Source organism: Pungitius pungitius, chromosome 1 (genome assembly GCF_949316345.1).
Source record: "Pungitius pungitius chromosome 1, fPunPun2.1, whole genome shotgun sequence".
Taxonomy (NCBI): domain Eukaryota; kingdom Metazoa; phylum Chordata; class Actinopteri; order Perciformes; family Gasterosteidae; genus Pungitius; species Pungitius pungitius.
The window spans coordinates 22,192,316-22,329,569 of NC_084900.1; the positions used below are offsets into that span (position 1 = coordinate 22,192,316).

Here is a 137,254-nt window from a genome sequence, read left to right on the forward strand (position 1 = left end):
GGACCGTCTGGAAACCGTTTTGTTTACAGAATATGATTATTAAAAAACGGACAGGGTACAAGAACAGGACTTGACTCTGTACGGTGTGCGTGGTCGGGTTTGTGAGGAAGACACTGGACACCAGGGTGACAAGACTCAAGTCTGCTTTATTTTTCGTTCGTTCGCTGCAACACGCCGGCGTCCCGCTCGCTCGTTCGCACTGTCTCTTAAGTGGGGGCGAGAGGACACATGTTAATTGTCGCCAGCTGGTTGCCAAGCGTTCCCAGCTGGCACTGTTCCCCAAGCCACTCCCCCTCTCTCCCCCCTGCAGCCGAGCCGAAACCACGCCCGCCACCACAGACGCTAATCCTGATAGCGCCACAGTGGCCGCCCAAACATTGGGTGTCAAAAATAATACAGCTCTTGACAGATGAGCCGTGGCCTCTGGCCGTACGCAGGGACCTTCTGTCCCAGGTGGAACTTGAACGCAACAGGCCTGCCTGAACGGGTCATTGACACCATTCAGAGTGCAAGAGCCGCCTCCACTCGCTCTCTTCACAGTGGTAAATGGCAGGTTTTTGAGGAAGGGTGCCGTCTTAGGCACACCATTCCTTTCCAGTGTTCAGTAGTTGACCTACTGCCTACTGCGTTTCCTGCAGGATTTAGTAGACAAGGGCAAAGCCTTTTCTACTATTAAAGTATATTTACCGGCTATCTCAGCCTGTCATTTGGGCTTTGGTGAGAAGACGGTAGGGGAGCACCTTTTAGTATGTCGCTTCATGAAAGGTGCTCGCCGTAAGCTCCCCGTCTCCAGGCCCCTGGTTCCTCTGTGGGATCTATTGGTGGTGTTGGAGGCCCTCTCTCAACACCCGTTTGAGCCTATGGAGGCAGCGGAGATGAAGTTTATTTCACTCAAAACAGCATTGCTCTTGGCTTTAACCACAGCAAAGCGTGTGAGTGACTGTCCAGTGCAAGCACTGCATTTGTATGTGAGTAGATCAGCAGGTTTCAGAAAAGCAGATCAGCTGTTTGTGTCCTGGGCCACTTCTCACAAAGGAAAGCCATTGTCACGCCAGAGGCTGTCCCACTGGATTGTTGAGGCCATATCCCTAGCCTATAGTTGTAGGGGTTTGCAGCCCCCCCCCCAGGCCATATTTCTCTTGCCACTTTTCTATTAAGGCCAGATTTATGGAAAAGACTGGCTTTGGATGTGCGGAGAGCAGGAGGGAGAAATTCATAGCTCATCCGGGCTCAGATCCCCGTGCTTCGAACAGAGAAGTGTGTGTAGAAGCAGCCGCTACAGCTGTGTTTGCCTTTGACTGGGGTGTGGGGACGAAATCTGATGGGAAAGCATTCCTCCCCCCCCCCAATATACAGAACCGTTCATGTTCTTCAATATTCTATTAATGTTCAAAAGAGCCCATTGTAGTTATGACATTTGAGAAGTTTGGATTTTTTTTGCAATTGTTTTCTTGTGGAATACCCGATGCCTCACTGCCTCCAGCGGCCCCCAGGTCATTTGAGTTTGAGATCCTTGATTTAAATAGTTGTGGAATAATTTGAATGTACACATACATGGGGTGGATAGAAGGGGTGTTTTGGGGGGGAGAAGGACATATTGGGCGGGGGGGGGTAAGATGGCTGAGGGTGGATAGAATAGAATATACTTTTATTGTCCCCTGGGGGAAATTTGTTATGGACTCAAAAGTGCTTAGTGCCATCGTTGCCATTACAGACAATAAAATACACATAGAAAATAGAAAAAATACACAAAACTACATATACACAAATATAAATAGCTAAAGATAAAATAATAAAATACAGCACACAGGGTTATTGCACATACCTCAGGCCTATCTCATACAAATCATCATACAACTTCTAATTTAGATATGGATTTAAAATTTTGATGGAAGCTGCTACAAAGGAGTATTTAAACCGGTTCAATCTAGTTTTAGGTATTCTGTACCTTCTACCAGAAGGCAAGAGTTCGTATTCTGTTCGAAGGATGTGGGACGGGTCCAACAGAACTGCGCCTGCCTAAGTACAGACTGCTCATAGATGGACTGAAGGGAGAGCTTTCCAGTCCTCCCCATTACCTTCATAGCAGTCTGTACTAGGCGCTGCAACTTTGATTTTGACTGTGTGGAGAGATTGCCGAACCACGCTGTCATCCCATACCTGATGACACTTTCTATCACTGCCTGATAAAATAAAAACATAATGTTCCAAACACCCTTAGTCTGCGTAAAAAATACAGTCTCTGCTGTAAACGGGAACATACATAATATACATGGTCACTCCAGCTTAAGCGGTTATCCAGGTGGATACCCAGATACCTGTATGAGGTGACCTGTTTGATATCCTCCCCATGAGTGGTCAAAGGGGTCAGATCCCCCACCGACCGAGGGTCAAGCACCATCTCCTCTGTTTTTTTTGTGTTAATTGTAAGATGGTTATTGTCACACCACAAAACTAATTTGTTAACCTCCATGAAGTACAGCCATGGATCTGAGTTCTGGTGAAGCAGACTAAGAACGGCAGTGTCATCAGAAAATTTAAAAAACAAGTTGCCCGGGAGATTATTGGTGCAGTTGTTAGTATAAAGGGTGAACAGGACGGGTGAACTTACACAACCCTGAGGGGCACCTGTACTGATGCATTTAGATTCAGAAAGCGAGTCGTTAATCATAACAATTTGAGCTCTCTCTGTTAAAAAAAATAAAACCATTTAATAATAGTAAAATAAAAATAAAAGCAGATGAGGCTGTTTTCTGTAGGACAGGGTTTCTTAGGAATGGGAACAATGATGGTTTTTTCCAGAGGGCAGGGACCAGATTGGAATCTACAGACCTCTGAAACACAGTGTCACACTTCGGCTGGGGCATGCTGCAGTGAGGACTCAGGCGCAGAGTTTCTTCCATCAAAGTGCTCTTTATTAGACAAACCAATAACGTGCTCCAACGACGAGGGACATATAGACAATGACGCGACAGGGGACAACAGGCACACAGGGCTTAAATACACAAGGGAGGTGCAGGTGATTGGACACAGGTGGAGACAATCACGCAATCACAAGACAGGGCAGGAAGTGAAGTTAACCCAGGATCACAAGAGACATGAAACTTCAAACTAAAACAGGAAGCGAGGCCCAACCGTGACACACAGGGCACCATGCAGGGGTTAACTCTGCAGCAAAGGTTTTAAGGAGGAAAGCAGAAATGCCATCCGGGCCTGCAGATTTCTTTTTACATACATGGCTAAAGATTGACTGAATTATGAGGGGATCAACTACTAATCTAGAACACAGATCACTTGTTAATGACTGTAATACATTATTGCATTCCAAAGAAAAATCCTGTGTATCAAACCTCAAAAAGAAATCATTCAGTTCATCTGCTTTACTCTGCTCGTCATATGTTGTAAGGCCCTTTTTATGTGTTGTCATATTTGTAGCAGATTTAATGGAGATCCAAAGTTTTTCAGAGTCCATATGTCATGGTTTTGGGCTCCTCCTGTCCCTTTCCCCCCCCTACTGGTCTTTAGTTATTCATACATCGTGTCCACAACTCACCAGCTGAGTCCCATTTTCCATCCCCCTCCTCTCACACCAATTGTTACACACCTGTTCCCCATGACGTTAATTATTCCTGCTATTTCTAGCTCCCCTTTCCCTTTGTTCCCTGTCAGATTATTTTGCCACCCACACAGGAGACACACTCCTCAGTCTTTACGCCGAGTTTTGTCCTACCGTGTCTTGTGTTCATTGTCTAGATCCAGCGTCCGGTCCCGCCGAACAGGAGGAGTCCCAGCTGAACTACGGCCAGCCGGCTTTGTCGGGAACGACGGGCAGAGCGCTCCTCTCCCCAGCCCTCGACCTCTAATGCCCCGTTTCACCGGGAGATCTTCTGTTCCCCTTTTTCTCTGAAGACCTCAGTTGCTGTTTTTGTGCCTGCCTTCGCGGCGTCCTCTAAGTTTGCACCTTCCTATTAAAAGCATTATTTTTCCTGCATCCCGCTTTTGGGTCCTCTCTCTCTCCACACCACAGAATAATCTGACCAACAATGGACCCAGCGGATGAACACCCGATTCGTGCAGCTGTCGAAGCGCAAGGAGCCATGCTCGGGAGACACGACTCGGAGCTAGCCGCTGCTCGCCATGCGGTGGATTCCCTGGCCGCCCAACTTTCGGACTTGTCCGCCCAGGTCCACCACCTCAGGAGAGCCTCTCCTGCTGCTTCCAGGGACTTGGAACCCCCAGAGCCCAGGGTCAATAATCCCCCCTGTTACTCCGGTGAGCCCACACAGTGTCGAGCCTTCCTCACTCAGTGTGAACTGGTGTTCTCACTTCAGCCTGTCACCTACGCTAGAGAGCGAGCGCGAGTCGCCTACGTCATCTCGCTCCTAACCGGACGCGCTCGTGAGTGGGGCACCGCTGCATGGGAGGCTGGGGTTGACTACATCACCCAATTTGACTTGTTTAAGGAGGAGATGATACGGGTGTTCGATCGATCGGCTCATGGCGAAGAGGCTTCTCGCATCCTGTCCACCCTCCGTCAAGAAGGACGCTCAGTTGCGGATTATTCTATCGAGTTCCGCACCCTATCCACCACCTGCGGCTGGAACGAGCCGGCGCTCGTTGCGCGCTTCCTGGAGGGCCTCCGGGCCAGCATCAAGGACGAGGTGATCGCCCGTGAGCTGCCTACTCGCCTCGACCCTCTTATTGAACTGGCAATAAGAATCGAGAAGAGATTTGACCTTCGTCATCGCTCCAGGGTGGTGGACATTCCTCAACCGGCCGCCTCCCCCACCCACTCCCACCCTAACCCCCGGGCTGAACCGGAGCCCATGCAGCTGGGTGGACTGCGCCTTACCGCTAAGGAGAAGGAGCGTCGCATCACAAACCGTCTCTGCATGTACTGTGGCGCGGCCACCCACTTCGTGTCAACCTGTCCAGTAAAAGCCAGCGCTCGACAGTAGAGGAGGGATTACTGGCGAGCGCTACTTCCATCTCTCCGTCAAAATCGTGCACCCTGATTCCAGTAGCCCTGCGGTGGGCGGGGTCATCGGTCTCATGTAACGCCTTAATAGACTCTGGGGCAGAAGGGAATTTTCTCGATGAGACATGGGCCCGAAAGCAAGGTATCCCGTTGAAGGAACGCGGGGGGGTCACCCCCCTTTTTGCCCTAGATGGTAGCTCCCTACCTAGGGTCCACCTCCAGTCCACTCCCTTATCGCTCACTGTTTCCGGCAATCACCATGAGACTCTTTCCTTTTTAGTGTTTCGCTCCCCCTTTGCCCCGTTAGTGCTGGGGCACCCCTGGTTAGCCAAACATAACCCTCATATTAACTGGTCCACTGGTTCCATCCTCTCTTGGAACCTGTCTTGTCATGTCGAATGTTTGTTGTCTGCTAACCCCCCCGTCTCTCCTGTCGCTGTGTTACAGGAGGAGCCGGGTGACTTGGCCGGGGTACCGGAGGAGTATCATGACCTGAGAGCGGTCTTCAGCCGTTCACGGGCTACTTCTCTCCCTCCCCATCGTCCATATGATGGCGCTATCGACCTGCGTCCCGGGACCACGCCCCCGCGCGGTAGATTGTTCGCCCTGTCCGCCCCAGAACGCGAAGCACTAGAGAAGTATCTGTCAGAATCCCTTAGCGCCGGAACTATCGTGCCTTCCGCCTCACCTGCTGGTGCCGGTTTTTTCTTCGTTAAGAAGAAGGACGGCACTCTGCGTCCGTGTATCGACTACCGGGGGCTTAACGACATAACCATTAAGAATCGCTATCCCTTGCCGCTCATGTCGTCTGCATTTGACTTGTTACAGGGAGCCAAGGTTTTTACCAAGCTGGACCTTCGTAACGCGTACCATCTCATCCGCATTAAGGAGGGAGATGAATGGAAGACCGCGTTTAATACACCGTTAGGGCACTTTGAGTATCGGGTACTCCCGTTCGGCCTCGTCAACGCTCCGGCCGTCTTCCAGGCCTTAATTAACGACGTTCTAAGAGACATGCTGAATATCTTCGTCTTTGTTTATCTGGACGATATATTAATCTTCTCCCCGTCCCTCCAGGTCCACGTACAACAGGTGCGCCGTGTTCTGCAACGCCTCCTCGAGAACCGCCTATTCGTTAAGGCAGAGAAATGCACCTTTCACGCGTCTTCCGTCTCCTTCCTCGGTTCCGTTATCTCAGCCGAGGGGGTGAGTATGGACGTCTCTAAGGTAAAGGCGGTTACGGAGTGGCCCACCCCTGACTCCCGTGTCGCGCTCCAGCGTTTCCTGGGCTTTGCTAATTTTTATCGACGTTTTATACGCAACTTCAGTCAAGTCGCAGCGCCCCTTACCGCTTTAACATCAGTAAGGTCAGGTTTCAAGTGGACAGAATCCGCGCAGAGAGCGTTTGATCGTCTCAAATCCCTTTTCACCACGGCGCCTATTCTCGTCACCCCTGACAGCTCCAAGCAGTTTATTGTCGAGGTCGACGCGTCGGAGGTGGGTGTTGGGGCCGTCCTTTCCCAACGCTCCTCTTCTGATAATAAGGTGCATCCGTGCGCTTTTTTTTCTCACCGCCTTTCGCCCGCAGAGCGCAACTACGACGTTGGTAACCGCGAGTTGTTGGCCATTCGCATGGCTCTGGAGGAGTGGCGTCAGTGGCTGGAGGGCTCTACCGTGCCGTTTGTCGTTTGGACGGATCACCGCAACCTAGAGTACATCCGATCTGCGAAGAGACTTAATGCTCGACAGGCTCGTTGGTCCTTATTCTTTACCCGTTTCGACTTCTCCATTTCGTTTCGTCCGGGCTCTAAGAACGTGAAGCCCGACGCACTCTCACGCCTCTTCGATTCCCCAGACACCTCCTCCGCGCCTAAGGAGGTCATCCCCCCCTCACGAGTTATCGGGTCTGTTGTCTGGGGAATAGAAAGAATTGTTAAACGCGCCTTGTCTCACTCTGTCGCTCCGCGTAAGGTACCTAGGAACCTCCTTTTCGTTCCCGTAGTGGTTCGGTCAGCTGTTCTCCGGTGGGCTCATACCTCTAAACTGACTGCCCATCCTGGCGTCAGGGGAACACTGTTCACAATTCGCCAGCGCTTCTGGTGGCCCACTCTCGACCGTGATGTACGACGTTTCGTCGCCGCCTGCACCATTTGCGCGCAGACTAAGTCTAGCAGCGCCCCGCCAGCGGGATTTCTAAGACCGTTACCCACACCGTCCCGTCCGTGGTCTCACATTGCCCTTGATTTTATTACTGGTCTACCCCCGTCAGCTGGCAACACAGTTATTCTCACGGTCGTGGATCGATTTTCTAAGGCTGCGCATTTCATCCCCCTCGCTAAACTCCCCTCAGCCAAGGAGATGGCCCAAGTCCTTGCTACGCATGTCTTCAAGCTACACGGTCTCCCCACTGACGTCGTCTCGGACCGGGGCCCTCAATTCGTGTCCCTATTCTGGAAGGAATTCTGCCGTCTTATGGGTGCAGCCGTCAGCCTGTCCTCTGGGTTCCACCCCCAGACCAATGGTCAGGCCGAACGCACTAATCAGATCGTGGGTCGTCTTCTGCGTAGTCTGGCATTTAGTAACCCTTCCTCTTGGGCAGATCAGCTGCCATGGGCAGAATATGCCCATAATTCGTTGCCGACGTCTGCCACCGGCCTGTCCCCGTTCTACGGCTGCCTGGGTTACCAGCCTCCCTTGTTTGCCTCACAGGAGGCTGACTCTAATGTCCCGTCGGTAAACGCTTTCATTCGCCGTTGTAAGCGCACCTGGAGGAGAGTTAGGTCCGCGCTCTGCCGTGCCAAGACCCGCACTCGCAAGTATGCCGACAGACGTCGGGTTAAGAGCCCTAGGTATCTTTGCGGTCAGAAAGTGTGGCTTTCCACTCGTAACTTACCCCTCCAAACCACGTCTCGCAAATTGGCCCGCCGCTTTATCGGACCTTATCGGATTTCCAAGGTCATTAATCCTGTCGTGGTCAAGCTCAAACTTCCCCCCGGTCTTCGTCGCGTCCACCCTGTCTTCCATGTCTCGTGCATCAAACCGGTCGTACGCACTCCCCCCCGCGCCCCCCGCGCGCCCCCGCCCCCTCCGGTGCGCGCTGAGGATGAGTCTATTTACACCGTGCGTAAACTCCTGGATATGCGCCGGCGGGGTCGTGGTCACCAGTTTTTAGTTGACTGGGAGGGCTTTGGTCCTGAGGCGAGGAGTTGGGTCCCCTCACGGGACATCCTGGACCGCTCTCTGGTTGATGATTTCCTCCGCACCCGCCAGGTTCCCCCCTTGGGAGCGCCAAGCGGCGCTCCTTGAGATGGGGGCACTGTCATGGTTTTGGGCTCCTCCTGTCCCTTTCCCCCCCCTACTGGTCTTTAGTTATTCATACATCGTGTCCACAACTCACCAGCTGAGTCCCATTTTCCATCCCCCTCCTCTCACACCAATTGTTACACACCTGTTCCCCATGACGTTAATTATTCCTGCTATTTCTAGCTCCCCTTTCCCTTTGTTCCCTGTCAGATTATTTTGCCACCCACACAGGAGACACACTCCTCAGTCTTTACGCCGAGTTTTGTCCTACCGTGTCTTGTGTTCATTGTCTAGATCCAGCGTCCGGTCCCGCCGAACAGGAGGAGTCCCAGCTGAACTACGGCCAGCCGGCTTTGTCGGGAACGACGGGCAGAGCGCTCCTCTCCCCAGCCCTCGACCTCTAATGCCCCGTTTCACCGGGAGATCTTCTGTTCCCCTTTTTCTCTGAAGACCTCAGTTGCTGTTTTTGTGCCTGCCTTCGCGGCGTCCTCTAAGTTTGCACCTTCCTATTAAAAGCATTATTTTTCCTGCATCCCGCTTTTGGGTCCTCTCTCTCTCCACACCACACCATAGAGGCAAAGTTCTGTTCTATGACATCTTTGTGTTTCCGTCTTGCATCCCTTAATAACTTATTAAGCTCCCTTTGAACTGATTTCACCCCATCCTATCACGATTCCTAAAAGCCATTTCTTCCGGTTGATACAGATTTTTAACTCTCTGGTTATGTATGGCTTGTTGTTAGGATAGATGGTAATAACCTTTTTGGTGGCCACACAATCCTCACAGAATTTAATACACTCCGTAATAGTGTCAGTGGCCTCGTCAATACCCAGATCATGAAAAATGTCCCAGTCAGTACAGTGAAATGAGCCCTTCAATGTCTCAATACTGTCATTCGACCATACAGTCACTGTCTTGGTTACTGGTTTGCTGCTCTTCAAGACAGTCTTGTATGTAGGTATAAGATGGAGTGCATTGTGGTCAGAGTTTGACAAAGGGGGCTTTGGACTGGCCCTGTATGCATGTTTTATATTAACATTATATAACATTTGTCCAACACTCTGTTGTCTCGGGTGCCGCACTTGACGTATTGTTCGAATCCAGGAAGGGAAAGTTCCAATTTGCAGTGATTGAAATCTCCATGGATGAAGACAGGGGCTCCCGGTGGTGGAGACTTTTGGTGAAAAGAACGTTTCGTTCCAACGCTTCTCAACGAGCAGCGGGTGCTGTCGTGAACCTCCCCCCCTTCCCAAAGCAAGAAAGGGCAGGTACGAACAGTGAGAGTGAAGGAGTTTAGGAGAGAGCCCCAGAGGGAGGGGAGAAGATTGATCTGACTTGTCGCTTTTTAAATATTTCGTTCTTTGTGAAGGCAAACGGTCCGATGGGAAAAGCGTCCATCCCCCCCCCCCCACTCCCCCCACTGTGGGGAGGTCAGTCAGGTGACTTTGTGGCAGGGCAGCGAGCCTGTCAAGGTAAAGATGCCCCAGATTGATCAGTAATTTGGACTTTGACTGCGTACAGGGCCACAGCATGTCCACATGTCCACACGTCCACACGTCGGGTAACATTCAATCTCTCACACCTTCAGTGTCTTAATTCACTACTAGAAGCAATTTGTATCTTTTTTGGTTTATCTCCTGTTGACTTCCATATATGATGGCAGTCAGTCACACACATGAAGTATAATTTGTGTTTTGAATCATCAATGCAATAAGAATAGGAAATGTCCCCTCGAGCAGTGGATATAGCTCGTGGCTTGCGTTCACAGGTGACCTGGGGATGTACACATCCTCCCAGCTGCTGCACCTGAGTTCTCTCCTTCCACCTTCACCCAATTCTATACATTGTAACAAGCCGAATCACAGCTGCACCAGAGGATCCTTCGCCTCCTACGAAGTCTACAGAGGTTTGTCCGAAATGTGCAGAAGTTCAAGAGGAGTTTTTTTTTTAAGTATTGTTAATTTAAGCCTGGAACCAATTGTACATCTTTTCTAGTCTTTCAAGTCTTCATTCTCTTTCAGGGCTGCCACATTCCCTCACAGCGCCACACAGGTAAGACACATAGACTTTGAGTCCTCAAAAAGAGACCGTAGTTTCCTACATGTTGAGGTACATTCAGATTTATTAAGTGGTATGTCCTTCTTTGTCAGGTCTCCGTCCTCCACGTACGTCAAGATGATTCCAACCGTTGTGAAAAAGGTTCGTTCATTCAATGCATCGCAAACTCTATGATGACCTCTGCTGTTGAATACTTGTAGTGCATGTTTAAAATAGCCTACCAGTATCATTTGGCCCAGTCTCTGTGGCTTGAACATGATTATGAAAAGTTGAACCAATAAATCATCTAATAAATACATGGATTCATATATGAATACAACTATTGTTTTTCAGGTTTGAATTGTGTCCTGGTTTGTGTTTTTCAATTCAAAAAGTAATATGTAAGCAATATAATTTAAAATACCAGCAAGTGCTTCCTACTGCATGTGCACTTCATGGCAGTCATAGGGACGTATGTGAATTGTTTTAATCTGGAATGTGGGAAGTGACAGGATATTGAGGTGCTTGTGGACACATGGGATGGGGCATGAAATTATTGATTTTTATTGATGTAATAAACACCCATAATTAATTAATAATTACACAATACAAGTGACAGACTTGGCCTGCCTATTGCCAACCTTGTTAGAGGAAATCAAACTGAAGGGCTCCCACATCTCGGAGCGACTTCTTTGCCACATGTTCCATTGTACTCTCAACAACACTGACTTTGACTGTATCAGACAGACAAGCCTGAACCCTGTTTCGCACCCATTTTAATCAAATCGAAGCGGTCACGTGACTGCGACGGAACGAAGCTTCGGACGTCACTGATCATGTGATCAGCAGCGAATGAACCAAGCACCGATACATTTGCTTCGCCTTGCACTGCTTCATATTTCGACACAAGCTTCGAAGCAGGAGGGTCGGAGGTAACAACACTACTACCTGCCGCAAGCTTCTCCGAGCTGGGCGGACATGATGGACGCTGAGTTCCCGGAAATGCCTCCACTTTTAGTGGAACTGCTCAAACTGGAGCCGGGTGGTGAGGACGCAGAGGGCGATGCCAACTCTGACCTCCTTGACATGGAAGAAGAGAAGGATGACTCTGATTTCCTGTCGAGTCGCCCAGAGCCCCCAGTGCATCTGATGTTGTCCCCCCAGTGGACAGCAACTTGTATGAGGTCTGCAAACGGGCCATGTCAAAATTAGGCATACAATGGCCAGCAGCCCGGGATGCTACAGGGGGGGAAAGAGACCTGTATGACAGTAAAAGGCTGCCATCAACCCTACCGCTGTCTAAACAACTTCTGCCAGCTGTGCCCATCTGCATGAAGGAAATGGGCAGGTACTGGTCCAGCCCGTTCAAGAGTAAGCTCCCCACCAAGGGCTACTCTGAACTTAAAGTTAAGGGGATGGGAGAGTTGGGCCTGGCAGGCCCACCAGTGGTGGAGCCATCAGGGGCTTACCACCTCCACCCAAACCGCCGCTCTCTCTCTGCTTCCTCTAACTGCCCAAAAGAAACAAGAGAGCCTCATCGCCTGTTTTGCGCTATGCAGCACAGTCAGGGTGTTTGCTGAACGTGGTGACTCTGCCGCCCGCGTGCGTACCAGGGGGAAATCCTGGAAGAGATGGGCAGGCAACTGGACGCTGGGTCACTTAACCCAGCCCTTTGGGATGAGATTTGTGTAGTTAACGATCTCATCCTCTGCTCATCACACGGTGCAGTGCAGGGCTGCGGGGGTCTGGGCCTTGCGGTCTCAGGCGAGAGGGCCCTGTGGCTTAATCTTTCTGGCCTCAGCGATGTGCAGAAGGTAATGGATGCAGCTTATGACCCACCTAAGGGTTTGTTTGGCTCTGCTTTTGAAAAGATGAGGGAGGCCATCCTCCTGCAGGAAACAAGAGGGCGAAGCCTTCGACCTCTGCTTGCCACGAAGGCACAGCCCTCGCACCCCGCAGGTGCCCAGGGCCGGTTTTGCAGCCGCGGCCGAAGCTGTGAGAGGGGCACGGGGAGGCGCCAGACTGCACAGACAGGCAGCAAGTCAGCAGACTGACCAGCAGCCTCGAGCAGAAAACCCTAAACCTTTGGCAAACACTCCTTTGCAGCCGCTGCAGCAAGGAACCACCCATCCCACCTCGGGGAAGGGAGGAAGAAGCGCACAACCTAACCTGCTTTGCTTCTCCCTTCCAAGTTTGTTTTCCAAAATCCCTGGTGTTTTCCTGTTCACCAGAGGAACTTTGGAAGTTTCTCCTTCCTCATGTTCAAGGGAAAGAGTATCAGGGGCAGCAGGTATCAGTGTCTCCAAGAACTTCTGCCCAGCTCATTAAACAAAGAAATAAAGTCACCGCGCGGTGCGTTCAGCCCACTCACTGCTCGGGCAGAACAGTGGTGCGCAGTGCATCCGTGGGTTTTATCCACTATTTCTCAGGGGTACAAACTATAATTTGCTATGAAGCCACCCAGATTCAACGGGGTGTTTCAGTAGCCAAAGGGGCTTCAGCCTGAGTCCTAGAGGACAAAATAACATCGCTCTTAAACAAACCGGCGATCAGAGCTCCCAATACTTCATTCCAAAAAACACCCCTCCGCCCATTTTAGATCTCCGTGTGTTAATGGAGCCTTTATATATTTATAGAGTAAAAAAGGAACAGAACCCATAACAAGCAGTTGTCAATTGTTTTATTTATATTAACCATTTATATTTATCGAAAACAGCATTCTTAACAAGCCCCACATTATACATACGCAGTCCATTACAAAAGGAAAGGAGACATGATACTGGACAACTCTTGCAAAACTGAAATAATGACATGAAAAGGTTCTTGGCGGAGCGGATATTTCTGGGTTACAGCCTGTGAGAACATGCGGGCATGCACATTTCAGTTTATACTGAAGCCTTTGACGATTGCATCCTCAGGATCAAATATGTAAACAAGTAAAAAAAACAATAAGAATACGCTAGAACAACAAGAACCAAAGGAAGTTTTTAAAGTAACAAAAGACAAAAGCAGTGTGCCCTCCAAATAAAAAAAGGAGAAAAAAGTAGCAAATCAGCACCTGTCTCACATTTTCATAAGATAAATTCAATCCAGGTTAGGGAATACCCAGCAACAAACTAAACAACCCGGGCAATTACCCTCATTTCAAAAAGAAAAGAAAGTACACACATTAGAACAGACTTCAGTCCCCAAACGGATCCCAAGAGTTGACTGCAGCTTTAGCCAGAGACTCGGGTCTGGTCGAGGTGAGAAGTGATCCTTTTGGCCACCAGTCCACACGGTGCTTGGCGTGGTCCGAGTGGAGGCCCCTCACCGGTCTCCTCTCAGGTGGTTGCTGATAAGTTGCTGTCTCAGCAGTAGTTCATAATGACCGTCTCACAGGCGCTCAGAATGGGTTTGCGTCTTTGCGTGCCACTATGTACAATGAATGAATCCAACTATCCTATCAAGTTTGTTTCAATGGGTAAGTATGTTATTGTGAGTATATCAACGATGTGCATCTGAAGCTCCTTCACAAGCGAGTGCAGTGGAAATCCTCAAAGACCACCTTCGGATCTTCGACCATGGCACCGCTCAGGCTCTGATGACAGTGTCTTTAGCAAAGGAGGAGCTTCCCAAGATCGCTCCGCTGTGGTACTCTACGTGACTAGTCCACCTCCTCCATGTTGCTGTGGGATGTTGCAGAACACTCTCCAGAGAGGGCGAAGAGGTCAGAGGGGACCTCCTGGGTCAGCGTGGGTGGTCCTTCTGGATCCAGGTCAGTCCCAAACAGCGACTGGGTAGAGCCCTGTTAAAAAAAAAAAAACAGTGTTAAGGGGAAATGTGGCTTGGTTGGTCTTCTGGCAGTTTCTGCTTGGAGAAAATAATAAATAACATTCATACAGGCTATAAACAGATGGAGATTTTATTTCTCAAAGCAGTACCAAGACATTTATTTTATTCATTTATTTTATTCATATATATATATTTATCTCAGAAGCAGCATTTAGATTACGGGATCTAGATACATTATTGCAATTAAATTAAAATGTTTCCTTCAAATGATGTCCTTACACTCAACATCTCAGTGATTCAACAGAACAAGTACATCATTTCCTGTCAGGTCAATCTTTCCAAACAACATTCCACATTACACTAAAAACAGTTATATTCTTCACCCAGTTAAACCCTAACAGCATTTACAGATTTGACAACAGCGTAAATAGAACTTGAGCCGTCTAGATAGACTACTACTGTGTGTGTGTGTGTGTGAGAGAGAGAGAGAGAGACGGGGAGATTTCAAAGTTCACCCAGCAGCAACTTTTAAGTAGAACGCTATATTTGAAAAATAATCTTGCATAGACTGTACGAGTCATGTACACACAGTGCGACGGTGCTCTGCCAAGCATCTAAGGCAAAGTGGCTCTACGCTGCCTCGCTGACGTTTCATGAGCTCCACATCTGTCTATAATCAATAACTTTCCACTCAGAACAGAGAATCACATTGAAAAACATTCAGAGGACGGTAATCCTTAATCAATATTTACACACTCATAATTTAACGTGACTGCGATACGATCTGCATCATCCCAACATCTATGATCAAATCATGTAGGACTCGGAAAACAGATCCCTGTTGATCACAATAAGTCCTCACCTGCACTATGGTTTTGATTGGAAATATAGAGTGACTATGACAGGCATTTCAATAACATGGGAAATAAAGAAACAAGGGCAAACAAATGACAGTCAACTGTAGTGCATATGAGAGCATTTTAAAAACACCACAGGTTTTAAAAAAGACCCAAAAGAACACTTCCTGTTGAAATTCCTGATGAGTACTCTTTGCTTCAGCGGCTCTGCTCACATGAGCCATTCAGCGTGTCATATCAACCTTCTCATTCGTTTAAAGGTCTAGTGCAAGAAAAACAAAAAGGAGGCGTAAGCTGTAGCTCTAGAAAGAAGTTTCCCTTTGTACTAACATTTTTACATGTATCGTACATTACGACCATACCGTCTGTTTCCCCACCATTATATATCAGGGGGGCGCCCTGAGCCACAGGACTCCTTTGACAACAACAGTATCTACCTCAAAGAACTGGTTTGTGTTACTGTGGGACTTTGTTGGACAACAACTAACCCTTTTAAAACCACAAAGTCCCACACACAAACATAAACCAATCACTCTTGTTGTACGATATGAAACAAAGTCAAAGGAGCGTGGGTTTTTTGAAGAGAGACTGGACGGATAAATGGCTTTTGTTCCCCCTTCTCCAAGGACTGTAAAAGATATTCTAAATATAACGTGCACTTTGACAGGTAGCTACCACACATCCACAGCAGTACATGATCTAACGGGAGGGTGTTGAGCTGGTCACCTGACAACCATGTGACTTGTTAAATGGCAAACACTGGAAGCAGTTCAGTGCAAAGACGCAATGTTGGAAATAGTTCACACTCAATGTTTCTGTACCGTGTGCTGATAGTTAATGCTGCAGCACAATACTAAGACAATTTCTCGTACTTAACAGGCACCATAGCGTCTTCTAATGTGGAATGCAGTGCTTGGGGATGCACCAAAACCAAAACTCAACCTATTCTTTGCTTGTATTAAAAAGGTTTAAACTGACATTTTTGTTTTTAACATATTGCATGTGTACAATTGATCTTATTAATAGAAATTCAGTGCATTAACATATATGTATGTATTTGTACCATTCTGTTAGGACAATGTTTAATTTAGGTCTTGTGTTGCCATGCACATCAATGAATGATCCCAGTCTCTAACAGTGAGGCATAGAGATGATTAATTAAACACTGGTATAAGACCCATAGGCGTACTCGAGTTAAAGGGTTGAGCCACGTGAAGTCACACAAACACTTCACGTGTTGTGGGGGGGGGGGGGCCCCGAGTCGCCTGTTCCATAAGTGGATTAAAACCTTGGGCTGTCTCGTCCACATGTTCCGAACAAACTTCTGTTGGTTGGCTGACCCCTGCTCAGGTCCAGCTGGATTTGTTAAAGAGGGGGTAGACCAAGTTGACAAACAGAGCGAACACGGCCGCCAAGGTGCCCAGAACAAAATAGCGCACGCGGTCGTCGTCGGGATAGTCCGACTCTCTCGGCCTGCGGCTCCGCCGCCCCGGCCTCCCGTCTTCCTCGGCTCGGTCCCTCGGCGCCTGGCGCCTCCGCGGTGCGGAGCGGAACAGTCCGCGCGGGCCTCCGTCGAGCCCCTCCTCTTCTTCCTCCAGTTCCCGCCAAATTAGAGAGGCCTGCGATTGGCGGAAACCGGTGTCAGCTTCTGGGAACAGGCGTCGTCTAACAGAGGCTATGATCACATTCAGAAACATCAGGTCGCATGATTGAGTTCATTAAAAGCATCAGAACATCTTAGCTGCTCTTCTCAGCCTTTTTCTGACAAATTCCACAGTAGGATATAGGTTTCCCACAAATACACTACAACGCCAGAAGAAGAGGACGAGAGCGCATGGTTTAACAGATGACCCATTCATCCCTTTTATGCCAGAACATCACATGGACTCATGTCCATATCAGCGTCTGTCAACCTCTGAGAATTTGTTAGATCTTATCTGGATACCGAAATTAAAATGCATCTTAAGCGACAGAAAATGGACAATGAATTCTCCCTATGGACGAGCAGATGTTGACGGCCTTTCGCAGCTCTCCCGCGCTCACCAACTGGACAGAAACCAGTGCCGCACACCGCCGAAGCGGCAAAAGATTAAACGTCTGAAGACACTAACAGCTGAGCTTTGTCGAGCTAGAGGGGGGCAACTACAAAAGTGGAGGTCGATCCATTATGACCCAGAAAAATACTGCCAATTCATGATTTGTGGCAGACAAATGTATGAATTTCCCAAAGCCCATGACAGGTGAATTTGGTAACACTTGAGTTTCTGTTGCATTGACATTCACACATCTGACAATCCAGCTGCTGATGTTGTAAAACAAACACGCTCAACACGCCCTCACTTCACTGTGATGCAAATTCTTTTAATAGCATTTTCACAGGTGAACCACTTCCACTTCACCCCCAGCCAATCCATTTCCACCTCGACTACACTCCCATACTTGACGCAGGCCTTCGAAAAGCACCAGTGTGCTTTTAGTAAGCTGCTGATTTGGAAGCAAAAGAAAGCCCTTCACTGGGCTCCTCACCTGGCTGGCGGTGGCTCCTGCAGAGGCAGGGGACTCGGGCCTGAGGAAGCGCGGGGGCCTCTCCACGGGGGAGTTTCGCCGCCGGTAGAACAGGACGTAGGCGTAGCGCGTCACCACCTGACTCTCCTCCACCATGGTCACCGTGCTGTCGTCGAACAGACGCCAGCCTGCAGGACATAGGGGGTTGGAGGGGAGGGGGAAGAGAGGTTGGAGACAGGGTGGCTGAAAAGGACAGAGTCTGGTGAGAGCTACACGTCCTGGTGGGAATGGATCTACTCGACTCACCAACGTCACTGCGCTGGCTGTTCTTGTCGCTTGGCAGGCGAGCGTAGGCCGTGTAGTGGCCGCCTATCATTCCTCCGTAGTGGTTGATGACGGCATACAAGTCGTAGATGGGGGGCTGTTGCATCTGTTCCTCGTCCTTCTGGCCAATACAGAATTGACTTAGATCCAGATTCCTAAAGGACAGAAATATATTAGAAACTGTGCTGTACAACTGGGAAGTATTGCATGAGGGTCTAAACCTACCTACTACTAAAAATGGCAGTGGTAGTGTTATATCTAAACTATAAATAACCTCTAATGGTTAATTGTTGGTATTTAAGTGGTTGGAATCTGTACCAGACCACTATGTGCCACTAAGTTCTACCCTGTTCCTTTAAAGTGAACCAAAATGTGTGCTGCAATTACCTGACAGGAAAGTCAACCATGTCGTTGATCTTATCTCTCCAGATAAAGCTCCTGAAGGAGAAGCGTTTGAGCTGGATGATCAAAACGTTGGGCAGACGCCACAGCAGCAGCTGTTTGGAGGCCTCTCTGTGCTGCTGGCACTTTGGACAGTACCTAAAAAACACAAACAAAAGCTTCTGTGTCCACACCAAACCATTCCTTTGTTATTCATGCATTAAGGTGTCTATACACCAACAACCTAAAATTAGAAATATAGATTAAGGCCTTTATCAACCTAAATATAACTTGTATTTTAAATTCATTTCAACTGGAAATACATAATTGCATTTCCTTAATTACGTGCAAATACAATCAGAAGATTGAAGTCGATTGATTGTTTAGTTGATCAACTGACTGTTAAACTATTTTAGATTATATTGATGTAACTGAAACAAACAGGAGCATAACAGCACATTGTGCCGTTGATATCGGAGCTTTGGTTGGACATGACTTAAGCAATTTGAAGATGTTCACTACTGGTTGAGAAGTTATGATGACACTGCACTGGCCAAGAAAATAATGAAAATAGTGAACTGCTGCTCATTTCAGTGGTAATATACTCAAGATGAGTCCAGACTAAAGGTTTACTGTCCCTGAAGTTCTCCTCCCTTCATGAGCAGCTACCAGCTTGCCTGCTATCCGATGTCACCAGTCTCTATTTAGGGCTCATTGCCTCTTATTGGTTTATACTCTTGTCACCAGACACTATGGAGGACTGTACTCAGGTCGCTTTCAAGGTGAAAACTGTCAAAGAGGATCTGAATTATTTAGAGAGTAGTATAATTATCAGGCTATAATTATTTGTCCATCTGGCAAAAACATTTTTAAATTAGGGCTGACAATAGATTAAAAAAAAAATTAACTACTTAAATCACACATTTTGAAATTCATTAATCTCGATTAATGCCAATTAATGAATGTTGCGGTTTTTGTTACAATATTGTTTTTAATTAATGTTTGTTTTTCTTCTAAGAATAAATCTTAAAAGTAAGAAGTAATCACGTTAGAAAGTGTATATTTCAGACACTGTTGTTAAATTGATAATTGATTTTAAACACAAAACTAGACACGTTTGATCATCTTGGAGGCAGAATTCCACCTGGTTGAACTAGCGACTCTTCCTGATGTCCTTGTGCACTTTGCTCTCAACTCTCCATAATTGACCGGCTGTGTGTGCCAACAATGTCCTCACATTTAGTCAGGATGTTTTCAAACCACAGTCTTTTAGGGACACAGTGGTGGTCCTCTGCAGACTGTGTGCTGCACAGTGTAACGTTAGATGTTGAGATGGAAGTAGCCTAGCAGCTAGCTTAGCATAGGGGTGCTTTAAGGCTGTTTGCCACTCACCTCCCTTCTGTTTGACACGTGGAGGAATTCCTCTGCACAGTTCTCCGCTGTATGTTGCGCCTCTGTTTGTTTTACTTCAAATGCAAAAAGCTCTCTCCATTTTGATGTAACTGACTGCAGCCAGCGTCTGTTTCGTTTTCGCGGTCAACAAACGTACGTTAACTACGTTGAAATATTTTGTTGGATTAATCCCGGCATTAATCCCAGCCACATTAATCGCATAGATATATGCGTTTATGTTGACAGCCCTAGTTTTAATGCAAATGGGAAACGAGAACCAGGTGTATGGAGACAACGGTGCATTATTTGCATCCTAATCCCTTCATAAAAGCTCCATACCATGCCTCCTCTGGTGCCAGCACCTCTGGCTTTGTGAAGAGGTTGAGGCACTGCTCCAAGGTGAAGTGTCCTGCTCTGGCTGTCTCACTCAGAGAGCCGGGATCCTCGTCATACTCCAGCTCTTTGGAGCTCACCAGGACGTACTCCTTCAGACGCTCGTTGTTCTTCCACACCAGCTCCAGCTTTGTATCCTCGGGGAGGTCGGCCAGAAGGTCCTCTGCCGATTGGTATGGGGAAGAGATGGAGAAAACCAGTGTGCTGCTGGGTTAGACTTTATTTCTTTCTGTAAGTGTCCTTAAGTTTCCCTGAGTTAATTCATTTAATTCATGCTCATCATCATCGGCTACATGCTTCCTCTGGCTCAGATTAAGGCAAATGACCAAAGATGTTACCACAATTATGCAGAGCACACACAAATTGACATAACCATATTACCAGAGGACTATGGTCTGATGCAACATTGGGTAAGTGCATTAAACTGAATCTTTGTCAATTTAACAATGAAAAAACTGTCCAAGTTGTTTTTGAGCCAAGCAGGAAATGTGTGAAAACCTCAGGCCAAACAAGGAATCTTTTTAGCAGTCACACAGGACAAGGTCAGCAACCATTCCCGTCAAATATATAAAAAGAACAACTCCTGTCTCAGCAGTTTTAAAGACCTTGAGCGGTCTTTTATATTATTTTTTACTTAACTACCCTAACAGAGTCTTCAAAAGTGTTTGAATTAGACGGCTACAGCCGATTCATAATGCTGCTGCTCAAGGCCTCACTAAGTGACTCACTGTGAAGTCACTACACTACAGTACAGTACAACTGTTGGCTTATAAAACACTGACAGGCAGGAATATATTTCCTATAATCTGCTACATAAAAATGACTTGCCTCACTTAAAATAAAGAAGTTCGAAGCATATCCAGTTATGTATTTTGTTAGAATGGAGTACAGATCCAACTAAGGTATTTAACATTATTAGAGCAACATCAGATCAACAACTCTCAACAAAAACAGTCAAAACAAGCAGACAATTTAGAGCATGGAAACCGGGTGGAATCCCACTGAATATCAGTGCATACCTCTCTCATCCAGCCTCTGCTCCTTGTTGTCAGAGTCCAGCAGAGCGATGTAAAACTGACTGGCGTGACCTGATGCTGATTCACTGGGATGCTGATAACCCGTTACTGCAGCTGCAATGAAGCGACAAGAAGAAGGAATGAAGGGATGTCGAGCCCAAAAATAAATAAGAAGAGTCACAAACAACTGATGCCTCCGCCCTATAGTAGATAGGAAATTACCTTCCGGTCGCACTGCCTTCTCACAGGACGTCTCCTTTTCAGCATGAGGGTCCAGAGAGCAGCAGGAGGTGGAGGAGATTGGCTCAGAAAATCCAGAATCTGCAGTTTGCGTGGTGGAGAGCGAAGTTTGGGAGGAGGAGGAGAGGGAATTTGTGTCCCCGGAGAACTGAGGACACTCGGCTTGGGATTCAGACAACAGCGAAGGACTCTCCATATCCCCCGCCGCACGCGTATTACCACCATCCATGGCCTCATCTCCTGGCCCGAGACCCTCAGGAGGGCCTGCTGGCATTGGCGGGTGGTCCCCCCGGCACTGAGATGTTTCTGGGGATGTCCTGTCTGACTGGAAAGGAGGCTGGAACACATTGACGGAAAACCTGCACAGAGAGACATTGGCGAGGTTCACTACATTTTCATATACCTACTGAATATACTAGTAGATGAGACATGCAATTCATGTTTTCTAATTATTTGGCATCAGGAAAAGAAAGAATTAACGATCCAGTGTGCGTTAGTACCCAGGACCATGTTTAGATATGTTTTCAGTAACATTACTGGCCTCTCCTCACATCCAGACAATCCCACGTTACATACTCAATGTTGGTGAGCACAGGGGACTACGGTCCGACAGCCTACCTGGAGTAACCCTCGAGTAGCTGGGTGATACGGGAACAGGAGAGGCGGGACTCAGGCACGCTGACCAGGAAGGGCAGGCCCACGTTCTCCGCGTTGGGCCGACACAGACCCTTATGGTTGGGCCAGTGGGTCCTCTGACACACCCTGGGGAGGGAGTTAACGTGTTAATGAATGGGAGAGCTAATGAATGCAATTCAAAAAAGGGACAGAAGCTGTATTGTACATTGAATATAACAACAAAAGTTGGTCATAATCTCCACGTTTTGCTAGGACTCACTGGTTGCAGTAGCCGACGCGGTAGCAGCGAGTGCAACGCTTCAGCTTGTCCTCCTCAGACGGGGAAGGCTTCTGGCAAGCGGCACACTTTGAGATGGGGATATTTGGGACCTGAAGTCTCTGCAGGGGCCAAGCAGAGGCAAAGAAACTCCTCAATATCTGAAACACGGACGTATTTATGAAAACCCATCAGAAATGTAAAATAAGGACTTTGCTGTGTTACCTGCTGCACTCTGAGTAACACCACTCTCTCTTTGGCCATTTCTTTGGAAAGCACCTCAAAGCAGAACAACATGTCAGAAGAAGACACCATGTCCAGGGAATGGGACGGCAGGAACAGGCGCTGGAAGCGATTCTTCCCCACCTGAGGGGAGAGAAACCAGTGCAGGTGTGTCATCAAGGGTCCTAAATGCAAGCTGTCTCTAATTGTCTCAGTTCTGCCAGTGCAGTCATCAGGATTCTATTCAGTTTTTCTAAAAAACAGTTTATCCTACAATCCTATAATACTATTAACTACAGCGGCTGTTTATCTAGTACAGACTACATCATCTTCACTTCATCCGCCTCTCCTCTGCTCTAGCGGAGCGGTTAAGCACCACAATCAGTGAAACACGAGACGGCAGCGCGGCATGTGCAGAATGACTGTGCAGAAAGATCAGGTAACTAGTGTGACCTAATCTTTATGAACAGAGAAAGCTTATTTAAACAGAAGGAATACAAATGTTATAGAAAAAAGTTGAGTTATTTTTAAAAGCCTCTATGATGACTTTAGTAAACATATGAAAGAGAAAAAGAGATCCTGACCAACCTCTGCCAGTCGGAGGTTCTCTGGTCTGACCCTGACGTTCTTGGAGATGGAATCGAGGACTTCAGCGGTGCTCGAGTTCTCCTTGCTCACACTTACTAAAAACTGAGACATAAATACACATAAAGCTTCAGAGAGCGGGTCACATAGTTAATTGACTGAGCAGCGCAATTTGCTCGCTTCCTCACCTTGATGGGTTTTTTATGAGGCTCCTTGGCAAAGTAGAAAACCGAGAGCACCTTTTGTTTCTGGGGCAAGGGCACGGGCAGGTAGAGGAAAGGGTCAAAGGTGATTGACACCTGACAAAGAAGACAAGTGGGAAAAGAAGTAGGTCAGCAATCACTAAAACGAGGCCAACATTTCAAGGCATGGACCTTTTAGGAAAGTGAAACATTTTTGTGTAACGTTCTTGTTACCTTGGAGCATGTCGGGCAGACAAGCTTGGATTTGAACTGGCCTTGGAAGAGGTCCACTATAAAGGAATCATTTCTCATCTTGTGCCTCTGCCATGCCTCCTCTGCAACTACCTGCAGCCAAAGACCCAAAACACATCATCAGGCCAAGGCACCACTACATTGCAGCAGAGTTTGTTATTTCAATAGAAAGATCCAGAAAGGAAAAACTCCGACCTCATCGAGCCGCCCATCAGAGTCCACAGTCTCCGTGTAAGGTTTGTTCTGGATGCGGTTCAAGTCCTCGTGGAGCCCATCTAACAAGAAAGCCATGAACTCCTGGGCGTCGTGCTGAGCGTAACCTGTGAACTGACTGGCTTTACTGGCCACGATCGCCTGCGTGGTTGCAAACAATCAACAAAAGGAAAAGGAGAGGAGCAATTAAAACATTTGGCAAAATACAGAATCTAAAAACTCCTAAAGGTAAAACCCTTCTTGGCAACTACAGCAAATAAGAAATATTTAGTATGTATTTCCTGTGAAAATGCTCACGGCGCTGGTAGTATACCTTGAGTTTTGAGGGTTGGAAGGCATGATGTGTTCCTTTCCAAAGAGCCCTGAGCAGGACAGCGAAGCCAATGGCTAGCCTGCCTCCTGTTCCCAGCGGATTACTGCAGTTGATTTCTGCCTCAAATGCTCGATCTGCCAGCACACACACATCCATGAGATAGTATATATATATATAATTATTTTTTTGTTTAAATTTCAATGCCCCAAATAAACCGTCCCAAAGCGACCTAGATTTGGCAACAGTTATTTCCATGTTGTAAATGCTTTCATAGCAGAAAGTCTATGTTGCATATTTAGAAACATTAACATTAAATGTGTATAAACTATGCATTTGGTCAACAACAAACAAAAATGCAAAAATCTGAATGGCATTGCAAGGTAACTTGTAGTATCATTATTAGGATGGCATTATACTATAGGTCAGCACCAAACAAAGGACATGCTATTCACCATGAAAGTAATCCCTGAGTTCTCTGGTGTTGGACAGGGACTGGATGACACTGTTCATGAAACATGTGTTGCCGAGGTTTACCAATCCTGTAAAACCAGGCAGGCACACCTTCTTCTCCTCCTCTTCTTCATGGCGCTCGTTGCTGGCAGGCGGTGCATGGGTCATGGGCTGCACCATGCAGGTTGGCTTAGGCTGAGAAAGGACAGACTCATTTAATCATTTAAATGAGTTGTGTTAAAACAACTATTGGATTGTTTATCTTTCTGCTCACCATGGGCTCTGGCTTGGTGATAGCGACGTGCTCACTGCGAGGAGCCACTGTATCCAGACCACAGTCATCCCCTCTGGATGACACCTTGGCCGGCTTGGGTTTCTCCTCCCCGACCCTCGGGGGCTCCTCCTTGGCTGGCAGGCTGTGCTGGCTGCTGCCTGGCTGGCTCTTCTCCATGCAGGAAGGACCAGAGGGCACAGCGACCTTGGCGCCACCCACTGCACCTTAAACAGAGGAGAATGGGGCTTGTGTATAGAAGACAAAGGTCTTTAACACGCAACTGGACAGAACCGAAAATTAATATTTGTAAGTTTAGGATGATGTCTAAATACAGAAAATATTGAATCGTGTTTCTAGTCTAACATCGTACCCTGATATAAATTACAAAAGGACCCAAATGCACATTAAAGATAAACAACATAGCTACTAAATATTGTGTTCTTCTGCTTAATATGAAAAAATATATTTGTTACATTGCAGACAAATCACATGTTAAATATGTTGTATTGTTTTGCATTAAACTATGCAAAATCATATTACAACCAAAAGCACCCCTACAATAAAGTAAAAAAATGTAAGAAGATATTTTTTATTCAAATAAGCACTAAGCCAAATAGGAGCCAGTTACGCATCTTTTAACCTAGAAACTTACTGGAAAGCAATTAAAAAAAATTCTGTATTCCTACTTGGAATCACAAGGCAGCGGTTGTCACACAGTGTGCAGTATAGACTGGCACACTTATCTACTTACTAGCTAAGTTACGCTGTTCAAATTCCTGTCATTGAGAGCTACCCTAAAGAACACAAGGGTTTGCCTCACACACACAAACGTACAAAAAACTTTAACCATATCAGGAGTCCTCGTACAGACACAGAGGCCACCTGCTCTTCTAAGGCCGAGTACGCTCACTGTAGCTCCAAGTATATTAATTCAAGGTGATTAAAAAATATATATATACATATTATAGGCCTAGGTGTATATACACAGTATGTGGAATTTAGGACGACATGAATTTTCAACATGTATTAATTTTTGTGATCAAATTCCCCCACAAACAAAAATCTAAAATGGTATAAAACCAGTGTTTACAAGTAGAAGCCTGGAAGCAGACCTTGTGGGGCGGAGGCCTCCAGGCCCCCCCAGCGCTGGCTGTGCCTTTTCTTCAAGGTGATGTCAAGTCGGGACGGGGTGAAGGAGTAGCTGCACTGCTCGGGCTGGATCAGGTTCCTGACGCATGGGAGAGAGATGGAGAAGCACAGAGATTAACCCCCTATTGAGGTTATTTTTTATTTATTCATCTTAATTCACCTTTTAAGTGGCTTCTGTAACTATGAGGCTTTCACTAACTAACTACGACTAAATATCATCTAATTTTTGTAATACATTGCAACTTCAGGAAGAAATAGGCAAAAAAATACACTGGGAATGTCAAACAGATTCAGCAGTAAAAACAGGTTGAAATATAAAATATATAAACTAAAGCCTTAAGATACCAGTGCTAAACACATCATTATCTTTTTTTTCATTTTGGGTTACTTTTACTTAAATAAGATTCCATTTGATGTCATGTTCTCAGCTACAAAGTAGCACATTATCAAAATAATGTGTTTGACCGGATGCGCCACTGGCCCTTTGACAGCGTGACTTCACAAAACTATACAGGAAAAAGAAAACACACTGCCAATAATTACCTGAGTTTCACTTGCCACTTGAAGACAGTGTTGGGTCCACAGTCTGAATGAAGCCGCAGAAAGTTAGTGTCACTGTGAAAGGATGACACTGGTTACTGTTGAACCCAGATGGCACTACAACTCTCTGGTGGTAGGATATTGCCATTTGATACCTTGTCTGAAAGATGAGGGTAAAGTCTTGTTCCCTGAAGATGACCCTTGCCGTGTCCCTACAGATCCCCTTTGTGTAAACATTGACCACCATCAGGTCGGTGCCCTTCTCGTACGAGTCGTACTTCAAAGTCTGCAGGTTAACCATCGGCTCGGGGACTGCGGGAAGTTAGTACAGGAATCAACAGGGCTGAAAAGCTGAATAGCAACAAACCTGACCGTGTGCATAGCATAAAAATGGCCAAATTGATCAACATACAGTGTATATACTTCACACATTGTGACAAGGTAGAGGTGCAAAGACTCAACATGAATAGATCAAATGAAAGGCCTGTTGCATCCTGAGACCTTCTCAACTAACCTTCCTGTTGTTTCAGTTCCAAAGGAGGCTCCTCCTTGGACTGGTCCTGCTTCTCCTCTCCGTCACAACTGCCCTGCCTCTGAGCAGCACCAGGTGACCAGCTTGGTACTGCGGCCCCGCCAGCAGCTGCCGTCAAACCCTCATCTCTGGATTCAAGCTGCTGGCAGATGGGGGTATCCTGCTCCGCTTCCTGCAGCGAGGGCTTCTCCTCTGGCCCAGAATCCATTCTACCTCCCTGTGTCTCTGGAGAAGCGGCAGGGCCAACTTGGCCGTTGGGGCTGAGCGGTTCGAGGCGATCTGCGTTGCCGACCGGAGCCTCTGGTCGGCCACCGCTGCCATGTGCTGTTGCTCCACACCAGTCTGACGACTGGTCTGGCTTCTCTGCCACCTGAATCAGGAAAAAGACGCAAGAAATTAGACCCCTCATTCCACAGAGAGTCATTCGCACTATGTCGCACCTCGGGGGCACGTTCTTTTATTAGACAAACTAAATACAAACCCTCATGGTATTTATCATATTTACATGACGGCATGTATGAGAATCTAATCTTTTATTTCCTAAATCATGTGAATTGGCTGTTTTTAATGGGGAAAAACAAGAAAGTAAAAAAGGACCACATGTAGAACTGTTGATGTTTAACTGACAACGACAAAGTGATCTGTATCTGCCAATATGCATTATTGACGATTTTATATACAATATATAATTATTTATATGGGCAGGAAAGTTGTGATTACAGAAAAGTTTAATTTGCTCCCTTTTGCTGATCCGTGAGTTTTACAATGGATGCACCGCTCAAAAACACCTCACTACACAACTGACACCAGAAGCAGAACACCGCTCTCATCTGGGCACACCGTGTTAGTGGCTGTGTGTCTCGGCTCCTCCCACCTCAGTTCCGTTGGCATGCCTTCCAACAGCAGCTCCTAGCTCGTGTTCCTGGCCGCCTCCTAGTCTCTCTGCTCGGTTGTCTCCATCTTTGCGTTGGGTCTGTGGGCTCGAACCAGCGGGCAGGTGTGTGTGTGGAGCTTTACCGCCGGCTGCAGGCTTGGCAGAGCGCATGTCGGTTGGGGGCGTGGCCTCCCTGGCGGCGGTGGGCAGCTGTCCGACGGTACGCTTGGCACTGGGTTCCTGAGGTTCGCCCTGCGTGACTCCAGGCTTGCCGGTAGAGGTTGAGCCCTCTTTAGCTCCACCTTTCACCCCCACAGAGTCCTTGGCTACCTTGTCGAACACTGGTTTGTTTTTCAGGCCACGCTTGACACCCCGCTCAGCCTTGCCGCCGCGTCTTGACTCGCCGGGTGAGCAGGGTGGCTGGAGATTGGGATTCTCTGTTGGCTCCAAAGAAACAAGCTTCACCTCCTCCTGCTGCCCTTGCTGCTGCTGCTGCTGGTGGTGGTGGTCCTTTATGTTCTCTATGGGTACTGCCTCCTTTTCCTTCTTGTTGGACTGAGACCAGAAAGGAGAAGGACACTGAGCTGAAGACTACATTTACAGTGGGAATACCACTGAGATATCGCTCAAAACTACAAAAAATGCCACAGGTATCAATGTGGATAAAAATACAAATACACACCAGTGCACATTTTATCCTACATGACTCACCTTAAGCGAAGGCCAGATGTGGAAGGGAATCTTCTTCTGCATGATGACATGCAGGAAGCCTCCTTTCTCCTTGTGCTGGACTCTGCTACATGACGCCTCAATTTCCTCCTGCAAATGGCAGCTCCACTGCCGTCCATCTGGAAAATGAAAATATACATGAAGACATTATTATTGTAAAATTGAAGAAAAGACATAACACGCACACTCTCCCTCGAGGACCTACCAGGGAAGCGCACGTGGCAGTGCGTATCAGTGAAGGTTGTGTTGATATCCGCTATCCTCAGCACAGCCTCCCCACAGCGCAGTCTGACAATCACTTCATTTACATTCTGTTTCCAGTCCACAAACACATCTGTAAAACACAAAGGAACGAAAAGTTACTCAACCAGCTTACTCCTTTGCCCCCATTGGAATACATTCATACATATTACAATCCATTTCTAAAAATTGAATAGGAGATAAAGCATTTGGAACATACTGGATCTCTTCTTCCTTGACACAATATAGACGCACACATTAAATTGCACCTGCTAGAAAATTCTCACTCATCAGACCAGTCTCACTAATATGCTTGAGTGGGTCAGACAGTACAGTGAACTCAGCAATCACAGATGGGACGTCTAAAATTTCTGCGCCACACAAACTTCATTCTAAGCAAAAACAAAAAGGAGTAAAGGCAAATTATTTACTTATTTTAGAAGTGGTCCCGTGCCACACACACACACACACACACACACTTTTCGCAGGGGAGACAGGAAACTTTGGCAATATCCCACGGCCCAAAATATCCCAAAAGCAGAACACGTACCCCTTTTCATAGTGACCTCCAAGTCCGAGCAATGATTGAAATATATATATCATCCAAGAAACACAGCGAGCGCTAGATCCACGGCTGGTAAAAAAGTAATGCACAGATCTCACACTGACTATGGACCGTTACCGCTTAATCTCTGCTCCTCCCCTCTCTCACATGCAGTCCTTCTAGAAAGGTCAAAAGCAACACCCAATACCTCACAGCTGGGGACGGGTGCATTTCTAGAGAACTCCCCCTCCCCCCAACCGGCATGCTCTCGTGACTAGGTCAAACACCACGCTAAGATCTGTAATATGTTAACGGAACATTTGAAAAATACACTTTTACAGATTAGTATCATTGATGCTAGAAGGTCCATTAATAACATAGCTATTCCTAATAAGGACTTGCAGTCTTTCCATCAGCCCCTCAAAGGGTAAGGAATGGAAATGGGAGGATAACTTGGTGCTTCATAAGCATAATGTACCAAATCATGTGAATAATCAAATCTCAAGGAATAAGGCATGTAGTGAGCATGATCAACATGAGATCCAGTATTTACGCTTGGCTGCTGACCTTGTCATATTACCACATTTAAACTGGCACTTGAAAAATTACATTAGTTCAAGAAGTCAGTGAACCTCCAAGACTGAATTGTAACAAGTCATAGATCTGGTGACGGGTACAGAAACATTTTTGCAGCATTGAAGGACCCAATGAGCACAGTGGCCTCCATCATCTGGAAATGGAAGAAGTTTGGAACTGCCAGAAGTTTGCCGCCCAGCCAAACTCGGGGAGAAGCGGTGACCAAGAAACCGACAGTCTCTCGCCCGGAGCTCCAGTGTTGCTCTATGAAGGGAGAAGAACCTTCCAGAAGAACAACCATTTCCGCAGCACTCCACAAGTGTCCAGACAGAGTCACTCTTTGGTAAAAAGCACATGACACAGCCTGAATTGAGTTTGCCAAAAGGCACCCGAAGGACTCTTGGACCATGAGAAACAAAATGATCATGTTGGATGAAAGAAAGATAGAACTCTGTCAGGATGGAGAGAAATAAAAATGGCTGTGCACCGCTCCCCATCCAATCTGATGGAACCTGAAAGGTTCTGCAAAGACGAATGGGAAAAACTGCCCAGCAACAGGTGTGCCAAGCTTATAGCATCATACTCAAGAAGACTTAAGGCTGTAACTGCTGCCAAAGGTGCTTCAACAAAGTATTGAACAAAGGCTGTGAATACTTGTGTAGATGTTATATTTTTGCTATCTATTTTAATACATTTAAAAAAATAATAATAATAAATAATGCACTGGTGAAGCAAGACAACCAACAACTGAAACAAGAACAAATGCTGCATAATAATATGAATATGCGACTTAAGTGCTCCACCGTGCAACTGTAATACATCAATAACTGTATTGTCCAGATAAAGAGAAGAAATTATGGGCTTTGCATTGAGCAGAGAAAACTTTGTCCACCATTTAAAAAAAATACTTGTTTAGTACACTCCAAAAAGCTCATCATATTCAGTTTGCATTAAAGTATGCAAATGTAGAATTACAAGAGTGTTGAGAATAAATTATGAGTGTGTATTACAAATCTAAAACACAACCACATCTGCATGATGAATTGCTATTTTATGCATGATGCCCACTACATAGTACTACTAATGGTCACACAGTGGATATTTTGACCACTTTGACACGTTACACAACCCTTGTCATTAGTACCAAGCTAATCCCAGTGGTATAAGAAGAAATAAACAATGCACTGTTGGTCCGATTTACCTTTCTTGACTTCGGCAATAACCCCTTCTACTGCTGCAGCGGCCGCCCTCTTGGCCTCTCTGCTCTCCTGGTTGGCCCGGTCCTTCTGCTTCTTCTTGCTGGCACTGGAGGACAGGTCGGAGCTGTCCCTACCCCCGCCCCCTCTCTGCTGGGCTCCTCCGCGACGGCCGACCGACCCGTTACCGGCTGCACCGTTGCTCGCCATCTTTGGGCACTTGGCACTAACGGGCCGCCCGTCGCCGGAATCACTACCGCTGCTGGGGTCTGGATCTGAGGTGTGCCTCTTCTTGCCTGGCCCGGCTATCTTGGCGATGATACTGTTCTGAACTCTCCCAAACAGAATCAGGAAGGCAAGTTAGGGATGGGGACCTGTGGCAGAGGACAGAGACATTTAGGAGTCAAGTGGAGACACGGGTAGTAATGTCCGTCACGGGTAGTGATGTCAGTAAGAGTCTGACATCGCTATGTGATATTTGCAAGTTTTAAAAGGGTAATGCAAAACAATTTGCCTTTATTATGTCTCTACACGCGCACACCAAATACACACGCAGCCCGCAGAGGGAGGGTTCACTATAACTAACAAGGGGCACACACACACACACACACACACACACACACACACACACACACACACACACACACACAATACAACAATATTGAATGAGAAGTGGACATCTCTTACAAAAGGACACATATGGCAGCACATAACGTTACGGTTACCTCGACATAAAAGTCTTGCCTCGTTTCCTTAGCATAGCAACAGCAAGTTGCTAACGTAGCGATTCAAATGACAAACAAAGGACAACAGCGACACTAGCCGTCGTATACGGCCTTCAGTACAGCATATTCACTAATAACACAGGTCATGCTCAGTAAACTAGCTAGCAGGCTTAACAATGTCGCGTCGCGTGTCATCTCCAGAGTTGTTAGCTTGGTATAACCAGCCAGCCAAATGCAGGGGTTCGTTCATTTCAATGCACGCGTGTTTCGGCCGGTCATGTGCCTGTCCGTGGAAGTCTTAACGTATTAATGCATTTGCCTGCAGCGTTGAACGAAGTTAAGGGTCAGGCTATTTTTACAAGCGTATCTGGGTTTTACTAACCCCATATATCGCAATGATCAACCTCTCTTTAATCAGGAACATTAAAAAGTTGTTTCCTCTAATATACCTGTTCCATATTGAGGAGTGCGGGACAACAGCTATTGGGCAGCGCATTGCATTTAAATAACGTTATATACAACATTTTAAGTGAAATGGCCCTCTAGACTTAGCGATTTCAAATGACCTCCTACAATAACTAGGATTTGAACGCGCTTTCATCAGTTCGATCATTACAACATGGTGACAAATCATTGAACACAGTGCCGGACAGGTCATACAATCTAACGCTACTGGTATTCGAGAAGCTAACGTCATTAGCCACATCAAGCTAACGCTTGATGACACAAAAGGGCTAATGGCTAGCTTTACAGATTTTACACAACACAGCATGACATTCAGTGGCACCTACCGGCGGGATGTAAATTAAAACCAAATTGTTGTGCCATTAAAACGGGGGACTTACGGCGCTTCAATTTTCCGGGAATGGAATACCGTTTCTATTACATAATGGCCGGAGACTCCTTCTGCTTCTCCCGGCAGCTAAGCTCCTTCCTGGCCGCTCCGCCCCTGCTCCACTCGAACACCCGCAGTCCAAGATTTCTGGAAGATTCTTTCCTTTATCCGGGACCCATTTCTGGTCACTTTTAAACTATTTATCTCAGAGATTCAAACAAAATGAATTAATAAATAAAAAACGGTTAGTCTGCTGTCATTTGGCCTCTGCGGGATGATTCTTCCTCTGTTTGGAAGGCATTACACACATTACACCGCAGCAGAGTATCCGTGCGGTGAGTGCACACTTCCGTGTTGTTGCGATCACGTGATCTGTAGATCTTCTTCTACCTCTCTTTATGGTCCAATCCCAATCTTCCCCTAAACCATTAACCCTCGGGGATTTAACTGTCTGTGAGGGCTTTAAATGGTGTAAATATGACTGGGACAGCACTTGTCCCGGTCCATTCCCGCTGCCACAGGTCACGTCACCCAGACAACGGCAAACAAAAGGATTTATAACTGAGGGTATTTGTTTATACTCTGATTTGAACGTGTTAAAATGAGAGGTCATCATAAATAATGTTTTACGTTTATTTGTCAAAATTGTTTCAATGACATTTTATATGTAATGAATGTATGAATAAATATTGTTATTATGAACACACATGTGCCATCCTCTTTGTTTACCTTTTTATACCTCTCAGAGTTTACTGGTTATCCTGCTTTTTACGTCGCTTAGGGCTTAGGTTTAGGTCTTCGGGCTAAATCAGCATCCCAATGTGTGTGGCAATCCAGTCCCAATCACATTACAGTGAACATTTAAGTCTGGACCAAATTTTGTATTTTCCAAACATGCAACGTAAAATATACATTATAAGATATCTTGCCAGAACGTAGCAAGATTCTGCCATCAACATGGGGAAATATGCAGTACCTGAAAACCTAAAAGAATGAGGACTGTTTTGTGTTTCTGGGCGGCAGTGTGGTGGTGGTTTGCCTTTCTGTGTGGTGTCTGTGTGGGTTCTCTTCAGGTACTGCGGCTTCCTCCCCCAATCCAAAGACATGCTCTGGGGAATAGGTTTATTGATGACTCTAAATTTCCCGTAGGTGATTTACTGGCAACCAATCCAGGATGTACTCCGTCTCTCACCCAATGCTAGCTGGGATTGACTCCAGCCCCCCTGCGACTCTAAGGATGGAATAGAAGATGACCTCAGCAGGAATCGGTTCCAGTGTAGAGATACTGGTTGTGGTGTTGGAGCTCTGTCCATAATTAACTGCCTATTTATATTGTGTGGCCACAGATATTTGTTTTAACCCCCTGAGCAGAGGTCCAGCAGGGGCCATAAAACATCAAGACACCAGCTATTTATAGACAGGGGCCATGTCCCGATTGGCACCCCGAGCCCTGTGTCATCCTCCGAGTTTGTGCTAAAATGCTATCAACAGTGATGATGCAGAACTATTGACCCCACGCAAAGAGCAACCCAGGAGTCATCGCCGCACTGATGTCTCTGGCTTCAGTGTCAACTTAGCATTGGGAAAACAAAAAAATCTTCATTAAAGACGTTCATGTTTACTCAGTGGATTTATCATTATTAATCAAATCATTGAGATGGATTTTGTTCAATACATTTGTGTTAATCTAAAATCAAAAGATAATATAACCAGAGCCTCCAAAGAAAAAGAAAAAGTCTACATAAACATAAACATGACAACACTCAATAGCATCCCTGCAAAAGGTCATAAAAGAAACGCGACATCTCGCGTCTGGCAGACCCTAGTGTGTGAACGCATGCACATTGAGCTAATAGTGTCAAGTATGGATATACAGTAATACGATGCTCAAATTAGTAATTTCCACACAGAGGAATGTTACGTTATCCAAGCTTTATTCACAAAACTGTACAATGTTAAACTTACTACACAAGCTTCTCTGGTACTTTTGCTTTGGCATTTATTTCTTAAAATAATGTGGCTGTCAGTTGATAGATAAACTGAGGAAAATGTGGGAACACATTTAGTCTTTTGGTTTACTAGGTTTTAATTAAACAAACATTCAGCCATGCAAATAGTATATGAGTAAATGTCCAAGACACTTGCATACAATAAGGCACAATTAAACACAATCTGCACCAAAAGTATAGCATTTATAAGTTTAAGATTCTGCAAATGTCAAGTACAGACTTTCTGGAGTCATCATTGGTTGTCTGCTAACTTTGCAGTGACAAGACTAAGGACGCAACACCTTTATATATTCCTTGCAAGGTTCTGGGAAGTCAGAGATACCTCTAGGATAGAGCCAGGCTAGCTGGCTCCCCCTTACTATTTACTAAGCTAAGCCAAACTTCCAGCCTGCTAGCGGTAGCACCATATTCATCCTACATTGTTGTATCAATCCTGTCATCTAACTCTCTGCAAGAGAGCAAATAAGCCTGTTTTCCAAAAAGACCTGGTGGTACATTTTAGACTGCAGCGAGGCTGCGGTTATACCTAAGCAGATGCTGTGGTTATAAAACGCAGGGTCGTGCAGCAGTGGGGGAGTTTCACTTATTGGCCTCCAAGCAACTGCATGGACAAAAACATTTTGTTCCCTGATGGCTGGATTGTACTTGGTGTGCGTTTTTTCCAAAAAGTTCATTCTGTTTACATTTTTCGGCATGGGCCAACATGTGTTTTTTTATTTGCAGGTCTGTATGCACTTGTTTTCCTGATATGGAGGTGGCCTTGAGTTTGCCAGGTTAACCCCTTGAAAATGGGTTGAATTGTGGGCTAAAAGTCCTCAGTGGAAAGGTAAACAATGGAATTTGCCCCACATTTTGTAGTCCTATTGTAGAGTAGATATTCTAAAATGTAAACTGTGTTGGTTGCGTGTTGTGGTGGACTGGTGCAGTGTGAATCTCATAGCCCCAGGCGCAACAATGTAAGGAATACGGCGTTTAAAAAAGGGGTGTAAAAAAACAAAGAGAGGCCGACTAATTACAACCTCACTGGAGCTTACAGTGCTCTCATGATTGCATTGTTCCTGTATGGGTATTGTTTACATCCATCCTCTTACTCCAGGCAGAGGCAGCTTCTGGGCTTGTTGTATCTTTTGGCTTAGCAGATTCTAGAAGTAGATTTTCTTTTCACATAAAAATGGTAATATAATTTGTTTTCCTGCCATTTGTATAAAGGCAGACGCAATAGAAAAATGGTATTCCTAGCACCACAGTTGGTAATAATGCATTTACCACTGTTCCATCTCTGCATTCTACTAAAAAGGGATGTCCTTAAAACTACCCAAGGGCAAGGATCTGCAGCACTGGTGACTATCCTTGCGTCTCTATGTTTTGGGCCTAAAATATAAAAAATGATTGTGGTCATATAACCATTTCTTGTGCAGCATAACCAAGAAAAGTATTTAAAAGTTGAGTTTGAACAGATTTCCAATCTGATTTTATATTGTCAAAAGGAGATAAGGAGACACCGCACAATGCAGATTTAATGAAGTCCCTGTTAAACTACTGATAATGTTCCAAGTCTTACTGACGGATTTGAAAATACAACTTTCATGTTCAAAAAATTAATTTTCAGATTATTTTGAAAAAGCAAAACAAAAATAATGTGCACATAAAATCCCAATAAAATATTTGATACCCCCCCCCCCACACAAGCACACACACACACACACACACATCTATATATATATATATATATATAGATGTGTGTGTCTATATACAACCTCACTGGTATGTATATACACATCTCTCTCTCTCTTTGTGTATATGTGTATATACATACAGAGGGATGAGCTCAGCACCCAGGGCAAGCCTTCAGGGCCAGTCTCTGCGCCCGACGTTGGACCAAGACGTCGGAGGACGTGCTTGCCAGGAGTTACTGGCACGTGTTGTAGATCTGGATTTGTTTGTTGATGTCGCTGAGGATGGCTTTCATCTTGTCCTCTAGGCCGTCCAGCTGGCGAGCTTTCCCCTCCAACCTCCGCTGGTTGTCCTCGTAGTTTTTCTCCAGCTCTGCATCAGGAATGGTCACACAGCCCGCCATTAGCCGCATTTATCTTGAGTTATTGATCACTGCACTGATGTTGGTACAGGTGACATTTTTTAAAGGGACAGAGGGAACCCTTTGATTTGTCTGGAATAGTTTTGTTTTTTTAGTTTTTAGTGGCCTACTTGGTTTTAGTTATAGAACATGTTGGCTTCTTCATCTATATTTGGAACCCTTGGGTTCATTTTTGTAGGTATGCTGATGATTTCGGTGTATTTTCGACATATCACTACTTGGATATAAAAACGCTCAACCCAGCAATATTAGCTTTAGCTTTTGGGGCTCAGAGACTGAAATTGGCCACGAAAAGTCATTCTCCACCAGGAAACGTCTGAGTCATGATCCACTAAGAATCAAACCTTTAAAAAGGTGCTACATTTGAAATTTGCAAAACATATAGTGGAGGAATGTCTACATGAGAAAAGGCTGATGTTCCTAGGGAATAGAATAATACAGAGTACCTTTCATATGTCACAAATTTGATTCGCACGTCATAGTCATTATTGAGATATGAAATGACCTACATTGTGAAAGGAGGTTTGTGTGCGTTGTGGTCCGAGTTTCACTGTGCTCTATTTTAGTTGTTTACAAAGCACATACTTGTGTTACCAAGGCCTTGTTTGACCTGCTTGAACAGGAATGAACCAGAAAGACCTGGCCACAATGTTATTTATCTGTAACTGTATTGGTTATAACTGTTTTTATACTTTTGTTTGTGTCCGCATCAGTGCCAGTGAGAGTACATGGGCACTTTCTTTTTATAATATAATTATACATAACTATACTGTATGAGCTATGTTACAAATAATTCTAGAGTCTGAACTTAACTCTTGAATGGTTAATAAGAAAAGTAAACTAAACATTTTGTAAATCTGTAACAGATTATTCAAAGTCTACTTATTTCAACAATTGAGTAATATTATATTCAAATAATATGAACATCCATCTAATAGACCCAGGCCCACACAGACACACACTGAAGCACCTGCTAGCCTCTGGAGCTTGTTCTGGGCATCTCTCAGTAGTTCCTTAGCTTCATCTCTGAGGTGCTGCGCTCTCTTCTTGGCATCCTGGACAGCTTTGGCCTTCGTGTCGACCCGCTGCTGCACCTCGTGGTATTTATCCGTCAGTTGGCCATCTAGAATCTTAGCACCAAGCACAGGGGACCTTATTGTTTAAGAGCAGTGTACGCAGCGAGGTAGGAAACACACACACACACACACACACCTGCTTGGCCTCGTTGGCCTTGTCTCGTGCCATGGTGGCGGTCTCCTCGGCCCGGGCTGCTGCCATGCTGTTGTTGGCTCGTTTGGTCTTCAGGGCGCTGACCTCCCGTCCCAGTGTGCCCAGGCGGTCCATGGCGTCCTTCAGGTCCTTCTCACTGGTGGACGTTTCCGACTCAATCTGAGGAGAGACGGGAAAGTGAATTGGGATTCCTCTGAAAGGATTTGTATGCATCTTGAAATCACGATGAATAGAAAATCACAGACTAACCCTGCAAAAAATCTTACATTTTTTAAACCACACAAGCTGCAACCCAACACGTCGCCCGCGTTGAAGTCAATGGTTTTACAGAATAACGTCTCCTAATGACATTTTGTTTCATACGTTTGTCTGTCTTTGTTATTGCGTTTAATTGTGCTGCTGTTAATCTGTTAGTACTTCATCCGCAATTGATGTCATTTGAATATCTGCTTTTTATATCTTCAGTTGTCTGTGGTCTGATTGTAGGCCTGTATTGTATTTCCATGTACAGGACCTCATGAGGACAATAAACCATATACATCCCTGACTGTTATTTGTTTTGTAACAATGGTGTAACTTTAAATAGAAGCCTCTCCTGTTCAATTACTGAGTGAAAGTCATTATTTAACAACCCTAATAAGCTGGAGACTTGGCTACACTGAGTTGAATGTTCTTCTTGGTTTTCTGGGGGGGGTTTGGTTACCTGTGCCAGTCGGGTTTTGGTCTCCCCAATGTCCGCCTTGGCTCTGGCTATGGCCTTCTCTGCGGATGCCTGGGTCGTCTGAGCATCCACCAGGGCCTGTTTCACGGCCTCCGCTGTGGTCTTCACCCCCTCAGCACTGTGCCTAAACAGCGATGACAGTAGGCATGAGTATGGAATGCTCTTTGTTTAGTTTGTTCAAAGTCCAAGTCTTCTCGCATTACCTTGCCCTCTTGGCATCCAGCAGGAGTCTCTCCGCCTTGCGGACATCTTCCTGCGTCTGCTGCAAGATAGCGTCCACATTCGAAAGGCTGCGAACGCGCTCCTTGATTTCGTCGGCGAGGTGCCTGATCTGGAGCGGAGAGGCGGGGATGGAGAGCTCCAACACGCGGTTCGCCACCGCTTCAATGCTGTCCGGGTCCGCACCTTCCTCTGAGAAATGGGAGGCACGGTGGACGCATGAGGTTTCATTAAACCCAAAACCCAAATGTTCTCCTTGTGTTTATTTTGGCGTTCCCTGTAGACAACAAGCAGCGGCCTGCTGGACCTCACTAAAACTACACGTACAACATATAATAAAGTGTAGCCCCGTTGGGACTGTCTGACTCACGAGTGAGGAAGTCTCTGATCTGTTTGATGAGGTCTCTCAGGTCATTGTTGGAGCGCTCCACTTTGTTCTTAGTGGCCGTGGCTTTGTCCAGAGCTGCTTGGGCTTTACCTTTCGCCTCCTCGGCCTTCGTCTTGGCATCTGCCACCTGAATGAAAGGCGCAAGTGCTCTTGGAGTTCATCAAAGGCACATCGGTTTCACTTCTCAGAAAGCTGCTGCAGTGTTTAAAACAGAAATCTGAGTGTACTGATGAAAATAATCAAAAAAAAATGTAATGTGGAGAAGAGAACATACAGCACTTGCAAATTGGTTTTAGCACAAACATCTTTATTCTATTCTGGTCGGATGACAAGAGGACAAAAGCTTTTTGTACCTTTTTATTTTGCTCTAAAAATACTGTGTGTTTACAAAACCCTAAACATTCCTGTGTGGTCAAGCCAAAGAGAGGCAATGTTCTATAATCGAATCAGCTGAGCTGCCTACCTTGGAAAAGAGTCCCTCTACCTCTCCCATAGCTTTGTTGAGCTCCTTCTCTGCGTGTTTGGCTCTCTCCAGGGCATTGTCAGCTACCGCTACAGCGCCGTTACAGTTTAGGCCTCCACAGCGACGGTTCCCTTCATCGTCGCGGCAACCTGCTCCCCCACAAGGACTTTCCCCACAAGGAGCATCACCTGGCGCGCCGCAAACCTGTTGGTACAGGTGAACGTGTGCTTGAATTTGTATGGACTTGATCGGCCAATAGGTACACACAGGAGTAGCTTCTTCTTCTTCTTGTATCACCCCAAAGAGAGAAATTACAAATATAGATAGTAGAAAAGCCCCCAGTTGGGAAGCAACCATTTACTGCTTGTCTTGGTATGTCACTATGCATAAATACGCCCCGATTTATCAGCACAAATAGCTGTTTCAAAGAATGTGATCAAACCTTCTCGTTGATCTTCTTCAAGTCCAGGCCCTGCGCTCGGGTGTTGAGGTCCCCGAGAGCCCGCTTGTTAGCTGCATTTATGCGGTTGAAGTCGTCCTTCTTGGCGGCAATGAGGCGCTCGGTGCGGCGGCGAGTGTCTGCTGATTGGCTGACAGTGCTGGGCCTGGTGGTGGTTGATTCATTGGCACGGCGCTCCGCGTCACGAGACTTGTTGTAGGAGCTACGGATGCTGTCGTACGCACCTAGAGAAAAACGCAGGCGGGACTAAATATGAGGACCGTAAAAGTGTAAGATAATGGATACATGAGCTTAAAGCCGACGGGAGCGGGACATTTGAGGTAAGAGTGAATGGTTAAGGAATGCCTTCCGTCTTGTTCTCACCAAGGAAGTTGGAGTTTTTTAGGATATCTAATTGGCGGTGTAGCTGCTCTGACGTGAGGTTGAGCTCTTTAGCTTCTCTCTCCAGAGCACTGAGCTCCTTGCTTGCCTCCGAGTTGCTGTCCTGGACGATGGTTAGGTCTCTTTCCAGGCGGTTCAGGGCGTCAGTGGTCTCCCCGATCTGCGCTCTGCAGCGCAAGACAATCATGTAAATTACAACTCTGACATGACCTTAAATGTACTGTCTCAGACACACTAAACGGTTCCGAAATCAAGTAATCAGTAATAATGTCACATAATCACATCTGAGGAACTAACTTAAATGCAGTGGGGTGTAACATCTGTACCGTAGATCTTCAATAAGCTCCATCAGGGTAGCGACAGCTGCAGCAGTGGCGTTGCGGGCATTGACAATTCCCCGAGCCTGTGCCAGTTTCTCCTCCAGGTCCCTGAAGGCCTTCTCATAGACTCCAGTAAGCCCAGTGGTCTGAATCTCATGGGCTCGCTCTGCCAGAGTCTTGGTGCGTACTGCCAGGTCCTGATAATGAGACGGAGTTGTGAAGATAAAGACTGAGAATTATTAGACCCCCCCTGTATTGCATGAAACCGAACCTGCACGATGCGATCCCAGTCCCCGAAGCATTTGTGACAGGGCTGACAGTTGGGGAACTGGCCAGAGAATCCTCTGGCACACTGGTCACAGCGCACACCGGACACCCCCTGTTGGCAAATACAGTGGCCGGTCACCCGGTTGCACTGAGAGGTCTCGATGCCGCGCCAGTCGCAGTCGCAAGCTGGAGGGAGAGAAAAGGGGGGAGGAGGAGGGAGTGTGAATATTGATATCTAAAATGAGATCATCGCCTAAATTTGACATTCATGCCATCTATAACAAAACTTGGATGAAAGTATTCACACTTTCTATTAATTTCATGATTATTATTATTATTAACGTAAAATGTACAAAAAAAATGTTTAATTATAGTTTAGTTCCTGCATTGGACCACAAGGTTTTCCATTCTGATTGGTACCCATTTATGTTGCTTAGTTTGTTTTTCTAGGAATAGAAAAAGAACTTGACATCTCCAGCCTTTTGTCTTTGTTACAAAAAGCCAAAACGCAAAACCTGAGGTTTCAAAATTTGAAGTCCACAAATCAATGTCACAAGAAGCACGCGATACGTCTTTGTGTATCGTACCTCTGCACTGAGTCCTGGGGTCGCCCCAGTAGTTCTCCTGACAGTCTGTGCAGGTCTTCCCACCGAAGCCGTCGCGACACTGACACTGCCCAGTGAACTGCACAGCGGGGGGAAGCACGACACGTCAGCGTGAATGGATGGGAGCTGGAGCCTATCTGAGGGCCCCGGGGGCCCCGAGCGCGCCCTACCTCGTTACACGCCGAGGTGACGGAGTTGTTGGGGTCACAGCCGCAGGGCTCACAGCCCCTCCCGCTGGCCAGGTTCCAGTGGTTGGGGGCGCAGTGGTCACATGGCAGGCCGATGACGTTGGGCTGACACTGGCACTGCCCCGATGCTCGCTGGCACACACAGTCCTCCCGCTCCATGCACTGGCCGCGCTCCGTCCCCAGGAAGTTACACGTGCACTCTGAGGGGAAAAAAACGCCACGCATCACCATCATGTTGCTTCTTCTTCTTTCTTTCATTTCATTGAAAAGCTATTTTTTTTTTGCACTCACTCCTGCAGTTGCGACGGGAAGCGTCGCCGAAGTAGCTGCTCTTGCAGACGCCACAGTCGGGGCCCTCGGTGTTGTAAAGGCATTTCCGGCACTGTCCGGTGTGCCTGTCGCAGGCCTCCACGTCGGACATGTCTATGTTGTTGTTGCACTGGCACGGCTGGCAATGCCCTCCGGGCTGAGAGGGGTTGCCATAGTAACCCGGAGCACATTCCTCACATCGGGGTCCTGAATTGGGAGAAAGAAAGAGAACAAGATTCTGATAAGAATAGAGTATCGGAGGAGACCTGATAAGGCTGCTTTTATTTCAATACCTTTGCTGTTAGGTGCGTGAAGTGCTCTACAGGATTTCAAAAGCAGTTTATTCAGGCGCATAACATTTATGAATTATCAGCAGCACAATTAACAGGTGTTCTTGTGTTTTTTTGTGTGATCATTAGGACCCTCCTCATTTTTGCCTGAAATGGACATATGCTTGTTTGCACAAGAGGGAACCTCTAGAATTACTGCCTCGTGTTTCTACGCCTTTGGCAACCAGTCAAGTTGTACTTGTACCAAATCAACGTTTCTGTCGGATGTCATGCTATTTCCCACCTGACATTCCTGAGATAAATTCATAGATTCGTGAGAATGGGACCATTGACCTCCAAAATCAATAATTGAGTTGAGAGTACTGAGTGAATCAGCTACAGTATGCTACAGCTTTTCAGGTACACTTCCTCCTTTTTGTTCCTGTACTTTACATTACTGTCTCCTTAATGTAACAGACAGATCACCAAGAAACTAAACAATTGAGGCTTCAACAGGAAGAACGCGGAAAAAGAGGAACAATACTACTGTAAGTTCAGCTAAAGCCTTTTTACAGTATGCCACTTGTAGTCTTAGGAAACTGCAGTAGCTTGCCGAATAGAACCAAATGATTGCAAACTTGTCACAACATAATTTTAGTAATTCATAGATTAAAACCCTTAAAAGATAAGGTGCTAAAATAACCCTCTGACATGCTGACATTTGATGGTTTTAATGAGCTAAAGGCATTTTGTTTTCTGTTCAGCCCTTGGTTGCATAATGACGCATCAGCTTTATTCCCCTGGTTTTCAGCTGGACAGGTTGTGCTCTCTCTGTACTATACTATCAGTACAGCTCTTATTTTCCAGGAAATGAGCGTGCAACCTCTCCCCACACACAGATAAACACAAACAGTTTGAACACAAGAGACAGAAGCTGACCTGGACTCAGAATCAAGCAACACGTTTATAAACACTTTCTCAATCTCTCCCTTTTTACTTTGAAGGGTACTTTCATATGACCTCACTGTTTAACGCAATCATTGAAAAGAGGGATTCTGGGCCGGGTTCTTGGATTGGAAACGTTTACACAGTCTTGGGTCAAGACTCTCTTATCAAATGTTCTCCCCGGTTCTAATATAATTTTGCATAATTACATATTTTTCCTTAATATTATTGTGTAACACCCCCCAACAGGTCCCCAACCTTTCTTCACTCACAGACCAGTTTCATGTTAGACTATATTTTGCGGACCGGTCCTGAAGATGAACACAGCTTGGGAAAAGCTTCAAGAGGGACAAGCGGATGTAATTGGGAGATAATCCTGATATTTTTCAACACAAAATATTTTTCCGGAAAAAAATAAAATCTCTGCGGGCCGGTACCAAGTGGCCTGCAGCCTGGTTCCGGTCCGCGGCCCGGTGGTTGGGGATCACTCACACATGGGCGGAGTGCACTGTGGCACAGCAGTGTTGGTGGGGGAGGGGGTACTGAAGCCATGCATTGGTAGAATAAGTGAAGTGGACGCTTGGTTGAAAATAGAGGAGGAGGACTACAAGGGACGGGGGGTCAACAATCATTACTCACGCTTTAAAATGGTCCCCCCGGAGCGTTTAACTATCCCTGTGCCAGTAAAACAGGGGGAGGAGGACGTTACAGGTTACCACAAACATTGTTCTTACCTCATTGGAGCTAGATCCTTGACTTGGTCACTTTAGGAGGGACATTGGGGTTGTGTTACTACCAGAGCTGCTGTGGAGGAGGGGAATCCCAGTGGTTGACATAAAAAGTCAACTTGAAGACTCTTAACTTGATTCACAACATGAAGCTGTGGCAATAATAATGGACTATGTTGGACCTATTGATGGAGGCTATATGACCCTTCCTACAGCATCACCACCAGGTCAAACATTGCTCTCTAAACAGCCTTAAAGTATGATAACAATTCTACATTCATACTAGCAACTCTATGCAGTTGTATCAGGAAACAGCAGTGCTTTGAGCTAAATGCTAATGTGCTAATTATAAGAAATTATAATTTTTCTTAAATTAGCAAGTAGAACAGAGGTTGATTGAAATGTCATGCTTTTTGTCTTGGTTTAACAATGTCTTTACAGGCTGATGACAATGACATAAAAGAGCCCACTGGCTTGGGGGTGGAATTCAAAGTGAATTGTAAGCATGCATTTGCATGCATTCTGTTTGTGTGTGTGTGTGTGAGTGTGAGTGTGAGAGAGAGAGAGAGAGAGAGAGAGAGATGGATATTGGCCTACAGTGAGTAAGCCTCTACCTTTAGATGACATCATCAGCCACTAGAGCGACTGTGGGTTTAAGGCTTGTCACTGAGGATATCTTTCCTTTAGTATTAGCTCCTCCTTGGAAAAAACTAGAGCTAAGAACATGAAAAACCCAACACTTAAATGGAAATATTAATATTTAGTCTTATTTTTCTGAATAGAAATTCTTTTAGCTTAAGGTGACATTTGGCTTGATAAAATACATCACCACACATACTTTGGATTTCACATATTTGACTCAGATGAGGTTTTGTAGTCTTGACACAAAGTGTCAGGAAGAGCCGCCTAATGAAGCCGTGCTATAATGTTAACAGGTATTCACAACATCACTCATCTATAGAAAATACATCACCCACCCCACCCATGCACACACATACACCTAATGATAATGTCATTAGCATCCGTTGCCGAGGATTAGGAGGAGCCACATAGCAGAAAGTAAGTACTACTGGGACAAACAGCACAAAAGAAGAACATACACATGTATATGTACACAAATACACAAGTACTAGTTTTACCTGTGTAGCCCTGGTTACAGTTGCAGATAACTTGTCTGTCACGGTTGTCTTGGTAACAAGAGGCAGCAAAGTGGCGTCCGCTGTTGGGGCCTTCTGGACAGGGGCACGGGCGACACTGAGCACTGGATGCTTTGCCCAAAACGGGGTTACCATAGTAACCATTGGCACACCTACAGAAACAATTGAGTAGAAAAATAAATCATGTACTGGTATTCATACATGAATATTTTACTTTACTATCGTCTTCATACAGTATATCTTTATTGTTTCAATTCCCTTTTAAATCTTTACATCCCTCTATGCTCGGCTTGAAGCTGATCTCCACAGCGTGATCAGCTCCACGTGGAGACATCACCTGTCACACTTGTCTCCTCCGGTGTTGTCCCTGCAGCTGACGCAGGCTCCGGTCCTCTGGTCGCACTGGTCGGCGTGTCCGTTACACTGGCAGGGTCGGCAGCTGGGGAAGCCCCAGTGACCCGCCTGGCATCCGTCGCAGCGCTGACCAAAGGCTCCGGGGCGGCACTGGCACTGACCGGTGAACTTGTCACAGAGTCGAGTCACAGCGCCATCTAGGCTGCAACTGCAGGCTGGACCGAGGAAGAAAGGGACCACGAGAAACATTCAGGGAGGGATGTGATAGGAATAACTGAAGTTGAGAGGAATCAGAGACAGAAAGTAAAAATAGGTTTCGGGAAGACCGCTTTTGATTAGCAGTAGGGGGCGCTAGCAGCTTAATATTAAGCTGCTTTAGTGTGGCTGAATGCATCTGCAGAGCTTTGTTATTATAACTAAAAAGAATTTAAAAAAAAACACTAAATAGCATTGAGTACAAATGTTGTGTTAGAGGAAAGAGTTTTGATTTTCTGTTGCAGCGTCTGCACATCAAGGCCCTCCAAAGCACATAATTTCTGGGAAAAATCGAACAAGATTCGAGCTGTGAAATATGCCAAATATCCAGCATAAACGTGTCAAAAACAAAACAAGGCCCAGAGTTCTCACCTATGCAGCCTGAGGGTCCAAAGCCGTAAGTTCCTGGAGCACACTGGTCACAGCGCCGACCTATCACGTTGGGCCTGCAGAGACATTGGCCTCCCCGGACGTCGCACATGGAGCTGATGGACCCCTGAGGATCGCAGTTGCAAGCTGCCAGAGGACAGAGATGAAAAGACATGAGGTCACTGAACTCCTCCATTTGGTAACATCCTGCACCTTGCATTCTGGGAACAAAAGGAACAAACAAATGTTGATATTGGGCTAATGTGATTAAGAATATGATTTTCAAATCACAGAACTATAATTGCATAGATTTATATCTTCAAGTTGAATGGATTCTATTCACTTTTACACCAATAATGAAATTCCACCCTTCAAAATGTTGAATTACTCTCACTGCACTGATCCGAATGATCGTTACGTTATCTTTTCCTTCACAGGGAGGTCATGTAACTCTGCGGCCTACTACATCATGAACTGCATTCGACCAAGGCGTTTTTCATTCACCTAGAGCCCCGTCATTTATGATGGCCGACATGCTGAGGATGAGCTTGGCACAGGTGTCAGTCATCATTGGGCGTGTCACACTCTTGGCCCTCTCACGGCAGCGGTAGCGCTCGTAGGCCTGCTTCCTGCTGCTGGAAGCTGCATCGCCTGCGTTGAATATCTCCATGGAGGAGTGGCGTGGCATCAGGGAAATCTGGTGACAGAGAAGGGTGCCAGGATTTGTGAATAGGAGAGGGAGATGTCTGTGCCTTATTATTTGAGAGAAGTAGAAAAATAAGCTCCTCTCACCGAGTCCACAAGGAGGAGAACGTCGGCCGCTCCGTTGAGGATACTGTTAGCATCCTGGTAGCGTTTGAACTCAAAGCGGAGGGTGTAAGTCACACCTCTTTCCAGACACACAGCCTGAGAAGGCACCACAAACCTGGAAAAAATAGTCGGCAGCACACAGTTAACATTCAGCAATCCTGTATGTGTGTGTTTGTGTGTTTGCTCCACAGACCTGGCTGCAGCCGGCAGGGAGATGGTGAGTCGGTTATCATCTGGAATGGTGTTTCCACAGGGGCTGCTGGTCTGAATCGGCCCCGGACGGATCACTGTTATTTGCACATCCTGCCAGTCTCGTGGCATCTGGGTAGAATCAGTGTTTAATGGTTATTATGCAGTCAGAAGCGTAGCCATGATATGCTTTATAGGGGGAGGAGGAACGTATGAAGGGAAATGCATCCCAAATGCTTCCCTTTTGAAAGACAAATGGGAAACTGAAACATGCAAAACCAACATGTTCCTTCGTGTCAGTTGTAAAGGGACATTTGTCAGCACGTAGAAGGTTGCTCATGCTGCTTATTCGCTTTCTTGTCGAGATGAAGATCAATATCACTTCCCAAAACCTTTGGCCATAAAGGTGGAGGCAGGAGACGGTTAGCTTAGCATTATCGGTGATATTTAGTGTGACAAGATGGGACACGTGCAGGACTATATACTGGCCGGTTGCGCTGACTTTCTGGACGCGCCTCATCGATGTGGGACTTCCCAGAATCAGAACCATCAATTAAAGATATGGAGAGGACTCGTTCATCAACTGGTCTTATACATAATTTAGGAAGACATTTATCACTCAGAAGAAGAGAGGAAAAAAAGCACATTGAACTTTGAGGAGTTCATGAATACAAACACACAGACCTGCGTCTCATAGCGGATAAGCAGGTCATACTCCATGGAGTAGGGGATGTTACCGATGAGGAACTCCAGGGTGCCTCCCTCAGGTACCCGAGCGAATCCAATGCCCGTCCATGTGGCGGGGCGACCTGGCTGGTGCTCCCTGGTCTCACGTGTACAGCCCTGACAATATACAGAAAGTATTCAAATATTGGCCTGGATATAGTTCCATACTAAAGCCACATAATGACTTGACAATATTAAATGTGCCGGAGGAAGGATAACGGCGGGCTCACCTGCCCCATTTTGGCCAACTCTGCCTCATACAGGAAGTGATCCAGAGCCATGAAGAAATATCTGGACTCCACCTGCGTGCACTGGCGTCCGGTCATGTGACCGCGGCAGCGACACTGACCGCTCTCCATGGAGCAGCTGCAGCGAGGACATAAATAGCATTGTAACTTTCACAGGCCACTGCCAATTACAGCTCAACGCTAACATGCTGACATGATGATGTTTATCATGATGCTTTGCTATGTTCACCATTTTAGCAAAGCGTGTTTTAGCATCTACCAAAGTATTCGAGATACTGAGTTTGTAGCTACGCAGCAAAATCTTTCAAATTATTTCCTTTACTTTGTTATTGTAATCGATACTCTAAGGGAAATAAATTATTAGAAATTTGCAAAATGTACTATACGCAGCTTAAAGTGAATGTAAGGAAGTTAAAAACGTCAAAACATATGTGTTTTCTATTTTCTATTGTTTTACAGGAGCAAATACCACGAGCAGAGATAATCGGTAATATGGGAACACCAGTTGATCGGTTCACGTCTCAGGAAAAATGGAAAAGGTTTAACAATGTAACAAATGTTAATCGAAAACCTGAAATGACAACCTCATGGTGGCGCTAGAGGGAAAGTCAGGACATCACAAAGTAATTATCATGAAAGGCTGTACAACATTCTACATCAATGGCCCTCACACCTGCTGAGATATGTCATTGACTAGTTGGCTAATAAAATACACAAAGCGAGACGTGTTCATTTTCCATTATCAGCGGGGCACTTTGTGTATGATGTTTGAATGGTGGCACAAAAAAATGAATCCACCAATAAACTGATAACACAACAGGTTTCAAAATGATTACTCCCAGGGTAAAGATGGCGGTTAATGAATCCCAAGGGACACACAACGCTTGTGCCTACATCCCAAAGTGTTATTATCCTGCCTGTAACAGCCTCGTGCTTCTTTAGTGACCTGTGACCTGGGATTAGAGCTACAGCGCCACTCACTGGTTGTCCAGGGCTCCTCCGACATCACACTCGCAGCCTCGGCAGCCGTTGAGGTCGTGGCTCAGAGCCCAGTGCTCCGGCTGGAAGCACAGAAGGACAGACGGAGGGCAGAGTGACTGACAGGCAGAAACAGACAAGCACGCAGAGAAGGACAGCTGAACCGTTGGCTCCAGACAGAGGCCGCCATATTAAATAGTCAGATGGGAGCTTCTGTGCAGCTTGTCATGAGTCTGACTTCAGGGCACACGTTCAGAGAGCGCTAGCGTAACCTTGTAACAGCTGGATATAATTTGCAGTCAGCAAATTCACGTTGGATTTGAGGTATTTTAAAGGTTTTGGCAGAGGTACTTTGCTAAATGTTTTGGTTTCTCCTTTAATGTTGATCAATTGAATCCAATTTAAGTTTGTGGACAGAATGTGGTCTGGTTGTTTACTACAAGCTAACAAGAGAAACACTGAAGCATGACATTATGTCTTTGACATCATTATGTGCTTCTTTACGTGCGAGTCGGTATTTTATGCAGATCACTTCTCTTTATTTCAAATACACAGGACAGTGACAGAAAAAAACGTTACTGCAATCCTTTTTGTTCGATGTTGACATTACACTTTCACTATTAAAATGAGGCTCCACAGGGCTCATCAAAAGACAGGATCCACTTTCGGACCAGGTCCAGGGCCTGACCATTTTAGGCCTGCCGTAACCCACACCAACTGGACAAGCATCAAATCCCCGGGCTAAACTTAGGCCCAGTAGCTCACATTCCTGCATACACTAATCCTGGCTGAGAAGGTTCGGGGCGAGAGGATGAATCATAACAGGAAGCTGATTCCCACCTAGCATCTTGTGGAAGGACAATATACACTCACCGGCCACTTTATTAGGTACACCTGTCCAACTGCTCGTTAACAATTAATTTCTAAGCAGCCAATCACATGGCGGCAACTCAGTGCATTTAGGCATGTAGACATTGTCAAGACAATCTCCTGCAGTTCAAACCGAGCATCAGTATGGGGAAGAAAGGTGATTTGAGTGACTTTAAACGTGGCATGATTGTTGGTGCCAGAAGGGCTGGTCTGAGTATTTCAGAAACTGCTAATCTACTGGGATTTTCACGCACAACCATCTCTAGGGTTTACAGAGAATGGTCCGAAAAAGAAAAAACATCCAGTGAGCGGCAGTTCTGTGGGCGGAAATGCCTTGTTGATGCCAGAGGTCAGAGGAGAATGGCCAGACTGGTTCGAGATGATAGAAGGGCAACAGTGACTCAAATAACCACCCGTTAAAACCAAGGTGGGCATAAGAGCATCTCTGAACACACAGTACGTCGAACTTTGAGGCAGATGGGCTACAGCAGCAGAAGACCACACCGGGTGCCACTCCTTTCAGCTAAGAACAGGAAACTGAGGCTACAATTTGCACAAGCTCATCGAAATTGGACAATAGAAGATTGGAAAGACGTTGCCTGGTCTGATGAGTCTCGATTTCTGCTGCGACATTCGGATGGTAGGGTCAGAATTTGGCGTCTACAACATGAAAGCATGGATCCATCCTGCCTTGTATCAACGGTTCAGGCTGGTGGTGGTGGTGTCATGGTGTGGGGAATATTTTCTTGGCACTCTTTGGGCCCCTTGGTACCAATTGAGCATCGTTGCAACGCCACAGCCTACCTGAGTATTGTTGCTGACCATGTCCATCCCTTTATGACCACAATGTACCCAACTTCTGATGGCTACTTTCAGCAGGATAATGCGCCATGTCATAAAGCTGGAATCATCTCAGACTGGTTTCTTGAACATGACAATGAGTTCGCTGTACTCAAATGGCCTCCACAATCACCAGATCTCAATCCAATAGACCATCTTTGGGATGTGGTGGAACGGGAGATTCGCATCATGGATGTGCAGCCGACAAATCTGCGGCAACTGTGTGATGCCATCACGTCAATATGGACCAAACTCCCTGAGGAATGCTTCCAGCACCTTGTTGAATCTATGCCACGAAGAATTGAGGCAGTTCTGAAGGCAAAAGGGGGTCCAACCCGTTACTAGCATGGGGTACCTAATAAAGTGGCCGGTGAGTGTATAAAGTAGCACTAATTTAGAAGTGAAAGGAGAGAGATAAAGTCATGGAGTAATGAACAAAAAAAGTCAAAAGGAATAAGCCGTGTCATCCAGAGGTTAGAAAAAAGCATGCAAGGGAACTAGAACCAGCTTTTTAGACTTCAGGATTGTCTTGGAGACATCAAAACTTGGATGACCTGCAACTTCCTGATGTTAAACTCTGAAAAAACTGAAGTTATCATGAAGTCAGCTGTCACGTGATACACTCTCTATGGATGAAATTGCTCTGGTATCCAACAGCACCGTCAGAAATCTTAGAGTTCTCTTCGACCAGGATATGTCCTTCAACTCTCATATAAAGAAGACTTCAAGGACTGCCTTTTTTCATCTACGGAATATATCGAAAATCAGGAACTTCCTGTCTCAAAGTGATGCAGAAAAACTAGTTCAAGCATTTGTTACTTCTAGACTGGATTACTGTAATTCTTTGTTATCAGGCTGCTCTTGTAAATCGCTTAAACCTCTCCAACTGATTCAGAATGCTGCAGCACGTGTACTAACAAGAACTAAGAAATGGGATCATATAACTCCTGTATTAACTTCTCTGCACTGGCTTCCTGTTAAATCAAGAATAGAATTTAAGGTACTTCTCCTCACCTACAAGGCACTTGCTGGTGAGGCACCGTCTTATCTTAAAGAGCTTGTTACACCGTATTGCCCTACAAGGCATCTGCGCTCCGTAGATGCTGGGCTACTTGTGGTTCCTAGAGTTTTAAAAAGTAAGATGGGGGCCAGAGCCTTCAGTTATCAAGCTCCTCTTTTGTGGAACCAGCTTCCACTTTCAGTCCGGGGCAGACTCGGTCAGTTCATTTAAGATAAAGCTTAAAACGTTCCTCTTTGATATTGCTTATAGTTAGGGCTGGCTCAGGTTAGCCTGGACCAGCCCTTAGTTAAGCTGCTCTAGGCTTAGACTGACGGGGGACTTCTTAGGACACACCGAGCCCCTCTCTCACGCTCACTCTCACTATCTCCTTCCACAATCATCCATGTTTTATTAATGTACATCACTAATTCAGCTTCTTTTTGGGACTTCTTTCTGCTTTCTCGCCTAGCAGGTCTCTGTGGATCGTAGTTTCGTGCGGACCCCGGTTCTGACTCCTGGCATGGCTCTGCTGACACCTGCTGCTGCCATCATCATTACTTTAAATATGATTCATATTACTGTCATCATAAACCAACATCTTTCTGGTATCCCTCCCCACAGAAGCCTCTGTGGATGGTGGTTCTATCTGATGGTGGTTGTCCCTGCAGTGGTCCTGTCGTACACTTGTTCTGCTACTTGCAATTACTTGTATCATTTCTGAGGATTTGAATGTATTGCACATTTTTTACATTGTTGATTCTGTACACATGACATTGCAGTCTGTCCATCCCGGGAGAGGGATCCCTCCTCTGAAGTTCTCCCTAAGGTTTCTTCCCTTCTTCCCCATTGAAGGGTTTTTTCATATTTTGGGGAGTTTTTCCTGTGCCGATGTGAGGGTTTCGGGACAGAGGATGTTGCATGTGTACAGACTGTAAAGCCCTCTGAGGCAAATTTGTAATTTGCGATTTTGGGCTATACAAAATAAAATGAGTTGAATTGAATTGAATAGAAGCTATATCTAAAGTTGCCAGATTCTCTTATGACAGAAAATAAAAACAGTTCCTTGTCCTTTCTTACCAAGCACTGGTCACAGCTGCGTCCTGTGACGAGTCGCTTACAGAAGCAGTCTCCACTGACTGGGTCACACTGGGAGCTGCCGGACACTGTTCCCCTGTGGTCGCACTGGCAGGCTGGTGGCACGCGTGGAGGGAGAAATAAGGGCGGTTTCACAGATCATCTTTTAGTGTGGCAGCGCCTCTGTACTTACGTTGGCAGCCATGAGGGTTGTGGGGGCTCAGCCCGAAGAAGCCGGTCTTGCACTTGTCACAGCGCGGCCCCTCCACGTTGGCTTTGCAGCGGCACTGACCTCCCACCATGCCGAGGGAAGGCTCAGTGTGGCTGTCGCACATGCCTCCGTTCTGAGAGCCGTCTGGGTCGCAGTCACAAGCTACAGGAGACACGGGGGCCAGGTGAGGTACATTCGGCCTTGCATTGTTCTACAAGCTCAAACCATCCCAAATTCCAGTGCCATTAAGATACATCAACCTGAAAAAAAACGCTATCAATCACATTCTTCATATTCTGAAGTCAACTTCAACATGTAGTAAGGCAGGTGCACATACCGACTCATAGCAGTTCTTTACAATTTGTTAGCATGTCTGTTGAAGGTAGAGAAAGTGATCAAACACACACTCACCAATGCAGACTTGTGGGTCCCTGGTGTCCTTGACCGGATCTTTGTAGTAGAAGGGTTTGCAAGTCTCACAGTTGCGTCCCATGGTGTTGTGCTGACAGTCGTCACACACCCCTCCGCTGACGTTGCCCGTGGCCAAATACACAGCCATGTCGAAGTGACACTGGGACGAGTGGCCGTTACAGTTACACTCTGCAAAAAGTTTCAATTACATCAGTCACTGCTGACCTGTTGCTATTCTGTCAAGTTTTTTACCCTCTTTTCCCGAGGTGTTCTCTCCCTCCTCTGTACTCACTCTTGCAGGCGTTGGTGCTGCGCCCCTCGGCCGGCCTCCAGGGCAGGTCGTTATGGAAGTCATCACAGCGCTCGCAGTTTAAACCTTTGGTGTTGTGGTTGCAGACGCACCTGCCGTGGACCTTCAAGAGAAAAAAAGAGGGCAGGAGGAGTTGAAGCATTCACATACAGTTTGCCAATTAAACATCATAGCAGAAAACCAGCTGCACGTGCCCGACTCCACCTGCTAGTGGATCACAGACTTCCTGTCTGACAGGAAGCAGCACATGAAGCTGGGGAAACATGTCTCAGCCTCTCCGTCCATCAGCACCGGTTCCCCCCAAGGCTGCGTTCTTTCCCCTCTACTCTTTTCCTTGTACACCAACAGCTGCACTTCCAGCCACCAGTCCGTCAAGCTCCTGAAGTTTGTGGATGACACCACCCTTATTGGACTGATCTCTGATGGAGATGAGTCCAACTGGTGACGTGGTGCAGCCAAAATGGGACAGTGGAGATGGTTATGGATTTTCCCCCATCACTCTGTGTGACCGCTGTGGATTCCTTCAGTTTCCTGGGCTCCATCATCACTGAGGAACTCAAGTGGGAGCTGAACCCCTCTAACCCCGGACTCTTTAAGCCAGTTCCCTCTGGCAGGAGGTTGGGGTCCATCAGGACCAAGACCTCCCGCCCTACAAACGTTTTTTTTAGCAATTGGTCACATGAACCAAGTTCATGGTCACATAAACTGCTTTTGATTCTGATTCATCTGTAACAGAAGCCTCAGCCTCACCATTCCTTCTATGTCGTCCCTGATGCCGTCGATGGGGGCGCACTCCGAGGCGTGGCCATAGCAAAAGCAGTTCCCGCGTACCACAAGCTCGTACATGGCGTAGTAGTACTTTTCCTTGATTTCAGCTCTGGGGTCCAGCAGGTTGTCTCCCAGCGTGTGCAGCTTGGTGAAGTTCACTCTCAAGTTAGTGATCTTTAGCTGGTCTGTTGGAGAGAGGACACAAAGAGAACATGTGAGGGGTTCTCTTTGCGTTCTTTTATGATTAATGGTGGGACACAAGTAGGTGAGCTATAGGATCATGGACATCACCTAAAAGAAGTGGGTTAACGAAGCAGACAAATGCAAACCATCGCAATACAAACCCATTTTGCACCAGCAAGAAGTGTTTACAGGCAAAGCATTATGGGTCACAGGATTAGATAGTCAACGTGTGGTAATTTGAACAAGAATTTTTATCAAGAGTACTTGAATGACCTCTAGAATCATTTCCATCATACGAGCAGATCTATAATTGGTATATGTCAAATTTGTTATCTTCTGTTATCTATATCTATTAAAGCAAAAAGATTGATAATTGATGAACATTGATTTGTCTGAATCAGCTGGTACAGTGCGCCTGTAAGCCACACCCTCCTCATCAGCCTAACCCCTCTCACCTGCTAGCTGTGCTGCACCTGCGCACCTCAGTATTTAAACCCTGCTCTTGTTCTTATACCACTACTCACTGTAGTGTATCGGCACAACAGCTGTTTCATCAAAAAATGACGGTGGAATGTGCTGTTGAAAAGGTTCTAGACATCCCGTATCTTTATCTCAAAATATTTGGAAGTAGTTCCTATTAAAGACAAAGATGATGGTGTCTTTCTGTCATACGGTGCTGTTTTGTTTTGGTGATTGTAAATACAAATGTTAATAAATCTTTCTCGTAGAGCATTTAGAAACACTTTTTATGAGATAATGGGGACAAATGATATGGATTTTAAGTTCAAACACATACCACTGTCATCATCCATGATGAATATAATAATTAAGACTATGAAGATGGATAATTTGACAGTAGAGCGGCTGCAGCCTGCGTCCTCTTTACAAGCACACCAAAAAATAATATTTTGTTTGTGTTTCCTGTCATTTTGAAATGCTTCTCAAGTTAAAGCTGTGACGCTTTCATAAGGTGGATGAAATGTTCCACGGGAGGCTTTATTTTCGTCCACGCCGAGTCGGCCCCTGCTGACTCTTATCTGCGGTAATAGAATCCCTCTCTGACAGACGAGCGCTAATCCCTCCAGCTCCACTGCACCAACACTGTCTGCTTCTATCCAGACGGGCACCATTAGCCAGCAGCAGGTCCTGTTTTCAGCGTAACCTGGATGTACAGGCAGCCCTCAACGGGTGGCGTACGGGTTTAAATAGCAAGTTCAAGAAAAGCTTTGATTAAGTTGTTGTAACACAGAGAATCAGTCAGAGGACTTCCTGAGCCTCCTTAATATGTTTCCTTTAAGGCTGTATAGCTAAGGTTGAAGTCAGGGCTATGATTTGACTTAAGGCCCGCCAATAAATAAGAATATAAAACCATGTACAGAGACGTGATACAAAAGTAAATGGGGGGGGGGACCGGGGTCTACATGTGGGCCGGGTTCAGGCAAGATATCTAACAACGAGAAGAACAAGACGACCTCTGCCGCTGTGCAGGAAAGCAAGCTCGGGTTTCTGGGAAAAGCTCTCATGTCCTGCCAGTCCAAGCACGAGGGCCAGGCCAGTGATGCTGTGTGGGCGAGAAACAGCTGCTTTTCCCATAGCGCACGCAGCGGGGCCACGTTTCACGCCCCGGGGAGAGGGGCTGTTACTGTCCATAACCCAGCACAGCTGGATCGGACCCAGCCAAATGTGTCGGCTCGACCTTGATTTGTGGTGACAAATGGGATGACAGCTCGGCGCTTTCTGCAAAAAACATTTCTTAAACACAAGTATTGACAAATCCATCCACTCATTGTGACACGTTCTTAAGGTGCCACCTGTTGATCTGCTTACTACTCAGGCACGTTTCAGCTTTTGCTTCTGATCGTCCTCTTTCTTTCTAAATCGAATAAGAGAACATTGGTGGCAGGAAAGCCTCCAGCTGCTGGCCGGGTTTTTCCCTTGGAGCGTGAACGGTTGACTTACACTGGAGGACCGGCGTTGCTAGGGGACGCGCTTTCTACTTTGGTGCTCCAGCTGGTGGTAGAGCTCCCCTAACTTAACGAGCTTTCAGAATGCAAAGCAACATTAACGCACTGACATGGACACTCATGGAGGGGATTTCCTTTTTGTTAAACATGAGCTTGACTTACTCTGGATGCTCGGGCTGTATGGATCCTCGATCCTGATGGATGGATCCAACACTCTGTAGATGACCTAGACCAGGGCACACATTATTACACACATATTACATATTTGAGGGACTTGTCACAACAATAAAAGGAGCTGCAGCATGAGTCCGAGTCTGACTTTTACTCATTCTGTGAGAAAAGTATTCTTGACCAAAGACGGGAGAAGACGTGAGAATTAATCGCACAGGAACAAAATGTGTTACTTCTAAAAGGCCTGGAAAGTTTAGATCCCAAATATTAAAACCGCTTATTCCACCTAATCTGCAATGACACAACTTCAACAAGTCTGTATTTTATTCACAAAAGTAGAATAGCTCTAATTCTTTATCTCAAACCACGCTCTTCAATCAGTCGCTCACCTCTCCCTCCGTGGACGGTTCGATGTCGGAGTAGCGCGACTCACAGAGGACGTCGTTAATGTTACGTGAAGGACCCTGGGATACTCCGGGGAAGGTAGTGGCGCAGTCGTGGGAAAAGTAGCGGTAGGTCTGCCAGGTGCGACCGAAATCTGCGGAGCGCTCAATCAACATGGCCGCCGGGCGGAAGGTCTGCGAGAGAAGAGCGCCGTCGAGGAAAAATTAAATAAATGAAATAAATGCTCCAAGGTACTACGGTTGCAAAACTCCTTTTTTGAGGGAAAACCCCTCCCACAGCTCTCATCTTACCTTGAAGGTCATGATCAGGTGAGTGAAATGAAACTCTGCTTCCAGATCCAGCTGGACGAAGACGTCCGACTTTCCTGGGAGAAGAAAAGCGACAGAGAGAAGGAGGTTTACAAACTTCTTCCATCACAGCTGGCTGACTGACACTTAGGTTGTATTCATAATTAATCAACCGCTTTCCCTCTCACAGTGAATAATGGCTGGGGGCAGCAAGGGAAGTAGCGCCCGGGCTTCTGGCTCGGGGAATGGCATCTGCAGGGGAAAAGGCAGCCAGTGCTGGCAGGAGAGATGCAGAGAGCATGTCGGAAAGGCCCACGCACAGCCAGGAGGAATTTCACCTTTCCGATACCAATACATGTTCTACATCTCGACACTGAAGATCACTTCACAGCTGCATACTCATGTACTCAACTCAAAATGTACCCGTACTGACATATTGTGACCTCATTTATGTCTTTGTACCCCGTGTGTGTGGCTCTCCCAAGAAATCCAAACTTACGTGTTCATAATGCTAAGTTTGCGGGGCAGGGTTTCAGTTTTTGATGACTTGATTGAGTATTTTTGTGTCTAGAAAAATCTTTGTAGTGAGAACAGAGGTGTCGACACTGCCTTTTTAACACACAACTGGCAGACGATGACAGTGCCCATCCATAGTCAACCTAGGATGAAAAGAAAGAGGAAGAGGAGTGTGACTCAGCTTAAGAGCGGAAAATCCAAAGGGTGAGTAAGTTTGTTGTCAATTTGTAATGGAAACACACTCATACTGCCACAGAATGGCCTCATTTATTCCAATCAATACGTGCACACAACAAGACATCTGTTATCCATATCAACCGTGGACATGCCACAAAGATGCCATGGAAGAGCAGTAGCAACCAGGGGTAAAAATAGCGAGCACACTTCCTGTCCCCCTTCTTCTTCTGTTTCTCCGCTCTATTCTGGGTCTGCCGCTGCTGTCATCAACAGCCCTCCGTTGCGGCGATGCGGATCACACGCATGGAGGAAACAAAGCTCTGCACGGAGCTTCGCAGTCTCCCCCTGAGTGTGGAATACGCCCCCACATTTCGCTGTACATTTCTCCTCTCCCTGTTTCTCCCTCTCTGTCTGTTGAGATGCCAGGGCAAGGCCAACTCTGTTATTGAGCTGTGTGTGTGTGTGCGAGAGAGTGTGAGTGTGAATGACAGGAGCAATACTGCTTTAAAGATGACCCCTAGCTACCAGTTTCTTACTGCAAGTGGTGTCGGCACACTTTTAGCATCTTATTCCATTTCCAGTTCTTCTCCACTTGACAAAATAATCATTGATTTTTCCAAATATCCACTATTTCATTTATTTTAATATGCCTTCATTTTCATTTCACTGCAACATGCTCCGTCTGCACCTGAGTAATGCCTACATGAACTTAATGAGCATCATATTAAATATGTTCATTCAATAATATTTTACTTATACAACTGCCCTTTTCTTGTCAATAACCTCTACAGTATTAGTTAATGGATTATTATCCATTGATATAGCTTCTATTTGCAAGCGAGGGGTCAACAATAACTATCTCCAATCCTCACCATTCTCCGACTGCCACCAGGACTTCTTGCGGTGGGGTTTGAAGGCGGCGATGACGTTCTCTATCCGGTGGTTGATGGTGTTGTACACCGGGTTGTACGGCCGCCTGGAGTCACAGTCAAAACACTTCTTCTCATCCTGCGGGGCGGGACCAGAAAAGTTCAATGACAAGGAGAAACCCAGGGCCATGGACCGGTGTCACACACACACACGCGCGCGCGCGTTGACCTGCAGATGACTGACGATGCAGTAGGGCTCTTTTCTCCTCATCCCGCATGTGGACGAGGCCTTCAGGTTCTTCTCCCGGCCGACCAGCAAGTCCCCCGTTGCTGGGTAACAGCTGCCCTGGGCACAGCCGTGGCTGTGGTCGGGCTCCTGGCCAACAACGGCGGCCAGGACTAGAGGGAGGGAAACAGGACACAGATTACAATTAACAGGAAATAAGAGCCCCCACTCAACAGGCCTGTGTTGGCAAATCAGTACACTTCTATCGGTCGTTGAAAAAAAAGAATATCAACTGCAGAGTCCAGGATGGGAGGCTTTCAATCCTAAATTGTATTTTTAGGTTATCTACTAGTTATAGATTAGCATTAGGGTGGGGAGGGAGGTGTCAAGGGGCTGGAAGACTACAGACTTCCGCATGGTGTAGCTATTCACATCTACTCGATAATCAAAAAAGAATTGCAGAAAGCAGGGAAAGCTGTAGTTTCTGGGGTCATGATGAGGCACATTATGGTAATCCTATTGGTCATAGCTCTTGGGGGGGAAACCACCTTGTGTAGAAGGTCATGAGATACGCAGGGCTCATTGAGCTGGAACCCCCCCCCCCCCCTACCTCCTCCCGTGACTAGACAGCTACTGCTTGATCAAGAGGCGATTCAATGTTGAGACAACATGCAGTGGGAGGGGGATTATCTGCAGGCATCCCTGCAGGTTAACAAGAGGCCCACGGCTACAAGGCCAAATATGAGAACCAGCCGATGCAGGTCGTACAAAGGTCAACTAGGACCAAGACAAAGAGTGAATGTGTCACGGTTTGGGTTTGTTTCGGTTTTATTTAGTAGTTTCCTACCTCTTGTGTCCCTAGGTTAACTTCACTTCCTGCCTTTTCCTGTCATCCATGATTGTTTCCACCTGTGTTCAATCACCTGCACCTCCCCAGTGTATTTAAGCCCTTGTGTCCCTGGTCGCGTCATTGAATGTCGTCGTGAATGCATGTTGCATGAATACCCTGCCTGAGTGGTTTTGGTTTTTCTCCTTGGTGGTTTTGGATATATTTATTATTTAAGTTTCATTTGAACTCTGCATCTGAGTCCTCCTTCCTGCCACGCACCCCGTCGATGTGACAGCATGATCAGTGACTCATAGAGGTCGTCGGTGATACAGCACTGGAGCCTCGGTGGCTCTGAATAGCTGTGCTGTGTGTGGGAGTTCAAATAAACCTTTTATAAACTGTCATGACCACCAGCAGCAGGCGCCACACATTCCACAGCACATCTCTACGTGGCGGGGAAGCTGTGGTCTGTATGGAGAGGGGAGTGGAGAGTAGACCAAGGGGTCAATCTATGGCCCGTCCACAACAGGTGTTTCTAATACTCTCTTTAACACGGACGCCGACTGCAAAGAATGGCAACATGTGACTTGTCTTCAAAACGCTCCTACGCGGGAGGTGCAATTCCACAAGCTTTGGACAGTAGGGTTTAAATACACACTACCCAGCAGGTGAGACCATGAACACGGCCATAGCCAATAAAGTGATGTTCGATTTTAAACACGGCTGTAGGCATTCACACCTGGGAACTACAGCACTAAACACCCAGCATCACTTGAGCCCTTCGGAGCTCTGTGCTACAGCAGCTACAGGGACAGTGAAAACACTTATGATCATGCACTTCATTCGCTTTTCTGGGGAAGACATTATTATTGCATTAAGCAAACTCAATATCCTTTCTCACTTGTAACCTCCTCAGAGAACTTCAGAGAAAGGATGTTCACGTGGTTCACGACCAGCAGGCTTTCCCTGTAACTCTCATTTACTCATATTTGTATCTATTACTGCCTGAGCCTCATCTGAATATTTGAATGACATATTTCATCTAATCTTTAGCATTTAAGTGGAGAGCAGAGTCTTCCTTTTAATCCAAAGACATTTAATCCCGAATTTCTCCCAAAACTGTGACTACCTGTGTGAATCTTATATGAATGGTAGTTATATATATGGGCAGGTATACCTTGTATGTCGTCTGTGTAAGAATGTGTGTGTGTATGTGAATGATGACGCGTAGTGTAGATTAGAATGACTCTGAGTGGAAAAGAAAAGAGATATACAAGTACAGTCCATTTACCATTTTGATTGGGAGTGCTACTTCAGAGGTTAAAGCATGAATAATTAAAGCAACATCTTAGTAGTACTATTCCTCTTCCTCAGTGTTTTTGCATCTAAACTACCCGATGGAATAATCCCTAGAATACTAAAATAATCCATATTTTCAGCTCTAGACACAGGTTGTGATTACAGCCTGACTCTGCTGTAGATAGGAAGCCTGCTGGGAACAGTGCAGAGGAGGATTTCACATGGACACACACACACACACACACACACACACACACACACACACACACACACAGGCTCTGGAGGAAATCTGTGTTTGCCTGGCATCTGGAAAAAGTCTCAGGTTGGTGCCAGCCAAGTGAGCAACCAGCATATTGTAGGTCACAAGGACGGGCCTACGCTACGCCCCCTGCATGCACCTGGCTCCGTCAGACTGACGCTCTAGTTTCCCACTGAATGTCAGCATCGAGTCGGTGCCTGACGGCCTCACAAAAGACGCCTATTAGAGGATTTGTTTAGGTATCAGGTGGTGACCCGAGCGCCTTCCCGTTTATCATCATCATCGAGGATACTGACTGACCTAAAGGCCCGTGGGGGCGAACGAACAGACCTGAGGTCGTTCCCTTATCCTTTGTCTAACTCTTGGGAGCAAGGAAGAGAGAGTGAAAACACAACTGCAGCGGGTCGAACACGTGACGGAGGGACACAGTGCAGAGGCTTTGTGCAGAGAGTACGAGAGCCATCCAGACACAACCTGATATCTATTCTGGAAACTTTTGGCACGCACTTAAAGAACTGTCTGTCTGAGAGAGAGAGAGAGAGAGAGAGAGAGAGAGAGAAAGAGCAGGGGGGCGGAGTGAAGCACACGTCTGATGTATAATCACAGGTTTCCTGTCGTCTTTTATTTTTGTGTTTCCGTCTGTAATAATCTACGCGGCCTTAACAGGACCCAGAGGGACTCCAACAGCTGACGGGGATCAGGCCGCTGCAGCCTTGACGTAAACCAGGGATGGAGTGAGAGATAACTGGATCCATCCCTCGGCAGACAGTCAGTGAGCAAAGATATACTGCTCAGGTTGTCAAACTATATCGAGCTGTAACTCAGCGAAACTGTGTTTTTGAATCCATCATTGTTTCCTTTTGTTACAAGGTGAGGATGAATGAGGGCAATGTTGGCTCCTACTCAACCGTGAGGAAATAGAGAGTCTTGGACAGATGTTGTTTGCCTCTGAAAAGTGAAAGGTTATTATTGTAGCTCTGAGCGGTTGTTGAGGAGACGTCAGTTTCTTCCATTCTTTGTCCCTCGGTAGCCATAAATGGAGAAGCAGGGAGGAATGCAGGCCGACAGCTGAGAGAAGACGAGGGTTCTGTGCTGGTGCGGCTGCTGGTGTGTGTGTGTGTGGGGGGGGGGGGATCTCAGCTCATGTTCAACCAGGCATTAGCCTGCAGCAGGCCATACTCTGCACCATATTGTGCCACATTCGGCTTGTTTGGCCAGATGCAGCAACGCACTGGGTGAGATTTTAGTCGGATTTTAGCATGTTCATGGAATCTGACTGTAAGCCAACAGGTTTTTCCCACAAAGCAATGCTTTAACTGTGAGAGGCAGAGATACAGAGCTGGAGCAGTCTGCAGGGCATCCAGGCCTCAGTGCCACGAATGAACTACAACCCCCGCCCCTGCCTCGCCAGGTGAGCTCTGATTTTTTTCCTGGCTTTCATGCCTTCCTTTGATTTCCTCTCTCCCCTCGACCAGTCAGTAGACAGTGCACGAGTGGCCTCGAGGGACCTACACAAAGCTCTTTAAAGGTTCCACTGTTGCCATCATGTGACAAGTCCCTGTCTTCTAATATACGACGTATATTACTACGTGATGCACCGAAAGAAAACTTTGATGGGATCATAGAGGATTTTTATTTCCAAAAAGAACCAGTTTCGTTTTGATTTGCACGTTTGTTATATCTTGTTAATCTTCCGACAGGTTATTCATGTTTTTTTTTTTTTTTACAAATGGGTGTAGAAACATAATCAAGTGCAGACACCAAGAACAAAAAGTCGCAGGTGGCATGAACCAATCTCAGAACGGCATGTAGCGGCATGGACCCGCCTCCTTACCATTTGCATATCCCATGTAAATGACTATGTTTAAGACCATGGGTCTTTATTGATGACTTAAGTTAAGTAATTTATCTTTTTGTTCGGCAATTTCCTTCGTGGCTAAATGCAAGGCTTTACAAATAAAGATAAAGGGATTCTGTATTTGCTCATATAGCCAGAAAATTTGTGTTTTGGATACGACTCGTACTACTACATTTTCCAACATGGCTCGAGGCTTCAGTGGCAAAACATAGTTGTTAAAGATATTCATTTTCATGGGATTCACATATGGATGAGGAGGCAGGTCCATGCCGCTATATGCCGTTTTGAGATCTGAACATGCCACCTGCCACTTGTTGATCTTGGCATCACTCATGCTTCTATACCAGGCCAACTTGCTTTCTCTTAGCTAACCACCAGGAGGCCACACCTCTAGGTACAAGAAGAAGTCGGATTACATAGAGGTCTATAAGAAAATGGCTCTACTCTCAATTAATACCCCTCAACCCCTTCTAAACAGATTAAAAAGCTAGAGTTTCAAGCCCTCTTCAATAGATGTCAATGTTCATTTGGTAAATGGTGGTCCATTTAGAGCGTCGGGGGCAGGTTTACCTTGTAATTGACAGGTCGCTACTCACTGAATGTTTTGATTACGTTTGTGTTGATCCCACATTATGCTGCGGCCTTCCAATTCTCAATGTGGCATCAATGTGACAAATTCCACTGGGACCGGGTGGGGAGACACAGTTTGCTGTCACATCTACCAACGTACACAATGAAGGAAACCAAGAAGCACAAACAATAAAGCACACACGGGCGCTGTGCTTACACACACACACACACACACACATTTTGTCTGACAGGATGGGGGTTCAAAGTTGAAAAGAGGATTAAAATGACAGCAGGGTCAGAGCTAATATCAGTCGGCCTGTGGCGGTGCACATGGTTTGAAGACAGGCAATGAGCTGCATACCTCACCACGGGTCTGTCTAACACTCAGCGCCAGGCAGCTACTTTAAAACTCGGGTCAATAGACTTTTCCACTCCCTTGAGCTAATTAGTTTACATTCTCCCCTCTGCGTCTCTGTGCGCTCTTTGCTCTTCACTTAGCTGATAGATGGTCGACTCCCACGGCCGAGCATCCAGCTGTTCTCCTCCCTCCTCGCCTCTTTATTATTCTCCCATCTCTCTTCTCTGATTACTGCCCATGCCAACTCCCCCCTCTCTGCCCTGCTGTTCACCTTCCTTCCAGTGCACAGGGCCATGCTTATGAAAAAACAAATTGCTGAACTTCATGTGTTATTTAATACAATGATGCCCACAATAGTGTGTGGAAGGTGGGGAAAAGGCTCCAGACTTACAGCTGGATGGGAACAACGTAAAAAAAACAATTACAAACAATTACACATTGTTAATTGGGAGATGACTAAACTCATTTCAGAGAGAGGTTTTATTCCTGGTGTGCTGGCCCGAACCACTGGTGGCTTGGTTAGAAGTTCAAAATGTGTACCGAAAACACAGAGGTTCTGTCACTGTTTCTTTTATCAACTGATAACTTGAAAAAAGGCAAAAATAGACTACGTCATTTCTTTCTAAGAACCTGATCAGACATATGACCCGTTTCAAAACACAGCAACCTGTCAAAGAAATCTCACCTCTGCGCTATAATCTACCCTCTGGCTGCATGCAACGTCTGAAATGATTCTATAGATAACTTGCTCCTGTTTCCAGTCGATCGTGTTCTGACATGAGCTTTGAATCGTCCCCAGCTGTTCTGTCACTGACTGCCTGTCTGTCTGGGCTTCATAGAGTGTGACCAGACGCTGACCATCACACAGCTGCTTAGATTAACAAGCCCCGGCACTGAAAGACAGCTGCTCCCACTGGAGGAAACAGTCCCATTCCGGAGACGTCTGGATCCCTCCATGTTGGACGGGAAACAGGGACTATCATCAGCAACAGGTGGACAGTGCAGAGAGAGAGAGAGAGGGAGGGGCTGGATGGAAACTCTGAACGCACGCCAAGCCCATCCACCGCCCGTCCCTTGTTCCCACGTGGTTGCATTTACTGCTGAATTACCATCATTCTGATAGACATCAATGTGAAACTGTGTGACCCTGGGGAAATGTCCAATTAGTGTCAGAGAGGCGCGCGTTTGTATGCTCATGCACAAGTTTGGGGAAAGCGGTGCAGGAGTGCGCAGCAGCACACAGAACCGGACCTGACCCAAACCAACGTATCGTCCTCAGCCACTGGCCACCGGAGATGGAAGCCCACACAGGGCCAGCAGCGGTCGCTGCAGGTTGGGTTGGTGATGGGTGAGATGTGTATGTGTGTGTGTGTTTGTGAGCAAAGTGCTCCTTGTAGGTGCTAATCACTACTTCTGATGAAGGAAGTCTGGCTCCACTTAAACCAATAGCACACAAGTCTTTAGTGTGTGTGTTGTAGACCTGTTGGGGTCTTATGCTAATCTGGCTAATGACCGGGTGCCTGGGTTTTCTCCAAATAAGTGCACTTTTGGTTCTTCAGCACGCCCTCATGTTAACCTATGAGCAGAACAGCCGGGTCATTTCCTGTATGGGAGACAGGAGGGGTGACCTTGGCGTGGCCAAAGGCGAAGGCCGCATACTCTGGGTGTAATTTAGCACACACGGGGGAGAGCTGCATGTGTGTGAAGTTATTTTTTTTATTTGAACCGACGATGACCCTTTGTGAGGAGCCCGGGGAAAAGAGAGTGGGAGAAAACTACTCTGCTTCAAGATCTCTCCTGCTTCTCTTCATGTTCAGTATGTGAGGAGCTGTGGGTGACATGAATATTTATGCTGCTTAATTCAAACCATGATGTGACCATTATTTCCCCACCTGCCAGTGGTCTGTGACCCTCTGGCTTCCTGTATGTGTTTCTTTCTCTCTTCTCAGGTAAAAAGTCATTCCCATGTCACCATCACTCAAATACAGGAGACCTGGGGAACAGCTGGCCTTTGTGTACAAGGTAGTACTAGCCTATTGTGTTTATGTGTATGTGTGTGTGTGTGTGTAATTACAGGGCTACGTGACACCCTAACACATTGTGGCTAGAGGCATCTTCTTCATCTTCCACGACAACACACGGGATATAACACTGACACTAACAATCACATTAACCGGGTACGACCTCTATTATCTTCCCCTTTTGTCTCGGTCTTCCTTTCTCTCCGCCTGCCTTCTATCCATCCATCCATCCATCCATCCATCTTTCCTTCCTTCCTTCATTCCTTTCTTCCTCCCTTCCTCCCTTCCTTCCTCCCTTCCCTCCTGACGTGCTGCAGTAACACACTGTGGTTGCTGCTATTAGATAATTAGAAGGGTCTGAGAGTGTGTTCTATCAAGCTGCACAACACCACCTGTTACTAGATGTGGCAATAAAAGAATCACACAAAAGATGTCCGAGGTAAAGAGTGTGCACACGTTACACGTTACATGGAGACCATTCTATCTGTATTCCATCAAGCCACTGTCTCTCAAACAGGAACAAACTCTGGACAATGCAAACATTTCTTTCTGAATTCTTCAAATTGAACATTAAAATACATTGTGGCAGATGTAAAGGCACCAGGTGTGACAGACAAAGCGCAGCTAAATGGAACTCAGCCAATCACGTTTCTCTGTTTTGAGCTGTGTTTTATCTGTGGACATGAGGACATAGCTAATGCAAACTTTACTTTTAACAGACTGTGCAGCCAGAAGACAAGCTGCTGTCAGTGCTGGCTCCTGGTGGTGTACACGCCTGTTCCTCTCCCCACTGGAAACACATGGCCATCTCCGTTTCCTACTCCTCCTCCCCATGCCCCTTCAACCTCCCCCTCAAGTCTTCCTCCTCCTCCTCTTATCATCCACAAAAAGAAACCTAACTCACCGTCCTTTCATAGTCACAAACCTGTTCCCCCTCCACGCTCTCCCCCACCCATTCCCCCCGTGCCTAAAGTCTTTCTTTCCCTCTTTGTCGTGATTCTTTCAGCCCCCCCCCCCCTCCAATTTTTCAGCCCCTCTCCCTCTCTGTCTCTAGTGCTGGTGTTTTGTAGGCTTTACCGCACCATTGTTCTGGCCTCTGCACATTTCCGGAGGCTGGCGCTTTACAAAGGCTTCAGGAACACTCTCCCACTCCCACTGCTGCGTAATGCCAGGCCTCACCTGCCCACACACAGACCCCCCCCCCACACACACACACACACACATCTGAAGAGTACCTAAACTTAAACCCATTCCTTCAGACTTAAACCTCTAAGAATTACAGAGGATTTAGCTTCATCCTCTTTCATGTTGATTTCCCCTTCCTTCCCAATTGCTTCCGTCATCCCTGCCTCCCTCCCTACTTCCAAAATAATGATGACTTCCTCCCTCCCTCAGTTGAACTACATCCCTTCATGAAAAATGATTTGCGTAATAACACTCAAAAGTGTTTATGGGAAAGCTACAAGAAAACAGCATAGTGTCCTTGTCCCCGATGCATTTGCTAAAAAATAAAATCTGCTCAAGATACTGTTTGGAGATGCGCGCACACACACACACACACACACGCACGCACACAACCAGCTTTCTACAGGTCCTCCCCCCCAGAAGAAGAATACAAATAGAAAGGAGAAAGGGAAAGAGAAGACAGCGGGCTCTTTTGTCCCTTGTCCCTTGAGTCCTTTTACTCTCTCTAATACACACACACACATACAAACCAATTAACCCCGTCTCTGCCCTGGGGGGTTTTGGACGTGACCCTTGACCTTGGAGCATGTCGTCAGAGGCGACAGGAGTCTGAATGGACAGCTCCCTGTCTCTATAATCACAGTGAGTGAGGTTTATAGGCGCACACACACACACACACACACACTTTGCAGCCTAAAACACATCCCCATCCTTCAATTCCTGGGAGATTTTTTCTCTAATATTCTCTGAGCCAACCCGGTCTCTCTCTCTCAGTCTGTAACTGCTTTTATTTACTTCCTCTGCAGACACACTTCAATCTGTCCACACAGCTCAGCGGTCGTGTTTGGTAAATACTCATCTTAGAGATGAATGGGCTTCTGATTCCAAGATGAAAAGCAGATCCCGCGACATGGTTCTCTTATTAGTCCTCTCAGCCCTGCTTACTTCAAACCGAGTGCTGCGCAAATACCCATTTAAAATCCCCCCTTCATGTCCTAACTTTGACAGAAAAAGCAGTTCATGTGGGAGTATCACTGGAGGCAAAAGCAGCAGTTTTTCAAAGGCTTTTGAGTGTGTACATGTTCGACAATGTCTTTCATCTGGATCTATGGAGGAAAGCGTTGCTAAAAACAGTGGGAAAGCTGTTGCAAAGGGCAGCACTTGTGCTCACTGATAGTGTGACATGAGGGGAGACCCCAGGTGGCAACAGCAGGCACTAATAGACTTTAACAGGAGCAATGAGCCCATTGTCTTCGGCCGTAGGGAACAAAGCCTTGGGAGGCTTTTTATTGATGCTCATTACTCAGATAAATCTTGAGCTAACTGTTAGTATTGAGCACAATTTGCTTTGGGGTAGTGCAGGCGTTGACACAGCTTTTTAGACCTTTCCCGGTGTCATTTTGTGGCTTTAAATGAGATGAAAACGCCACATACCGATAGTGTTTTGTTTCAATTGGTTCATGACACAGCGTCTCTCTCTCTCTCTCTCTCACACACACACACACACACACACACACGCACACACAGACACAGACACACACGCACCGGCACAAAACGCGCGGCACGCATCCAGAGGGCTCTCAAACAGTGGCGCAGGAGGTAGGTGTGGAGTGGGTGTCTTCTATTTGCGGATTCAGCTGGGCTGTTTTAGGAGGACCATAAACAGAGCGACACCACCCACAGGGCGAGACCGAGACACAGGGACGACCCCAGAGGCCATCAGGGCACCTCGGGGCCCTAAAAAAAGAGACATCAGCTATCTTATCTCTGAGCAGGGGCCGCACGCTTCCCCCAGTCTCACATCCACCACGTTCAGGTTTCTGCTTTTAATCCTGAGATGTTGCTTTTTTCTCGCCAGTACTGTGTTCAGGTGGTTCTGTGTGTCCCAAGAGGATCTGAGACAAATATGTGAAAATCAGTAACGTGACTAAAATAATAATAATATGTGCCTGTTGTGACATGCATGTTATCTTTGTTTCAATGTCTGAAGTCGGTATATTTTAAATGTTTAAAAAAAAACGCCAGGCAATTGCTGCATATTTATTCAAACGGTTGCCAAGGGCAACCTGGCAAACTCCACTGAATAACCCTGCCAACCAAAAGACAACGTAATGAACTTACTCAAATTAACGAGGTGTTCTTTTGGCATCCACTTCGGAATATAACACTTTTTTTCCTTCCTATTAGAAAAGTTAAATATATGGACCAGTTTTGGACAGGACAATGTTGGATTTGATGAAGATTACGCTGGGTGTTAGAGGTGAATAGTTTATTCTGTCCCCTGAGCCACATCACATCACACATGTTACTCTCACAGAACCAAAGTAACCTCTTATCCGGGTGTGAAACATCCTTATGCTCTTCAGATCACTGACATGTACTGGAGTGGAATCACCTGAGTGGTTAAACCTGCCCACTGACCTGGACACAGTGTTCAGCTCAGTGAACCACTTGTGAGCATCTGTTAAGATGGAGCGACTTTAAATGGTAACTCACCGCAGAAGAGCGTCAGCAGCGGCGCGTGCATCTCTCCACACGGGACACCTCTCAGAGCCGGAAGAAAACAAACTGCACAGAGAAGATAAATACATTGATGAAGAAGAAAAAATGTTCTTTGCTATCGCAGAAGAAAGTCTTGAAATGACATTTGGTTGTGACTTGTCTGCTGAAGAGTCCACACTGTTTATAGTCCGGTCCTCTGCTACAGATTCATTACATCGACCACACACTCTCTTCTTAAAGCTAGACGTGTCCAGCTCACCCGCGTGTCGTTCGAATGACCTCCTCCGTAGGCAGCTACCCTCACTCTGCTGTTCCAGAGGTTTGCGCCCGGTTCGGGTCCGGTCTCAGGTTCCTCTGTCGGTCCACTTGCTGCGGAGTAGCCGGACGGATGCGAGGCTGAGGCAGAGCTGAGGAGACATCGGCTGTGTGCTGGAAACCCCGGGCTGGACCTCAGAGCTGGAGGGGGAGGAGTGCGCGAGCTGGACGTCAATTCGAATCCCGCGAATTAGAGCCGGATGATGCTAATATCGCTGTAGAATCTGTAGGTTTTTTTTTGGTTGTTGTTGTGGCTTGTTTGCCTATCCACACAGATATAATACTAGTACTACTAATAATAATAATAACGAGCCTCTAGTATTTGCTGCACAAGTGCAATCCAATCAATATGTCTGGATTAACCCGATGAAAACTCCTGTTGGGTAAAAATCAAGTCATTAGGTGTGAGCACAAAGACAATGGAATGTCAGTAGCAGAAGTGATGTAACATTCATATTTATGAAGTAGATCAATTGTTCCACCTTTTGGTGGAGCTTGATTATTTTTAGGGGCCAAATGGTTCATTTTGTTTGTTTTCGACGAACCACAACCGACTACCTTGAGGACACTTTAGTGAGTTGCACCTTCGACAGAGACCAGAGGGAAGTGTCCAGTATCTACAACTTGTATTTTTCTTTGAATCATTCATGAGTCTTTCAAATAAAAAGTTGTTATATGGACAATGTACAATAGAATGCTTTGTATTCCATCTCTTTATTGATATTTTGTCAAATTAAACAAATATAAAAATGCGAGAAGCTGATTCCTATACATGTTTTCCCGCGAGCCCATCAGTGTCTGCGAGCAGAAAGGAATGCGCGCTCCCCGCCGCATGGATTAGATTCCCTTTGATTGCGAGTAGCTCGTGGCCGCGCACAGACCACCACGCTTTAATTGTGAAACTCTTACCATTAATGGTGGTCCTGTTCTATTCGGTGTTCTTATGAGCTCCCGCAGTCATGAAGCTGTTGTCATTAGCGTCATTGGTTTACACCTGCGCTGATCAAAGGGCCCGTGTTGATGGGCGGGAAGGTGGCAGGCCAGGGCAGCGGCGCCCCCTCCCGGCAGAGAACGGAAGTGACGCACTAACAAATGAGTGGCAGATTGGGAACTCGTAACGTGCGCACACGTTATCACACAAAACAAGACACGTGATGTCTTTACATAAAAGTTATCACCTTTATTTGTCTCCATCGGCGCAGCTTGGAATTAATTATTTTGCTTTAAGAATAATATGCATTTATAATTATAAGGAGTTTCTTTTGTAATAAAAAAACACACATTTCAACTTTCCCAAATGTCTCCCAATAGGAACGTTATATTAAAAATACCATACAAATGTGTTCAAGTTACAGCAAAAACACACAATCATTAAAGCACCTTTGGTCAAAATAAACACGTTTATTATAACATTCTGATATATTTCTTCAGTTTATTATTCATTATATCAGTTATGGTGGACTATGTAAATACTCTCATTCTGTTGTTGTAATAGCTTAAGTAGACAAAGTCACATGGGACAGTGTTGACAGTCAAAACGTGGTGCAGTTCATGGACAGAGGAAGGCCTTTCTGTGACGGATAGAGCATTAGAGCAGCATTTTCTTCTAATGGGTGATGTAGTTTTCACTGCCCCGGTCAAGAGGCTCCTCTCTGGACTACGGCAGCAAATGGTGAAGCAGGGAACCTTTCCGATCCTCAATCACAGTTGCTGTACTTCTGCACTTGAGCCCGGATCTCGTCCCGCACCACAGTGGCGTTGTCCTTCAGCTGGTCCAGCTCCATGCGCTGCTTCTCCATCCGCTCCTCGTTACTCTTGAACTTCTTCTCCAATTCTGCAAACGCACAGAGAGGGAGACAGTGGTCAGCGAGTATCGGCGGGGAACGTCAAGTACCTTGAGCTTTTCGGAAAATGAGTGTGAAAGCATTTCTTTGTGAGAATGCAAACGCATTAAGCTGCAGATTGCTGTGAGCATAGATACAGCGCCAACAAAACACATGATGCAAAAGCTGCCTCCACAGCACCAGGCTATATTCCCAATAAATGATGATGCTTTCTACAGCAGGGCAGTGTCACAGGTTGTTTCCTGTTTCCTTATCAACCAATTTGCAACGATGAGTCCAGAACGTGGCTCAAGCGGCTTTGTGTACTCACTCCCGAGTTGTTCTATCCCTTGGCTGGCTTTGCTTAAGAGGTCTTCTGCCTCCTTCTTGATGTCCTTGACCTTGCTGTTGATGCTGTTTAAACCCCCAGACTCCCCACCCAGAGAGTCCACCTTCATCTGCAGCTCCCGGTACCGTTCCTCCGTGTCGTTCAGGCTCTGTGAGAGACGCCATGAATAATCATTGATGCATTGGTACAACAAAGCAGGACTTTTTTGTTTTCCTTCAACAAAAGAACAACATGCTCACCTGCTCCAGCGAGTACGCTACTCGCGTGGCGTTGCTAGCCAGGTCTTTGGCCTCCTTTGCCATCTGTCGGTTCTGCTCCGTCTTGTTCCGGAGAGCTTCCACCTCCGAGGTCAGGTTGTTTAAACGCATCATGACATCGTTCTGCTTATCCTCCAGCTGCGTCAGCCTCTTATCCACCTAGAGATGGCGAGAGAGGTTGGGGAAATAGATTGGGAAGAGACAAAAGCACTTAAAATACAGAGCCTCAAGCCCAGACGGGGAAGTGGCGGGGGGCCCGGGGGGTGTGAACAAGACAACGAACGCGGGGCCTTACCTCGATCGTGGCGTTCCTGGTGCTGTTCAGATTGTCCTGGGCCTCCGTCAGGACATCTGTCGCTTTCTTGATGGCCTTCTCGGACTCATCCAGCGCCTGCTTGGTACTATTGGCTGCGTCTTTCACGCCTTCTGCTCGGCTCCTGTGGAAACCCACCACAGATCAGACTCACGACAGGAGGTTCATACAGTCCTCAGTAATGAGTATGTTGTAATTGGACGGGGGACGTAACAGTGAACGAAACGATCCTGTCAGACAACAAAGCAAGCAATCTTGAATCAGGATGGTTTATGTCGAATGTCGCCTTAATAATACATTTGAACAAAGCAGCGTTTTTTCTCACTTGGCTTCTTCAGCTTCGGCGAGCAGCTCCTTGGCTTTGCTGATGTGCTGCGCCGTTTGGTTGACGATCCCCTCGACGTCGGTGAGGTTGGAGAGGCTGTCCTTTATCTTCATGACCATTTCATCCAGAGTGGTCTTGTTGGCCGGGAGGGTGATCGCCAACACCTGCAGAGCCACCTTCTCTATGCTCTCTGGATCCGCTCCCTCCTCTGAGAGAGATGAAATGACACATGACACACCGGAAAATCCTTTCTGCCACCGCCAGTTATAACATCCACGTACCCGTCAGGAAGTCTCGGATTTTCTTGATGAAATCCTTGAGCTTCTTGTTGTTGTTCTCAAATTGGTCCTTCTTCTTCTGCGCTTTCTCCAGCGTGTTCATCGCCTTGTTCTTCACATCCTGCGCCAGAGTGGCGATATCCTGGAGCTGCACACGTGGGGGAGGGGGGGGGGACACACCCAGATGTTAACAGAGCGGCTCTATGCTGTACTTTATAGTCTTCCTTCCATTCAGTAAAAGTGACCTTTCTGGCCACGCCCTGCAGCTCCTCGTTGGCAGCGTTCACGCGGTCGGTGGCGTCCCCGGCGAGAGTCAGTGCTCTGACGGAGGTGCTCACAGTCCCGTTGCATTTGTCTCCCCCACACACGTGATTGCCCAGATGGTCGCGGCAACCGGCGCCACCGCACGTGCTGTGTGGGCAACTGCCGTTGACACTGGCATTGCTGTGACCCCCACACACCTGGAGGGAGGGATTGTCACTCATATGTAACTTTTGTCGCCATAGATTTCAGAAATATCAAGTTAATATATCAACAAAAAAAAATATTTCCTGATCATAAATCATGAGGCGTAACAAAAAATGTTTAACAACAGATACCCTAAAGAACTATAATTTTCCTATATACTTAATAATACAATCCTTCTTAAGAATAACAAAGTAGAAAAAGTAGAGAAGGGAGGAGACCGTCGGCGCGTCCTACCTTATGGCTGAGGTGATGGACCTTCTTATCCAGGTCCATGGCCTTCTGCTGCAGCTCGCTAAGCGATTTGTTCTGAGCAGCCAGAGCCCGCAGGAAGTTGTCTCTGGTGGCGTTCAGCAGGTCCTCGGTGACGGCGCGGCTTCTTTTCGACTGTCCCACGGGGCTAAGAGGACCCGACACTGAAGCGTTGCATTTGTCCTCTGCCGTCAGTGACTCCTCGTAGTACTGCTTCACTTTCTCAAACTGATCTGTCAGGAAGCAGGGACGGGTGCACTTTAATGGAGAATATCTAAGCTTTCACATTGTTTCACAGATTTTCAATGGCGTTCTTTAAATTTCCAGGTGCAACTTTTTGTCTTCTTTATGTTTGTAGTAGTGATGTTTTCACGGAAGGGAGAGAAAAAAATGTTAATTATTTTTCCGTTGTGTGTGTGTGACTTAAGATCAGGTGACTGTTGTAATATTTAATTTGGCCACACGAGGCTGTCGTGCACCATGATCACATTTAACAAAAAAAAGCTGCCAAAAGCTTTTCTTTGAAACAATCTTCAAAATGACACCGTTAGTTGAACCAGGAGCTGAAACGCAGAGGTTCGGTTGGCTTAACCCTTGTGGGCGCTTGGAACCATGTTGGATATATTGATTCCATTGAATTTTATAAAAATACATTACATTCAACCTGGATGAATTTATGACATTGTAACTTGTTATGGTTGTGACGTGATCAAGCCATGATTGTGATGTTTCTAAACACAATAACATTTGTTTTAGAGGAATCAAAAAGCTGTTTCGTTCCAGGAGTTTCCATAGATTTGTGTCAGCTTAGCTTTTGCTTTGTTTACACACACACATATCTGATATTTTGTAAAGCTTCATTCTCTAGAGGGCGTTTGGTACCTGCGAACCCTGAGGCGAGGTAGTCATCCAGCACGCGCTGTTTGTGAGCCACAGATGCGTTGACGTCCCTCAGCTCTCGCTCCAGGTGGCTCAGTGTGCGTCTCAGTTCACTTTCTTCTTCTGCGGTTGAATTGATCTCTCGGGCGACGCCCATCAGACGCCCGTCGGTCAGGGCGATCTCAGCCCTGGAAGGCGCACAGAGCAGGACATTCTGTTTAATACCCACAAATCATCCCGACCCTCCTCAAGGAACATTCGACCCTGTGTGACATCACCTGAGGTCATCGATGCTCTGTCCGATCAGCTGGTGGATCCTGTCGCTGTCCTCAGAGCTGATGAGGTCCTGCACTTCCAGCAGCTTCATTTCCAGCTCTCTGATCCGCGTGTCCCCGATTTCCGGCATGACCCCGCTCTCCAGGATCTTCTGCGCCGTGTACTGGATGTGTTCCAGGTCCCGTTTAATCTGGCACACTGCATCGTCCCAAAGCTGGAAGCACGGGTGACACTGGACACAGCTGGGGAAGTCGCCGGTGAAGCCGCGAGCGCATTCGTCGCAGCGTTGGCCCGCCGCGCCCTCCCTGCACTCGCACGCCCCCGTTAAGCGGTCGCACTGTGCCATCTCCGAGCCCAGTGGGTGGCAGTTACACTCTGAGTGGGAGGGAAGGAAGACAGAGCATGGAGAAGCTAAATGGTCAGAAGGTCCAATGAATCTATTCTATCATTTATGGGGTAAATGGAATGAAGACTTAAGTTGCTACCACTGGCGGGCCGGCCTTTTCTGCCATGGCCTTATGTGCCGCCTCACTGTAACCTTAACACAAGATAAAAGGGGACTCCAACGTGGGCTGGCATGGGTGAGAGGTACACAGCAAAAGCCTTAGAGTTCATTTTCCGGTGTTAGGCAAAAGTGTTGAAGTGCAGAGTTGAAATCACACTGCAAAAAGATTCAACTCTTACAGAGTCAATTTTACAGAAAATAGTTGGAGTCATTATCCAGTGTCAAGATCAGATTCATTTGCAACACTTAATAGAGTTAAATTAACTCTTTGATAGATTGAAATGCAACTGTAGAGTGTCACACTTCATGGAATCAGGTTTAACTCCATGTAATATGGCGCATGGATTGGTGACGGTGCGCCAGGAACCACAAGGTTGTTGGTTCTAACCCTGGCTTACCCATGTTCCATGTCAAAGTGTCCCTGAGCAATACACCTAACACTGAATCGATCCCTGGCCTAAAATGTAAACTCCACCTGTTAAAAATGCGACATAAGTTGCTTTTGATAAAAGCATCAGCTAAATGACGTTGTATTCAACAATGAGCAGATTTATTTTGACACTTAAATTGTTAACACTTCGTTGAGTGTTGATTTAACACTGACAAGATTGGGACAATTTAAACACCAGCTTCGAGTTATAATTGAATCTCACAGAGTCCATTTAACTTCACTTGTTAAAATGAATTCCAATAGTGTTCATTTGACTTTGCCCATTTTCCTGTGTAAAATAGGAATTACAGCCAGTAGTTAAAATCGTTGCGATAACGAAGCACTTACCAGTTTAAAAGCCAAATAGCAAGCGGATTTCAAACTCTAAATCAAAAAGCGTTTAAAATACATAGAGATAAAACTCCTGCCGGTTTACCTCTCTCATTACTGCACCACCTTGTGAGTGCTTCCCCACCCACCTGCCACATCAGGCATTTAAAGAGGAGATGCAACGCACCTTCAGATAATTATTAGACGCACCTCAGGACAGCGTCTAATTCAAATACGGCAGGCAACAAATAATAAAAAATGCAAAAATAAACTCCTCAATAAAATCCACAACTCACACAAATAGATTAGATTAAAACGTAAAAATACTAATACAGATAGAATGCAGATACAAAAATCTGATATCCCTGTATAATAAATAAAACAAGGGTGCGTGTATCGGTTACATTATTAAAGTTGAATAACTTAATAATCTCATTATAACGCCCGTTATCTGCCAAGCTGCTTGTTCCTCCCTCACTGAGAGTAAAACGCTCGACAAGATCATGACTGTCCTGATTTTCTATCCTGGCTCCTAAATGATGGAACGAGCTCTCTGATGACATCAGGACCACAGAGAGCCTTCACATTTTCCGCCACAAACGAAAGACTCACCTTGACTAAAAATACTAACAAATTGTTGCACTTTTATTGTACTTATAATGGCTCTTATCTATAACAAGTTATAAATCTGCTTATTTGATGAAATTGCACTTTCTTGTTCTACTGAGTTTGTATCCCTGTGATTGAAATTAACTTATTGTAAGTCACTTTGGACATTAAATGTGTTCTGTGTAAACACAATATTGTCCCCATGTACTGTGATATGCAAAGCTACCTAGAGGACCTCACGCCTCAAAGGCTGAATCTGATTGGATGAAAAGTACTCTTTATAACAAGCTGCAGGCAGGAAGCAGAGCACTAGAGGAAGAAAGGAGCGTTGCAATGAGAAAATAAGCTAAATAGGGAAAATAATTATAATACATGTATTGCATTTATTTAAAGAAATTGACTGATAAAATAGCTACAGTTCTGAATAGAACAATTTGACCCATAAGTAAAGTACAGCGAGCCAATGTCCTGGTCACAAGTGGTAATTATTCACTAGTGTTGTCACGAGAGGAGCTACCATGACACTGCTCCCGCGGGTCTCCCCAGTGGAACTGCTCACACTCGGTGCACTGTCTACCTCCAAAGCCTGTCTGACAGTGGCAGTGTCCTGTGAACTGTGGAAGACAGGCCGGGAACAATTAAAAAAGACATACAAAAAACATCAGGAAATGAGAATATAACAAAGTGGCATCCCTTTCGGGCCTTTCGGAGAACTCGCCATGTTGCAGCTACTCCCCACGGCGTGTTGAAGGTCGCAGCCACAGGGCTCACAGCCTCGGTCCTGGCCGTAGTTCCAGTGGTTCACAGCACACTCGTCGCAGTTGTGGCCAGACACGTTTTCCCTGCAAGTGCAGGCTCCGGTCTGCCGGTCACAGTGACACTGTCCGTCGCTGCAGGCGGACCCGACGGTGCCGGCAGTCACACAGGTACAGCCTAGAGGAACACAGTTTGTCACAAATGGCACACTGTTTAGTTCTTTCTGATCTGGCCTGCGTGTTTCAGGACCCCTCCTGTCGTTTGAGTGGCCAGCCACTAGGACCACACATTCAGCCCGTTAGAGATCTGCTTCTCCTTGACAGGAAAGCAGGCGCAGCAGCAGGGGGCAGCAAAAAGCAGCCTTAAAATAATTGTTCGATCCGATTGGCCAGGTGTGTGGAAAAATGTGTGGGTGTGTGTAAACAAGAGGGTAATGGTAACATCACTCACGTCTGCAGTCGTGGCTCAGAGCGTTGCCATAGTAACCGTGTTGACAATGGTCACAGGACGGACCAGCGGTGTGGTACTGGCACTTGAGGCATTGGCCGGTCCTGCGGTCACATGACTCAGGATCCTGGGTGTCGATGTTCCCGTTGCAGTTGCACGGGAGGCACTGCCCACCAGGTTGATCTGGGTTACCATAGTGACCAGGGGCACACTGGTCACAGCGAGGCCCTAGGGGAGAAAAGGGCTCATCAGCATGCGTTAAGAATGCTTTTCACTGATGTGAGAAGAGTAAGTGTTTAATATTTCATTGCAGTTTCCACCATTTTCCATCAGTGAAGGTCAGGTGACCTACAGAGGAGTTCTAGCTTACCAGTGTAGCCTTGTCTGCAGTTGCAGATGATCTGGTTGGAGGTGTGGTCAGCTTGACAGGAATCCGCGTTGAAGTGGTCCGAGCCGGGGTTACCGGGACAGGGGCAGGGTCGACAGTGCTCGCCTGAACCCAGCACCGGGTTCCCGAAGAACCCATCCACACAACTGTGATGGATATGAGAGGCATTCATCGTCAGTCTGAAACCCAGCGAGGGGCGGAGTCAAGTCAAGACGGACACGGAGCGACCCCTACCGTTCACACAAGTGTCCCGCTGTGTAGTCCCTGCAGTCCCTGCACTCCCCGGTGCGGGGGTCACAGATGTCCGCGTGGCCGTTACACTGGCAGGGGCCGCAGCTGGGGAAGCCCCACTGGCCTGGCTGGCAGTCGGAGCACTGGCGCCCAGTGGCTCCCGGCCGGCACTGGCACTGGCCTGAAGCCGGGTCACACTGGCGGCTCGATGAGCCCTCGGAGTGGCAGTCACAGGCTGAACAGTAGGAGGCATGTCAAGAGTTTATTCAGTGTTTCTTCCATTGCTGGGAATCAGCAAGAGAGAATATAGTGAACTGGGTCAAGGAGGAGTTTCTCTTTGCGGACGGACATGAACCCTGTCAACGTGGCCCCTACACCACGGAGCTGGTTTTTGGATAAATGGCGTAGGTCATGTGACAGACTTTGCTGAGCAGAGGGCAGACTCACCAGTGCATCCCTTCACTCCGAAGCCGTAGGTTCCCGGGGCACACTGGTCACAGCGGCGACCCATCACGTTGGCCTTACAGCGACACTGACCTCCCACCTTATCACACTCGCCGCTGATGGAGCCCTGAGGGTCACACTGACAGGCTGCACGCCGCGGATCAAACAACCGAGAGAGAGAGAGAGAACATCGTTGTGATTTTGACATTGTCAGTGGGTTCGAACGCATCAATGATTGTGTTTCTACTCACGCAGAGCGCCGTCGTGAATGATGGAGGAAATACTGCAGATGAGTTTGGAGCACATCTCCGCCAGGACGGGCATCGGTGTGATCATGAAGGAATCCAGACACATGTATCGAATCATCTCCTCCCGCCGCTGCTCCGCCTCCGGATCAGGACCTTGGAGACCGGGGAGCTCGGTGTATTTGGGGATCAGAACCAGCTATTAAAGAGGGGGGAAAGGAGGAAAGGCAAAAACTCTAGTTATAGGATATCACTTTTATAGAAATGTGATTCATATTGACGGGAAATTATGGTAAATGAAATCTACAAATACATTCCGTTAATGTATTTAAAAGTGTTGTAACATTTGCATTACCTCACCACTAGGGGGGAACCTGGTGGTGTGCAGCATTTATAAAGATATACAGTTTGGCTCTGCAGCTCTTCTATTAGTGACGGCTCTATAGATAAAAGGTGAGTCAGTGCTCCAAAGACTTGGTGATGTCAGAAAGACTAATGCTATCCCTTTACTTAAGTGAGTCATCTGAAACTACACTGTATCAAGTAAAAGGCCTGCTAAATTGAACGAATAGTACTAGAAGTAAAAGTACACAATGCACAGGAATCCTCCTGTGTTATGATATTATACAGTTCACCACATCATGTATAGATTAAGACTCATACATTTATGTAAAAGCAGGATAAAGCTGCTGTAGTTGGTTGTACTGTTTTTGTTGTATTTCATGAGACTGCAACTAAAGATTCTGTTTATTATAGATTCATCTGATGATCATATTGTCCAGGGAGCAAAGGGAAACCCTTTAACAGTACAAGGTCCTACACAATTAAAACACAATCAAAACACAAAACCAAATACCTTATATAGTTACAACAGAAGCAAATGAAGAATTACTTAAAATTAGTTAATAAATTATTTTTTTTCTTCAATAATTGACAAGCCAACTCAGGTGGGAATTCTGTAGGTTAAGCTCTCTCTGTATGTTTCGTATGCATTAAGAATAACTTAAGTAATTAGTGACATATTGTAGTAGAAAAAATAAAGTACAGGTGCCTCTTATTTGTACTTCAGTGTAGTTCTCTAGTAAATGCACTTAGTTACATTCCAGGACTCCAGCAGCCTTGCAGGCGGACCTGGAGGTGGAGGATGAGCACGGCAGGCTGACAGTTAGCTCACCGAGTCGATGAGGATGAAGGCGGTGAGGTGTCTGTGTGAGACGCCGTGGCGCTGGAACCGGATCGCAACCACGTAGCGATTACTGGGCTCGAAACAGAACGGCCCGGGCATCTGGATGTATCTGGATGAACAGGAAAACACTTCAATGCGTACATCAGCACTCGTCCTGGTCAAAGTACAGGGTAATCACTGGGCTTATGAAGGCAAGACGACTGGATATTGTGCGCTAGTGTGGGTCATGGCAGCATTTATTGAGTTTTGGTTGATACAAAAGTATCACAAACAAACAAAGAAATGCAATTAAAATGAAGCAAATACAGAGGCAAAAATCCTATCTGAAATATTTAATATGTTTGGTAAGAGAACCACAATAAACTTACACATTACATTCATAAGTGGACTTTTAACTTGGCGTCTGTTGAGGGTTGGTGATGGTTTCCTGTCTACCCTCTACCTGCGTCTGGCTCCGCCCCCTCTGTCTGGTTTTTGGGCTCACTTGGCTAATTCGCTTTGGCTGATGGACCAACCAAAGAAGAGGACGGAAGGCCCGCCACGGTCCGCTGAGACAGCATCCGGGACGGATCTGACCTCTTAGTTCCAGATCAGTTCAGCCTCTGAAATGCTGTTTTCGTTCTGGATCCTTATTTTTGCTTCCTCAATTGCCACACTTTAGAGAATAGTTAACACTTAATCGGATCTGTAGTAATCTGTCTGATGTGTTGACTATTTCAGCAGGGCATTAAGCTTTTCACATCAAAAGATCGACGTGGCGTAAATAAGGCCCAGTCAAGATTTTGGGCTTTTAATGGTCTTACTGTTCAAGGTGGGACATTTCCATGGTAATTAAGAGGGATTTATGAGGTATCTTAAATTCAATTCTGGTTCAGTGTTAATCTCATAAAGGATTTATTTCTGTAAAATTCTGTAAACCCAGACCAGGTGCTTGAGGTTGTATATACGGCCGTCTCTGACAGGTCTCATTGTTCTCCGCTGTAATCTTTCAGGAAACCCAGGCGCCTCCTTCCCTTCATTATCGCTGTCGTACATTCTTACACAGGCTTTCTGGTATGTTTGCCCTCCCATCGCTGCATCAATAGGAACAAATACAAATACAGGCCCGACTCGAACGAGCCACGGCACGTTCAAGTGACAACAATAGCATGATGCAATTCTTCCTGAGTAATGAAACAACGCTAACTCTATCAACGCCTGGGCTGCTTCCCCAAACCCTTCTTCCATCTCGCTCACACACACACACACACACACACACACACTAGTTTATGTAGGGGTTTTGATACCTGTTTTGGTGAGGCAGAGTCACTGTGTAGAGCTGTTCAGTCGGTAGAAGGTTCCCACACCGGAGACTGGACGGCAGCTGTACAGATGTAATGCTCACTATGGCCTCCCAGTCCTCTGTGGACTACACACAAACAGACACACACACACACACACAGGGCTTAGTTCAAGTTACTGTTTTAGGAGAATAGAGATGTTAATGAAGCTTGCAGGTCGGGGTGATGCCCACATGCTCACACACCTCCGGCTCGTAGCGGATCATGATGTCGTACTCCATGGCGTAGGGGATGTTGTCGATGGTCAGCACCAGGCCGGCACCGTCTTTGACGCGGGCGAATCCAGGTCCGGTCCACGTCACCATGTGGCTGGGGATGTGCTCTCTGTGAACGCTCCTCACATCCGGCTAAGAGAGAAAGAATTAGTTCCTTTAGCCAGCAGACTTTCTACTGCAAATAGAAGTTCAATCCTACTGTAGAATTATTAAGTTTTGTTTGAACAAGACATTACTTATTTCTCAACCTGAACCTCCAATAAAAAAAAGAGTTTGTGTAACTAGGTTAAGAAACTATATTCTGATTCACACGTGACTATTTTACTATCAAATTCCACTCTCACAGCTTTGATTTGTAGCAACAATACCGACGTATAAGTATGACTAGTTGACATATTTAGTTACAGTAACTTCAAAAACTTTTATCAACTTACACTTCTGCACATTCTTTACAACCCGTTGTAATGACCTCTTTGGTCAATCCATGAAAGGAATCATCTCCTACCGTCTGTTGAAGCTGGCGGATCCGTCTCAGTGCTGCCCGATGCTGCTGCGAGTTAGAGATGCGATGGTGACGGCGGTGCCTCCTCAGCTGGTTGCTCAGGTGCTGAACACAGTCAGTCTCCGCCTGAGGACGCACTTTACCCTGAGAGGAGAGGAGAAGGTGTGAGAGGAGAGGATGGGAGAAGAGATGAAACAAGAGGAGAGGAGGATGGGCGAGATCAAACAGTTGAGATACAGTTGAATAGTACACACGAGGATAGAAAAGCAGACGTCAAGGGAGAGGATAGGAGAGGAGATGAGAGGGGGGAGGAAGAAGGAGATGACATTAGTGGCGAGGGGACGAGGTGAAGAGTCAACAGGAGAGGATAGGAGAGGAGAGGAGACGACAGGAGAAGAGAATAGAGGCCACGGAGAGGAGAGGAAACAAGAGTATAAGAGATGACAAGATAGTAAAGGAGAGGATAGGGGAGGAGACGAAACAACAGGAGAGGAGACGAAACAAGGGAAGAGGAGACGACCCTTTCAACAGCATCACTTGTTCGTCCTGCCCAGCATTCTCATTCTGCAAAGCGAAAAACAACACAGCGCACAACGAGCCGCCCTGTTTAAAACTCTCCGGAGCGTGACGGCGGGCAACAAAGACGGCGAGGCTGAAAGTGTGTTCCTCTGCGTGTGTGTCGTGCTCGTTAGCGAGTGTGCGCTGCGCGGCAGTAACGAGTTTGGACAGTTTGGTGTCTGTGCCACCGTCTGGTGTTTTTTATGGTTCACTTCAGCCATGGAGCTTGAATTCTGCACAGAAACAGAAAGGATTTGAGGATTCGTCCTGGTACGAGTCAGCTAAACACTCAACAGCCTGCCATGTCAAACACTCCCAGCGCCTTTTCCTTCTCATGACATCCTGAAGTTGCCTGTTTTCCTCCCACATTCCTGCAGCCTGAACAATGTAAGTGCAAGTGGACAGTCTGAGCTCGCCCGAATGACTGAATGGGGAAGAGGGGGAACGGGGGGGGGTTTGGAGGGTTATCCATAAGAGTGGGGTGGTCGAGGAGTGATCCTGGGATGGAGGGGGGGGGGGGGCAGGGAAGAGACTTCAGTGTTATATCCATTCTGTGGTTAAACTTTGAACTAACTGCTGTAAAAGCTTGTGTGAACTGAAAATATCTTGAATCTGTTGATGGTTGCAAAAAATAAAACAATTTAGCAAAAATGAACGGGTGGATACCTAAGGATTGGATTGAGTTAGACACCAGAGTGGAGCTTATCTACATTTTTTTGGATGCATTTGTTTGTAATGCTAATAGGCTGCTCAGTGGCGCGCTCACCGGCAGAGCGGGGTCACCAGGGGAGTGTCCGGTGGCGTCTTCCGCCTCGTATTTGTAATAGTCCAGCGGTGCGCAGAAATACCCAGGCTGGACCTCTGAGCACTGTCGGCCAATCAGATGCCTTCTGCAGTCACACTGGCCGTTCTCCATTATGCACCTGGAGTGACAGACGGAGCACATTTTACAACACGTCTCCCTACTCAAAAGCATTTAGAGGTATAGATTTAAAAAAGGTCCATACCTGTTGTTGACGGCTCCACCGAAGTCGCAGTCACATGGTCTGCAGCCAGCCAGGTCATTACTCAGCCCCCAGTATTCAGGCTACATGGAGGGAAATAAATGTTACACTCACAGACTGTCTGCATTGCACAGATAAAATAGTTGTTACATTGTAATTTGCTCCTTTATCAAGGCCACCAAATATTTATATGCAACCCTTGGCTGATGAAGAGAAAACATCCCCCTTTAAAACTGAGCATTGGCTTTGTAGAGCTATGTGATATGAGCAATTTTCCTCTTTTAATAGAATCGCAATGCTGATGAAATATATATTGAGGTATTGTGATTATTTAATTATCTTGTCTAAATAGGGAATAACTTACTCAGACAAATTTCTCAGAAAATCTAATCCATGTCCATTGAATCTTGATTTGGTTCCTCTTTATTTCATTTGTGTGCATGCAAGTCAGTGTGATCAGTGTACAGCTGGTAACATTGATTTTTGCTTAGTTCTTAACTAACTGAGAAAATATGCTTTACTATGGGATTATCATATATGGACTATTTATTTATTGAACTACCAGAACGCATGCTATGCTTTAACAGCCTCCCTCTGTCAAGTCTGGTGACAATTGGGAAAGCAAATTAACATCAACTTGTATTATCTTTTGGTCTGAGAGTAGCTATTGCTAGATTGCTATAAGCAGAACAGTCACTTACCAGACACTGGTTGCAGTAGCGACCGGTGACATATCTTTTGCAGGAGCAGTCTCCACTGATCTGGTCGCATGGAGCCCCCATCATGATGATGCCGCGAGGGTTACAGTTGCAGGCTGATGAGACACACATACCGAAATATATTAGGAAGTGGCTAACGTGCTACTTCCAGATCGTGCTGCAGATCATGTGGTTTAGTTGTCAGCGTTCCAGTGGCAGATGAACACACGGGGACGTACGCTGACAGCCCAGCGGGTCGTTCTGGCTCAGTCCGTAATAACCCTCCTTGCAGTCGTCGCAGCGCTCTCCTTTGACGTGGGCTTTGCAGCGACACTGGCCAGCGATCATCCCCATGTCCAGGTCGGTGTGACTGTCACACACTCCTCCTTCCAGGGATCCGACGGGGTCACAGTCACAGGCTGGAGGTCATTGGTCACGGGGAGTTAAGAGGGGGAAAAAAGGACATATGTGTCAACGGAAAACTTTCAGGAGACAGAGGAGAAGATCTGTAAACTCTAAAACTAAATATAATAGAATGAGGGTGAATCTCCCAATCTTCCAATGGGGGTCATTGGAAACACACCTGTTGGAGATCTGCACTTAACTGGCTGCACCTTTAGGTCTGGTTGAGGTATTTTTATTCATTTTACAATGCTGAAGCGGTGGGAACTCAACTCACTGGCTTGCAGATTAGTGACATTTATTGCCAATCTACAGTACGTTCCCATAATGCATATGAAATGTTTTGTTGAGAAGAGCAAGACTCACCAACACAGACTCGTGGGTCTCGGATGTCCCTGATCTGTTCTTGGTAGTAGAAGGGTTTGCAAGTCTCACAGTTGCGTCCCATGGTGTTGTGCTGACAGTCGTCACACACCCCTCCGCTGACGTTGCCCGTGGCCAAATACACCGCCATGTCGAAGTGGCACTGGGACGAGTGGCCGTTACAGTTACACTCTGCAAACACAAATGAACAAATAAAGCTTTCTCCACACACACAGTCGTTTTTTCTGAAGGGGGGAATAGATATACATTATGATTAAGATGAATTACAGCAGTAACTTTTCCAATGTCCGGAGGATTATTAATAATAACAAACAAAAGTATTTAAAGAATCTCAAATCGCAACTTTTAGAGCTTACTATGTTGAATACAAGAGAATGTGTGTGTGTGGAAATAATCTTTGCAGCAAGTAACAGGCGACAATAATCTTCGTATGCTTTTCTGAGTTCATGCTCACATCATGATGTTTGGGAGGGCATGTGGGTGAGTGTGTGTGTATGTTCCCACCTCTGCAGGTGTGCGGATTCTCCACCTCCGCTGGGCTCCACGGCAGGTCGTGGTGGAAACGCTGGCAGCGCTCACAGTTCAGGCCCTCTGTATTATGTTTGCACACACAGCGACCGTGAATCTGGCCAATCACATGCAGAAAGAATTGATGGCACAGAGGGTAACGAGGGCACCGTCAAAAATAATTGCATGGAAAAATTAGACAAGCAAAAGTTTTTTGCTTTTTGCAACTTAACTTCTTGCAAAAAAAAGAGAACAACTCTTGTGGTGAGGGCGCTAGCTCACCATGCCGTTCTCCCGGATGTCCACCCCCGGCACCGGGGCGCACTCCGAGGCGTGTCCGTAGCAGAAGCAGCTCCCTCGCACCACCAGCTCGTAGATGGCGTAGTAGTATTTCTGCAGGACGTCGAAGCGTCGGTCCAGCAGGTCGTCTCCCAGGGTGTTCAGCTTGGTGAAGTTGATCCGCAGGTTAGTGATGCGCAAAAGTTCTGTAAAGGAGAAAGATGGTTTGATTATGGTTGATTAGTGTAATTGACCCATTTTGTGACACAGGAGGGATTTCATTGTTAAACATTTTACTGCATACTTTGTGTCACTTCATCATGAAACACTTTTGTGTGCTGCTAATAACAGTGAGTTTCAAATCTCCACTGGCCTTGAATGTCCAAGCTGTAGGGGTCTTTCACATGAATGGCAGGGTCCAAAACCTTATAAATGACCTTGAATACAGAAGAGAATTTCACAATTATTTGGAGTGAAATGAACAGATATGCAATGGCAATGGCAAGAAATGAGGTCTATCGCCTTCAAGTAATACATTTATGTGGTTGTGAGTCACATCCCCATGAACACTGCTTTCAACTGTTATTTTAGGTACCTATTTACACTTGCATGTGCGCTTCATCTATTTTTCTAGTCAGACAGTCATCTTCTTAAAATTGAAGGGAAGATTCTCCACCATTTATGTGGATGTCCCATCAGTAAGAGACCGTTTTCTGACACACAACGTTTGGGCCTGTGTGTCACATACAGGCTTGGGGAAGTGACAAAGAGTTTTAATGAGATCGCATTTCTATAAACAGTAAAACTTGTCAGTCCGCCTGGCCTCTACCATCAGTGCTACCAGCCCCTCCTCTACTTCTTACCTCTCCCTTAGTGGAGGGTTCGATGTCGGAGTAGCGCTCCTCGCAGATTATGTCGTTGATGTGGTGCAGTCCGTTGGCGGAGATGCCAGGAAAGGTCTTGGTGCAGTTCGAGGCAAAGTAGCGGTACGGGCGCCACGTGCGACCAAAATCAGCCGAGCGCTCGATGATCATGGCTGCAGGTCGGAACGTCTGCATGGCGGAGGAGAGAAATCAGGCCTGATTCGCTTCATCAGCACACGGTGCTTATATTACATGGACTTTAGTTAGAAAAATCTTTGGCATCTGCGATCAGACAACAGCACTTTGTCAGACTTTCACTTCGGCTTTTCCTGATTCCTGATGATTTACTGGCAGCAGGACAACAAAGAGTCAAAGAAGTGTTCATACCTTGAACTTCATGATGAGATGAGTGAAGTGGAATTCAGCCTCCAGGTTCAGTCGGATGCTGACGCTCTCCTGTCCTGTGGAGGAAACGGCCGTCACTCAATGGCGTAACCACGCCAACCATCGCTCTTTGTATTTCTGTCTCCAATGGCATCCCCTGACTCATTTGTTATGATATTGACTTAATTAGGTTGCTGAATCCTTGTCAATGGTCTTTAACATCACGATTTGATCGCCACAACATAAAAAGACAAACATGTATATGTTGTACTGAGCAAATACAGGTGCACACACACACACACACACCGTTGACAGACTGCCACCAGGTGTCTCCATGTGTGTCCATGAGGTAGATCACGTTTTCGATGCGATGGCTGTTTCTGTGGTGTGGGGGGTTGTAGCGATGCTGGGAGTTACACTCGAAGCACTTGTCCGACCCCTGTCCAGGCAGAAAACACACATTTACTATTAAAAACAGAAGTTTCCAAACATGCTGATGGCGAAGCCTTTGATTTGACATTTTAGTTTACACAGTGTGTGTATGAGTTCTGTCTCGTACACGTGATAACGAGGATCGTAAACTGGAGCAGCAAATGAGGAAAAGTGGTTTAAAGAATTCCGGCCCTCAGGACAAATGTACAGTGTCAGTCAAGCCGCTGTGATTAAATGATTTCCTCAGACCGGGGATTTCATCCGGTAAGCCGAAAAAATGCCGTGAATGTGTTCCTATGTTCGAATGGGACTAAAAAGCCAGGAAGCAAAGAGTAAAATAAGAGGAGGGAGGAAAAAGGGAACATAAGCGGAAGACGGACAGGTAAGTGAGCATGAAGATAAAGGGTGAAAAGAGTTGAGCTGCTCAGTGAGGCTGCACTGCTAGCATTGGCTGGGGAAGTGACGATGTCAACAAGCTTGTGATTAGCAGCTGCATCGTTTAACACGTCAAGCATGCTAACATGTGCTTCTTAGCACTAAGCAGCTGTGGACCTGCGACTGAAAGTGTTCTCAGAACGAACCCGATGACGATAGCATAGTGCATGCCATCAGGTAACCCGGGTGTCTACAGACCAACATGACTGCAGCTCAGGGAATATGAGAGAGCTCACAACAAATTGAACTCAGCTTGAGAACTTTGAAGGGGCAGACTCGTGCCTTTGGGATTGCACGCTTAAATCTGATACGGCTCTTACAGGTCTGTGCTTGTGCAATCTCAAATGCACACAAATTTCGCTTTGCGCTCCCTCAGGTTTTCGGTCGCCAACATAATCTGAGATAGAGAGAGAGAGAGGTTGTGTTACAGGAATGGATGGGCAAGATGAAGGCACAAATGAAGCAAGTATGCCCTCAGCACTGAGGAGGCAGAGGAAGAGCTTGAAAGGCAGGGGGCATGAGAAAGATACAAGAATTTGGGGGACTCGGGCAAGAGCTTGAATATCGAGAGGTGTTTTCGAAAGAGAGGAACGGGTGGTTAGGGAAAGGAAAGGGCAGGTGAGAGAGAAGTGGGTACGAAGCGGAGAGGGGTGTCCAAAGGGCAAAGAAGGGGGGCGGCAGAGGGCGAGGGAGATGCTGAGAGAGGGCCAAGGGGGGGGTTGGATTTGAGAGAGCGCCATAGCGAGAGGAGGGAACAGGGGCCTGGGGGGGGGGGTGCAGAGGGCCTCAAACAGGCAGATGAGGGTAAATTGGCACAGAGAAACAGTGGATTCCAGTGCAGCAGCTCTTAATTAGGTTGTTGTCAAGGGCGATTAAGCCACTAACAGCAACACGGCTGTTAAAGAGACTCGGCCGGGAACTGAAAATAAATGCTCAAAGTGTGCTACTAGTGGGGTTTGTGTGTGTGTGTCTTGTTCATGAGTAGGTATGTGTGTGCGTTTTTTTCACGCATGCTTGCCTTCTTCACGTACACCCCTAATCCCGGCATGAATCTGTCCCATCCCTCATCCCAGAGCCCGGCTGCTGAAAGGAAGGACATTCCTTTCTAAACAGTAGCACCCCCCCACTGTAATGTGCCATCATCGACGAGCCTTCATGTCACAGGCATATTACAGCATACAGCATACCGTAGCTACAAGTCATTTACAGGGTGAACAAGATTTCATTTTCTTAGTTCTGTATCGCATATGTAGTTACATGCAAATACAAGTTATAGTTTTGAAGCTAATCCTGATCAATTTGGGGTCTTATATCTTAAGACCCATTTTTAAATGATTTGGTAATGTTTTTGTTATATTTCTATGCACAGCAGTTCCACACCGACATGAATATGTTTCATTTTATCTTCCTCATGGATAGGGCTAGGGCTTAACAACTTTTGTTAAGAGAGTTCAAAAGTCAAATGTACAGTACACACCAGAATGGTTGAAGGAGACCGTAGTCTCCATTTCAGTTGGTGTTTGGTACAAGCTTTAGGGGGCTTTGAGACCCTCACACTGAGCTCTTATTTATCTCACATTAGTCAAGCCTGGTCAGCTCAGCTGAGGCTTTCTGCTCCAACAATGCACTTGTGTAAGTCTGATGTTGATTTTAAAACACTTCTTTGTCACGCTGGTATGCCCAACCTCCCTCACTCAGTTTGCTTTTCACCTCAGTTACAACTCTCCCGGCCTGTAGTACATAATACATACATTTTTTACCAAATTTCCCATGACCCTGCTTTCTTTTCCTCTACCGTCTTCTTACCATAACAGTTTTAGTTTGACTCAACGAGCAGGGTGTAAGGTCAAAACCGGGATCCCTTCAAAGGTCTTTGACACAATTGATTCAGGTGCAGCTCCCAAAATGCACTGCGTCTCCTGGGTGTCAAATGGGCATGAAAACTATGCAGCCTAAAAAAGAACCTCAAAACATGATTGATGAGCTCCTGGACGCTGAAATGTTTGGTGTCGCTCCTGACAGACCAGAGGCGGACCTCACCTGAATTTATGTTACAGGTTGTCACCGTATCCTGCCCTGTTCTATAGCAGGGGGCCTCTCAGCAATCAGACAATGTCAATCATGTTCACCTGGAAGTTGATACTGCTGGATACTTCTGCCCCGAGGCAGCGGAGGTGCAGGCACAAACACGTAGATGCATAGAAATCCATGTGGAGAGGAAGGGGGGCGTCAATGTAATTGTCAACGTGTCAGGAGCTGTGTCATGTAGGCACTAAATACTAGAGCTGCATACAGGCGAGGTGAAGAGCAGAATGCTACAGCATTTTGTCTTGCATCATACATGGAGGTATGTGTTGCAGTATCTAGAGCTGGATTTTTTTGGTGTAGTATTATGTGGATTGATATGATATTATTTGTGCTTGAACCCCAACTTCAAAAAAAAGAAAGAAAAAAGTCTCAACACAACTTTCTCTTTTGGTGTTTTTCCATTGACAAAAGTTATGGACAGTACATGTTTCCGTACTAGGTACCTTAAGAGGCCTTCTGCAGGATATCTTGATCCTGCCCCTAGTGCAGCTAAAACTCGCCTGAAGACAGGCAGGGACGTGCAGGAAAAGCATAAAAGCCTATATTTTACGCATGTATACATATTTTACAAATATTACTGGGTACATTCCAAATTTAAAAAATCTAAATTTTGACATTTTTTTTTTGGCGTCAAGGAGATTGATCTAACAACACTTTAAACGTGCCTTTGTTTGTAAGCCTGCAGGTCCAAAAGCATCTTCCTTTGTTTGTTATGTCCGACTGAAACACCTGTTCAAGGTCAGGGCAGTGACTCAGACTGTGTGTGTGTGTGTGTGTGTGTGTGTGTGTGTGTGTGTGTGTGTGTGTGTGTGTGTGTGTGTGTGTGTGTGTGTGTGTGTGTGTGTGTGTGTGTGTGGCTAAGGTGTGTCTAACATGTGACTATACCTGGGCCTGGTATTGAAAGCCTGGATGGCGTTGAGGGGAGACCTTGCTCATAAAATCCTTGCTCCAAACAAACAGACAGATGAACAAAGGAAAATGGAAGAGTGCGGACTGAAGGATGGGGGTGGATGAGTGCATGAGGGAGAGAACAAACACCCCCTCCTTTGCATTAACTACAGGGTGAGGTGTATTCTAAAGGGTGGGTGTGAGAGGGATAGAAACAAACAGGCAAATGATCCAATGTGTTTATCCCACCAATAGCTTAAAATGCCAAACTGTAGAATGAAATACAGGAATCCGAGCACAAAATGTGATGGGACGGCTGGCATAATTAACCCGTCAATGCGTGTGTGTGTTCATGTGCCTCCCGACCTGCAGGTGGCTGACGATGCAGTATCGCTCCGGGCCATTCAGGCCACAAGTAGACGTGGCGGATAGGTTGACAGCTCGTCCGATCAGAAGGTTTCCAGTCGCGGGGTAACAGCTTCCCTCCGTGCAGCCGTGAGGACCTGATGGCAGCTCCTGCCCGATCGCCGCCCTGAGAGCTGGAAGTTAGACGGAAAATGGTAAATGGACTCGTACTTGCAAAGCGCATTTCCAGGGCTTCCGACCACTCGGAACGCTTTCATGCTGCGTATAACTCACTCAATCATACACTGCTGGCATTGTGTGCACCTGCAGCCACAGAATTTAATATACTGGTTTTACCACATTAAAAACAAAATTAAGTAGTGTAACTAAAAGAAACAAATGAACAGGCCCCTGACATCATCAGGGCAGAAATAGATGTGGCATTTTAATGTAATAGCGTCGACATCATTCATGGGTGACCAGTTTGGGATTATTACGCATTATATGCATCATTTCTTTATTCTATCTTCTGGGGCTGGCCCCCGTGCAGGCACAAGCAACTCGTCCATAGCCATCTCTACCGATCCCCACTATGACTCCCCCATCTTGACTCAAACGCCACATCGTTACAGCTTCAATCAACAGTTCTGAGGGGCAAACCAACAAAAGAACCAGTGTGGATAACTATTCTAGCAGAGAAATAGTTCCCTGAAGTTAGCAGCATAGAAAGAGTAAAAGAGTGTAAAGAAAGAGATCCTGTTAGCGCCACAATTGAATAAAATAAGCATGTTAGCAGATTCTGCAAGTATTTGACATTTAAGTACATGAATGTGTGTGTGTGTGTGTGTGTGTGTGTGTGTGTGTGTGTGTGTGTGTGTGTGTGTGTGTGTGTGTGTGTGTGTGTGTGTGTGTGCATGCGTCTGTATGGGCATCACTAGCTGCTGGTCCAACTGTCAAACAAAAGATGTCTCTTCTCTTTTTTTGAGATTATTGTATTTTTGATCCCTGATAAATACAGTAAGAAACAAAATAAATAATAATCACTATTAATTCAACATATTTGCGATGGCTTTCCTAAAAAACAAACTGGAAATCATCGTACTTCTGCTTCCATTGAGCCATTGTGCTGTGACTCACCTCTTAGTCTGTCACAAAGATAATATATAATATACAGATAATAATCATAAAAATGCTCAAAATAATTTCTCAGAAATGTGCTCTACCCAACGGGTGAATTGTCACTTCATAATAAAGGTAGCAGAGGTAAGTTACTGTAAATTAAAAATCACCATTTATTATGAAACAAACATATCTAATTATTGTTGTACATATAGGATACATGTAATCTTGTATCGTCATATATATATGCCAAAAGGATTCTTTTCTGGGAAAAAATCACGAAAATAACGAACGATTATATATCCTTTAATGGGAAGAGTAGTGATTTTGAGATAACGTCTAAGTAAGTATATTTTTATCTAAAGAAATACATACTTCTGTTAATATATATTAAATGTAATCCAATACTTGATGAAAGACTTTACGATTTTCTTTCAAATTCTTTCAAATGTTTTGTATTGTTCCCATATTTGTTTGAATGAATAATACATGGCATATCACCAAAAATCTGAACTGTGAACAATGTATACTGCTAATAGTTCATGCATTTAGTATTTTTGCTGTTTCGGTACTTTTATGTATTTTTTCCCTAAAGTCACATCTCAGCAGTTTGGTAGAAGCCTGTATTTTACACTTGTGTATGTTGAGTTTTATTTTTATTATTGTCATTTATACCCCCAAAACAGAGAAATGCAAAGAAATAATTGTTCCAGTACTTTCTTAGTAGGGCTATTAAGGAGTTAGTCTAAAATCAGTAAACAAAGGCAGGAAACTCGAGCTGATCACAAGTATTAATGAATTGTATGTACGTGTTTTACAGATGTCTATGCCTTCAAACTGCCGGCGAAGTACTTCCTGTAACTATCTTAAGTAAACAAGAGTCACGAGAGGATCGAGCATTTCGAATTTCCACTGATGGAAGTCTCTCTTCAAAGGGTTCTTTAAAAAACATTCTGTTCTGCCTTTGGCAACCCTTAAAGGCTGTGAAATAGGTTCAATTACAGGTAACTACAGTGTCTCCACTCTTTGGCACATATGCTGTCTGCACTTCATAAAGGAGTGTTTGCCACTATGTAACAAGAGCTGATGAACAGGTTAAATGTTCCCTAGAATAAGAGATCAGTTCAAATACTTTGTACAGTAGTTCATTGTGGATGCATCCCTCTTGCATTCCGAATAACTCATCCTTTAAACAACAACATGTAGCAGATAAATGCCAAAGACGTGCTTGAGTTGCCTTTACATGTTTGACCCACTGTCGGAGAAAAGTTGTGCTTTTTTTGAAGTCCTTCACCCATGGCATGCTTTAAACTGTAAGGCTTTGCTTTGGTTGTTTGGAGATTAAGATAAGCTGAAGACCTTGTAGATGTTACCAACTCTAACAGTAAATAGTCTGGAGCAAGGGTTGTACAACATTGTTTTGGCTCCTCTGTGATGGAGGGATTGAACATGATTTTGAATCGCTATCTCTGTATGGGTATATAAGTAGGTCTTTTATATATAAGTATATTTTTTGTATATTTTTGTATATTTATGTATATATATGCATGCCCCTAATATATAGACATTATTGGTGGGCATAAACATAATATTTTTGTACTATGGTATTTTAATAGTCTCTCTTTCTCTCTATATATATGTATTTCTATATTTGTAAATGAATATATGTATGTGTATAAATATATTTATATATATATATTTATTTTTAAAATCTGCAGAATAACCTCCAATAAAAATCAGACTACGGAGAAGCACAAATAGTAGATTGTTTATTGGGAAGAAGATTTTTTATTGCCTGACTTCTCAAAAATGAATTCCCTTAACGGACTAAGAAGAAGCACAGAAACGGAAAAGTTCTGGTCATGTTCTCTCCGACTCAAGCCCTTACCCGTTGTAAAAACCCTCTCTGCATCACTGAGTCTGAACAACAGCCGTGACATCTACAGACCATACACCACGGCCTGTGAAACGTTCATGAAACCATTTGAATGAAAATGAATTCCTATAGCTCCACAGCTCTTGTCACACTAAGACACCAGAGTGATACGGGATGAGATGCTGACAGAGATATCGGAGGGTCTTTCGAGGATGTACAGAAAACACAGAGCAGCGGCATGTCGAGGCACGATGGGTGAGGCATGGACGGTTCGAGATGGAATCACAGGTGTCATATCTGCATTTAAGCAACTATGGGCTGTGGGAGCTCATTTTCATGCTGATTTTCAGGCTTTAACTGTTGCACTTTAGCGCGTTTGGTGGCTACAGCGAAATCAGCAAGCTAGCTTACAGCTAGGGGTGCCATCTGTTCCTTAAAATACGGAAACGTCCTGTATTTGAGAATAAAAACTTGACGCGCTATTTTGTCGGGTTTGTATTTTTAAGATGTATAACTTCAGGGGAGGGGTTCCCAGAAGGAAGAGGACACGGCAAGGTTGCGTCTCAAAGGACTTTATTTAATTTTTTTAATTCTCTCCGGCTCGCTCGTCCGGCGTCCCCTCTCTCCTCCCGGCTCCCCGCTACTGTCTTTAAATAGCCAGGGAGAGAAGCAATTGGTTATTAGATGCAGCTGAGCTGATTACGCCTCCACCTGGCGGCGTTACCTGAGCCGCTCCCCCTCTCTCTCTCCTGCAGCCGAGCCCCGACCACGCCCGCCACCACAGTATTGTATTTTACAAGTTATCTTCAGTGCAGCGTCCCATCCAACTATTCCCAACCATCCTATTCTGCCCCTGATTGAGTAACACTCGCTGCCATTGTTGGTTTGATTGGCCGTCAACCTGCAACAAACCAATCAGAGTCAGAGAAGGGCGGGTCTCTTGGCGGGGTGTCAATTTGAAAGAATCGCGGAGGCAGCTCCAGATACCCCCCCGCGTCATGCCCCTTGTCCGCCTCACCCCGTAGCGTCCCTTATTTCTCTGTATTGAAGGTGGCAACCCTACTTACAGCTATCCAAAAGCTAAAGCTAACACACAGATTAAATGCAGCTGTCTTTGAAAAGCTCTATTGACGAAGCCTCCTTCCCCAATCAGTGATTCAAGTTTGCTTTGGAATAGCATACTGATGAGGTCACATATATCAACAGTAAAAGGTAGGTCAGGATTTCATAGTGTCATACACTGTTTCATGATTGCAAAATGATTATGAAAATACATTTCACGATTATGTACACAACACAGTGCTTGTAAACTTTTGTGTGTACTGACAACATACTTTTTTATACTACAACAAACTACAGTGAATCGTTTCAAGAAAAGTCTGAAATTTTCCTCCAGTCCCTCTGTACACACACACACACACACACACTCTGGCACAATGTCTATGTGTGTATAAATGTCTTGGCTCCAGTTCAAGTAAAAGATTTAGCTGAGGCAGATTTTCTGAATTCCTGTGAGGCTGGATAACACCGTTAGCAATACCACTGATAAAGCAGAAAACAACACCGAACAATCAGCCTGTAATGTTACTCCACCGAGTGGATATTCTATACAGCGAATGAAAGGTTACAGTGAAAATGAAGATACTTATTCACACATGGTGACAGGACAGGTGTGCACATGCGGCGTTGCATATAAATGGGTTTGGAAGATGATCCTTCAGCCTGCAGATGAAGATCAAATACACCTTAACCAAACATAAAACTCAACAGAGCTGCTAACCTGAAAGCCAAGGATGGCAAGGACACCACAGATCCAAGGCTTTGCATGAAAGAGAACGGAAAGAAGAGTATAGTAGGGTAAATAAACGAATGCTCCTCCTATGTAATGTGTTTTTCTGAAAGCTGAACTCAACGCTCAGTGGTCCCACCGCCCTACTCAAAAAGGATAAAAAACACAGAAATCGACAGTTCACTGCAACTGGGTTTCACCTGACCTCACTTTACAGAAATGACATTACACGATGGTTGCACCCACTGGACTATTACCGTTCCCTAGGTGGGAAATATATGTATACATATATACAGCCTGAAGCAGGCGGTCATCCAGACGCACTTCCTGGAGGAGTCTGTAAAATTCAAGCTTTGTGCAGCAACGGATGACGTCATGAAACAAGTGATATTTCTAATGGAACGTGTTCTTCAAGACTAAAATGCTATGGTCAAAGAAAACAACTAATGCATTTCAATTTTAAAAACTCAGTTGTTCCCTCTCTCCACTCTGTGCATCCTCACTTAATATCAGACCAGAGTTACCGCAGAGAGATAGTGAGATAGTGATAGACGCAACATCCAGATGTGTAACGACATCCTCGCGTCACTCTGTCTGGGCACATACCCCTCAGAAGTCATCATTCACCCTCAGTTTTAAATGAATGACTGTGACTTGTGTTTGGAAAATGAGACCACTCATGCATGGAATGCAATTACCGTCAGTAGACTCTTCACAGAGAGATCTCGGTCTACAGGCTTCCTGCAGTGCCATCGTGTAGGGCTTTCCTCTGACATCTGAGACTTGGCCGCGCTGTTGCCCCCCTCTGTGTGGGACATGTGGAAACGTGTCCTTTAACTGGTTTCCACCTGCCCGAACTGACATGGCGAAGGACAAAATGTATACTAGCACGTGTGCTTTGTGCTGCAGTAACAGGCTGATGTCATACAGCATTTTGTCTCTGACTGTGTTTCAGTTTATTTGATGTATTTCTACACTAATGTTTCTAAGTGCACTTAGATGATGTTTCTGCACTTGAAAACCAACAGATGTCCTCGCAGAAATGACAATAAGGCACGACACAGCATTCAGCTCAATAATCTGTCTTTAAACGAGAACTCTGGCTCCGTCTAAGAACATACTGCTCTGAAGAATAAGGGGAAGACGGAGTGCTAAGAGGGCCATGCACACAGGACGTAAATGTCCTTGAGTGCTGCATGAGTCCTGCATGGCGGCTAACTGAGTGGTCAAAGTGTTCTTTATGGGCTATGTACCTTGACTAGGTAGCACTTTAATAGCATTCATGTGATGTTATTTGTTCATTGTTATTATATGGAAAATTCTTCAGGTAGTGGGAGCACATTGTAATATGCTGCCGATTCAAATTTTTCTTTATTCCGCTTTACTCTCTCAGAGAAAGTGTTTTTCACCACCACCACTATAAACCATCGACAATTATCAATGTTATCAATTTAAAATAGTGAGTGCTTCAATCAACTGATTCCTGAAACACACTTTGATCTGATTCTCTAACTCTCTAACCTATGTTGCATTTGACCACATGATGATAATTCTTCACCCTATACTTATCTTTTAAGAGCAGAGTTTGAACACATCACAATCAATTTGATGCAACCCTCGTTAACATCAGCTCTCGAGATGCTTCATTGAGCAGCATTATGGGAATGAATGACAATACAATGATTGTCTGGTTAGGTTAATGGCTCCAATTGTGGCCTGTTGTAGACCTAAAGTTGAAACAAATTGCTCCCTTTATGTCTTCTCCACAAAGACGACAAGTTGTGATCGACTGAGGATGAATGGTAAGATACCAGGGTGGATCTATGAAGCAAACGTCAACAGGAAGAGGTGCTGTAATCTTGTCGCGAGACGACCCGTGCATAAGTGTGCCTTGAGGTGAAGCCATTTGTGCAGGTGTTGTTTGACGCCAGCTGGTTTAGCTGTGTATGATTAGAGTGCAGCGCGTGGCAATGCACCGTACACACACTTGTGAACAAAGCAGATGCACACAGTGTAAATACACCCTGGGGCATCTTCCTGCTGTATACAGCACTGTGGAAGGAATGTAGGGATGGAGAGGAAAATGTTATTCATTAGAGAAAACATTCCAGGTGTCATCGTTGTGGAAGCTTGTGATGCCGACATTTTCCGATGCGCCCTCTTTCTGCTGATGGAAGTGTGCTCAACTGGGGGTGCGCGTGTGTACCTGTGCGCTCTCCATCCTGCAGAGAGCAGGACATTTTTAAACATGAAAAAATAGACTTAATACGGAATCACATGATGCGAGCTCGGAGATCTATGTCTTGTTCAGTCACGGAATGTCAGTTAGATGAAATGTTTTGCGGACGACATTCTCTTTTTTTCTGTTATAGACGTCCTTCCGATTTCCTATTTCCGACCAAAGGGGTAATCCAACATGTCCTTTAGGCACTGACACAGCTCATCTTCAATCCATAGTTAAATATAAGAGACAGACAGCAGTGTAAATTGTTACTACCTGCACCTTAAAGAATTGCCCTTTAATGTTGGTCGGAGCAGGCCCGTGAAAAAATAATCTGCTTGTCCACTGCCTAGGGGTTGTGGCAGGGGAATACATGTTCATTCATTCTTTCAGTTATCCATTCATACATTCTTCCATTCATTCATTAACATAATAGCTAGGGGTTGTCGCAGGGGCAATAAATGTTCATTCATTCTTTCAGTCATGCATTCATTCATTCATTAACATATAGAAGGGCCAAAGCCAACATGAATCTCAGTGGGCAGTTTGCTCCCCCTCACACACGTACAAGTACAGTCTTCTTACAGTTAATAAGTAACACGGGCTGACCCAGAAGCCATTGAGGAGGCGAGTTAGGAAATGGCAGTGCAATACCACAGATCAGTCTCCATTCCACAAGTGTGTAGGCGGAGGAAGTCTCGTAGAAAAGGTTTCAGTTTTGATAGAATCACCATTAATCCTTCTAAGAAACTCAACCACAGAAGCAAAGGTGATCAGGGGACGAGTTCAAACACATTTAACAGTGCACAGTCAAAAACCATCGCTGCAGGGGCCCATTCTGTCTCATTTCCAGCGCTGCTGTCAGTAGTCCATCATTTACTACGCATTCCACAAATAACTCCGATTCTAACAGCATCCAAATCCTGCCAGCGGACCCAATAAACCAGGTTGTCATGACCCTTCCAGGAGCTCTCCCATCATGAGTTGGATGGAGGTAGAATTTCTCAATCTATTATGTACGTCAGGAGAACTAGCCGATGATTGATGACTTCCTTGTGGCTGCTTGAGGATCCTCATCTATATTGCACAACCATGCAATATAAAAATGTGTAATCACTTGTTAGCTCGGTTTCTCAGATTGCTGTGAGAACGTGGGGTTCATATATATATTAATGTTGCATGGTGTACTGGTACTAGAAAGGTACCAGTACCCTTACATTGAAAACAAACTTCATAAAAATCGCATTACAAAGAAGCCGACGCGACAGCACTTAATAGTAGCATCAATGTGACCAAGCGTGTTGTAACCGGCTGCTAAAAACGCTAACGAGACGTCTTGCTAGCGGCTAAACATGTTGAAATTCGCTTACTTTGTTTATGACAAACTAGCAAGTCAACGTGACACGAATAGCTCCACAGCCATTTACCGTCGGCGAGGTTGAAGATGAACCAGCGCTGATGCGTAAGAAATTGGATGTGTGGCGTGAGTGTGTGTGAAAACACGCGGGAAACCGTGAGAGATGGCAGTGCTGTAGATGTGCTGGCTTCACAACAACTTTCCTAACAGTCAAACATCAAGCAAGTGCAACACAAGACAAAGCAAGACATCAAATAAGTTACTGAATAGTCAGCAGAAATATAAACATGCAAAATGACCTACAATTGGGCCTCATGTGGGCCTCATGTGGGCCTATGTGATCGTGAGGTCAGAATGCACACAGAATTGTACCAAATAATACACACTTGATGCAATTTTCACTGTCGTTTTTCAATAAAGGGGAGAAATTGAAATTTAATTATGTGCCCATCTTTAATGTACCCAACCCACATAGCTTTACACCTCAAACACACATCTGTAAAATGATGTAATTGGTACTTATGGAAATAACTATGTAGTCATTTTGTCAGATACGGACAATAGGCCTACATAGCCGTGTATAATCAATGCTATGATTTTTCATTAATATCTTGCTGTGGGCTAATACCAATATGAATGTAATTTGTTAAGTGTTCAAAAAGCTGGGCAGGAACAAGCTGGTAAAAAAGGAACGTTACAGATGTTTTATTTATTACTATATTATATTATATATTATATATTATTAATATTCCAGTATTCCTGGTATTGTATTTGTGGTATTTTGTATTGTAAGTATCGGGTATCATAATATTTTGGCAGGTATAGTATCTAAATCATAATTTTGGTATTGTGACAACCCTAATATATATATATGCATATGTATATATGTATGAAGAAAAAAAATACTAGTAATAAACACATTTTTTCATGAGCTCTATATGATAAAGGGATCAGATGATTATGCTCATATATGTAGCAACACCTGAGTCAAGCTTCTAGCATAGCGTCTAATTATACTCACATACTACAACAATATTTTGCTGTTACTCTGCTGATTATGCTCATGCCAATGTTGTGCAAGAAAATTGTTATTGGAAAGTGTTATTGCGCTCTCATAGAACTGGACATTAAGAATGTGATTTAGAGTTTTAAAACTATGCTCTTCAGGATTAAACCCTGCACAGGTTGGTTACCGTTTAAAAGGTCAAGACAATTATTTATTAACAGAACAGGTTGGGTTGTTAAGAGTCGATTACATACATTTAGTCTATATGTTAGGTCACTACTTTCCCATAGTTCACATATGTCAAACCCGCGGCCCGCGGGCCACATCCGCCCCACCAGCGAACATATTGACTTGAGAACAAGTAATGCAATGCTTAACTGAACCTTATTCATGAGCTCATGATTAGTCAGGAGCATTATTACTTGGGAGCACAACTTGTCTAGACTGCAGATGGGTCTCATGAACAATCTGCTAATGAATAATGACTGGCAGCATGAAAAAGAGGTATCTTGTACTGTGTAATTACTGTGGTTTCCCTCACTTTTATGTAGGACAAAATCCCAACACACTGCTGCTTTAACTCCCTTTTGCTTTCTTCTACTCACCCAGCATGACGAGGCTCAGATGCACGGCCATGGACGGCATCATGATTGCTGGACGCATGGACACTGGATGTCTCTGCCTTGGCTGGAACAAAGAGACACAGATGAATTCAGAGCGTGACGTGGAAATCCATAACAACATCTCATGAAGCTTCATTCAGTAAAACCGCTTTGTTTAAACCTTGGGTCGTTATAGTTGCACAGGTGGCACAGGTTTTATTTGTGTCTTTGTTTGTGGCCGCTAAATGATCAGCAACTGTATGTTGTTCTTTTTTTATTAACTTGCAGTACTCTTACTCGTGTTTGCTTACAATAAATATTTCCAAAGTGCAGTGGTAACGGCTGGTGAGGATCATAGCTCCGGGGTGGTAGTGGAGGTCCGCTGCAGTTCAAGCCTAGAAGCGATCTTAATTACGTTTCCACAATGAAGAGAGAATGAAAATCTCTTGTGTACTTAGGCTCTGCAAACACAGACATCTGCTCGATGAAAAGGACGGAGCGCTGTGTGTCGGCACAGATGGCGGCAGGTGAGAACACGCGTTGTTCGTGCAACGCACCCGACCGACCTCGACCTCTGAGACCAACGGAAGCGGTTGCAGGAGGCGAGAGGACGGGCCAAACAAAAAGACCGCCCGAGTTTGACTGCTTCGTTGTCTGACAAATGTCTTCAATCTGATAGAATTTCTTCAGATTGCTTGACCTCACTCACTAATCCAGGTTGGGGCTCCAAAGCAGGCCTCTGTTGGACAGCAGTGTTCACACCCTGCTTTAGCAATAAGAGGTCAATGAGTCAAAGGCAGAGGAGGGACCAAACAGCGTCTCAGCACTCGGTTCAACGGATTAGCGCGTGTATTCAGTCGCTGACTGCATTCATAACAATAAGGCATTTGTTTCTTTGATAGGCAACAGCCTGAAGACGTTTGTGTCCTGATACAATTTCTACCAATGGTTCTACCTTGCACATGTGAAGTACCGAGCGTTGTTGTTATTATTATTCCTGCATCCCGTAAACAGATCGTGGGTGGATAATAACCCAATTCAGCATTCAGATACTGGTTTTCGTAATGGAACACCTCTGATGGCAACTTCCGGTGTAAAGCAACATTGAGGGGATTGCAATACTTGTTATGTTTTGTGCAACTATTTGGAACGAGCCGTTAATGTATGCTCACTTATTTCTGAGCATGTGATTGTTAATGCTTTCCTATTATCTTGCTTGATGCTGAATAATATGGGGCTGGATAAATGTAAAATCCATTGCTTTCCCAATACACAAAATTAAGTTGTTAATCTACAACTGATGAAATAATGCATAAGTGCTGCGCCTATATTCTCAGACTTTTTAAAATGAGGCAATAAATATTTCTAGAGAGCCAAGGAGAGAGGATGTTAGAGTAAAGGAAGTAGGAGAAGAGAAATGAAAAGAGAAGAAAAGGAGGTGTTGATTTCAGACAACAAGAAAAGAAGAGAACTGACTCGGAAGCTGTTAAGGTCATAACTTATGTTAAAGAATAGTCTTATGCCAAAATCATTAAAAAAAATATTAGATATAGCTATGAAATTAGATCTTTCAATATAGAAACAAACACTGACTTTGAGTTTCCAAATGCTTGCTTGCTCTGATGATTGTGTTGTGTAAGGAGAAGGTTTTGTGAGGTAGAATAGAATACATCCATCTATCCATCCATCACAGTAATAGATGTGTCTGGTAATACAGTGGTTGGAATTAGATTGGTAAACCTACCGTCTTTTAAACTACATCCCCAGTCAAAGTGTGAGTGGAGAGATCTTTGCCACTAATGAGGCTTCACACCGGGAACAAGAATATAACAATCCTATCTTACACTTAATACAATGTTAATGTTGCTCAGAGACAAAAAGATCATAATTTATTATCACCCCAAACTTTTAAAACAATAAGTTGACTGTAAGTAAACAACCGCAACACCATTGTCACATTTTATCTGCTATATAGTTATAAAAGCTTAAAATGTAGCCAAAGGAAACCTATAAAGGTGGTGACAGCACAACGTTACATTTTAATCCAAAATCTTCCACAAAAGAAAATAATAAGTTTTAGGTGAAACTGACACTAAGTAAAGCCATGCAGTAAAAGATTCATATTCATGAGCAGCATTGACAGATTGTAGCCTCATACTCACACAGACACCGTCACCTCGCACTCCTCTGCACTGCGTGGTCACAATCGCTCACTCCGTCTCTGATAGTGTGTGTGCGTAGATTCCCGTATCCCAGTGTGCATGTGCAAAGGCCCTGAAGCCCAAAATGGGTATATTTACGCGTGCATGCACATGTGTGGCATGTATGTGCACCAGAATGTCTAAAACAAACTTGAAAGCGCAACTGACGGCAGCGATGTGAAAACAGAGGGAACACCGGCGGCCAATGGGAACGCTGTGTGTGGGACCCCCCCCTTTCCCTCCGGCTCCCTCCAGCTCGTCACTGGGGCACCGGGGTGAATGGACAGCTATTCTTATTCTAATGCATCCGTCACTCCGTGGCCCACTAGGCTGAAAGAGGGGAACGGTCTCCAAGCTTTTGGAATGCACCACCCCTTTTCTTCTGGACACCGAGGGAGAGTTTAGGGGCGAGATAGGAGGCCAGAGAGAGAAAAAAAGAGAGCGAGAGAGCAGAGAGATGGATAGAAGAGGGAGGAAAAACGTGTTGGGTAGAAGGAATGAGGAAAGAAGGAAACACAGGAAGGGATGGAGAGACGGTAGGGGGCTAGACCTAATGCATCAAAGCTTCACCTCCGTTTTGCACCACCTTGGAGCTTTAATGGACCACTCTGGGAAATGCAGATAGTTGCTTTCTGCAACTCTCAATAGTTGGACTGTGTGTTTGTGTGTTTCGGGCTTTATGGTAGCATGCAGAATGTAAAGATGTAGAGATAAAGTTGATAGAAGCTGACTGGCTCGTCCTCCAGTGTGGTTACAACCTCAAGCCACCAGCAATGCCGTGAAACAACCGTGGAAATACACACCTTTTCAGGAGGGGGAATCACTGAAATGTACCTGTTTCAGTTTTGTGATAAGCTGACAGGAAGTAGTTTCATATTTAGCATATTAGATCACACAGTTCGGTATGGCTATATATAACGAACTCTACGGATTACAGTGGGTGTATTCCCTAAAATGTTGAACTACTGTATATGTGGGGCTTAAATTCAGTGAAGTGGGCTTTCCTGACTTTAAGTTTGGCAAGTGGATTTACTGCTGGTTCTTCTTTGTTACCTCCAGTTAGATTAATAAACAAAAGATGTGACAAATCAACTGGGTTGAGGCATCAGGGCCACGGAGGTCAGCTCTATTCAGACTTTCAAAAGGCTGAAGCAACTGGTGCTATGAGTGGAGAGAAAGAAGGGAGTGGAGAGGGAGGGGGGGGCTGCGTGTTTGTGGAAGATATACGTGCATGTGTGGGTTATGTGCATGCATGTGTGTGATTTCGGCTGGACTAAACTGAAAACTGCAGGGGTGAACAAAGCAGCGTTCACGCTGGTGGCGTGACCTCTGACCCCTGCAAAAGAGGGTTGATGAAGAGGCTGACTTGCTGCGTCACACAGCGGCTGCTGCCTCCTTCAGATATATCTGTATGTAATACCTCATAAAGGCATGCCGGGTTCCACGTTGTTTTAGCAAAGAAAGTACTGTCCAAGTCGAATAGATCAAATGAGAAAAGTCCGATTGCACTATGTTAGCCTGGACAACGCCTTTGACGTACACGCACAAACCCATCGGCCCGACAACGAGATAACTACAGAAAGCTGTGACTTCTGTGCAGCTGTCAGACAAAGCTAAGACATCTCAAGACACTAGTCCAAACAACCCGGGGCTCCCATATCCTTGTGCACAATAACACGATAAGCCCGACTCTGTGTGTGTGTACACATGGCATGACGGGCTTCGGACTGAGCCCCTCCGCACACTGCCAGTAGAGCGCTGCAGGGCCAAGTGGAATCTTCTTCCTCCATCGGATTTTTCATTATTGCAACAAGTTTCGTGGCAAACAAATGATTCCGATGCTTCCATCCACCTCACACACGACACTAGAAAAAAGGGAACTATCGTAAAATAATGGTACGGGAAACACTGACACTGGTCTATCAAGGATTGATAGACTGTACAATAAGAAGATGTGGTCACCCTGATGTCACCCATCTGTTTAAGGCCCGACATCTGCCATTTTGGTGTAGCTAACTTGGCCCCCAATTTGGGTTTTTCTAAACAGAGGTGTGTGATAGCAAAGTGTTAAAGCTGCTTCCTGTTCGTAATGTCAGACTTCTCTGTCTTAAGACCATTTCAATTCACCAGAGATGAGACAAAACAAGATGATTAAAGGTCAGACGTAGTCAGAGGGTTCCTCAAGTCAAGTTGCTTAGCACATCTGTTGATTAGAATGTTTCCTCTTTGACATCAGGAAGGAGATGAATGGGGGAGCAGATCTATGACCATTCTATTGTTAACCAGGTGTCTTTGTGCCAACACCTTCCCAGTATTTCTGTCAATCCCAAGGTAACCCCGCCCCAAAGCATACCATGCTGTAAGGTCTATTTGACTCTAAATCGACATTTACTTCATGCTACATTGAAGAAGACTTGAAACTAGAGATTGAGTCCACAAAATCATGTTTACAATGTTTACTGAGGGAATAATGAGAATCAAGAGAAAAATAGAGTAATTTTCTCATAGACTCTCTGCAACCAGAGGAGTAACCTCCCTGCTTACTGATAGTTCCTGATGTTTACTGATCTCTTCCTCATGAGATACCCTTCTCAGAACCGATGGTTACCACCTGGAACTACACTATTGTGGCTTGACAGTACACATCAAGACAGTGAGAGTGGACTAATCTCTTGAGTTTGTGTTAACTACAAACCTTATTATTTCAGCCATCTTAGCAAAAACCTATTGAGAGAAAAATCATTTACTTGGAGACAACTTCCAGGTTTTAGGACTCATTAGTGCACCTCTCTGTACACTGCAGCTTGAAACTGTGCCGTTTAAGTAGGCCAGGCTTGGAATGGGATCAGATCATTCAGATGAGGTCATGGAGTTTGCTTCCCTCACACAGGCAGGTGACTCACCATTTAGAGCTGCTGCTACCTGCACCACAGTCAGGGAGATATAAATCTGCTAGGGATTTACAGTAGACAACCACACAGATCATTAGTAAAAGAATCAAAGAAACTCACCGACAAAGGGGCCAATAAAGATTCATTTAGTTGGCCTCGAGCAAAGAAGCTTTAAATCCCTTACTCGTTCCATGCAGTACCACTGAAGGATATAACCGAGGGGATCTCAGGTTATCAAATACAACAAGGTTGCTGGTTAGAAAGCAACCTTTGGACGTCACACAAAACAACCTACTGCAGCATTCAACACAGAGAAAGTAGCGCACTGTGGATTGGAGACATTTCAGTTGGAGACAGGACAGTTACACTATCAACTCAAAGCGAGATGACATAAATCAGTGCTGCTTTGTGAGGCTTCATTTTTTAATCTCACTTCCTTCCACACGTCGTCAAGTCTCGGCTGTTGGGATTAATCAGCCTCAAGAGGCTAGATGACAACACGTCTCATTCAGCTACGACTTGTAGCAGTAGCATATGTAAATTGCATTATTCTAGCAGCTGAACTAATTGCAGGTTTGTCGACAAGTTCCCGCCTGTTTTCTTGTGTTCTTGTGCCTTTAAGACACATCGGCAAGCTTTTCTTGCACGAGCTGCCGATGTTCACCTCTTTTATTCGTTTTTCAGAGACATCATTAATCATCAATTATTTTGATACTCTACAGCAGTGATTCTCAACTGGTGGTTCGCGACAGTCAAGCGCGGCAATTATAACGGGAAAAGATAAGACTGGCGCCATAACCATAGTGTCAAACAAGGAAACGGCTTCCCTTCAAACATCGTCCTAATCCACTACATCCATCGTCACATAATCACCCGTGGTGCCAAAGGAAATCTCATAATACTGGCTGGATATTTAACTCATTTCTACCCTCAAAGATAATGATCTATTTCCAGTTTACAGAGAGAGTTAAACCCCTCAGTAGGAGATCCACTTACTTGTGTACACACAAACAATGGATGTCGTGTGTGTGGATCCTTTTTTTTTTTACACAACCCGAGCAGTTTCTGTTGCTGTGTTATTCCCTCCTCTATGCAACCCAACGAAATAGATGATTCTTTAACTCAACGCAGAGGGATACACCCAAGAGAGCGACAAAAAGCTCTTGCGGGGACATGACGAGAGCGCAGCTGGCAAGGAGCATTTAAGGTAATTTCATTCAGCTCAGACACAGCAACCGATCCAATCACCACGTACATGTTGGTACTAGTAACCCAGAGCGCCAGGAGGCGAGAGGTGCAGGTGAGCAAGGCCCTACAGAGATTTGTGGTTCAGTGAGGAGGTCACTAAAGTTGAGATCAGGTTCACCTGAGGCCCCACTCTCTTCAGATGATGAAAGTTTAACAGTGACACTCGTACAAGGTGAATTTGTCACGTAATCGAAAAAGGCAGACAGGGCCGGTCAGTGATCGGAGGGGTTTCCTGCTAATGTTCAGGCGGGACATTTGATCCACTCCTTCTGTAAAGAACACACAAGGAAATTGCATTTCCTGTTATTAATAAAACAATCTGTGGTGTGATTCGCATGCCATTAGTCGTTTCCAGCTTTAAACCCACCCCACTCCTCTGTGTGTGTGTGTGTGTGTGTGTGTGTCTGTGTTAGTGCATGTGTGTGTGTGTGCGCGTGTGTGTGGGGCGGAAAGGGGAAAAGACACACCTAAAGTTTTACGTCCTGAGAGGTAATTGACGATGATTGCAGCTCACTAGACTGGCAGACAAAGAAAAAATACATTTCCTGTTGTGTTGTGATTCACTGCATTTGTCTGGAAGGACATTCTCTACCTGCAGTGCTTTTTTTTCAGTTAAACGAGATATATTTGAGTTTCCTCAACATTTCCAATGCACTGCCTTATTATACGTTTTAAATTATTTACATCCCTGCACTGAAACAAGACAATAGATGGAAAAATAAAAGCAAATAAACATCATCAATTAATAAAGAAATTACTCAATGTTTTTGAGTCATCAATACTATTAACTGTCTGGTCAAGCGACAGAAAAATGTTTTACAATGATGATAACTGACTGTTGTTGTAATATTTATGACAGAAATATCAAATATATAAGCCTTATGAATGGATACTAAAAACTTCAATTAACACTTAATTGTATAAATGAATTAAACAAAAGATAATCTTGCTGTGGATATACTTGTTCTGAGTTAAATAAGCTTGACAATTCCCCAAACATAAACTACAGACAGGAAGAAGAGACAGACATGAAAAAGGGGCGTAGAGGTAATCTGTCCATCTCGTCATTGTGCTACAAACAAGGGGTTGATTTGTATCAGGGGACATGATTAGAAACGCCTCGGTGTGCACAGACCCCGACAGAGGCTCCGATATCAAAGACACACGAAGAGAGAGAGAGAGAGAGAGAGAGAGAGAGAGAGAGAGAGAGACAGACAGACAGACAGACAGACAGACAGACAGACAGACAGAGAGAGTGAGGTGCCAATGGCAGAGACGAATCTTTGGAGAGGCCTCCTGATGTACAGCAGATCCAAGCACAGAGGCACACACACTCCAACGTGGCCCCCACCTGTGGCCCCCTGCTCAGCCCAAATCTCCAGAGACAGAGATCAAAGTTGAAGTTGAGACCAAATGAAAACTACCCTTTTAACCCTTTTAGATCGCATCCCTGGTCGTATTGTGCAACAATTATAAGCTACTACGTGGAACTTTTGTGTGGATTTTGGCGGCCACAGTGGACAAAAGCATTCCTTAAAGTCTTAAACCCAGAAATGAGCATTTGAGTCCCCTTTTTGTTGGGTCTCCTTTTCTTTCCTATCGTTTTTTGAATAGTCTTAGGTTTAAAGCATTCTATTGATTTCAAATTATATCAATGATACCGCACTTTGACATCTGAAAGCTTTTACGCTTTTAAAAAAGAAAAGCTCATAAGTGGCTAAATGAGAATTCAAAATGTCATCACGCCAAATGGTCCACACTCGTCCACTCCTCTCCACACACACCTTCCAAGGCTCACTGGTCTTCTTCAGTCCATTTCAAACAATGCTAATTCATCATACCCATGCCTGAAATGGTTTCTATTAAAGTTACTTTATTGTAGAGTTTTAATGGCCTTTAAATCTCACCACCAACCTCCTGCCAAACAGCTTTTTATTCTGTTTCTATAATGTTTGCAAACGAAAAAAAAGTTCAAGGCCAATATACACAGGCACCACCCACACGGCAGAACTACCAGCCGCAGCGACTCGTAGATCCTCTTAACCTCCCAGGTTAGAGTTGATCTCCGCAGTAGGGCGAGAGGCCAGGTCCTTGAGCTGATTAAAGCAAGACTAAGAGCCATGGGAACATTCACCTCCAAACACACACACATCTAAATACCCTAACGAGTGAATAGAACAAACATAACAATATGACATCCTTGAATTTAGGGGGGAAATGATTGCGTTCAACATTTCTAAGAACAACCTACAAGGGATCGTGAGCCTGTGGGAACGCGTGTTTAACAAACCACAAACCCCTATTGTTCACCTGCACCAGCCAAAACATTTCATAGAAATCCTTTTCGCTGGTGAATCTTAGCTCTGCCCTGCATTAATCTGCTGCAGGATAATCTGGTTGGAATTTGTGCAATAGTGTCAGAATTCTGCCTCCCAGCAATGAGCAACCCACTGGTGTCAGTGGCCGAGCGGGTCCACAAAAAACAACAAACATCTATGAAGTCTCCCACTTTCAGCTCTTGCAACCTCAGTTATAAATAGAGACAACATTTTGGTAATCGACACTTCAAATATGTATGTACATATATTCATACATACATACTGTATATAGAAATCAGTACCAGTCAAAAGTAGACAAAAAAACACTTTCGTATTCAACTAAGAAATTGCCCAGGGTTTCCCCAACCATTTTAATAGGGGGGTGCCCCCCAAGTTGTAAACCTTTTGGAAACACTGGTGGCCCTCCTACTCGCCGCTGCTGCCCGTGACGGCCGGGTATGGGCCTGGCGATCCAGCGCCATCCATTTTCAGGGTGGAATCCGACTTCAATGGCCACTGTCCTGCTGTCTATATCGTCCAACACCTTTTCTGGGGTCTGATGAGCGTTGGCATCGGACACCTTAACCCGGCGTTCCACTGATCCCACAGCTCCAATTCTGCTAACCAAAAGTGTCTCACTAGGCCGCTCGCATTACTCGCCCGGCTCCAAGCCAACAAAGCCGGGCTTCTTACCCATTTAAAGTTTGGGAAAAGGTTCAGATTGTTTCAGCGACAAGGCCTCTAGTTTTATTATCTATCTATCTAGTTTTTATCCATTCAGCTCGGACGACCGTTGCACATCAGGCCTCTACCAGAGTTTCCTTTGACTTCGCTCTGCCCAGACAAAGTTCACCATCTTCCCTGTACCCTCACCCACTAGCGCGCAACTACACTCCCCCCGGTCAGGCCGGTTATTTTGTTGTGTTTATCCGCTACACCTTCAAGAAAGGCCCGCAAAATATTGTCCCCTATCGGTCCCCTGCAAGTATTTAGCCTTAGATGCAGTTTACAAACCCACTTTGGACTGCATTTCCAAAATAAACAACTCGGAGACGACCGGACACAGTCGCGACGGGGCCGTCACCAGCCTCACGCCTTCTGAGGGCTGAGCCTCAAAAACCAGAAGGAATCAGGCCCACAAGCAACACCGCCCAAGCGCTTTTCTGTACGACCACATCCAACTGGCACAGCGTCCATCCCTCTTTGCTTGCCACTACTGCAGGGATCCTTGTCGCAACGGAAGAGCGTCCCACCATAACCCAGGCCAGCCCCCACTTCGGCCCCCGAAGGTTAAGGGGAAAGTCCGCTCAAAGAGGAGGACGTGCCCAACAGGGGCCCCCACACCCCACCGGGCATCCCAAAGTCTGCACTGAAGGGACCCACTGAGCTGACTTTACCTTTCATTTCCTCCAAAACTGTACAGTTCAAAATCATAAAATACAGAATAGAAGAGGAACAACCGTCCAGTGGATTTGGAATATAACCTTTTAAGGATATGCTTTTTAAAAAGTTTAAAACTTGACTTTGCTCAAAATATCCTCAAAAACTGTACAGTAAATGCCATGAAAAAATATATAGAAGAGGTTCTTTTGAACAATAATCCAGTTGAAAAGCCTTTTAAGGATCTGCTTGAAAAGAATTTGTAATAAATAAATAAAAATACAATACAAAAGCAAACAAACAAATGTATATTTGTGTCTATATATATATATATATATATAACTTAGGACAAATTATTGCTTTAATATGGGTCCATCTGCGTGCCTTTCGGGCTGTACAAGCCCCCGTACCGTAACACCGTGAATGGAGGTGCATTTCATTTCAGGCTGCTGCTCGGTGCACATGACCGCAGTGTAACTTATGAGGGGCCGTTCAAGACATTATTCATTCTGGTACTCTCACATACATATATTCTCACTCTCATATACATATATTCTCACTCTCACATACATATATTCTCACTCTCATATACATATATTCTCACTCTCACATACATATATTCTCACTCTCATATACATATATTCTCACTCTCACATACATATATTCTCACTCTCATATACATACATTCTCCTTTCACATACATATATTCTCACTCTCACAAACAAATGTATGTATGTGTAAAGAAAATATATGTCTGTAAGAGAAGAATGTATGTGTGTATGAGGAGAATGTATGTGTGTATGAGGAGAATGTATGTGTGTATGAGGAGAATGTATGTGTGTATGAGGAGTATGTATGTGTGTATGAGGAGAATGTATGTGTGTATGAGCGAAAGTATAGTGGAAACGGAAGGCGTATAGTGGAAACGGAAGGCAGAACATTTCTCGCGCTGTGATTGGCTGTCAACCTACCCTGTGATTGGCTGAGAAACTCGAGGCGGGTCATGTTCAGGTCGCGATCAGCATGGACGGAGATATGACCGCTTTGCAGCAAGCCATTGGAGTTTTGAGAACTATTTTAACATCCTCTGATACAATTTCTTCTATTGAGCAACAAAGGGCATGCTCATCTGCACCTAACGTTGTTCACAGCACGGCAGAAAGTGAAACGAGACAACCAGACCAAACCGGTGTTACGTGCCTAGTGGTTTTTGAAACTACTGGTTTGGCTACGCGTGCGTGTTTGTTTTGCCCCGACAGCGGCAGATGTTGTCTGCCTCGGTCACCTGATCCGTCACACATTCGCAAACATATTGCTGAAAATGTTCAAAATGCATCCCATATCCAATGCAGCGATTACGATTGTATAAGTGAGCACTACATCACTGCCACGTATAAAGAAAGAAATAAAAGAACATACGTTTATTAAAAGATCGCCGCAACCTGGATTCGAACTCATGCAGTCGAGCAAAGCAGCAACACTGTATAAGACGGCGGCGCTACGCCGTCGGCCAACCGAGGTGTAAAGAGCTGCTGCTGATTTCACTACTTGTCATAAAATTCCACATCGTCAGTGGCAAGAAAACCTTTTGGTTCAGGGTGAGCCAAGACAGGTTTTTGGTGGCTCTTATATCGTCCCTTTTACCGTAAAAAAACGATACCAATCACTCTAATTTTTTGTGGTTTTTCCCATAAAATGAAAATACGAAGCGTAGCCGCTAAACCGGAAGTACGTAGATTTTCACAGTAAGAATCGACGCAACCGTCTGTAATGACAGCGGTTACCAGGGTAACGAGAGGAGAAAAGTTCATTAACGGATATAAATAAATAATCCTGGTCCGACGGGATGTATTAGCAGCAGTAGGTGACTACACTCGCTGCTCTTGTCCACGTATTGTTTTTCTTCAGTGAGCAGAGCAGAAACAGTTTAAGGAGATCGCAGAGTAAACGGTCCGCCGCTGGAGCGCATACGTCCCGACGTCAGCGAACCATCAGCGGACCGCCAGCGGCATATTTTACATTGCGCGGTTCTTTTGTTGCCGTCTTGTTGAAAGGTTTTGTAACCAAAGATCACGACGAATAGCACAGCAGCGGCCGGTGTATTCGACATCTTTCTCGTGTGTGGCCGCGCGTGCGCAGCCATCAATATATGTCAATGTACGTGTTACGTAGGCAGGTAACGGAGGGAGCGGTATAGCGAGGTCCTCAGATGTTTCCTAAAATTAAACATTGTTCACGAGTCCCAAAGCTCGAGTCCGAGTCGAGTCTGAAGTCTTTCGAGGACGAGTCTCAAGTCGAGTCGGAAGTCACCGAGTCTGCGACTCGAGTCGCACTCGAGTCCGAGTCTCAAACTCGAGTCCCCATCTCTGAGAGGATGTTAAAATAGTTCTCAAAACTCCAATGGCTTGCTGCAAAGCGGTCTCATCTCCGTCCATGCTGATCGCGACCTGAACATGACCCGCCTCGAGTTTCTCAGCCAATCACAGGGTAGGTTGACAGCCAATCACAGCGCGAGAAATGTTCTGCCTTCCGTTTCCACTATACGCCTTCCGTTTCCACTATACTTTCGCTCATACACACATACATTCTCCTCATACACACATACATACTCCTCATACACACATACATTCTCCTCATACACACATACATTCTCCTCATACACACATACATTCTCCTCATACACACATACATTCTTCTCTTACAGACATATATTTTCTTTACACATACATACATTTGTTTGTGAGAGTGAGAATATATGTATGTGAAAGGAGAATGTATGTATATGAGAGTGAGAATATATGTATGTGAAAGGAGAATGTATGTATATGAGAGTGAGAATATATGTATGTAAAAGGAGAATGTATGTATATAAGAGTGAGAATATATGTATGTGAAAGGAGAATGTATGTATATGAGAGTGAGAATATATGTATGTGAAAGGAGAATGTATGTATATAAGAGTGAGAATATATGTATGTGAGAGTACCAGAATGAATAATGTCTTGAACGGCCCCTCATAGTAACTCGCTAACACTAATGAACCACATGAACATGTTCACGAAAAAGATCAATTAACGTTACTATTGACACATTAACACTTGTACGTCCTAATAGAGATATTACAGTGTGATATGGTTCAAACCGCTCTGCAGGTATCCGGCAGACATTTACTGTACAATAGTGACACTCGCGTTACGAGAAGTCTTCACGGACATGTTAGTAAAGACGGAAGGAGAAGATGGAGCGCTCACCTGCTCGGTAGATTACTGCGACCTCTCTCCCTGCCTCTGTCCCCCGCACACAGGAACTTTCCTCTTTTTTCTCTCTCTCTCTCTCTCTCTCACCCACTCACTCACGCGCGCACCCACCCCCCCCCCCCCCCCCCCACACACACACACACACACTCACCCGCGGGTCGCGCAGAGGCTTCCCCGCCTGCTACAGGTACAGGGTTCAACCCGGTGCGAGGAGGTGGAGCTCCAGGAGCGGGTCGGTCCCCTCTCCGCGGCGGGACCCCACCCATCGCTATCACCGCCGGGTTAAAGATTTACTCTGTGACTCATGATCGTCGAGCTGCTCTGATAATGTTAGAAGAAAGACGTTGTTCAAGGTGGTGAACTTAAACTTGAGCTGCACTTCATGCTGACTTGTGGAAAGGTTTAATGAGGGATCAGCACCAGGATCCTGAACCCAACCAGTGAAATGGAACCCAGCCATCAGTCATTTCTATAGATTCATTTGAAATGATCAATCTGCCTTATCTTTCAAACGATGACAGTAGACATGAATTGACTTGCCTATACTGAATACTGACGTTAACACTGACTACTCGGTGTGCTCACTTTGTGGCCTTGTATGTTAACAGCTTGTGAGGATGTATATAAGGAACATTTGACATTATGAGGAAATGAATTGCTCAAGGCCCCACATAGAGAAAAGCACTGTAATCCAAGATGACATATATCTCTGTAACCTGAACTCAGATGTCTAAAAGTTGTGCCTTGGGCCTCCTGTTTTCTTTCAAACTTGGATCCCTATTTAATTCTTGTTTTTACTCTTCATAGAAGGATTTATAGGCCAAACCGAGGCTCCCGAGAATCCCCTAATTAGTCTATTTGTCTATTTTTTTGGATTCCTCTTTTTCGCGACGTGTTAATGTCAGTGTGGAACTGCCGTGCGTGGAAAAATAACAACAAAAATATTTTAATTTCCTTTCAAAAACATTTTTTTATAATTTCTTTTTAAATGCACATTTTTTTCCAGGGACCTGTTATAATGGTAAAGAAACACTGGAATATATGGTCAAATGTAATGCCGCCCTGTTTCGCTTCACAGGGGGAGGATAGTGAGAGAACTCATCACTGACAGGATTTGTACCATGGAAATTATCAGGAGATGATGACAATCTCCATCGCCAAGCTCATTATATGGTGCCAGCCAAGTGAACTGGAACATATCGCATATCCCCAACCAGCAGCCGCCCTAACACAAAGACAGCCTCCTTTACAAGAGGTCCATGTGTGTGTGTGTGTGTGTGTGTGTGTGTACGTGTGTGTGTACGTGTGCGTGTCAAGGTCTGGCAGTAATCTTTGAGCATGATACCAATGCTAAGATGTTAATGAAATGAGAAAATGTTGTCTGGAGCCAAAAGGGGATCACTAGGGGTTAATAATGTTTTTGCACACAGGGACTGGGTTGAGCCAATGTGAAAAGAGGCAGAATGTGAGGCAGAAAAAGAGAAACAGAGGAGTAGCTCCCAAGCTCACTGTCAGGAGCCGGGGCAGGTTGTGCAAGGTGAAGCCCAGGAATGGTTGGAATCCATAATTATCAACACAATTCTTCTTTAATACAAACATGAAAGTAAACAGCATGTACAGGACGGACCTGCACATCTTCAGGTGAATAGAGGCCTGTTGTCCAGTGGTGTATTCGTGAGCACCAAGGACAGTGATCAGGAAATCCCAAAAATAAGCAATGTTTCAAAGAAAGAAACAAAGAAAGGAGAAAGAGAGGGAGTCGCCAATTGATGGAATGCAATAAAAACCTGTGACAGGACAGCAGAGACCAGGAGAGTTCAGATTGCAAGCGAAGGCTGTAATTTGTTCAGTTCTACTCTTTGGACAGGAAAACACCTGGAGGAGGTGTTCTGCCTGATTGCTACCTATGCTCAGAAAGCGAAAATGAACAACTTCTGTTTTTCATTCTGCGGGTGTGTGCAAGTTTGTGTGCACATGCTCTCATCTTAAGGTCCTATAAGTTTGACATGTTACCCAATGTCAGTCTCAGAGAAAAGACACGTGTATTTACATTAAATTACTGTATTATATATATGAAGTATTGTGGTTTAAAATGTTTCTTGTGTGCTTCAGTTCATTTGGGTTTGACAGGCTGCCAGCTGGCCGAAATCTGTAGCCTGAGTTGATGTTTACGCATCAAATTCCCCAGTGGTGAGGGATTTGCACCATCTTTAACCCTGCACACTGTTAACACTGGGAATACCAAAGGTAGATCAAGATGAATCAGGTTAAAAATCAGACCCTTAAGGGGGAAGTGTGTAGGATTTAGTTCCATCTAGTGGTACCCCTCCGCACACTGCTTCCTTTCCAAGACTGCTCCACCATATTACACCTCTTTCAAACACGGTAGATTTGAAGGAGGCAATGTAAACACAATGAATAGGGGGCCAATAGGGACACAAAATGGAAACATATTTATGGATATGATTTTCCATTTCAGCCAAGACATTCTCCTAAATGTTTCTAAAGTGGACCTGTAAAGTGCTTGTCTGCTTCAGCATGTAATGGAAAAGTGCTCAAAGTAACACAAAAATCAAACCCTTTTTTAAATCACCCATAATTTGTTTGTAAATTTCAAATGCAATTGTTTTATTTGAAGCCAATACTGGATCCATTATATTCTATCATTATTTAGAAATGTAAACTTGTGCTTAAATGAAGATGTTACAAAGATTTTGTTTACTATCTTTGTGTACCAAATTGTAACTTTATGGGGTTGCTGTTGTCTTCAGGTTTCATTTTCTACTGTTAATGGTATCTTATATTAAAAAAGGATCATGAAAAGTAAAATAATGATCCTCCCGTTCACAGGCATGTATTCACTAAACGTATCAGCCTATCACTGCACTACGTGTTTTCCATGATTTTTAGCGAACTTCTGTTTATTCTTTGCACGAAGGTGAAAATTTTAAAACCTCCAACCCTTCCCTTTGTTTCACAGCACTGGTCACTACCGTGACAACTGGATGTCACCGAGAGAGACACAGAGTGATAAAGCTACAGCCTTGATTGGTCAAATTGGAGTTTTCCAACACCCGGAAGGCAACACGAGGCCTTCACTGCATCCCGACCAGTCCTGGAAGCTAAAGCAGGAACTTCCGTTGTTTTGTGTAGGACTAACATTTTAGGCTGAGGGCCAGTTTATAATCAACATTGGACATGGGTTGGTGAATCCTGATCTTTACAATGGCCCCTGCCTACACTCTAATGAAGAATATTACATAACTTTGTTATGTTTTTCTCAGTCGTGACATATCCAGCATAATTCGCATGTCTTTAACTAGATGATTCACAATGACCCTTTAAAACAAATTGAAGGTACAATTTTGTTCATCCCTCGCTTCTTCAAGATTAGCTTTAAAATGTCCTTTGGTTCTTTATGCCATGTTCCTGCTAAAATTGTTCCTGCCATTCAACACGATTTCCCTCCCAGCGCCTTTGCCTGGCGTGTCTACCGTGACCCCTGCTCCATGTCCACGTCTTCAGGTCTTCCTGCTCAGCACTAAGTACCTTCTTTTCCAAACAGTTTTTATTGAAGATTTGGCATCCAGCTGTTGGGCAGATTTTGTATGTATTGAGTAAATGTATGTACACAGCAAATTTCTGATATCGGTTAAATTGACTCTGAGATTCAATTTGAACTCTGAGCTGGTGTTTATATTGTCCCAATCTTGTCAGTGTTAAATCAACACTCAACTAAGTGTTAACAATTTAACTCAGAATAAGTGAATCTGCTCAGTGTTAAATACATTACATGTCATTTAACTGCTTTTATCAAAAGCTTACATTGAATTTTTAACCCATGGTTTTTACATTTTGGCCAGGAGCAATTAGGAGTTAGGTGTCTTGCTAAGAACACTTTGACATGGTACATGGATTGGCCTGGGCTAGAACCACCAACCTCATGGTCCGCGGCACACCCTCACCAATCCATGCACCACAGTACACAGAGTTAAACCCAAGACCAACAAGTGTGACACTGTACAGTTACATTTTAAACTTATCAAAGAGTTCATTTGATCAATTAATGTATCTGATCTTGACACTGGATAATGACTCGAGCTCTTTCGTACAATTCACTCTGTAACAGTTGAATCAACTTTTTGCAGTGTGATTTTAACTCGGCACTTCAACACTTTTGCCTAACACCGGAAAATTAGCTCTAAGAATTTTGCTTTGCTTCTTTGTTACAAAGAAGTGCCACCTGCTGCACCTGAGTGAAGTACTAAGTAGTATTTGCCTTGGCAGGATGCTGAGTTACACAACAAATAAACTTTTAATGATCTTACCAGTCCCAGAAACTCTGTTTTGTCATGTGGGGGGATGCGTTGTTTACTTCAGGAGGCTGCACATACAATAAAACAAAAGCTCTTAGCAGCTAGCATAGTAGCATAGCATGGTACATTTAGTAGTTGCCAGCCTTACTCTCCCGCTCTGTTCACTCAGCTCTTGAGGATTACCTCCTTTACAGTGTCACCTGGTGGTAGAAAGAATTAAACCATTGTTGCCCTTCTTTGCTATCAAGCAACAATAAATTAAAGAGACAAGTATTGATTGACTCGGCCTTTGCAACAAGCTTTAACTTTAAAATATAATGATTGGCTTGACACAACAGAACACAAGTGTGTTATTAGACAACATGGACATACCATTTTCTGCAAGCTGTCAATAATGAAGGACAATGACTCATGCCATTTTCGGGCGTTTGGTCTTCAACTAATTCAAATGAAAGGCCAATCTGAGGCGAAGTAAAAGCAAGGAGGGACAAGTGAAGTACAAATGAAGAAGAGACAAATGGTGAGACAGCGTCCATAGGACACAGTGGCGGCGCTGTCCGTCTGTCTTTCTCTCGTGAAGCCAAGCTTGACCCCTACTCCCTCCTCTCGCTGCATGTTTCTGCGCCAATACTATGCATGGATGTACAGTATTTGTGTTTGCGTTGTAATGGGAGTCATTGGAGGACAAAAGCGTCTGCAGTTATCAGATGACAAAATGTTGAAGACAAAACATTATGTCTCAGAGGTTTTTATTCAATGCAGTAGAACTTTTGAGGATATGAACATTACATTACATGTCATTTAGCTGACCCTTTTATCCAAAGCGACGTACGTGCATTTCCACTTAGATACAAACTCAGAAGAACAAGTAACAAGAAAGTACATTTTTCATCAAATAAGCAGTTACAAAACATGTTATAGAAAAGTGCCATTATAAGTACAATTTAAGTGCTATCATTTGTTAGTGAACGCAAATGAAGTTAGACTTGTTCTTGTTACCACTTAACCTCTGCCCAGACAAACACCATCAATGTCCAGTTTATTACGTTCCCCAAGAAGGATTTAGTGCTTCTCTTAGAAATGAATGGAGGCCAGCAGCTTTACCCGCCTTGCTGTGTTTGGTGGGTTTCTAGCCTCATACGAGCACTCCATCTTTTTTAGCAGTGCAGTGTGACTCATGTGACAGTACCAAACAAAAACAATGTCTAAATATTAGCAGTTGAAACCGCATTTCCATAGAGGTATGGTATTTTTCTATTATTAAGAATATGGGCACTCCACCAAATCTGTATTTCAACAAAGAAACAATGGAGGTGATTGCAGTTGGATGGAAGGCTTATTTCGGCATACCTTTACAGGTAGAGAATAGGCGTGTTTCAGGTGAGCCAGGGGTGCACAGAATTGTCCCGCCAGTAAGACCTTTGTCCAACTTGACCTATCTGATTGATTCTCTTTAGAATGGTGTAAGAGCATATTTTTGTGCAGTCTACAAAAACAGCTGCTGTGACAGAGTATGTGAATATAGAATAATTACAATGAAATCAACCACAAAATGAAAGAATATACGCTGCATATAGACATTTATAAATCCCCCCCCCCCCCCCCCCCTGAGGCAGCATGATTCAAATCCCAACAACCTACTTGATGCCTGCCATCATGTGAAACCACCAGTTGGTCTGCACAGTCCAGCCCTTTTCTTCACACAGAGCGATTTGCTTGAGGAAATGCTCCTTGGCCTCTGCCTCACTTTGTTCCTCCTGGAGCGCCACCCGCAGGTAACGCATGTCCTCTGCACAGCTGAGCTCAGGGATGCCCGTCAACAGCATGAGGGAGAAAAGGGTGACCAGCCTTCGAGAGTGCGAGCGCAGGGAGAGGTATGCTTCGGTGCAAATGTCCTAAAACGGGTGGGTGAGGAACGGAGAACAAGGATGAAACATGAGGAAATGAGGACAAACTAAATAATAGGAAACCATAAATAACAAACAACTACGGTACATTTACACATAGTCACATATACTTGCACAGAGGATTCACGTGATGTGATGTAGTGCCTCCTGGGGCACAGAAACTTATATTTTATATATGACATTTCAATAACATTTTAAAACATTAAAAGAGTAACATCGGTATATTACTGCCTTTGTTTGATATTTAAGCCTATTTTACCTCTGACTACACCTAGCATCGTTTTGTTTTTAGTGTTTTCATGGGATGTGTTGACAATAGATACAAAAAGACCAATTAAATGATTAGTGTAACTACACAAACCACAACGACACCTGCACACATGCACACAAATAGATCTGCTCACCCTGAACCGCTGAAAGTAGAGGCTGTTGTGGCCTTTGCCCCCACCCATGACATGCAGGAAGTCAGGCGTGAGGACGAATGGTACACGCTCCCTACTCATGCCAAGGAAGTACTTCCTGTTACCCAGGATGTGACCGAAGTCGATGTGAAACAGGTTCCCTGAGAGGCCCAGGAAATATAAAGAGCATTTAGCATTTAGCATTCAGCTAAGTTCTATTAACAGCTTGTGGTGCATACCTTGGTCTGTGATCATGATGTTGTCATTGTGTCGATCTCCTATACCCAACACATATGTGGCCACGCAGTAGCCCGCACAGGACTGCACAAATCTCTCCACGGTCTTGTAGTGCTGTAGTCAACACAAACGGTACACAACCCGAGGATGTGGCAGAGCAGGAGTAGAGGAATAAAAGGCAACTGGTAAACACTCTTAATTTAGGCAAGCCCTAAGAAGCTTTGAAAAAGAAATGCAAATTGATGAAAGTACAATCTAGTGAAAAGATGTGTCTGCTGAAAAAAAATCAAGTCCCTCTGTGTAAGCACAGACAAAAATAGAAAAGGCTATTTGTCAATGTTTTGACAGATAGCCTGATGTTATTAAGCCAAAACCATATTAAACAGTAAGGCTTTTTTCATTTGGATCCACATCTCGCAAATCATTTTGGATTTTCTTCCACTTTACTTACTATTTCCTGAAGTGGACCTTTGGACTTCAGCCACTCAAACAGAGCATCGTTCTTGAAGGCTGCTGAGGTGCCTCCTTGGCTCCACTGGACAGCAGCGATGGTCACAGCATTCCTTACAATCTCAATCATACCTGTCGGGGAGAAACCTGCTTTCACTTTTTTTGTTGTTGTTTTGTTCCCTTTTCATAGGACGTACTTAATGATGGTCAAACATCCAAACTACCAAAGAAAAAAGAAGCTCCTCGGACCAGGGTGAGTTCTTTGGTTAAGAAATTGTATCTATCATTTTATCTCATCTATAAAAACTGAAGCAGCCTCAAAATATCTCTATTGTCTTCTACCCTGCAAACAATGGCATGCGTTTTGGTAGCTTGGTAGTTACAACGCACGCATAATGTCCTGGGTTTGATTCCAGTCTTTGCTATATTCATTGTAGACCTTCATGTTGCTAAATGTGTGCATCATTTCTCAGAAGTTGCCAGTAGAAAACTGTACTATAGTATAAACATAGGGAAAACAGAAACCATACTCCAAGTTATTCTCAGTGGGTCTAATAACTTAATAGTATTCATTCATTAGGATTTGCAGATGTAACTTTCAGACAGCAGATAAACAGAGAAGAGAATAGAGAAATAAATTGACAACAGATGTGAAAATGACCAATGTTGTGTCCTGTGGAGATGCAGCCATACGGAACAAGGTTAAGGTCCAGAGCTTTCTTCTGCCAGATAGAGTCCATCACCACCAGCGACTGTATAGGAAGATGTTCAAAGTCAAGTGTCACTTAATCTAGGTGTAACAATATTTTCTTCTTCATGTTTTTGAAAAATAGATCAAGATTGGATGTATTCTCTTCAACCTGAATGACCAGCATGTCTTGTCTGAGGTCGTCCCCCTCTTTGAAGATTATTCCCACTGGTGTGGCGGAGGTGGGTGACGGCATGGGAGAGAACTCCAGCCATAGAGGCTTCTTCTTGGAGGCCATCACCTTGCATTTGTCCAGCTGGACAAGAGGGATCAAAGAGAACTGTTGTGTTTGTGCTGAGCTTGGCAGTTTATAGGGGATGGGTTTTCTTAAAGGTCTGGACCAAAGCTGTAACACTGTTCAGATTTGATTATTTTCTATAGATATATTTAAAGGTGTGGTCCATCCATCTAAGCACATGAACCTGCACTCAAATTCTCCATCATTCAGAGCCTAACTTGGAATATTAATTCTTAATTAGATTGGGTAGCATTGTCGTATTGTATTAACCTGCAATGCACCTGCAATGTTCTTGTATTTCACATTCTGACTAGTGAAGGTCAGAGTAGCCAGATTGGCCTGTAGATCATGAGAAATGTTGGGCATATATTTCAGCTCAAAATTATTAAATGGATGTAAAGGGGAGCAAAGTAAGGAGAGACAGAAATGTAATGCCGGGCAATCGGGGCATTAGGATGAACCATCAAAAAACACAAATAACGTGTGTATATACTCACCGGCCACTTTATTAGGTACACCTGTCCAACTGCTCGTTAACACTTAATTTCTAAGCAGCCAATCACATGGCGGCAACTCAGTGCATTTAGGCATGTAGACATTGTCAAGACAATCTCCTGCAGTTCAAACCGAGCATCAGTATGGGGAAGAAAGGTGATTTGAGTGACTTTGAACGTGGCATGATTGTTGGTGCCAGAAGGGCTGGTCTGAATATTTCAGAAACTGCTAATCTACTGGGATTTTCACGCACAACCATCTCTAGGGTTTACAGAGAATCGTCCGAAAAAGAAAAAACATCCAGTGAGCGGCAGTTCTGTGGGTGGAAATGCCTTGTTGATGCCAGAGGTCAGAGGAGAATGGCCAGACTGGTTCGAGCTGATAGAAGGGCAACAGTGACTCAAATAACCACCCGTTACAACCAAGGTGGGCATAAGAGCATCTCTGAACGCACAGTACGTCGAACTTTGAGGCAGATGGGCTACAGCAGCAGAAGACCACACCGGGTGCCACTCCTTTCAGCTAAGAACAGGAAACTGAGGCTACAATTTGCACAAGCTCATCGAAATTGGACAATAGAAGATTGGAAAAACGTTGCCTGGTCTGATGAGTCTCGATTTCTGCTGCGACATTCGGATGGTAGGGTCAGAATTTGGCGTCTACAACATGAAAGCATGGATCCATCCTGCCTTGTATCAACGGTTCAGGCTGGTGGTGGTGGTGTCATGGTGTGGGGAATATTTTCTTGGCACTCTTTGGGCCCCTTGGTACCAATTGAGCATCGTTGCAACGCCACAGCCTACCTGAGTATTGTTGCTGACCATGTCCATCCCTTTATGACCACAATGTACCCAACTTCTGATGGCTACTTTCAGCAGGATAATGCGCCATGTCATAAAGCTGGAATCATCTCAGACTGGTTTCTTGAACATGACAATGAGTTCGCTGTACTCAAATGGCCTCCACAATCACCAGATCTCAATCCAATAGAGCATCTTTGGGATGTGGTGGAACGGGACATTCGCATCATGGATGTGCAGCCGACAAATCTGCGGCAACTGTGTGATGCCATCATGTCAATATGGACCAAACTCCCTGAGGAATGCTTCCAGCACCTTGTTGAATCTATGCCACGAAGAATTGAGGCAGTTCTGAAGGCAAAAGGGGGTCCAACCCGTTACTAGCATGGGGTACCTAATAAAGTGGCCGGTATATATATATATATATATATATATATATATATATATATATATAGGTATTAAACACACGTAATTTTCACAAATATGAGAGCAGCGTTAGCAAAGCTTACCAGGATCCTTCCGACTTTAATCCGGGGGTCAAAGGGCAGCAGGAATTCATTCGGCAGATTACTTTGTTTTAAAAGCTGTTGGAGCTTCAGAGGAGCTAAAGAAACAAAAAAAGACTTATATGGTGGATTGGGGGGCTGATTTTGACTACTGAGCGTTCGCCAACAATGAGCCAATCACTAATGGCTGGAGGAGCAGATGTTTGTCGTCATATACATTCTTGTTTCTACAAATACTCCCTGCCGAGTGCATGTTATGAAACAAGTGGTTCGAAGCAAGTCCTCGAGACACTTGGAAATTATTACTGAAAAACATCACTGCCATTGCCATGGCAACGCTGAAATGTGGCACCGCACAAGTCTACAGTATTGATGGAAAATGGAACATTTTGTTTTCAACTTTGTCCCGTCTAGCAGACTGAGTTTTTGATGAAAAATAATAAAACGTGATTTGCCCAGTTAATCAATTCGAGTAATTAGGTCAGTCCCTTGATCCCATTCAACTTGAAGTACTTCCAATATCATGTGAAATTCTGCTCACTAGCATAATGATAAAATAAAAAAGGTGTTATGATGAAACAGGGCATAACTTGCATAAAAACACAATATACGGGTCGTCATAGCAGAATGGGGACCACTGAGTTTTTCCCAGTTTCAACAATAGCAACCTAAGGTATGCTAACCCATTGCAATATCTTTTTCAGATGTTTTACCTGTAGGAGGAAGGTCGGTCTTGTCAGGGTAGAAATCTTTAATGGTGATCGCGACCTTCTGCAGGGCCTCCACAGCCTGGACCTGCTGGGTGAAGCTGTCGAGCATGGCCTGACCACAGCCCAGCAGGTAGGCCTCCAGAATCACGGCCATGCGCTGGCGGAAGTACGGACCCCCTGCCACCTCACTGCGGATGTACCAGAAGAAGAAGTGGCCGATTCTCTTGCTCTGCGGGGAAGGAGGAGACATTGGAGGTGAGCTGAGTAATGGACCCAGAAACAGATGTAATTGCAGGGTGCAGGGTGACATGTCAGGAACCTATTTGCGGTTGATGAGTCCCAAAAATTCCTTCCAACTTCAGTTATTACTATTCCTTGACCTCTGTGGAAAATGTCATTGGGTCAAGGAAAGATGGGAAGGAGAATTCCTTAAGGAGTTAGGGAAAAATAACTGTGGTGATTACGGAATAGGGGACATTCAGTAAGCTAAGTAATTATACGTACGGCAGATGTTAATGACGTAGGTCTGCCATGGACAAATAACAACAAAGAAGGACTGTAAAACTCCTGAAGTGACATTCATTTTTTAAAACAGGCTAGACTGGACCAACTGCTTGTCTGCCTGCCTCTCCTCTGAACCTTCACCACCTTAGGATTCTAAATATGCACACTTCCTCATACTCTCGTAACACAGAGTAAGTCCACTGTGTAAGTCGGTTGATTGTATAAAAATTTATTTTTTTGATGAGCTATTTTGGGGATTTTTTTCCCCATGGGCTGAATGACTGTTATGCACTTGTAGAACTTTTCTTAACTTCAAGTTCTCTGGACAGTAAGCACTAGCATGATTGCACATGTTAAATGGATAAAGAAATTGTCACACTCGGGCTGAGGCAGGATGCAGTGAGGACTCAAGCGCAGAGTTTTTCCAATCAAAAGTGCTCTTTATTATCAAACTAATAGACGTGCTCCAACGACGAGGGACATATAGACATTGACGCGACAAAGGACAACAGGCACACAGGGCTTAAATACACAAGGGAGGTGCAGGTGATTGGACACAGGTGGAGACAATCACGCAATCACAAGACAAGGCAGGAAGTGAAGTTAACCCAGGACCACAAGAGACATGAAACTTCAAACTAAAACAGGAAGCGAGGCCAAACCGTGACAGAAATGATGCAGCACACAAGTATTTTTATATTAATCAAAATGGAATATGCCACGTGTTTTTGCTTGTTGTTGTTGCTCAAAATATTAGGATGCTGCATAACTCACCTGCAGAGCTCTTTGGATGAGGTACCGAGCGAGGAAACTGTCATGGTAAGGTTCCACTTTGAGGGTCTGCATGAGTAAAAAGACAAATAATTTAAAGTTCAAGTATAAGTGCTTCTTCATAATAACAGATTTTAATGGCTAGAGATAAAAGGTTTTATGACCTGTTGGATGAATCCAAATGGGGAAAAAAAACTTTTAGTTATGATTCACTTAATAATTACATTTTTATTCTAGCCTTATATGTAAAAGTATGAAACAGGTGACACATCAACACTAGCACAATATAATGTAGTCAGTGTGCAAAATGTATCATAGTGCATGACACACTTATATAAACACAAAAAGGTTTTTCCATTTATCAATCAATTTGTAGGTGCAGTAATAATTAGTAAATCAATTTAGATTTTTGAATTTACTTACATTAACTGTGAGATAAAGCTCAATGCGATTTTTTGTCTCTAACGAGGCTATGTGCATCACTTCTCTAGCATATTGAATCGCCCATCTCATTTTAATTCTGGTCAGCTGGAATCATTGAAAAATCAGCAGGTGTAAGAGCTAACTTAATGATAATGCAATAATTAGCCTCCTTTCGCCTAACTACCGCCAAGGGCTTAGGAAACAATCAATTACCCAAATCGAGTTGAACCCCAGTGGATCTTGGGCTTTTTGCGCCAATTGTTCTAGAGTCATTTGTTCAGTTTACAAATAACAAGTTTGGATATAAATCTATACTAATTATGTGTAGTGTTTTTGCATTGAATTACATAGTGATTTCAATAGAAGACTATTCTCAAACACATCTGAGTATTTTGACAGTTCTCCCACACACACACACTTTGTCAAGTATAGTTTTTTTTCAGATTAACGAGACACTCTAGCTGTATCCCTCACATACCTGCACCAGCTGCAGCAAATACATTAACACATCGTCATTGGACAGGCCCTCCAATCTCTGCACTGCTAGTCTCCGGACCATCCTGTCAGAAAAATCCATGCTCAGCAGCTCAAGTGCTACCGTCACATCCAAATCCCCAGGATCCCATTTTCCCAGTAGCCAGTGGACATCCTCGACCCCACTGCGGTCCATCCAATCGACTTTGCGCAGATATTGGGGTAAATTGGAGGCGTAGCGGATGCTCTCCTCCCGGAATCTTTTGAGGCAAGACATGCTGGTGTTGGTGACTGAAGATGGGGATCTGAGAGTTACAGTGTTTGTCGATGAGCCCTGGCGATGTTTCGCATCTAGAGAAGAAGAAATTGTGCCGGGTAATTTCAAAGCAGGTGAGGTGGTGTAGACAGCATTAGAGGAGGTGGAAGATTTGGTCGGAGGGAGGCTGGAGGGAGGACTGCAGGAGCGTTCAGACATGCCGAAGCTGTTCGGTAGAACCACAGGGAAGCTGTAGCGATCGAGAAGGAAGCTGATAGCCATGGAGTCTGCTATGTTTGGGTTAGTGGCAGACGACAGCTTGTCGGCCTCGTAGGTGATGGCTTCCACGTCAGGGTAGGACCACATGTGCATGGTGTAAGGGCCCTGGCTGAGCAACGACCTGCATGAACAATTTGAAAATGAATTTATGTGAAAAAAGCAACCAAGACACTTTTCAATTCAAATCATAAGTTAGCAGGTTGTCCATTTCTGTGACTGAAAGTTGATATTAAAAACTAACCTGTGGTCAATGAGGAGAAGATTGACAAAGTAAAGCACGTTTCCCATTCCTTTATGTAGGTCCGTGGCTTTAGTGAATGAAGACGATGACACCTTAGAGTCTTTGGTTTCTGGTGGGTTGTCACCATTACTATCATTAATAGTGAAAGCTAGCTTGGCTCCACGTGGCAGATCCCTGAGGAGAACATCAAATTCCAGCCACTCATTCCACAGCACTTCATCTTCGAAAGCCTTGGGAAGGGAGGAAACCGAAGATAGAATCTTGTTACCGTAAAGTATGGAGGCTTTCACATAAACAGACTGGGGGCATTTGCTTGGAAGGTTTGGGATGTCGAAGCCAAGCAATTTCACTCGGAGCCGCCTGTTGCAATCCCACAAGGATATCATGAAGATGTCGTCCAAATCCTTCCCTTCGAGGCGGAGATCGTCGTGGGAGCAGAACTGACCACTGGAAGCGTCAACAAGAGGCCAGTCCACGAACTTGACAGCCTCGTCAGCGAGCTGCGACAGGTGGACCACGGAGAGGTGGAGGTCTTGGTTGCTTTTCAAGCACTGTCGAACCCACAGGAAATCGCTCAGGGGGTGTTCTCCAGATAAAAACTCTTCCCTCCCGCAGACTTTCAACACCAATCGGTCCAAAGTGTCATATTCAAGGCCCTGGTCTGCCATCACCCTTCCAATAAATGTGAGAAGAACCCTTGGCGTTGCACTAAAGTCAACTTCAATGCTAAAGCTGATCTTGCTCATGTAATGGAAGGTGACCGGGAGCTTTCTGTTGAGCTGGCCCTGGAGGTCCTTTGGAATGGCAGCACTTGTTATCCAAGGCTCTGTGGCGTATAACTCGTCGTCCCGGACCCTTAACTCTTGTTTTCTTGAAGATGCCAGTTTCCTCCTGGTGAACTTGAGCTCGCTGAGTCTGTCGGACGCTTCGCTCTCCAGGTCGTGTCCAATCAGGTATGCCAGAACCCTCTGCTGTTCCTTCTTGTCCTCCGACTTGAACGCCATCAGCGGTTTTACCACGATGCGCGCCGAACGACGGCCAGTGTGGTCACAGGCCCATGGAATGTCCAACGTCCTGATGACCTGACAGTCATCGTAGGCCTCGTACCAGTCATCCCCTCTGGCATATAGCAGAGTGTATCGCTCCGGGTCCAACACTGCAAGTGGATCTAAGTGGCAATGTCGTTCCCGTGCCTGAAGGCATACAGACAAAGATTTTGTAAAATTGTTGATCGCTGCAGTTTGGTTATATATATGAATAAATTATATTTTACATCTCCAAAGTTACAACAACTCATGAAATGAACTTTTACAGGAAATCTGTATTCAGTCGGTAGGCATTGGAGCTTTAGTTGTAGCTTTTCAGAAATTGAGGATTTTTAAGTTAAATGTTCCTGACAAAACTAAAGTATGAACTGTTCTTTTTTATTTTTTGAGAACATTTTTCCAGAGCTACATGGATCTGGCAGCACAGTGAAACTCAGACAAATAGAATATGAAGCATCGCTGTAAAACAAACTTGCCAACATTATGTGCAGTTAAACATTTCTACAACAATAAATCTATTGTTGTAAAACACAGACTAGGAATATTTTCCTACAGAATGAAAACACCTGGATACTTAAAATACATTTTACAGATTTTTTATGGAGAACTTTTACCTGAAATGGTATATTTCCCAAATGTGTGTTATTAGTAGTTAAAGTAAAGTAATGGATCTGAATACTTCGTCCAACATTGCTTGAGCCATTTTAGGTCTTTTCCTGAGCCTGTCTGCTCTCCATTCCCAACTCTCACTCACACCCGCCATCAGCACCATCTTAAAAAAAGGTCAATATGTGTTCCATACTGTATATTGAAAAGAAAGTATAAACTTATCGGGCCAAATAATAGTGTTCTTTCTAAGAAGAGACAAATGAATCGGGTTACCTGCATGCCGATGGCAAGCCGCAGCTGATGGACAGTGCACTGGTCAGGGAGTATGACAGACACGGGCTCACTCGCGATGTTTAAGTTGGAATCCTCTTTGCCAGACGCCTCCTGTGGACCCGGCTCATTGTTGAACTCACAGATGAATTTCAGGTTGTTCACAGTGTGTCTCTGAGTTTGCGCATCAGATAAAGAGTCCACAACAGGTGGACTGAAAGCCAGATTCCGGAGGACTGAGCGATCCATCGGTGAAAACTCGAAAGAAAACTCCAAAGATTTCCTTTAAATACAGGTGCTGCTTTTAAGCTCAGGTGGAGTCTGTGTGACTCTCTTACCTGTTTGACTGTGTGAGACTGTGTTTCCCTTTTTTAGCTCTGGGACTTCCTCATTCTTTTACACCACAGCTCTCAAACATGTAGAATACCAACCAAACAATTACTGATATTGTTGACTTCCTCATTAACTTTTTACTCGTTGATAACAAATGGTAGTCAACAGTGTTCCACTTCTGCAAATGGATTAAACAATGAAAAGTGGTTCTCTTGGTTTTTCCGTCACCTTTTGTTATGTACTCAGGAACAGTGGGAAAAGGGTCCAAATGAGCCATGCAGGAATGCACCAAACCGGATTGGGTGGTTCGACCTGCTATTCTGCAAAGGCACTTATAGGATGTATCAACCCAGTCTCCAAAAAAAGCGTGAAATGGCTACGTTGGTCCACCGTGATAAACGTAGTCATGTCACGTTTTCCCCCAAAATAACGTTACTATGTTACGTTTCTTTTGGCCCATTCATTTACATTGCTTTGCAAATAGGTCACGTGACTATCAAGTTTCCCGGTAGCAAAAAGAAAAACATGGCGGACGGTCAGCATAATCTCCGTCAAAAACACAATATTTTAAGAAAGCATCAGCATTTGTATGCATTTCGATGGCATTTCTAGCGAGAAGTATGCGTTATTCTTTCATAATCTTCTATCAGAGACTGTAGAAGACCTTCCGTTTATTTGTTTCTGCGAAGATTTGAGTGTCTCTTTGAGAAAGCGTGGCTACGCAACGCCTTTAACGGCGCATTATTAAAAAAACACTTCCAGTGGGGGCGTTACCGTAAAGAAGCGTTCAGCCTTAAAGCCACTAATCGCCAAACAAAACAAACTCAAAGCACACGAATCACATTATGACTTTTTAAACATAAATTCCCTTACTTTTTCAATGAAAGAATGCATAATTTCCGGGTGTAGGCAAGCCCGGGACATCCCGAATTATGGGCAATTTTGATTTGTCCAGCTTTTTGACAGCTCCAGTCCCGACTTCCAATCACAGCCTCCTAAGTCAATGACGCGCCTTAAACTCTCGGTTGTTGGGTGAGTGCAACTTCCCCCCCCCGAACATTACGTCTTGTTTACATGGAAAAGGGGGGCGGGGCTTCGCCTTCAGAGCGGAGCGTCATTTCTCGCTCCACACGTCTCCTCTTTTTACTGGCCAGGAAAACGGGCGATCTATCCCACGTGGGTCTGGCTCTATTCCATTGGCTCTGACGAATCCACGGAGAGGCGGGACTTATAATTTGCCCGGCAAACGGAGAGATTTGAACTCCATTGCTTGCCCTGTGCGTGAAGTGGCCGTGAGGCCTCCACTAAAGTCTCTCTCTATTTGTTCTGCTTTACTCAATAAAAGTAAAACCTTTACAGATATACTGTACACACACTAGGCTAACATAACGGAGATTCCAGGCTTTGTCCTTTATGTTTTATGGGGATAAAGCCTCTGTAAGTAGTTTTTTCCCAAGCAAATCTGAGTTTCTTCTGTTTTTTGTGTGTCCCATACAAATATCAAAATATATATACTGATTTTCACATCCAAACACACTCACTTATGTTCCCTTTTATCATGACAACAAGAAATTTCAAGATAAACCTTTTGCTTTCATAAATATGACAGTTTTAGTGTGTAAATGCCCAGCAGTGTACAGTCCGGGGGCCCCTATCGGGCCACTTGTTTGATGGTTCGATTAGTCTATCACTACTATACTTTGATCTGACGACTAATTTGCACATCATGCTCGTACCGGCATGGCTTCGCCCTTCCCAGGCATAGTTCATCATCTTCCGGGGTCCTATAGCCAGTGTTGGTAAAGTTTACTTTCTACATTAACTAGTTCAAAGTTTAGTTCACACATTTTAAAAATGAACTAGTTCAGTTCATAGTTCAAAATATTTGAAATAAGTTCACGGTTCCAAAAAATGAACTAGTTTAGTTCTTTTTTTCCATACGTTGCTGCGAGCTATTTTTTTTATTTTATTATTGCCACAGCCCAGAACCACAGACAGCAATTATTTGATCAGTTTTAACACTGAAGCTATGCATCAGATTTAATCTTCATATCCAATTTTGAATCCTTATCCAACCAGGGTTTACATTAGCATTGAGGGGACAGCATTTCCCCTTTGTTGCTTTAATGTTGCTGTCATTCACTCCACACTAGCAGCAGTTGCAGAGTTCACCCCTACACTACATTCTCAAACACATGCTGCTTGAATGGTCTTTTTTAAATAAGGTATAATAAAAAGAAAAACAGGACAGTAATCATTAAGGTGCAAATGTTTGCAAAGAAAGGTCAGATTCCTCCCATCCTTACCGACCTTGTCAGTAACTTCATAAAACTCTTTAAAATTATTATACGCCGCCTCTGCTACACTTATCAATGCGCGTTTACGGTGTGTTTTCTATAGAAATCTGGCACCCCATTGAACGACATTAACCTGAAAGAACGTGCCGTAGAAACCAGAATGAACGAGTTCACAGTAACGTTCATCGGGCATTAATACAGTACGTTCAGTTCACGTTCACCTTAATATCAACCAGTTCATGAACTATCGTTCAATGAACGCGTTCAGGCACAACACTGTCCCGAAAGGGCCGGGATCGCACTTCACCCAGCATGCCTCGGCTTTCACTTTTTTCACTACAGAGTTTTGTTGCACCCTGTGACTCCGGCGTTAGACTCCTTCGACTGAGTTTCAAGATGGGTTGGATGGGTTACTGACTAAAATGTATGCCCCCACCCCCTAACTGCCTCAGGGCAAGTTGTAAATATAATAAGTCAAATAAGTCAAACAAGCAAGTTGTATCTGGTTTAACCCTTTTATTCCTGTAGGCGTTTTTTAGGCCTCATGCTGGAAATTGCATTTACACACTAAAACTAGGATAACGCATGTCTGATGATAGTGACAGTGAGTCTGTCGATCAAGATGAGGATGGAGACATAGTAGAGGTTGAAAATCCTCCTTGTTGAACACCCCACAATACATTCTGTGCTCCCTCTGGCATAACATTTCTAATGATATCATGTCCCCCCCTTCAGTATTTTAAGACATTCTTCAGGTTATTGTAGGCCAGTTGAATGTGTATGCCATACAATTTGACACAAAAAAGCCCTTTAAGTTTACATGTTTTGTATGTGGATTTTGTACATACAGTGTTGGTCATTTAATTTCTTTGTTTAATATTTTTGAATTTATGTTTGAATCCATTTGTGGTTAATGTGCTCAAAATGCACTACTTTCTTAATGCTTACATTGCTTGTTTGACCTATTATATTTACAAGTTGCCCTGAGGCAACAGACCTAAATCAAGTTAGGGGGTGGGGGCATATATTTTAGTCAGTAACCCATCAAACCCATCTAACAAGTGGCCGGATAGGGGCCCTCGGACCGTACACTGCTGGGCATTTACACACTAAAACTGTCATATTTATGAAAGCAAAAGGTTTATCTTGAAATTTCTTGTTGTCATGATAAAAGGGAACATAAGTGAGTGTGTTTGGATGTGAAAATCAGTATATATATTTTGATATTTGTATGGGACACACAAAAAACAGAAGAAACTCAGATTTGCTTGGGAAAAAACTACTTACAGAGGCTTTATCCCCATAAAACATAAAGGACAAAGCCTGGAATCTCTGTTATGTTAGCCTAGTGTGTGTACAGTATATCTGTAAAGGTTTTACTTTTATTGAGTAAAGCAGAACAAATAGAGAGAGACTTTAGTGGAGGCCTCACGGCCACTTCACGCACAGGGCAAGCAATGGAGTTCAAATCTCTCCGTTTGCCGGGCAAATTATAAGTCCCGCCTCTCCGTGGATTCGTCAGAGCCAATGGAATGGAGCCAGACCCACGTGGGATAGATCGCCCGTTTTCCTGGCCAGTAAAAAGAGGAGACGTGTGGAGCGAGAAATGACGCTCCGCTCTGAAGGCGAAGCCCCGCCCCCCTTTTCCATGTAAACAAGACGTAATGTTCGGGGGGGGGAAGTTGCACTCACCCAACAACCGAGAGTTTAAGGCGCGTCATTGACTTAGGAGGCTGTGATTGGAAGTCGGGACTGGAGCTGTCAAAAAGCTGGACAAATCAAAATTGCCCATAATTCGGGATGTCCCGGGCTTGCCTACACCCGGAAATTATGCATTCTTTCATTGAAAAAGTAAGGGAATTTATGTTTAAAAAGTCATAATGTGATTCGTGTGCTTTGAGTTTGTTTTGTTTGGCGATTAGTGGCTTTAAGGCTGAACGCTTCTTTACGGTAACGCCCCCACTGGAAGTGTTTTTTTAATAATGCGCCGTTAAAGGCGTTGCGTAGCCACGCTTTCTCAAAGAGACACTCAAATCTTCGCAGAAACGAATAAACGGAAGGTCTTCTACAGTCTCTGATAGAAGATTATGAAAGAATAACGCATACTTCTCGCTAGAAATGCCATCGAAATGCATACAAATGCTGATGCTTTCTTAAAATATTGTGTTTTTGACGGAGATTATGCTGACCGTCCGCCATGTTTTTCTTTTTGCTACCGGGAAACTTGATAGTCACGTGACCTATTTGCAAAGCAATGTAAATGAATGGGCCAAAAGAAACGTAACATAGTAACGTTATTTTGGGGGAAAACGTGACATGACTACGTTTATCACGGTGGACCAACGTAGCCATTTCACGCTTTTTTTGGAGACTGGGTTGGATGTATCATGGTTGCATCTTTTATCCAAAACCAAGCTGACATCACAGCTGGCACCCTTGTTGCATCCTCACTCAGAGTAGTTTGTTTTATCTTGTAAAATATCAATATCTTGTGTTAAATAATATATACTTTTTTCAGGCACGAAACATTAAAATAGTAAATAGTTGATTTAGATTAGGGAACCAGAAACACAATAGTGCTGACAGGGTTTAAGGACTCATTGTTGTTGCATAGAGAAGTTGAATCATGCTTTAACTAAGAGAAAAATGTGATCATTCAGGATCATGTACAATAGGCCAATACTACAGTACATTTTTTTATACATGTGATTAACGGGAAGTAAAGTATTGCTGGAGGGTTGTGGCTCCTAACATATCACAAAAAAAGAATATCCCATAAGAGGAAGTACTGTGGTTCTACTTAGAATGTTTCAGCTGCAAATTCATTAAAAGACAGGCTCAGGACATACATGTTTACATTTTAGTGGCATGGTGTATCATTG

General features: G+C 45.0%; 4 protein-coding genes across 9 annotated transcripts; all 4 read right to left on the reverse strand.

Annotated features, from left to right (window-relative positions):
- Window positions 1-13,013: 13,013 nt before the first annotated feature.
- usp19 (ubiquitin specific peptidase 19) lies at window positions 13,014-32,895 on the reverse strand. Of its 3 annotated transcripts, none has more exons than XM_037478870.2 (26): window positions 32,534-32,894; window positions 30,969-31,337; window positions 28,613-28,741; window positions 28,390-28,526; window positions 27,679-28,233; window positions 26,787-27,174; window positions 26,428-26,584; window positions 26,276-26,347; window positions 25,696-25,811; window positions 24,584-24,801; window positions 24,312-24,504; window positions 23,860-23,993; window positions 23,529-23,687; window positions 23,316-23,426; window positions 23,088-23,198; window positions 22,903-23,004; window positions 22,318-22,458; window positions 22,096-22,214; window positions 21,819-21,962; window positions 21,183-21,559; window positions 20,964-21,074; window positions 19,891-20,107; window positions 18,166-18,318; window positions 17,761-17,933; window positions 17,476-17,642; window positions 13,014-14,105 (listed from the first exon to the last, which is right to left on the reverse strand). In XM_037478870.2, exons 2-26 carry the CDS (start codon window positions 31,171-31,173, stop codon window positions 13,965-13,967), a joined length of 4,530 nt encoding a protein of 1,509 aa, XP_037334767.2. In that variant the 5' UTR covers window positions 31,174-31,337; window positions 32,534-32,894; the 3' UTR covers window positions 13,014-13,964. The 3 variants fall into 3 exon arrangements, with proteins under 3 accessions (XP_037334767.2, XP_037334766.2, XP_062419172.1); XM_037478869.2 differs by having other exon boundaries at window positions 24,584-24,807; XM_062563188.1 differs by lacking the exon at window positions 13,014-14,105 and adding an exon at window positions 14,279-16,568 and having other exon boundaries at window positions 24,584-24,807; window positions 32,534-32,895.
- Window positions 32,896-34,436: 1,541 nt separating this feature from the next.
- Window positions 34,437-70,825, reverse strand: lamb2 (laminin, beta 2 (laminin S)). 3 transcript variants are annotated; one of them, XM_062563195.1, is made up of 35 exons: window positions 70,674-70,825; window positions 70,364-70,435; window positions 59,492-59,661; window positions 59,266-59,401; window positions 57,704-57,777; window positions 57,398-57,586; window positions 57,000-57,063; window positions 54,673-54,875; window positions 53,905-54,025; window positions 53,613-53,801; window positions 53,184-53,363; window positions 52,994-53,106; window positions 49,210-49,289; window positions 48,211-48,346; window positions 47,939-48,097; window positions 47,259-47,386; window positions 47,048-47,180; window positions 46,760-46,952; window positions 46,259-46,402; window positions 45,615-45,846; window positions 45,260-45,429; window positions 42,161-42,385; window positions 41,852-42,069; window positions 41,664-41,760; window positions 41,081-41,262; window positions 40,816-41,006; window positions 40,472-40,656; window positions 40,091-40,332; window positions 39,649-39,852; window positions 39,168-39,312; window positions 38,782-38,989; window positions 38,561-38,702; window positions 37,840-38,016; window positions 37,598-37,757; window positions 34,437-36,578 (listed from the first exon to the last, which is right to left on the reverse strand). In XM_062563195.1, exons 2-35 carry the CDS (start codon window positions 70,392-70,394, stop codon window positions 36,442-36,444), a joined length of 5,358 nt encoding a protein of 1,785 aa, XP_062419179.1. In that variant the 5' UTR covers window positions 70,395-70,435; window positions 70,674-70,825; the 3' UTR covers window positions 34,437-36,441. The 3 variants fall into 3 exon arrangements, with proteins under 3 accessions (XP_062419179.1, XP_037334343.2, XP_062419182.1); XM_037478446.2 differs by having other exon boundaries at window positions 70,629-70,825; XM_062563198.1 differs by lacking the exons at window positions 59,266-59,401; window positions 59,492-59,661; window positions 70,364-70,435; window positions 70,674-70,825 and adding an exon at window positions 57,889-57,922.
- Window positions 70,826-71,849: 1,024 nt separating this feature from the next.
- Window positions 71,850-116,152, reverse strand: lamb2l (laminin, beta 2-like). 2 transcript variants are annotated; one of them, XM_062563201.1, is made up of 35 exons: window positions 116,056-116,152; window positions 102,770-102,851; window positions 92,818-92,990; window positions 88,915-89,047; window positions 88,612-88,685; window positions 88,225-88,413; window positions 87,735-87,798; window positions 87,365-87,567; window positions 87,080-87,200; window positions 86,558-86,746; window positions 86,029-86,208; window positions 85,793-85,905; window positions 85,095-85,174; window positions 84,854-85,010; window positions 83,533-83,673; window positions 82,998-83,159; window positions 82,759-82,880; window positions 81,461-81,581; window positions 80,293-80,485; window positions 80,045-80,188; window positions 79,601-79,832; window positions 79,349-79,512; window positions 78,982-79,206; window positions 78,494-78,708; window positions 78,293-78,389; window positions 75,904-76,276; window positions 75,629-75,813; window positions 74,732-74,979; window positions 74,275-74,490; window positions 74,033-74,177; window positions 73,752-73,959; window positions 73,409-73,550; window positions 73,096-73,272; window positions 72,839-73,004; window positions 71,850-72,518 (listed from the first exon to the last, which is right to left on the reverse strand). In XM_062563201.1, the coding sequence occupies exons 2-35, from the start codon at window positions 102,825-102,827 to the stop codon at window positions 72,382-72,384; spliced, it is 5,547 nt and encodes a 1,848-aa protein (XP_062419185.1). In that variant the 5' UTR covers window positions 102,828-102,851; window positions 116,056-116,152; the 3' UTR covers window positions 71,850-72,381. The 2 variants fall into 2 exon arrangements, with proteins under 2 accessions (XP_062419185.1, XP_037334341.2); XM_037478444.2 differs by lacking the exon at window positions 116,056-116,152 and adding an exon at window positions 104,929-105,148.
- Window positions 116,153-121,999: 5,847 nt separating this feature from the next.
- On the reverse strand, window positions 122,000-132,062 carry si:rp71-17i16.5 (phosphatidylinositol 4,5-bisphosphate 3-kinase catalytic subunit gamma isoform). The gene is made up of 12 exons (XM_037477759.2): window positions 131,746-132,062; window positions 129,818-131,010; window positions 129,046-129,697; window positions 128,148-128,213; window positions 126,873-127,098; window positions 126,163-126,257; window positions 124,233-124,376; window positions 124,034-124,124; window positions 123,374-123,504; window positions 122,925-123,036; window positions 122,689-122,846; window positions 122,000-122,272 (listed from the first exon to the last, which is right to left on the reverse strand). The coding sequence occupies exons 1-12, from the start codon at window positions 131,989-131,991 to the stop codon at window positions 122,015-122,017; spliced, it is 3,372 nt and encodes a 1,123-aa protein (XP_037333656.2). The 5' UTR covers window positions 131,992-132,062; the 3' UTR covers window positions 122,000-122,014.
- Window positions 132,063-137,254: the final 5,192 nt, after the last annotated feature.

Excerpts from the sequence above, each read along its gene's own strand:
- si:rp71-17i16.5 (XM_037477759.2), bottom strand. The coding sequence starts at position 131,991 with ATGGATCGCTCAGTCCTCCGGAATCTGGCTTTCAGTCCACCTGTTGTG. Across the intron at positions 128,214-129,045 it reads ATTTGCTGCAGCTGGTGCAG|ACCCTCAAAGTGGAACCTTA; the intron begins GTATGTGAGGGA and ends TTACTCATGCAG. Across the intron at positions 123,505-124,033 it reads CTCCACAGGACACAACATTG|GTATGATTGAGATTGTAAGG; the intron begins GTCATTTTCACA and ends TCTCCCCGACAG.
- usp19 (XM_062563188.1), bottom strand. The coding sequence starts at position 31,173 with ATGGCGAGCAACGGTGCAGCCGGTAACGGGTCGGTCGGCCGTCGCGGA. Across the intron at positions 17,934-18,165 it reads ATGGTTGACTTTCCTGTCAG|GAATCTGGATCTAAGTCAAT; the intron begins GTAATTGCAGCA and ends TCTGTCCTTTAG. Across the intron at positions 17,643-17,760 it reads CAGCCAGCGCAGTGACGTTG|GCTGGCGTCTGTTCGACGAC; the intron begins GTGAGTCGAGTA and ends TATGTCCTGCAG.
- lamb2l (XM_062563201.1), bottom strand. The coding sequence starts at position 102,827 with ATGCGTCCAGCAATCATGATGCCGTCCATGGCCGTGCATCTGAGCCTC. Across the intron at positions 89,048-92,817 it reads GCATCGTCAGCCACCTGCAG|GGGTCGGACAAGTGCTTCGA; the intron begins GTCGGGAGGCAC and ends CTGCCTGGACAG. Across the intron at positions 85,906-86,028 it reads CGACCCGCTGGGCTGTCAGC|CCTGCAACTGTAACCCTCGC; the intron begins GTACGTCCCCGT and ends GTGTCTCATCAG.
- lamb2 (XM_062563195.1), bottom strand. The coding sequence starts at position 70,394 with ATGCACGCGCCGCTGCTGACGCTCTTCTGCG. Across the intron at positions 41,263-41,663 it reads CCCCAGGACTCAGTGCAGAG|CTTGCGACTGCGACTGGCGC; the intron begins GTACGATACACA and ends CTCTCCCTCCAG. Across the intron at positions 41,007-41,080 it reads ACTGGGATCGCATCGTGCAG|GACCTGGCAGTACGCACCAA; the intron begins GTTCGGTTTCAT and ends TCTCATTATCAG.